The 113,508-nt window shown below is 45.0% G+C and overlaps 3 protein-coding genes and 1 long non-coding RNA gene across 8 annotated transcripts; 1 reads left to right on the plus strand and 3 right to left on the minus strand.

Annotated features, from left to right (window-relative positions):
* Positions 1-54,678: 54,678 nt before the first annotated feature.
* Positions 54,679-77,133, minus strand: C1QTNF12 (C1q and TNF related 12). Its single transcript, XM_057407243.1, has 9 exons — positions 75,751-77,133; positions 74,313-75,566; positions 64,982-65,101; positions 64,042-64,153; positions 63,639-63,820; positions 58,816-58,924; positions 58,086-58,176; positions 56,446-56,524; positions 54,679-55,855 (listed from the first exon to the last, which is right to left on the minus strand). Exons 2-9 carry the CDS (start codon positions 74,481-74,483, stop codon positions 55,757-55,759), a joined length of 963 nt encoding a protein of 320 aa, XP_057263226.1. The 5' UTR covers positions 74,484-75,566; positions 75,751-77,133; the 3' UTR covers positions 54,679-55,756.
* A 3,289-nt stretch (positions 77,134-80,422) lies between these two features.
* On the minus strand, positions 80,423-85,567 carry UBE2J2 (ubiquitin conjugating enzyme E2 J2). 2 transcript variants are annotated; one of them, XM_057407248.1, is made up of 7 exons: positions 85,339-85,566; positions 83,663-83,793; positions 83,413-83,453; positions 82,468-82,570; positions 82,217-82,355; positions 81,888-81,968; positions 80,423-81,531 (listed from the first exon to the last, which is right to left on the minus strand). In XM_057407248.1, exons 2-7 carry the CDS (start codon positions 83,791-83,793, stop codon positions 81,247-81,249), a joined length of 780 nt encoding a protein of 259 aa, XP_057263231.1. In that variant the 5' UTR covers positions 85,339-85,566; the 3' UTR covers positions 80,423-81,246. The 2 variants fall into 2 exon arrangements, with proteins under 2 accessions (XP_057263231.1, XP_057263232.1); XM_057407249.1 differs by lacking the exons at positions 82,468-82,570; positions 83,413-83,453 and having other exon boundaries at positions 85,339-85,567.
* A 1,760-nt stretch (positions 85,568-87,327) lies between these two features.
* SCNN1D (sodium channel epithelial 1 subunit delta) lies at positions 87,328-112,617 on the plus strand. Of its 4 annotated transcripts, none has more exons than XM_057407236.1 (14): positions 94,800-95,876; positions 96,303-97,042; positions 103,490-103,821; positions 104,612-104,864; positions 106,063-106,256; positions 106,922-107,025; positions 107,417-107,580; positions 108,112-108,210; positions 108,813-108,930; positions 109,450-109,528; positions 109,867-109,924; positions 110,671-110,726; positions 110,995-111,070; positions 111,334-112,617. In XM_057407236.1, exons 3-14 carry the CDS (start codon positions 103,505-103,507, stop codon positions 111,742-111,744), a joined length of 1,929 nt encoding a protein of 642 aa, XP_057263219.1. In that variant the 5' UTR covers positions 94,800-95,876; positions 96,303-97,042; positions 103,490-103,504; the 3' UTR covers positions 111,745-112,617. The 4 variants fall into 4 exon arrangements, with proteins under 4 accessions (XP_057263223.1, XP_057263219.1, XP_057263221.1 ...); XM_057407238.1 differs by having other exon boundaries at positions 96,303-96,403; XM_057407240.1 differs by lacking the exons at positions 94,800-95,876; positions 96,303-97,042 and adding an exon at positions 87,328-87,487.
* Positions 99,493-105,141, minus strand: LOC130598124 (uncharacterized). The gene is made up of 3 exons (XR_008971946.1): positions 105,083-105,141; positions 102,556-102,633; positions 99,493-100,010 (listed from the first exon to the last, which is right to left on the minus strand). It is a non-coding gene; the product is annotated as an uncharacterized LOC130598124 (long non-coding RNA).
* Positions 112,618-113,508: the final 891 nt, after the last annotated feature.

Consider the following 113,508-nt stretch of genomic DNA (forward strand, 5'->3'; position numbering starts at 1 on the left):
CTGAGCTAAGCAGATGTGCTTTGCAGCAAGGTATGCTATTCCAAAACAAGAATTTAACAAGATTACAGGAAACTTCAATTGATTTTTAGCATTAAGAACAAAATACCTATTTGCCATTTGGGGTTCACTAGTATTGTGTGTGTATATATGTGATTAAATGCTTGTGAGTATTTATTTATAATTATTGAAAATGTATTCTGTATAGGAAAAATAGAATAGATAGACGTAATTTTAAATTTAAGGAGGTACTGTTACATCCAGGGGTTTTACATATCAAGCAGTGCTTGAATTTATTGGTGTACAAGCCATTATTTAAAGTACTGGGATCTGAACTGCAGATCAGAATCTGCTGCATGTCTCTGGAGCTAGTGGAGTGTATCATTTCTCCATTTCCATCAAGAACTGTGCTCACAGAAGCTGTTTACATTGTTGACTTTGACTCCCCCAACCCACAACTCCCATCTTCACTCAGAGAAATAGTGGTTTTCATAGCTAGCAGAATTAATGGGAGAGAAGTGCTGGATCTCCAGCTGATATTTGACCCCATGGAAAACACTGTGCATATAAATACCTACTAGTTAAGAAATCCTCTTGCATCAGAACTGGTGTGCACCCTAAAATACATAGCTGATCTTAACAGCAGCACAGCATATTGCTTCCCCAGCTTAAGTGATGGGGACCACTCTTACATTTTGGTCTGACACAGCTGTGTCTGTGTTATACCATTTTCTGTTTAAGGTTACCCATGTTTTGCTCTAACTGTAGAGCCCTAAACTCATGGAATGGTTTGTGTTGGAAGGGAGCTTAGAGCTCAAATAGTTCCAATCCCTGCCACGGGCAGGGACCCCTTCCATTGGACCAGGTTGCTCCAAGCCCCTGTGTCCAACCTGGCCTTGAACACTGCCAGGGATGGGGCAGCCACAGCTTCTCTGGGCACCCTGTGCCAGCGCCTCAGCACCCTCACAGGGAAGAGCTTCTGCCTAAGAGCTCATCTCAGTCTCCCCTCTGCCAGGTTAAAGCCATTCCCCCTTGCCCTGTCCCTACATCCCTTGTCCAAAGCCCCTCTCCGGGTTTCCTGTAGCCCCTTTAGGCACTGGAGCTGCTCTAAGGTCTCCCCTTAAAGGAGCCTTCTCCAGGCTGACCCACCCCAGCTCTCTCAGCCTGGCTCCAGAGCTCCACCCCTCGTATCATCTTCATGGCCCTTCCCTGATAACCTTTAATTATCAGTCTCCATCAATTTCTACAAGCTTTGGAGGAGATCAGGAGCAAGTGGATTGAACCAGATTTGGTGGATTTGCTCTTCCACCCCAAGCTTGGTGGGAGGCACCACAAACTGCCAAGGATGGGGCAGCCACAGCTTCTCTGGGCACCCTGTGCCAGCCCCTCAGCACCCTCACAGGGAAGAGCTTCTGCCTAAGAGCTCATCTCAGTCTCCCCTCGGGCAGCTTAAAGCCACTCCCCTTGTCCTGTCACTATTTCCTCTTACAAAGAGTTGCAAAACATTAATGTGGAAAACACCTCCCTTTCTACAAATAAAGCACTTAGATTTCAATCCCACTCAACTGAAAAAAGTAAAAAGTTTTTAGACTTTTTTCCTATGTTAAAAATAAGTTGAAACGTTTGGAAGAGAGCAGACACCCCACATGTTCTGTGGGAAAACCCTGAAAAACAGTAACTACTACAGTATTATTATTTTATACATATTTTACTAGCAAGTATTTGCATGTGAAAGACCTGTGAGTGTTATTTTGCGTAATGAAGAAACATCTGCATTGCATGAGTGATTCACTAATGTTTGAAAACAAGGTTTCAGTCCAAACTTCATTTCTGAGCCCATTTTGCCTAAAGCAAAATCTGAAGCACATTCTGAACTACATATATATAGTGTTTTAAATGTAGTAATTAAAGGCTGTGTTCATACCTGCTCAGTACTAGATTCCATGATAGCATCTCAGAAGTTTAATATGTGATGTTTTTATACTTGAAAACTATCTTTATCTCTCTTGAAAGTCAGAAGGAGGAGTCTGACTTCAGTGAGCGCAGCATCTAAAAAGATGTTTTAATGCTGCTGAGAAATAAGCAGGGTTTGGTCTTTATAGCAGCTATATTAGCTTGGAAAGTTGTCTTGTTGGCCTTAGTGAAACAAGGTTATCCAGGAACAGATTTACCTTTTTTCTTGTAGCCATTCTCAGTGGCAAGAGGTTAGTGATATGTTGGGCTTATTATTTCTTTAAATAGTATTTTTTCCGGTTTCCAAGTTTTTTCTTCAGAAATACTTTGCGTTTTTAATATTAATATGGGGAAAATTATCACTTTGGCTTTTCTAGAGGTTAATGTGTTACATGTTATAAGTTAACCTTATATAGACTTGAAACAGTTGCCTGTGTTGGCATCCCTTCAGGGCTACCACTGAGTTGATCTGTGACACACCTAAGCCTTTTGTTACCATTACAGACTCATTCTACAAAGCTGGTAGGTACAATAGAGAAGTTAATGGTTCATGACATGTGATCATATCTAAGAGACTTGATGCTGGAATATTTAGAGCTGACAATGGCATAAACTCAACTAGAAAGTTGATTTTATTTCCCAGTGATTTTAATGTTATGTGTGTAAAAATAAGCAGCTAAACCATGAATTGCCATAGTAAATAGACAAACAGTTCCACTTAAACCCTCAAGCTTCCAAGAATTCCTATGGTCAGCTAAAGACTTAAAAAACAAACCCAACTTAGAAATGACTATTCCTGTAAGCAAACACTTTCCTTTCTGAATGTCTAGCCTTGTTCATTGTAAGTTTGCTAAAATACAGCTTCTGTGTGTCATACTTTTAACAAACATTCCACTTTCTGGAGCTGAAATGCCTCATTTTTGAGCATTTCAGTTTGTATTTCATACCTGTTAACGCCAGTATTTTGAGGGCCATAAAATAAAAGCCCAGCAGCATGGGAAAGCCATTTAAGACTTGCTTTTCTAATAGTTTCTGTTCAGCTCAGCTCCAGCATCAGAGTCAAAATATGGTTTTGATATTGCTGTGTGCTTGACAAGATGTCAACACCTTCACTACTGAATGCACTGCCCGTTGCTACAAATTGACTTGTGTAAGATGCTTTTATCTTGGAACTGGAACTACTTTATGCCAACATAATACACCAGTTATTTCTTTCTATTACTACTTAGTTAATGTCTAGTAAAACTTGGGAACAGATTCATTTGCTACTTGTAGCCTGTTTGCAGCTGAAGGATACTACATCCGTGTGCCTTTATGAACCAGAAGTAGCGTGGGGTACTGTGCTGAGTATGTTTTAAGCAGTTGAATGAAATTGCACATGTTTTGCAGCCACAACTTTCCCATTTGGGGGTGGAGTGTGGCACACAGCTTGTTTGCTGAGCATTTCTATAGGAAATAAACTCCCCGAAACCTGAAGCTCTCTGTGATGATGAAAACTCTTGGTTATTGCCTAAGCGTGTTGTATATGTATTTATGTCCTTTCATGTATGCCTTTATTGGCTAAAGGATGTGTGCTGTGAGTTTTAATAAACGACTTTTGCTGTATAGGTGATGGCTTGTGCTGTGTAGGAAAAGAGACAAGTGTGGTTATTTTCGGTTTGTTATGCCACTGGGAGGCACAGAGCATTGGCTCCGTCTTAAGCAACTGCCCAAAAATGCTTCAGTCGAGGTCAGTAATAATGATGAATCAGCATGCCAGAGCCCTGCAGAAGCTGCTGGCCCAGAAGTGATGCCATGGTCACATATACACAGAAATAAATGTGCCTGATCATCCAGATTTTACATTAGTTGCAGTACAGAGGCATGACTTAAATTCTAATGCACTCAGAAAAAGGGTTTCTCTAGCTAAAAAGCACATTGATTCTGGTCTTAGCCAAGAAGTATTTTAAGCAGTTGGACATCCATTAACACCATTGGCTATAGTCCCATTTGATGTAAAACAAAAACCCCAAATACTAGCAATATTCTGACAGAGAACTGAAAATATTTTCAATGTAACATCTGCTCAAATCATGTCAACACTTCAGGCAGTTTGAACAGCGCTAGCTTTCTGCTGGTTAAGTAGGTAGTCCATTCTCTTTAATGTGTGTTCTTGCTGCTTCTGCCAAACTCTTGGAAGCATATTTTGGGCTCCAGCCCAGATAAACACCTCTGGTTTTAGCTAAACAAACTGATCTGTTTGAACCCAGGAGCACAAGATGGCACTGAGCAAGAGCAAGTTATTACTTTGCATCAGAAGCGTTCTGGTTCTCACCAGCAGTTCTTCAATTACCTGTTGTGATTTTTCTTGGAGATGTCTGTAGTAAAGTGCACTCCGACCAGAAAACAAACTAATTCTCCCTTTTAGTGCTATGATCTCAAAATATCACAGTCACCTCTGACACGTGGGAGAGGCTGGAACTAGATGAGCTTTAAGGTCCCTTCCAACCCAAACCATTCTATGATCTCAGGATCTACATACTTAGCAATTCACAGTAACGATGCATCAAGCTTCTAAAATTGGCACATCTTAAGCAGCTTGTGATCTGTATTTTTCCACAGTGTGGAAGCCTCTGAGGAGCACAAGCCCAGGTATCATACCTGACACTCCTTCTGCAGAAGGCAGGAGATTTGGCATACCTGGGAAGCCACATCCAAGTAGTGCAAGTGAAGGGAAGAGTCCAGAGTAGCATTCCCTTGAAAGAGAGCTCTGGAGATGCAGGCAGTAGGTTGCTCATTCAGAGTAACAGGTATTTTACGTACACGGTATAATTCAGAACCATGGCAAGCCAAATAGTAAGATTTGTGACTCATTTATAGATGCATTGCTAAGTAAACACGTGCCTGTTCATTTTGAGAAGTGCAAGTCTGAAATTCTTTGTCTACAGAAACCGTAACAAGGAAGTATTTCAATGCTCTGGAATTTTTAAGGCAAGCCAAGTGACCACAAAGAATGGGGGGTTTGGATTCCACACTTGCATCTTGGCCCACAGGCCATGATTAAATTCAGAATTCCACACTCACCTCATTCCAGCAGCAGTGGTATTGAGCTCTAGTTGAAAGTCATAAAGCACTAGATTGCCAAAGAATACATGGGAACTCTTGTACCGAAATAGTAAGTCCAAAGGTAAATCAAGTTAAATCCCGTCAGTTACAAATACTGTATTCAAACATTAAGAACACACTTGAACAGCAGTCTAACCTGTGCTCAGTAGTAACCTTGGCTACGCTGTGTAGACTTGGGGACCAGCAGATCTTAGCAGATCCCTTATTACTTTATTCACATGTCAATCTTGTATGGGAGTTTCAGTCATTTCGTGCTCCAAGCCCCTGTGTCCAACCTGGCCTTGAACACTGCCAGGGATGGGGCAGCCACAGCTTCTCTGGGCACCCTGTGCCAGCGCCTCAGCACCCTCACAGGGAAGAGCTTCTGCCTAAGAGCTCATCTCAGTCTCCCCTCTGCCAGGTTAAAGCCATTCCCCCTTGCCCTGTCCCTACATCCCTTGTCCAAAGCCCCTCTCCGGGTTTCCTGTAGCCCCTTTAGGCACTGGAGCTGCTCTAAGGTCTCCCCTTAAAGGAGCCTTCTCCAGGCTGACCCACCCCAGCTCTCTCAGCCTGGCTCCAGAGCTCCACCCCTCGTATCATCTTCATGGCCCTTCCCTGATAACCTTTAATTATCAGTCTCCATCAATTTCTACAAGCTTTGGAGGAGATCAGGAGCAAGTGGATTGAACCAGATTTGGTGGATTTGCTCTTCCACCCCAAGCTTGGTGGGAGGCACCACAAATTGTGCTTTATCTGCTCTACTTAGGAGCTACCCACCCTGTAGTTTTAACTTACTGTCTCTGAGACACAAGAAGTTTTCATTGCTCAAAGCTTGCTTCAGACTTGGCCATCCAATTCCAAAGAAAGCTCACTCCTGTTATTCCAAGGCCAAGCAATCCAAGGCACAAATATAAAACCTTGACTCTAGAATGAGTTATTTTGCTACATGATGTTAGAGGTTTTAGTTCCAGCACAAATGATCAAGTTGCTGTTGAAGTGAACATAAGGTGGACAAATAATTCAAGTCAAGGGAGCCAATTCAAAACAGGCTGTCCCCATCACCAATCAAAGAAGAGATTTATTAAGATTTCTGCCACTAAGAAGGGTGCCTAACACTAGAATTCATGGATTATAGAAAAACATAGGGACAATCAGTGTCTTTCACACTGCATTTCAATTCTACAGTGAAAACAAGTCAGCTGAGGTAAAGTTGTCCTAGATCACATAGGAAGCTAGAAACTAGTTCTTTGTGCCATTAGGCTAATAATGCTGTCTTCTTAAGGAGGCTGGTGCTAGCCTTCCAAGTCTTACTCACAAGCTGATCATAAGCCTTTCCTTTCCAAAGGAACATTCCAGAACTGTACAAATCCAACAGGTTTTCATCCTGTTTGTGACAACAGAACTAAGCCATCAGACCATGACCTGAGCACAATAGTCAGGTTTGCTTCCACCTGTAACTTCCCCAAGTCATGGATATGTAGGCACTTCTAGCAGCTTCTCAGTGAGTAACAGTGGTATTTTTCAGCCTTTGAGGCTGAAAGGATTAGCCCTTCAGAGTGCTTTTCATCAGGTGCTGGGGTTATTAACCCCAAAACATGTTCCTACATGGTAAAAGAGAAGCGAGCAAGATGGGGCTAAGCTGGTTCATGCACAACACCAGAAACCAAGTGTAAGTTTTCAGAGCAGTGTCAAAGTTGCTTTTCTTCTTCCCCACCCCATAACACAGAACAAACAGCATCACCTCTTCTAAATTCAAACCCACCCTCCTTTGCAGCAGCCCGACCAATCTTAGATCAGCACTATTCAACAGCCATCCACCTGAGAGCCAAAACAAGCCTTTCACTTCATCTGCCTTACCTTTCAGCCATGAAGATTGCAAAGAAAAGCTGTTTGCCCAACATGACTTCCACAGGATGATGCCCATTACCACAGTCCAAGCACTCCACGCCAAAAAAGAAAAAAGCCCCTTAGTTCTTTTCTTGCTGCTTTTATAAAGACCTCACCTTATTACAGACCTCAGAGAATCAGCTGGGAAGCAGCAAATCAGCTACAGATGAGGGTTAGATTCAACTATTTTAAAGGGACATCCCCTGGTTGGTTTTGCCCATCAGTTTTGCCTGCTACCATTAAAATGTTGAGTCCAATTTGTTTAAAATGCATTTTTATCCATATATATAAAATCTTTTCACATGCGTATCATGAACCCGCTGCTTTTTGCATCCTTGCCACAAAAATTTACAATAAGACTTTTCTTCCTTTATTTTTTCCCATAATTAATTCAAAATAACTTTGGTATTTGTTATTAAAAGGGACCTTTGAAGCAAGGGGATCTGTTCGAACTCCAGTTTTCCCGTTTCCTTGCCCTGTCCAATTCAGTCACTAGATGTCACCATGTGCCTTTTAACAGCACGTCATGGGCTGTGTGCCGTGCTGAAAAGCAGGAACCCAGGCAGTGTCACAACGCGGTTGTTTATGACTAAAATCTAGCTATGTTCTCTAATAAGTATCTGCTGTTTAACATAGACTCGAATGAATGATCGGGGAGAAAAGGAACAAAGGTTTTCCAATTCAGAGATGGAATTTTGAAGGAATTGCTGAGGTTGAAGCCAACATACTGTTCCATGCGATTGATGATTGCTTTTAAGGCCAAACCTTTGCAGAAGCCCCCAAAATGGAGAAAGCAAAGTAACTAAAACTGATTTGGTCAGTGTGAAAGTGAAGTTTAGACACCATTTGGGAGCTGCAATAACTCGGGATTATGGAAAGACAACTAAATGTGTCTGTTATGGGGAAAAAAACACAGCTGTGATTTGCCAAAATCTTTGGATGACTTTTGCATGTCTGTGGATGTTTGTGGTTAAACTGGCCCCAAATTCCACATCAAAGGACTCTGTTGGTCTTGGGGGAGGGCTGGCAGGTGAAGAGAAATAGCTTTTGGGTGAGGTGGACATTTCTTATAGAACAAACCAAAACCCCCAGTTCTCCCCTACCCCTCCCCTTCAGTCAAGTCTTTCCATGGTTCCATCAGCTGAAAATACCATTGGTTTGAGTTGTCAAATTTAGCTTTATAAGGGAAACCCTCCCCCAGAATATCCAAAGAAGAATCCAGTTCCAAACAGGGTCTGTGCATGACTCCTTGAACTTTTGGGTTGATTAAAGAATATGTATTGAGAATTATCAACACGCTGATTGAACCTTGGAGCTTCTCAGGTGAGCATTTTCTGGGATAGGGAACTAATTCCTCATTATCTTTAATGGAAATATTTCCTTGACATTTGATGCCAAAATGAGTTATCAATACTTCACATGTTATAGCAAGGGAAATAAGTACTTATTGATCCTTATTGATTTGGAACAGCACCCACTGAGCAGAGCAATTCCCCTGTGAGTACACCAGCACTTCCAGGGAAATACAGGGCAGCTCTGAGAACCAGGCCAGGTCTCTGGATTTGCCTGTAATGCTGCTTGGAAATGGGAACTTCAGGGCATGCCAGGCCAAGCGAGCCATGGTGAGGTTCTACACCAGTGTCCCAGTGTGGTTGTCCCTGCATAGTATCCTGCTCACGTCAGCCGGGGTTTCTGTTTCTGTTCATGCAGGCAGGGATGCAGGGATGCTTCTTTGTGCCTTAGTGGGTATGGAGTGGTACAGCTCTATTCTTGTTCCAGCACTGTTATCAAGCTGTCATAGCCTTGTGCTTTTATACCCAGGTCACAAACATTGCATAAAATCCAAGCTTCAGCCATACTTCCCACATCCTGTCCTCTTTCTCTTTTTGCATTATTGGTTTCAATGAAAAACATGGAAAGAATGTGGAAAAATCTAGACACTGATTCATGCTTTGATGAAAACTCAAAAAGCCACAAGCCCACACGTCCATCCCTTTCTGCCCACTATTTGATGATCACTCTGGCCCTGATTCCTGGAGATGCCAAGGCAATCCCTGATCATGGCAGGGGATTGGAACCGGATGATCTTTAAGGTGCCTTCCAACCCAAACCATTCTGTGATTCTATGAGATCTCTGCATAGGAGCCTGCTTTAGCAAGTCAGCAGAGAGGATACACAGCATTTAAGGCCACAAGCCCCACCTTCTGGTGGTCCGTGTCATTCCTTGCTGTGCTTGACAGCCAAGATCCAGGGAATGTGAGTCCTGTGACAGCATGTGTTTGTTTTCCAGGCAGCAGGCTGATGTGCAGCATTGGAGCCTAAAGTGTTGCACAAGTAGAGAAGCTCCACACAGAGCCTCTAGTGCAGAGTACACCCCATGTCAGCGACAGAGGGGCTGGAGAATTAATAACACTGCCTTCTTTAAATAAAGGAAAAGGTTGTTGTTGTTGCCAATGATCAATTGATTTGGGATAGTGCCAAATGGCTCCAGTTGGCTTTGAAGCATCGTAGCACAAACCACTGCAAAAACATTTATCCAGAACAGACCCGAGCCACAAGAGTTACAAATATTTACTTTCGGTATTTACTTTAGGGAAGGATTCAAGCCAGAGGTAGTAGGTCTTGATTGCAAACATACCAGCAATGGAGGTGCTAAGAACTGGAGTTTTGGGGCTAAGCTTTCTGATCTTATCTTGTCTAATATATTTGTCTTTCTTTCCTTGCCTTGACCTCAATAAAACAAGCACTGGAAAACCAGCCCTCTAAATGTGCTGTGGATCCAGGCCTGAATCTGTGGCTCTGCTGAGGTTAAGGAGGCCAGGAGCTAACCCAGACTTGGATTGATTTTGGTATCTTTTGTCATTCCTTCCACCTCTGTGTAGACGTTTACACACTGCACACACTGTGTGTGCAGCTTCCTCAGCTGGTTCTGCCCTGGTTTGCAGCTAGTCTCTCATGGTCCCTAGAAAGTGGCTTCTCTGTGAGTGCTATGCTGTCCCTTTCTAAAACCACCTTGCATCTTAAGTTTGGATGCAGGGAATGTTAGGGAAGCCTTCAGCCATACAGGGATTTTCCCAACTATTAGGTGCTGTGGACAAGAAGTTAGAAAAGTTATAGCTTTCTATCTTTCTTTCCTATTCCTAGTCCCTGATTTCACAGGGACTGCTGCAATACCCCAATCTTAATGTGTAGTGAATCCATTATTCCAATGGAATCCAGTGGCAATAGTTCTTAAAATGAAACTAGTAACTACTTTGTGCCTCAGTTTCTCCCTCAGTAAGTCGATAACAACATAACCTCTTCTAAGGGCACTGTGAAGCAAAGCTATCAAAGGCTGTGGGATCCAGGCATGGCTGGGCTTAGGGAAGCGCCTGATCATCTTACACTTTGTCAAAGTCCAATCTGGCTCCTGAAAACCTTCATCAAAGCAAAACCCATAGCTGGAAGCTTTACAAGGACTGGGAGAAGGGTAAGAAAACAATAACCAAGATCTAATTTCTTAGGAGTAACAGATAGTCCTGGGAGGATATAATTGGAGTCTCTAATAGCTGCAGATAAGATCAGACTGAGTTACTATTTTCAGCCAGTCTCAGACATCAGGACTGGAGTCACCAAAATAAATTCTAAAACCTGAGACAAATGAAATGCACTGATCAGAAAGCTGCAGGGTCCCAAGGAGCGAGAGATAGCGAGAGATGCATAAATATTGCAACGGGGTGGAATCAGGCACCAGGGATGGCCTGTCCTAAGCGCTGGGGTCACTAAAGAAGAGACAGATGCCTGTTTGGGGAAGGGCTGAGATGAAAAGGAAGAACTTGAAGGGGTAAAATGACCTTGATTTTAATGCCAGCTGTGACAAGGGGAACTTTATCCTCATTACAGTGCACCAGCAACAGCTTTCTGCTCCATTGGCCTTTGGAAAAGATCAGGGCGCAACCACAAAAGACCCTGAGCCTTGTTTTAGCCCAGGGAGTTGCTCTGGGGTGATGGGTATGAGCAATCCCTGAGGGAAGGCAGTGGGGACCTGATCACCAAGCAGTGATAAATCCCTTGGGAAGGAAAAGGAAGGCTGTTGATTAAAGGCGATGTGATCTCAGAAGCCCATTTGCTATGTTACAGGCTTTGCAATTCCTGGGTGCTACGCAGCACCCAGACACCTGCAGGTAGTGCAGATGGGTACCCTGGTTTGAGAATCCTTCCTCTTCTTTTCTGGTGTGTTGCTCACCCACTGTAGCTGCCTTAACCTGCTCATAGGCCTATAAATCCTTGCCTGAGGACTGCAGAACACACCCCCTGTGCTACCAAGGACGTGGGTGCCTTCAGCTGCCTCTTTTCCAGACACAGGCTACTAAGAAGCTACATGGTCAAGGGCCCACGGCTCGTGTAGCCTGGAGAAGAAAAGGGCTGTGCTAATAGCAAGCTTACAATGCCTGTGAGAAGTTAGCAAGAAGATCCAGGCTCTTCACAGTGGTGTATGGCAGGAGGACAAGTGACAATGGGCAGGTTGAAATGAGAGAGGTTCAAACTGGATAAAAAGACATGTATTTTCATCATGCAAACAGTCAATCATTAGGAAAGCTTCCTAACTATGAAAGCTTTCAAAACCCAACTGGTTAAAGCCCAGAGTATCCTGGTCTGCCCCCAACTCTGACCCCACTTTGGATGGTTGGACCATAGGTTGGACCATAGACCTCCAGAGGTCTGTTCCAATGTTAATTATCCCAGGATTGACAGCAAGTCTGCCTCCACTCATCCTTGGCATGTGTGGAAATCAGCCCTAGCCAGGGCACATGACAAATGAGAGATTACATCAGCAGGCAGGGGAACGCTTGGGAAACATCCCATCACTTGCATTGGTTCCATGTCGGCTCGTGCACAGAGCACCCCACCCAATCCATGTGGATCTGTTCACTCCCTACCTCTGACAGCTTGTTTATTCAAAAGCATTTGGCTCTCAATGCCTTCCAGATGAAATAAGAGATCAAAGGCGCTAATTTCCTCCCACTGCATTCTCCTTCCACATTCAGGCTTGGGTTCATATTGACCAAGGATTTCTTCATGGCATGGGAAGTGTGCTTTTGCAAAAGAACAGGCACAAGCCAGGAGCAGGTTGGAAGTGCTGCACGTTCCTTGGTTGGGGAATTGTAAGAGGCTGAGTTAGCAGCAGCTGGGAATAGGGTTGTGCAGAGTAAAGAATAAAGGCAGGTTCAGAGCTATTACCAAACAGGCACAAAGCTAGTTGGAAGGTTCTGCCCTTGAAAACAGGATGCAAAGTGCTAGGTCAGTTCTATGAACAGAGCTGAAGGGACCTACTTCCACTTAATGCTCCCATTACCAGATAACTCATCCCATCCTCATAGTATCTCTACTAAAATGGTTAGTGCTAAGGAATCATTGCAGAGGGGAGCTGAGGCACTGGGATGAGATGACTGCTATACATCGTGCCTTGGATATGAGCTTCGTCTCCTACTCTACAAGCTTGACACAAGCCAGCTGTCTCAGGAACACATTATAACCACGTTAGCGTGATGCTGAACTGGAGCTAATCAAGCCCCAAAAGTTAACAGAACGCAAGGAACTTGCTGACATTGAGGCTCAGGAGCAAATTCAAAGCCCTGAGCCACGTTTTCCTGGTCCCATCCAGGCTGCTGTGGCATCACTCCTTGCTCTCCAAATGCCTCAGTGTCCCTATGCCTTGAATTACTCAGAATGTGTTCTTTCTGCTGTCTGAAAACAACCTGTGATTCACTGATTTCTTCCTAAGCAAACACGCAACCTCTTCCATGTAATCAGAGTTTGTTTACTTCACTGCTTCCCCTTTCATGTGAGGCCTGTGGCTTTCCATTTCTTTTCAGGCATCAAATGCTAATTTCACTTGGCCTTTGTCAGTGAAATGGGCTGGAACAGAGGCTCATAAACAACTGGATCAGTGACACTGATGTTTATTTAAAAGGCGGTTATGATTATTTCTTTCTTTACTGTTGTATTTAACTCTTGAAATCCAGCATCTCTCTGCAGCTGGGTGGCTTCCCTCTGCCTTTACACAGCAAGAAACTGAAGGTGGAGGAAACAAAAGGTGTAAAATGAGCATTGAGCAGTCGTTGATCTTTGGGAGTCAGTCCTGCAGGAGCCAACCCTGCAGTGTCCTTAGTAAGGAGTGCACATACCTTTGTTTGCAGGATCGAGCCCTTATGTGTGAATGACAGGTAGATTAGAGGGAAGGAAATGTGAGGAATTCTTTTCCCCCTGCTTTTTTCCCTGGGTAAATCTAGAACTAGTGAAATGAGGATGAGCAAACAGCATTTTAATGCAGCTGCACTGGGTAGCAATCACAAACTGAAGATGGTAGCACAAGTTTGGCAGGGACTAGAGCCCACAAGAGCACAACCAGAAACACACATGCACTTACAGTCTCAACTGGAGAAACTGTTTTAATATCCCTTGAGCATTTCATGACTACAAAACCTGTGTTTTAGATCTTTCTTCTTTTAATTTGCACAAAGCAGGTGGAAATACAGAAGGAGTCCCTGTATCTGGAGGCTTGAAGTGATGCTGAAGCAATACAGGCTTCTGCTGGGCAAACTTACCCTGATTTAGGCCTGTCTTCTCCTTTCTCAGCTCTGCTACTTGCAAGCGAGAGACCAACTAATGCCACTTGCCACAATGCCCCTCTCAGGTAGTGGATTAGGGCTGTTCAATCTATTTTACTTTGGCTGCTTAAGCAAGCTAATGTGCTACCTCTGCCCAGCCCCAAAGCAGCTCTAAGATCCATATGTTAAAACCTGCAGCATCCTACTGAGGAATGCCTCCTCTTCCTGAAGCTTTCAGATTCACACAGAACATTTGCTTGTCCTTGAGGAATGTTGGAAAGAAAACAGTGTTGTTGATAACTGTGAATTGCACTAATTGGGATATTTTATACTTAGTTGCAATTGCACTGGTGCTGAAACCATCATACCCTGGCTATAAAAGACCCTAGTGTCAGAAATACAGTAGGGTTTTTCATGCCAGCTGCTGTTCTGGGTTATGGCTCCAGTCTGGCTGCATTGCTCGGTGAAATATGTTATTAGAAAATTAAACCAACAAAGACAACGTTACAGCAATGTTCAGTCTGAGCCCAACCCACAGAGGGCTGGGACATTCAGCACAGAGCAGGGAATTGCATCCTAGATGCTGCCTCACCCTGCGATGGGCTGAGCTCTCCCCAGGCCTAAAGACTTCAGTGATGGTTAGGATCTTACCCTGCTCCTTACAGGACTGAGCTCCCACCAAGCACCATGACCCCCACATCACATTGCCAGCCTTAATAGCATGGCTTAGCACTTGCTGAGCACCTATGGTAAACTCACCCATCGCTTTGTTTCTCAGGGGATTGAGGATCATAGAATCCCAGACTGGTTTGGGTTGGAAAGGAACTTAAAGCTCATCCTGTTCCAACCCCCCAACCTGGGTTGTGTCCTGGCCCACGGCACAGATGCCATTTGCTTTCTCTCCTGTGCTGAGATGTGGCACCCTTCAAAGCTCTTTCTACGTGCCCTGTTCTCCATGTAGGGCCAGAGGGGCCCCTTGCAAGAATGCTAAGATAATCCACTGCTTAAAGCCCACTCAAAACAGGGTAGCTTTGCCAAGGCCACCAGCAAGCAAAAACATCGGCTCTTTGCAAATGCTGCATGGACTGAACCCGCTCACTCCCTTCCCATTGGCTTCCCAGTACTCCTGTACTGGATCTGAACTCACTACTTAGTGGTAGGAGAGGTTTCATGGTCTATTAGATTGCATGCCATTTAATCACACTCATGCCATGCTCACTCCACTCCCTAGAACTGACATGTGGAGATTTCTTAGCTGAGCCAAAGCCTACTGGAGATGCATGAATATTCATAATCAGGAGTCAAAGAAGAGAAATTCTATCAGTCCATTTGCTGGATGAAAATTGACTTTGCAGCCATGGGTGTGCTTAGTCCAGGGGCTATCTTTGATAAAAAATAATTTGCTATAACAGGGAGTTTGGGTGCTGAGGGAATAGATCAGTGTTTGATTCAGTATTGCCTTTGCCAAGAAGCAGAAGTGATTGATCCCCTTTGTGGTCTGACTGATTTTTCTGAGAAGCTCCACTATATTCAATGAAAACAATTGATTATTTTCGTCCTGCTTACTTGCAAGAGCTGTAAACCAACAGTGAGCATGAACGGGTATCATCTTGCAGCCATCAAACCTGGTGTGCTTTTTCCCCTCTCCAGTTCTCCGGTGCTGCTCAGCCAAACCTTCTGCAGAGGTGGACTCAGAGGCCAAACCAGAGAACCTTCCAGCAGTAATCTCAGCCCCTTCCGCTGGGGTTTATGGGTGAGACAACAACAGGCAGTGTCCCCTGTCTGGTGTGGCACTGCTGGCAGGCGCCGTGGTAATGCTCCCATTTATACATTCATTTCCTACTCTCATCTGTGGTTTTGAGTCCCCAGCTCTGCAGCAGCACGCTCAGCACAGGGACACCCGTTTGCAGAGGAAGAATGAAATAACACTTAATGTGTGCAAGCTGATTTATAAGAGCCCACAGAAACAGAAAGGAAACCAAACCCACAACAAGACACACAACTCGAGAACAAGCACTTTTGCTGTGTTGCTGCTCTTACAAAAGTTATAAGCAAAGGGGGGACAAGATAATATCTGCCCAACCACAGCAAAGCAGTGGAAGCCCATGGCTGTTGATGAAGAGTTTCCTAAACTTAAACCATAAAGGACCATGAGTCCTTTTTGTCAGAACTCTTCTTGGCCATGAGCACAGACATAAACTCCTCTCATTTCAAAATGTAAGAGAAAGAGGAATGTAAGGGACAGCAATATGGGCACTGAACAAGAAGCCTGAACAATCAGGTCATGCTGAGAGAGAAGACCCCATCAAATCCCGCAGGTTTCCCCATGCAGTAGTGCCCACTTCTCACGTTTGAGGGCACTAGTGTGTTTTTAATTGGGAAGAGGTTTACTCTCAGGTCAGCTCATAAGCAGATGTGAAGGAATAAGAAATACAGAAGTTTAAATCTGGCCACAGAACAAAAACTCTGCTTGCAAAGACATCCCTTAGTGAGCCCCCACTAGAGATGAGAGAAAAGCTCTTCGGAAGGGAAGGATTGTGATTAAACACCAAGGAGGAGCTAAGCTAGATTCGGATTTCGGTCTCTGCTATGTCTACCTGGAGTCAGACTTGCACATTCAGGGGTGTTATTTCAGAGCTCACCCCAAGGTTGTTGAGAACTGAATGTAGGTCACTGGACTAAGCAGAAATTGGCCAGAAAATACGTTCCTCTTGACCAAGAGCCAGGCAGATTCTGAGGTTAGTTTCAGGCTTTGGGATAGTGTTCAAATCTGGTTCAGAGTCCAAGCCCAAGGGCTGAAATCTTACAGACCTCATACCAAAGGGGGATTTCAGTGTTTTGAGACTTCTGCCATACTGAATGGCCTAAAACTAGGACATGTGGAACATCCCAGTATCCCAGGTCTGGCTGCCCATGTCCAACAGAATAGAACCTCCAGATCCATTAGTTTTCTCGTCCTTCAGCAGAATTATTTCCTTGGCTTTTCAAAGCCAAGATGCAGAACTAATCCCAGCAATGACCATAAAGAGGTTAACTAAGCACAACAGAGGCCAGTGTATGTATCTCCACATATCCTTGCTGAAGCAATCTGGATTACTGTTCCTGTGTAAATAAAGCACAGGGAGGGTGGGTGGTCAGCTCCCATCCAATCTGCTAGGAAGATTGGATTCTGGGCCTGGAAAATCTCCCGCCACGTGGGCCTGATGTGAGAGCTGCTCACTGTGCAGCTCACACAGAACTGCCACCCCACATTCCTGCTTCCCACAGATTCCTCTTTGCATTTATTGTCACCTGCTACTGCGTCAATAATTAATGAAACTGATCACTCATTACTTGAGCTGAAGCCCGTTAATGGAAGGTGGCACCTATTGAATGCAGCTTAGGATGGGGTCCTGGAGAGCTGATGCAGAAGAAAGGGTTATATGGAGATAGACTATAAATAGCTACATTTCATCTCACAATTGCAATAGTTCCTTTAACTTGGTCACTCTTTCTTTCACTATTGTTACTATTATTACTTTGGCCACTGGTGTGTTAGGTGCTGAACAGATCCAGCACACGCTGCCCTGTGCACACACCTGAGCTGCTCTGGAGTTCAGACAGAAGCCAGACTCTGCTCTCTGTAGTAGCTGTTGGTAGTAGCCCCCTCAAAGCCAACATACAACAGTACAGTATAAGGGTACCTGCAGTCAAAAATAAAGTCATTGAGGAGGCTATAAATAACATAGGGCTTGGTAAATCCAAGCCTGAGAGAGAAATCACTTTACCGCCTACAGACATTCAGCCATTTGAATCAAAAGATTAATCCAAAGGGAATAAAGAATGTGAAATAAACCATAATGTAGCCAGGATACAAAAACTAGCACCTGAGTTCAGCAGGATTTATTTCCTTCCATAATTCCTTTGCTTTCTACCTGAACCTTGACTTTCCCCAACCACTCCCATTTACTTTTAATCTGATTTTAAAAGCCATTTATTAAGCAGTGTTCTTTGCTCTTACCAGAGCTTTTCAAATGTTCTCTTGCTCCAGAGGTTAACACACTCATCAGCTGGAACTAGATGATCTTTATGGTCCCTTCCAACCCAACTGTTCTGTGATTCTGATTATAAAGCTCTATCTGGAAGCTCAGAAAGCTGAGGAGAAAGAGTTCTGAAGAGGTGCTCATCTCCTGCTGCATTTGCACACTTCAGAAACATGTTTCACTGCTCCTAGTGAATTCACTGTCCTCTGTCCCTCCTCTTTACACTATTCCATACTACTGTGAGTGCAAAGACGATGCTACAGACATTACAGGGACTAATACAGGGTACTGGATCACCCTCTATATATGTAATGTTTCCCTTACGTTAATTTCCATCTCTCATGTACTAAGTCTGTTCCCCTTGGATGATGTTACAGCCATTCACAGGACCCTGTTGCACACACTGCAGGGCACTATACTTGAAAATGTTGCTTTAGCTACAAGAAGAAGAGCTCTTCTGGGTTAGCCTGGCTTTCCTGGACAGTATACTGAGCTGTTTTCTGCCATCTGGTGTCCAGAGACTAAAGGCAGATGTTACCACTAATCAGAGTCTTCCAGATGGTCACCAGCCTCAGGATGTTTGTCTTACACAACTCTGTAGCCAAGAACCAAAGAGCTCTCCTCATAGCCAAAATCCAACAGTATTACCCAGGGAAATACCATCTGTGTGCTCTCACAGGGATTGAGTTAGACCTAACTCATCTGGAAAGAGCACTGTTTGGCATTTGGGAAGCTTCTTATCCTATCAAAGATCTCCAAGTGCTTTGATAACATTAATCAAGCCTCATTAAGCCTCACATGCACATCTGTAAGGCAAGAAAGGGTTTCTTCTGCCTCAGTTACAGAAGAAAACACTGAGGCATTGGAAAGCAAAGAGACTTGCCATGGGCAGGGTTGTTGAGCCTTATGGTATTAGCTTGACTGTTGTGGTATCTCAAGGTTCTTTCCAACCCTAACTGTTCTATGATTCTATGATACGTTATTAATGTATCATTCCTTTGGGGTCTCAGGCCTTAATTTTGGAAGGTTTATAGTAGGCAATGGGGTATTTGGGGGGCCAGGAAAAGAAAGGAGGAACCGAGTCTTTGTAAAGTAAATTAATTCAAATCTTTTTATAAAGAAAGACTCAAAATAAGCAGTTTCCTGTGTAGCAAGTTGCACTCTGCAGCATCCTCAGATCTCCACTGCCTGCTCATTGTGTGGGCCTGGCCTGTTTGCTAGCCAAGGAATACCTGCTTTCAAACAGGAAGAGGCACCAAGTGATCTTAAGGTCTTCTCCAACCTAGTTGATTCTGTGATTCTCTGTTCCTAAGGGATTGTCCAGGGAAATCACTAGTGCAGGATGTGCTCAGCGAATGTGTGCTTGTGAGGAGATGCAGGCACCCCGCTGATGGAAGATGCTTTTTTACCTTCTTTTCAAGTTTGAATCAACTTTGTCCATCTTTGTTATTCTCCTTGTAACTCAGATGATCTAAAAATTGCCTGGGCCTCCAGTGTTTACTTTGAAAACAATAGAAGATGACTGGCTCTCAGTCACATGGAGCCCAAGAGGGTTTTTTCTGCAGCGTAATTAGAGTTCCTTCCATGGCTAATTAAATTCTCCAGTGAATAAAAACAAATTTCCTGGAATGAATATCAGCTTGATTCACTTTGGGCAAAGCCAGCCTTACGTGCTTCTCCCACTCTGTTCTCGGAGGGTGTTGGCTGCATTGCTGAAATCTTCTTGTCAACACATGACAATGCAGGGAAATCATCTCATCCTGGGGTCTGCATGCTCCTTTGCCAGAGATTACAGGGAATTGTGTCTATCTTATTCCTTTTCTATGCTGTATAGACTTTTATCATCTCCTTCACTAACCTTTTTTCCAAGCTGAACAGTCATAGTCTATTTAACCTCTCTATATACCATATGGTTCCATACTTGTGACTATACCTCTTGGTCTGGACCTTTCCCATTTCTGCTGTATGCTTTTAAACCCAAGATACTGGTTGACTAGATCAGTTATGAGAGTACACTGGGATATATATGGTAGAAATAGGAACCCTTTTCCTATTTACAGGATTCAGGATGTCAGCTCACAGCCCAACAAATTGTCCTTAGTGCCCCAGTTCCTCCCAATAACTGCTCAAGAAAATGGCACTGGTTTACCTTCAAATGTTGCTCTAAGCTCCCAGTGATGGAAGGATGCAGCCTTTTGCATGATGACACTCATTGGTTTTGAGAGCAGCTTGCTCATAGCTTGCCGAAGACCACCAAGTTGACAAACCACTTTGGACTGAAGAGAGGCAGATTCTTCCTAGGATCTGTACCTGGCCAAATCACCTCCTTTCCTATGCTTATTCCCAGCTGTCATCTCCCCTCTGAGCTTGCATTTTGTATTGTGTGTTCCCTGGGGCAAGGCAGGCCTATACTCTGCATTTGGCAGCAAACTGAAGTTAAAGTCAGCCCAAAGGAGACAATAAATCATTATCATGGTTAGACTGAGAGCAGATGGCTTTGGAGGCCATCCATTTTGAAGGCAAATTCCTTCCCTCTCTGACGTTTGCTTTCCTGTTTATTCCTTTCAAAGCCTCCATAAATGGTGCTCAGTTCGCCATCTTTTGACACTGAACTCTGTGTCCAACAGGCCTCCAATCGTCTCTTGATGGTAAACACCATCCCATTCTCTCATGTGCTGGAGAACTTCATCCTCCAAACTTGCAGTTTATCATTTTATCACCCAATTTCCATTGTCCTCTCAGAAAGGAGATTTGGACCATGCACTGAATAGCAAGACAAAGCAAGGCGACACTTCATAGTTGAACACAAGCAAGGTTTTCAAGGATGTGGCCTCTGAGGTCTGCTTTCTCTACATCTACATGATGTCTACTATGACTGTTAGCTTGGGGATGTGAACTCAGACAGCTGTGTTAGCACAGCACTGTTTTACCTGGATGTTCAGGCTGTGATCAGCTAGTTCAGTGGAATGAGGTATCATTCCTCTTCCCTGCTGCAGTGACTGATGGTTGTTAGCACTGCAGTTCCACATCATTTCTGCTTTGAAGATAAAACCAATTCTTAGGCCTTATGCACAATCTTAGTTTATTATGGATAATTCCAATAGGTTTTTGGTTTAAGTTTTAGGATTAATCCCCTTGACTTTGTCTTTTGGAAACATCTAACTTATAAACAGAGTGCTGGTTATTCCCAGCTCCTTGCTAAAATGGTGTAAACCAAGTAGGCTGTTTTCATCTACCTGTCAGGCCAGTAGAGAACAGAAAAGCTGTGTTAGGAATGGGATGGACATGATCTCATCCTGTAGGAGCTGCCGTTCCTGAATCCCTGTTGTTTGCCTAGGTATGTGTGAGTTGTTACATGTGAAATTGCAGCTCTACTGTGTCAATTCACTTCGTTATGCCATGAAATACCAGCGAATCTGACAGTAAACGGCTGATTTCAGACACAGCCTTCTGTTGCCAAGAAGTGAGCTTGTGTGTGTGCTCAAATGAGCCTTGGAGGCCACAGCTTGTGATTCAGTTTATGTCTGCCACAAATACCTTGTCAACTGAGATTCTCAGGAGCCATAAAGCAGCAGCATGGCAGTGACTCCAGCCACCCTCCATAGCTGTGCTGTTCTAAACCTTAGCAAATTCCCTGGGTGAGATGGTTCCTAAAACACACCGACACAAGACCTAAACTCACCTGGGTCATCTGCTCTCCTCTTTCTCCCGGCATCCCTCCCTCTCCCCACGTTGCCTCCCAGACACAATGACACAGTGTGTGTTGATCTTTCTTAGCTCTCAGAGAAGCAGTCATAAAGGACCTATGCCAAGAATAATCTATCAACAGGAAAGCATAGTCTACTTGGATTGGATATGCCACCCATGTTGTGATGAGTGGAGCCAGGGGAGGTAAGGAGAGGGTAACACTGAAGGCTGTGCACTCAAAGCAATGCTTCAGCTTGGTATTGATATGGGATTGTCCAGGGAAACAGCTATGGGCTCTTGGTCTCTTCCACTCAACAAGACGACCTGTGTAAAGCTCCTTCATTCTAAGACCACCATATGCAACCACAACTTGCTCACCTCCTGTGACAAGCCAGTGGGATGACATCTCTGCATTAACTTCATCACAAACCAACATTCCACTCCTTGGCTACACTTCTCATGCAGGGCAGGGTTTGAATACAGTAGCAGCTTTATTTACTGTGAGGAAAGCAGGGTTTGCCCCACTCATACCTGCAGTGACTGCCCCATGACAAGATTTCTCTCAACAGCATACAGGTAGAACTCCTGTCAGAAAGGGAGTCAAACGGTTCAGCCAGTAAGGGAAGCTGCCTTCAACCCAGCCAGGCTGTTCCCCTCATAACTCCCCCGTCAGAAGGCAAGGAGGAGGACTCAGCTGTGTGAAGCATCAAGAATATTGTGCAAGGTGAGGTAGGGATTGTGTCCATGATAACAGGATAAAGGGAAAGCCTTTTCCTCCCTGCTGCCCGCCTTCCCTTTCACCAACTTTAGCAGCCTCTAGTGTCAGCTCTGACTGAGGCCCTGACTGAAACAGAAACACATCTGCAGGAATTTTCCAAGCTGCAACACACAAATAAACACATTAACCGTCTTCTCCTCAGCAACCACAGAGCATCCTCCCAAAAGCAACACAGCAAGTCACTTATTAGGGACTTAATGAGCTGTGGAAAAACAACACTATTCATTCGCAGCTACTTATTCGCTATCCTGTCTGAAGTCATAGCTCAGGCCACCACAGAACCACACAGGCAGAACGCAAACTCATGGGCAAAGGCACAAGCTCGTTTCAGCACACAAGCTCCCAAACAGCATTTGTTGGCTCCTAGCTTTGACTCTGACCTGGTTTGACTCCAGCCTCAGTTGTATTAGCCCTAAATCCAAATTGGATTGAGTTATGAAAGCTGTAAATTACTACCAGAAGAATGGTAGGAAGAGTTATCCCTTCTAGCAGTTGATAAGCTATGTACTTCATCTTTACTTTGTCAGAACTGCAGATACCTCTATGGTACCCTGGTTCCCAGGATCTCAAAGCACATCATGAAGTGAGGGTTACTCGTAGCTCGTTTTCTGTGTTCTGAGGTACAAGGAAATAATGTGACTTGACCACATAAGACAGCGGCAGGATAGAAACCGTGTCTAATGTGCTTAGACTGGAACATTAAGGCCTCAAGCACAGTGCCTCCTCCAACAAGCTTCTACCAAGGTGGAAGGGTGATTTCATTCCTATGCTCTTTGCCTTCCTGGTGTGGTTGGTGCTGCATCCCTGCCCTCACACTATCTTTTCCTCACAGTTTAACTTGGAAATGTCTAATGAACTTCAGAAAGACATTCAAGGCTTTCTGCCTCTTATGCAAACCAGATTTGGAGCTGGGGGAAGGAGTTATCTGCTATTCCATTGAAAATTCACATTCTTCACACAGTTCAGGTGATGGACTGAGTGAAGTTGGTTGCATTCACATCTCAGAACTTAACCAAAATTGCTTCCTAACCTGCTTGTTTCAAAGAGCAGTCACAATCTAACAGGAATATCAACTATTTACTTTCTGCAAAAGGTCTGCCAAAGAAAACTTGTATAAAACCACAAGTTTGTTCAAAATGTGGTCATATTCCATCCGTGCTGTTTGCAAAGCTGAGAGCACCTGTGGGCTAGTAAAGAAATGCCACAAATAGAGCTGCTACAGGCACATCTCTTTCCTCATGATTTGCCTTTCTTAGTCCTGTATAAATGAGATCCAGAGATCATTCACAAAGGCTCTGTTGATTCCCTGGAGACAGTTTTATAGATGGGATTTGAGCTAGGAATAGCATGCATCATTCATTTTCTTTCATGACTGGAAAAAGACCACTAAACAGAAGCAACCCGTTGGTGTTTACGAAGAAGAAATTATCTGCTTCTCTGGGATTTAGCTTCAAGCATCTCAAAATCCAATGAAGACCTCTGCTTGTACTAAAACCTCACAGAAGTCTCAGGAGGAAAAGAGCCTGTACATGTCCCAGGGACAGTGAGAAGTTTGAAACAGCTACACAACGCACCTAGAAATTGAGTTAATATCTGGTTCATATTAGAACTGGGAAAATTATAGCCCAAAGCTTTGTCTCCTTCTCAATGAGTGAGACCAGTTCATCTTCTGCATCTCCTTTCTCCTCCATGATATGAAACCATTTCTGTTGAAAAGACAATCATGGCTTTAAAAGCCTTATCACTGCTGTATCAGCTTGCAAAAGAGGAATAGCCCCTGCCACAGGTCCTTGTGTTCCCCATAGCCACAGACTGTTTGAGGCTTTTCTGGTTTAAGAACAAAACCCAGCACATGATAAACCCATGGTTGCCACTGTGTGGTAATAGTCACACCTGCCTCCTCCTCTCATTTTCCCCACACAAGCAACAGTTGGGAATGCCATAGGGAAATGAAGGATGAGGCTGTAGTGGGTGAACAAACCTCTGCAGAGAGGTGCAGCTCCTAGCATTGAGCTTTTATTTATGCCATAGAATCACAGAATAGTTCGGGTTGTAAAGGACCTTAAGATCATTCAGTTCCAACCCCCCTGCCATGGGCAGGGACACCTCACACTAAACCATGGCACCCAAGGCTCTGTGCAGCCTGGTCTTGAACACTGCCAGGAATGGAGCATTCACAACCTCCCTGGGCAACCCATTCCAGTGCCTCACCACCCTAACAGGAAAGAATTTCCTCCTTATATCCAACCTAAACTTCCCCTGTTTCAGTTTGAACCCGTTCCCCCTTGTCCTGTCACTACAGTCCCTAATGAAGAGTCCCTCTCCAGCATCCCTATAGGCCCCCTTCAGATACTGGAAGGCTTCTATGAGGTCTCCACGCAGTCTTCTCTTCTCCAGGCTGAACAGCCCCAACTTTCTCAGCCTATCTTCATACGGGAGGTGCTCCAGACCCTGATCATCCTCGTGGCCTCCTCTGGACTTGTTCCAACAGTTCCATGTCCTTTTTATGTTGAGGACACCAGAACTGCACACAATGCTCCAGGTGAGGTCTCACAAGAGCAGAGTAAAGGGGCAGGATCACCTCCTTCGACCTGCTGGTCACGCTCCTTTTGATGCAGCCCAGGTTACAGTTGCTTTCTGGGCTGCGAGCGCACACTGAAGCCGGCTCATGTTCATTTTCTCATCCACCAACACCCCCAAGTCCATCTCCTTGGGCTGCTCTGAATCTCTTCTCTGCCCAACCTGTAGCTGTGCTGGGATTGCTCCGACCCAGGTGTAGGACCTTGCACTTGCCATGGTTAAACCCCATGAGGTTGGCATGAGCCCACCTCACAAGCGTGTCAAGGTCCCTCTGGATGGCATTCCTTCCCTCCAGGGTATCAACCGAACCACACAGCTCGGTGTCATCGGCAAACTTGCTGAGGGCACACTCAATCCCAGTGTCCATGGCAGCGACGAAGATGTTGAACAAGACCGGTCCCAACACCGATCCCTGAGGGACACCACTCGTTACTGGTTTCCAGCCGGACATTGAGCCACTGACCACAACTCTTTGTGTGCGGCCATCCAGCCAGTTCTTTATCCACCGAGTGGTCCATCCATCAAATTGATGTCTCTCCAGTTTAGAGACAAGGATGTCGTGTGGGACAGTGTCGAGCGCTTTTCACAAGTCCAGGTAGATGCCATCAACTGCTCTACCCCTGTCCATCAGTTCCACAGCCCCATCATAGAAGGCCACCACATTGGTCAGGCAGGATTCCCCCTTAGTGAAGCCATGCTGGCTGTCACCAAGCACCTTGTTTTTCATGTGCCTTAGCATGCCTTCCAGGAGAATCTGTTCCAAGATTTTGCCAGGCACAGGGGTGAGACTGACTGGTCTGTAATTCCCCGGGTCATCCATTTTCCCCTTCTTGAAAATGGGGGTTATATTTCCCTTTTTCCAGTTGTTGGGAACCTCACCTGACTGCCATGATTTCTCAAATATGGCGGACAGTGGCTTAGCAACTTCATTCGCCAGCTCCCTCAGGACCCGTGGATGGATTTCATCAGGTCCCGTGGGCTGGTGCACATTCAGGTTCCTAAGATGGTCTTGAACCAGCTCCCCTCCTACAGGGGCCTAAGGTCTTCACTCTGACAGCCCCTGCATCTGCCTTCCAAGACTTAGGTGATGTGGTCAGAGCATTTGCCAGTGAAGACTGAGGCAAAGAAGTCATTAAGAACCTCAGCCTTCTCCAGTATACACAATACAGTTCCTTACTTCTATAGCCCATCACTGTATTTGCCCCTTCTCCCCATTACATTTGTTTCCAGGCCTTCTATTCCCCCTCCCAGTCCAATTTTCCAGTGCAACTGCTTGCTCAGGGCATCTTAGCACAGAGAACTCCCTTTGCGCCGTCCAAGCTTGCGAGATGTGTGTGGATTTCGTAACAGATTTGTTTAGCAGGATCTGCTGACCAGTCTCCTTTGCCAATCACGAAATGCTTGTGAAAACCGAGAGCTGTGACACACTCATTCCACAACTTGGAGGATAAGGCCAACTGGATCCTTTCCAAACCAATTGCAGAGCCGGTGACTGGCTCTCTGCTCACACATCTAAACACCCTCCTATGCCAACGGATCATTTTCCTTGAAGACATCCCAATCAAGGCCGTTAAGACAGAACACGCATTTCATTTAAGGGTGGAAATGTCAATAGAGAGGCTCAGACTGAACACTAACTAAGCACATGTCACTGCACGGGATAGGAAGCATCAGAGCTGCCCATCAGGGTCCATAAGCCCTAAAATGCTGCTAGCTAAATTGGACAGTCCCTTAGCTCAAGTGAGAGCCTGTTTCTGAAGCAGAAGGCTGAACATATATCCAGCATATAGAAATCAGGAAAGTCTAGAAAGTGATTACAGCATCTAGCAGAATAAAAGCAGAAAAGTCTTACGTGGTCATTTGGTAATATAAAAACAGGTATGAGCTGAAAGTAATCTTAAAGATTACTTCAGGATGGTGCTGATTACAGAATCCACAGCCATAGGTCCTGTCGGTTGGAGACAAGGGTCTGCAATGTGCCATGACCAGCACAGGGTGCATCTCTCCTCGTTTCTCACTAGAAAAGCAAGACTTCAGCAGATGAGCCACAAATTCAACTGCAGAAGACTAGGAGTCAGAACCTGGATAATCCCAAAGCAGGGAGCTGGTCTGTAGGCCTGTCAACCTGAGTAGTAACCCCCAGACAAAAGAAATACCTATGAGGAAGTATTTATTTTAGTGCACATTCCAGACTATCAGATTTCTGGCAGTTTGACTGCAGCACTCTTGGAATCACAAGGCATGGGCCAACCATGACAATGTCTCTGTGTACTCTTAATCTTATCGCACTGGGAATTGTGGCTTGCCCCAGGCAGTCTCCAAGGAATAAGCTCTCTTTCTGTCTTCTTCTCATGTCACCCCAGTGGTATCTGACATCCCAGGCACATTTTTCAGCTCAGTGTTGCACACTGGAGGGCTGAGCTTTGGAAATGTTCTTCCTAAGGTATTTAACTGGACCTGTCACAAGAAGCCTTCACAAGCTTTCTGGTTTACTTTGCAGACACATAGAGCTCAGGGCAGAAAAGCCCCCAGGTTTGGGGGAGCTTCTCCAAACCCCAAGCACTAAACAGATTGCAGCCTTCCTATGGAGCTGCATTCATGTGCCTGCAAATGGCCTGAGGAAAGAACTGCCCTCCTCTGGAGCTCTAATCATTTGTTTGGGGAAGCATCAAACGCATTTAAGTAAATGCCAAGGAGTCAGACCCAAGATTCTGCAGTGATAAAAGCAGGTAGACCTGGACCTCAAAGGGACCAACTTTCCTTTATAGCAGCGCCAGCGCTGGCCTAAGTGCTTTCTTTAATGAGCAGCGAGTTGGCTGGCACTGCACAGCCCTTCCCAAATCATTTAAGTCACTTTTCCACAGCCAGATGGGCTTTGGAGAGGTGCTTGAGAGCTGAGCAGGGCTAATGGAAACCACCCCTGCAAAATCTGACCAAGGCCAATTAAGAAATGCATTAACAGTTGTCCTTCTGGAGCTCTGACAGAGCCTGTGGATGAATCCTCCCGGTACCCAGAGCTGTGCTGGAAGCTGAGGAAGCTGCTTTAATACTCCAGTGCACTGAGAACAGCCAGCTTGGCACTTGGAGATGACCTTCAGTTTGGCTTTGTTCCCTAGGGAGAAGCTGGATAGCTCACCCACCTTATTTGCAAGGATGCACCCTGTCTGCCGAGACAAACAGAGGAGAAGAGCACGTGCAACAACAAAGCACAGGCTGTTTAAAGAAGCATTCATAATGCTGCCAGCCATGCTCTGCTGGCAGGCACCCAGTATTATGGATAGGGCTTAGCACTACTCAGATGTGATCATGCCAAAAGGCTGGGCAAGCAGACTGTCTTAACATCCCCTGAATGGGACTAGTTAAGTGAGGCTGTAAAGATCAATAGGTAAGTGAGTGAAAACAAAGCCTGCCATTGTCACTCACCACCTGAGTGATGCTGAGCCTGTCACTCACCTCTAGGTTTCTCTCTTCATAGCAGGAGATTAGGAAGTGACTGTCTTATCTGAGAGGCCTCATCCAAGGATACTAATGTAAGGTTAAGAATGAAAAGCAGCAGGTATACACCTGGTTTTCCCCAGATGAAAAGCCAAAGCAGGTACCTTAGAGGGTGGTCCACAGAGAACCATAACCAAAACAGGCATCAAGCATGGAACCTTTCTTTCCTTAGTTCAGATGCACCCAAATGGCCAAAACATCAAGGAAGATCAACTTTTCATTGCCCTGCTTAGGGCTGATTTGTACAACAGACTTTGATAAAGGCTGGTTTGGTGAATACCCCAGTGCTCTGCTTGCTGACCTTATAAACCAGATACATAAACCATATATAGGTTGTCTGACCCGTAGAAACACACAAGTTGTATTCAAAAGGGTTTCTTAGGCTCATAGTGAATTAGGAAGGAAGTGACTGTGAGGGGTCATCTACTTCAACACATCACCAGGGCAAGATAAACTACTTGAAGCTAACCTAACTTCTTCCAAAGCCAAGGGTCACCTGTGAAGCATTGAACCCATCTTTTTTATCAGTCCTTTATCAGTCCTGCTTGAACCTGGACCAGTGCTTCTTTTGAAGGCTTCCTCCAAGGGTTTCTTTCCCAAGCTTTACCAGGAGAAAAATGTGAGCAAAGTGCTATAAAATAGAGAAAATCGTGTTTGTTTCTGCAGTAGGTTAAGCAAAAGGATAGGGAGGCACTGCCAGACCACACAGCTCTCTGTTCAGGTGGTTTTGTATAGAAGAGAGACAACTCAGTTTTTGTTTCTTTGCTTCATAAATACAGCACAATGGGTGGTCTCTGGAGGAGCACACCAGCCTGGGCTTTCCTATCCCTAGTCTCTTCCCAGGCTGCTAATACCTGGTGGTAATGTCATTAGTGTGTTTGTGTGGGCAAGGAAAACACTTCACATGGAACAACAGAACAGACTCTCTTCTAAAGGGACAGCCCCAGCCTCTCTTTTCTGTTGTTGCCAGCATATTGCTTTGTGCCAGTGGTTTGGTGCTTGCAGTTCAATTGGCAATGGACGCTGGAAGGTCCAGCTCCCTGGCTGGTGAGATCTTAAGCCTGCTTGCTGGATGATGGGAAAAGTTAAAATAGAGCTTGTGCTTTATTACAGGCCTGGAAGAAGGCTATTGCTCTGGTTGCCTTTGCACTACAGAGCAAGGAGAGACCTTTTGCAATGGCCAGCAAGTGACGAAAGGTCCATGCTCAGGACAGCCTGAAATGAAGAACGGAGGCCCAGATGTTAGAAAGATGGGAGGCACTGAACACCAGTCACTTTCCCTGCAGTGTTCCTGTCATTTCAGTGTTGAGACTCATAACCTCGACAGATGTGGCACAGATGTGGCCCCTAGAGGTCTGGATGTAGGTAGCTGTTACTTGTACAATACATGTTACTGTTGAGGCACAACAGAGATGGCCAAGCGTAGAATTTCAGGCTTACCATTGCATTTCCTGCCTTTGCCTGGAAGAAAACGATAGCTGTGACACTCAGTGTATGGGAATTTCCCCTCTTAGATTATATAAATGTTATTTAAAGAGGTACTTGAGTAGATTTCAAAACATATTTTCACTTTGGGAAGGAATGTTTGCTATCGATTCATTCAAAATGCTGCATTTAGTGGTGATGCTTGGGTTAAAGATGTTTGAGTTACAAGGCCTTACCATTCTAATAGTTCTACAGCTCTTTTTTGCTGTTACTGTAATAGATTGAAGTTATAAATCAATAGATAACAAATATTAGTGTAATGTTATTGAATACAAACACCCTGATCCTGACAGAATCTAAATACTGACCTCATTATTTGTATTCCTCAGTATGTAATTACATATTCATTTGGTGTAAATCACCTCTGGTTGAAGTCAGTGGGGTTACTGCTGGTCTTTGGGGTCAAAGGTACAGGCGGTTTGATCCCCGTGTCACAGAACTGTCACCAAACTGAGTTGAACTGATGATATTTTGCACAAAGCAAGCTCTCTCTTCCCCCGTTCATGTTGCTTTTCCTAAGCAATGCTGTTAACATGCATTGCCACTGCTTTTGGACAAGTCTTGCTAGTCCCAAACCCCCTTCTGCTCTAATTTTCATACTTAATGCAAAGCAGAACAGGCTCTGGTCCTTCAGGCACGCCACGGGACCGTTCCCTCTTCCCCACCTCTTCAATATAAAAAGCATGCAGCATAATCTTCCCTTCAGTCCTGAAAAATACAGCATAATCTTAAGTAAATATTAGTGTTCCACTTACGTAAATACAAACTGCCATTGAGGGCTAAAGCACTGAGCCTGTCAAAGCCCACACTGAACAGATTTCCTTGGAAAGGACAGTAAGGGTCAGGATAAAAGATACTTTGGTGTTCGCTGTGAGTTAGGGGAAGAGCTCTGCTGGAAGGCCAAATAAGAACTTCATCCTAGAGCTCTTGGGAAAGAGGGAAGAGAGATGCTGCTGGATTTCTTGATGTATTCCTGAACAAATAGCTCCTGCTGGCCATTCTACCCCATTTCTTGCTGCCTTCTGGTGACTGATGAGATGAGGATGGTGTCCTCCCCCTTTGCAGCCATTCCAGCTCAGAGAAGAGGGCAATGTCATAGTACCCACTGCCAAAACATCGTTCAGATTTCTATGTTATAGGCAACACTGCCTCCTGTACCTGAGCTAGGAGAGGTGGTTTTCATTCCCCATCCATTCTCTAGGAATATATCTCATCATATCTAAGGAAGTAGCAAGAAGAGACACTGTGCTGTTTATCAAACTACCATTGAGATCAGCTGCTGCTCACAGAACTTTTAGTAGGACTAGATGTTCTGGGAATGCCAGATCTTAAGGTTTTTAAGGCACTTATGATTCATAATCATAAAAGATCTTCAGAGCATTCCATTTTTCATTAGGGAACACAAGGTTTCCAAACCCGCCAGGCATATTAGGTCCCTTTTCAACCCAACAGTGACCACACTGCCTTTGCATTCCTGTTTTCTTTCACTCTGGCCAAGGACAGCAGATTTCTACCTCCTGGGTGGGAAGAAGCATAAGGCACTTCCAAAGAGAGCTGGTATATGATAGATAGATCTCATTTTCCAGGCTATTTAACTTAGTCTGGCCTTATTATCACACCTGCACTTTATCAGCTGCATATGGATGGTTCTGGTCAGTTTATCCATCACAGAGTTGGCTTTTCCTTTGTCAAGAAGTGGAGTGATAACTTGGATATCACATTGCCCATCGCAGAGTGCATAATAAAATACAAAAGCACTGATTACTGATGATGACTTGAATCTGTAATCATGGGAACAACACACAACATCGTATTTCCAACTGAGTTAAGAGGCATGGCTAGCTGCAGGGGAACACTTGCCAGAATGGGATAACACAAACTGCTGACCAAAGCCAAACATCCCTTGGCTCAGAGGATTCCCATCTCCTAGCATGAGTAGCTAGTCCTTCATGGAGATCACAGCATTTCATCTGCACTAGTGACCAAGTCCTAGTCTGAAGAGGCACTGTTATTCTTCCCATTGCATTCAGGAGACCCTGACTTGAAGGAAAACAAAGCAACACGCCTGAGGTCAGCCAAGGAGTCAGAGCTACAGGTAGAACCTGCACCTTCCAGTCCCTGGTCCTGTGCTTTCCTGTAATGCCCTTGTCCCCCAGCAGAGCAGGGCAGGAGGGAAGGCTGGATCCTGTTAGTGAAGAGATTCATCCTCTCAGGGTTTTATTAGGCCTTAAAGTATTAGAGCCATGCTGGCTACATTTGCCCCATCATTACTTTATCTGAGCATTCATTTCATCCCCTTTTTGTGTCTCATGCCCTTTTAAATTGCCCTGCTCTGTGCCAAAACCCTGCTTGTTTCATAACTGCCATAAATTTGACATAGACATTAGATTTCAGAGCAAAGCTTTGTCAGAAGAAGGCTTCTGAATATTGCTGGTGACAAGAGAAGAAATCAGAGTGCATCTCTGCAGACAAGATTTGCCTTTCTATCGGGTGCTTGTATTGTGGGATAGCACAGAAGTAATCAGCTGCTTACCCTTTGACAGAGCTCTTATCTTCTGACCCCTGTTGCCCACTACATGGGAGAATGGCAGTGAAACCCCCCTGGAAATACCAGAGGACAGCAAAAGCCAAGTCCTGCTTGGCAGGTACGTCCTTTTATATTGCTGCCCTTCTCAAAAGCCATGTGCTAACACAGTGCTGCAGCTGGTCAGCCTGTGCTGATGAGTTCATCATCCATGCACTGCTTGTAATGTGTGCTCAAACCTTTAGCAGCACGCACAGGTTGCCTGGCTCCATGCAGGGATACTGCTTCCATCTATTACATAGAATCATAGAATAGTTAGGGTTGGAAAGGACCTTAAGATCATCAAGTTCCAACCCCCCTGCCATGGGCAGGGACACCTCTCACTAAACCGTATCACCCAAGGCCTCATCCAACCTGGTCTTGAGCACTGGCAGGGATGGAGCATTCACAACCTCCCTGGGCAACCCATTCCAGTGCCTCACCACCCTAACAGGAAAGAATTTCCTTCTTATATCCAATCTAAACTTCCTCTGTTAAAGTTTTAGCCTGTTACCCCTTGTCCTATCACTATGGAGGCCAATTTGTTATTTTGCTTCTAATGTTTCTCTTTTGCCCACTTTCTAGCACGATACCTTTGTGCATTTGTAAAGAGAACCTGAAACCCCATTTAAATGCCACATCCCCACCAGCCTCAGTGGGATTTAGAGCTCAAATATCTTTGTGAATCCCCAAGTGGATAAAATGCCAGGAACCAGTGATAGCAAAAAGACAGAGAGGAGGGGGAAATAGATGAGCCCAAACTCCCAGCCTTGCAGTCAGACTAAACGAAGCCTGCTTCTTCCCCCAGCTTGCCATCCTTAGTACATACAACAGTGAGCACTGGAGAATAATCACCTACATCCAGTTCCTCCCCCCCCCCCAGCTCTGCTTTATGACACTGCAAGCACGCACAGCCCATTTTAACATTTTCCAGCCCGAGAGCTCCAGTCCAAGCAGGGTGGGCAAACAAATGTCTCGTCACCGCCAAGTATGGCCCAACATTGGCTCCAGCAAGAAATTTCCAGCCACTATGGAGCCAGACACATTTACATTCCTCTATTTGAAGTAAAACCCTAATCCTCTGGAAGATTTGCAGTCTGAGCATGAGCTGTGCTCTCACCCATGCCTTTAAGGTTTCTTGCTGTCATGCAGCAAGGGGCAGCAGCAGCCTTCCAAAGAAAGAAGGAGCTGGTAAAGAGAATGCATTGGAAGTGAAGGGGGCTTTTCTTTTGTTTCAATTCCTTGAGGGCTCTGAAGAGTCTCAATGACTTATCCTCACAGTCTTACCTCTAGGAAATGAATGAGTCTTTCTTCCTTATTCTATCAGCAAGAACACTAAAGTCTGTAGAAGGCAAGTGTCTTCTCTGATACCATCCAAAAGCTAAAGGTTTCACAGCAGAGCCAGCATGGGAACTCAGGACCCTTGGCTGCAGTAAGCCCAATAATAAACACTGACAATACACAGGTTTGTCACAACTCTGATTCCTTGACAGCTTTGGCTTTCCTGCTGTTTGCACCCATAATTGTCACTCTCCCATTAGAGGATCAATTTTTACTGCATGCATGATGTTTTGCTCCTCACCCTCCATCTATTGGCAATGGGTGGAATTATTCTAACCATGGGAAGGAGGAAGTGCTAGTGCAGATGAGCATGTAGAGAATTCCTTCTGGAGGTGCTGAAAGCACTCAACACCCCGCTGCTCTCTCCCATTCTCAGCTCAGAGCCTGACAACCCACTTCTCAGCACTCCATGGGGACCAAGACATCCCCAAATGGACAGAGGAGGTAGCTCATGCTTCACGTTGCCACACAGCCAAGCCTACACCTTCCCTGTGACACCCAGCACCTCTCCTGTTCCACTGCAGAGGTGAGGCTGCACCAGTTGCAGCAGAGCTTTGGGGTGAGCACACAATGGTTCTTGCCCAGGCTGGGACTTCAGGATGTGGTTGTGGCCTGAATTTCAGCCCTGGCCCCCAGGCAAGATCACTGTGAGTGTAAGGACTCTCACTTCCTTCTTGATCAAGCCCAAGGATTAGAAGCAGTCTCAGAACGGGTCAGTGGATGCCTTTTCACTCCTGGAATTGGATACAGCTTACCTAGCAAACCATGAATTCTGGATTTCCAGTCAAGGGCTTGGCCTTGCTGACCTAGTCTCCTGCTTCTTTCAGCACAGACATTGTGAAACTCTGACTTTCCTGTTTTCTCACGCCTTAAAAAAGAAATAGCAATATTTTAAGCAATCTTAAAAGAACCTAAAGATTCCTTTGCTGGCTGCTTTACACAGCAACTTCCCAAGCATCATTACCACAATGGTTTCCTCTTTCAGAGGTCAGCCTAAAACACTCCTTATTTTGTGTCTGCAGACAGTTCATCTACTCTTGTCAGGAGGACAAGATGTAGGGAGCAAGGGTTAAAACTGGAGGAAAACACATTCATTCCATACTAAGGCATTATTCTCCCCACACTTGACTCAGATCACCTCACCACTGTTAAGGTAGCTATGAAATAGAGTAGATAAACCTGCTGCAAAGCTCACACAGGCAGTGTTCTAATTGTTTTAGCTTTGGCCTGCTATAAGAGCATAGCAAGACACTGCCTTCCAGACAGTAATGCAGGTCTTCTCTAGCCATGCTCTTCAGTGCCTTTTGATCACCTTCTAACATTCACAGTAAGTGACTGAGTGGTGGCAGTGGTGCTTTTACTTGTTGGCCTTTGGTTCTGTGGGCTACTGAAGTCATCCTGTTGGAACACGGGCTGAAATCATGGTGTGTTTATCCACACAGCAAAGAGCTAAGAGGAAGAGACAGTGGGAAAGATAAATGTTTCTTTGTAGGAAGTCTCCAGTTCATGCCAAAGATGTGGATTCTCCCATCACAATATAGATAAAGATCAATATGCAAAAGCCCACTCTGTAGGCAGTACTGACCATGCCTGTGGTCATATCCTGACTATAAACAACATATGCCTCCAGCTTCCGTTTGCTGGCTCAGGCACATTGCAAAAGCATCACAGTTCCCTACAGCTTTCTCACTGCACTTCATATCACTGGATAAATATAGCAGTATGCAATGAGAAATTAATTACTGCCATTTCAGATCCTGTTGCTTGTGAGAAAAGTAGCTCAGAAACAGAGACTTTCCAAGGATTAGAGTGAAGTGGTCAATAAGCTCCTATGAGGATCAGTAGAATCTGGAAGGAAAAACCAACCAGAGGAAGGGGAAAAGGGAAAAGCAAGCTGGCTCTAGTTCCACAGTGCTATGGCATCTGCTGCTGAACAGCTCTAGCACTCAACCAATTGTAATGCCATAGAAGTCCTTCCAGCTCTATGCCTTTTTGTTATACTTATTTCAGGCTAATATCACAACTCCAAACCTTTTCCTTAGTATAGTGCTTAAATCACACCCAGAAGAGAAAATTAATCCAGTTAAACCACCTCAGTTATACTATCAGTTAACTGAGCAAAGACAACCTCTGCCCACTTGAGAGGGTCAGACGTGATTGTGTTAGACAAATGGTCTCATCACAAGTTGATCAAAAATGACCACATTTTCCAGTTCTAATAAGTCTGTGACAGAATCAAGACCACTGCAGCATAACCTCCTTCTGCCCTGTATGCCCCTGCTCCCAGCTCTGGTTAGAACATTGCTCCTTACAGCAACGTGTCTGGTTGACATCAGGTCCAGGGATTATTCTGTGTGGGATCATTCTATGACTCTCAGAATAGCTCCATGCAGTCTTCCTGAGAAGGCTCCATGGATTCTGGCTGGGTGGAATAGTCTGAACACGAAATGGTTCAGGGAAGCACTCAGCTCTTCTTGATCCTTTATGTTCCTTTAGGTTTTCTTAATATGCTCAGAAAAGGGCACAAGTGATTTTGACAGCTTCTTTATGTCATTTTCCAGAAGCCTGAAATGGGATTCAAGTGACAAACCTCTAAATTCCTGCAGAGTTCCTCTGGATGCCATGGCAAATTAGGAATTTGCTGTCCAAACCACACATATTGAACTGGCGCTGATCCTGCTGCATTGACAGTCTGATGTGTTTTCCTTTCCCTCCGTTTCAGTCCCTTTGGCCAGCTGCAATTGTTACACATCTGTGAATCACTACTTCCTACTCAGCTAGGCTGACCCACTAATAACAGCATTATTTGCAGTAGAGTCAGCTTCTTTCGCTAGAGATTGCACAAAACCCTAGAAAATGACAGCCCTTGTCTCAGAGTCCTCAATAGAATTGGACATGTTTGTTCCTTCTACACAGACAAGTGGGAGGTCCTTGAATTCACTTACGTGTGTGTTCAGTGGTTGTCTGAAAATGGTACTTTGAGCGGTCCCTTGACTGACCAGTGTGCACCATGCCAAAAGACCACCCTTCCTAACCAGATTTGCCTCTCATCGTCAGAAAGCTCATGGAAGCAATCTCTTGCTTCAAGGCAATTTGATAAGGAACATGCTTTGCTGGTGGTTTTGCTCTATCTTAATTGTGCCTGACCTAACTAGTGCTCCTCATTTGTTTGTATGTTACCCAGATCATCTTTATGATGGCCACTTCATTCTAGAGTGAGTGATGGTTTTCAGAGCTGACAAGGAACATTCCTGCAATGCTGCTTAGTGCCCAAATGATGGATGATCTGTCTGTCTTTCCCTCGCCACTCATCCCATCCTCACTGATACCTGTATGTGAATCTACATGGCCCAAAATCACATAGGCTACAAGAACCCCAGTGAAGTGAACTGCCTGAAACAGGCATGGAAGTGCTCTGAGGTTTAGCAACATCAGGCTGAGCACAGGAGGTATTTGGTCATCTCTTCCACTTGGGAAGCACAAATATGGTAGTGCAGGTAGTCCTGAAATGCTAACACATCAGTTCACTGGGTGCCATCTGCAACCAAAGATACTCGGTTTCCTTTGCCTCCTCGTTATTTCCTGACTGATACATCCCATGGGTTAGATGTTACTGCCTCTTTTCCCAGACTGAATTAACATTTAAACATGCAGATTCACCACTGGTTTTCCATATCACGAATCAACAGGAAGACAAGAGTTTGCGTGGTGAAATTGAAATGGATGCTAACAGACATTAATGTCAACGCTCCAGAGATATTCTGTGCCCCTATTTTAAGCAAAATCAAACATGTGCAGAAATAAAAGCTATTGGGACTACTGAGAAGTGTTTCAATCCCTAACTACACAAGAAGGGTCACGTCAGCAAAGAAGATGTAACTGTCATGCTCTGACATCTGCTCTGGGAAAAGGGCTTAAATATTTACTGTCCACACTCATCAGCTAAAAGTGTTTTGGAGCAAGGTGCAAGGGGAGAGGATAGAAACCCTCAAGGCTGTTGGCTCAAGAGAATGTGAGTTCTGTGGCGCATGCACTCCAGTCAGATCTGGAACTAACTTGGGAAGGGGAAAACTTGGTCTGTTTAATGCAAAGAGTCAAAACAAATGGTCTCATTTCCAGCCTTCATGATTTCCAGTGAAGCTTTATATCCGAGACTGTTTCTACATTAGGCTGCTTCAGAACCCCAAACGCTTCTGTTAAACTCCTCACTCCCGGCCTCTTCCCATCACTGCCACTTCCAGCTGCCCAGGCCACGTTCCATCTCCTTTCCCCCTGTTTTTCTTTGCCTCCACGGAAGCCATCTCTCCCTCTGCAACAACTTTCCTATATTAGGAAAAACCAGCCTCAAAACCGGGTGCTGAGTGTTCGCAACCCTCAAAGAAGCATCCTGCAGCCGATCAGTTACCGCTGCCTACATCGTTGAACCGAGAGGGATATGCTTCTTGCTGGCAGACTCTGGAGACTTGCTGAACCCGAGCCAAGAAAATAGATGAGGCAAGGGGTGTTAAAAGCTACCGTCTCGCCTCTTGTACGCATTACACGCCTGAGTGCCTTCAGCACCCAGGGCCCGGAGCCCAGACAGTTCGCTGAAAGTCTAATGCATTTCAGATAAGGCCTTTGACTATTACCTGGATTGACAGGCAGAGAATGGGAGGAAAAACCCAGGCTCCGGCCTACCCAGCCAGGCAGAAAGCAGCCCAGCTCCCAGGCTAACCTAGGTCAAGTGATTTGGCGCCTGCGGTGTATTAAAGCTATTTACAAGAGAGGAGAGGGAGGGATTTACACAGTTTGAAGGGAACCAACTCTCCCAGTGAAAATTGGGTTTATTATTTTAATTCATGCTATGTCCTGGCTCTGTGCCCACGGTCAGGGTTGGGAAGCCACTGGCTTTAGTGGAAACAATGGCAAAAATGAACAATATTTCTTGAAGCCGTCCGTTTCACAACTACCCAGCTCCCATGCTTTGCTTTCATTCTATGGACCGTGACCAGAAAGCTGTTCCTTCAGGCTGGAGGTGGAAAGAATCAACTCTCTCAAGTTCCCAAGAGCCATGTGCCAGATTGCTGAAAGATAACAAGACATTTGGGGCTGATAGAGTTGACTCTTTCATAGAACTCGTGAGTGGTTTGGGTTGGAAGGGACCTTCCACCTTCCACTGGAGCAGCTTGCTCCAAGCCCCAGTGTCCAACCTGGCCTTGAACACTGCCAGGGATGGGGCAGCCACAGCTTCTCTGGGCACCCTGTGCCAGCGCCTCAGCACCCTCACAGTACCTTGAACTGTCTTGACTGCCAGCCCAAAGGCAGGGATGGGCACAGTTACTCTGAGTGGCAAAGGTGGGCTCACAGTAGCCAGTGCATCGTCTCAGTGTAAAGCTTCTGTGTTCTCCAGTTTATCCAGAAGGAAAACCAAAGGGGGAATTGCTCCTGAAGGAACTGGGCATTCATCCTCTTTTGGAGTCTTAGGAAGCTGCCTTTCCCACCGCTTTTTGTCTTTCAGTTATCTTGTGCCATCACTGGCTGTAAAGTAGCCGGCGCTTCTGCCAAGTCTGTTCACCACAGCTGAGAAGCAGATCTTGCCTCAAGGCTCTCTGAGGGACCCGTGTGTCTCATGCTGCCTGCCATGTGAGTGACAGCAGCCCTGTGTGGGACAGGTCTGGCACCCTCCTGTGGTCTCGATGTGAGCACGCAGGGCTGGGAGGCTCTGTATGGACTGGAACCCACACCAGTTCAGTGCCTGTGTTAGTCCTCATGGTTTGATCTGAGCCCAGACATACCACATCGGGACAATGAGCACAACCATTCTCTAGAACATCGTGACTTTCCCCCCTGCTTCTGTTTTCTCTTTTCCTCCTTTTCTCCTCCTGGGTTGTTTGTTGGGAAATCTAATATTCTGTGACCAATTTGCCCCTAACCTGCCCCCCCGCCCCATCCCCTTTGCTCTTTGATCTGAAGATCAAAGTGAGGCAAAAGCACAAGCTGGGGACAGTAAGAAAATCAACACTCACACGGAAAGAAAGAAACCACCTACTTATAACAAGGAGTAGTAATATCTGCTCCTCCTCTTGTGATGGCCCCACATGCAGCTCTGTTCCTTGATTCTCAGGTAAAAGACTGACAAATACCCCAAGCTAACTATGATATTCAGTCTCACTGGAATTAATCTGCTATTAAACACCCAGAAGTCTAACAAAGCTAAAGCATTGTCCAATGACAGCATGTCCAAAGCAGTACCCCTGAGGTTTCTTTGGAATGCTCCTATCACGCATCCATGTTTTAGCAACGAGGACTAACACAGCATGGCAATGTGGACATCTGCATGGTGTCATAACGCTTCCCAAGACTGTGCACAGCAGACTCCAGAGGATTAGAACAGGATCACAACACTTGTGCTATGGGCTCTGAGCGGTGACTATTAATATACCAAGCACATCCTTTGTAAAACATTGAAGATCCTGGCTTTTAGAGCAACCCTGCATTGAGCTCTGCCCTTGCTGCTCATCGTGCTGCTGGCGGGGGGCCAGGGCTGTCACTCAGCAGCAGGCAGATTCGCTGTCAGCGTGCTCTTTAGCCATCACAACACTGTCAGCCCTGGCGCCTAGGCAACTGGGGGAGGATGCTTAATGAGGTCCAATTTGTCTGGCTGTAAGGGAGGAGAAGCCAGGGACGTGTTGCAGGATGTGTCCTCAAAAAGAACTAATCGAGGCAGAAGCTGCGGGGCCCAAGTAGAAAGAGACAGAAGCTAATGCAGCAAATAGCCTCTTCTTCCCCTGTGCTCTGGGAATCTTAGGGGTTGAACAGGCCTCTCTGCCTCCATGTGCAGCAATGTCTCTCTCTGAACTCCTTAATCTCTTCTTGCAACTCCAGGCTTTGCAGTGTTCTTTATAAACACGCTTCTGCTCAGCATGGCTAAATGCATCTTTATCTAGCACACACTTAGAGTGAGGCACTTCTATCCTGCTTCCGACCAGCAGCATGGAACTCCACATAGCTCTTCTATGCGCATATAACTGTGACTCCCTGCTTCCTTAATCCCTCCAGCCAAACCTTATTGCAGTGCAACAATTCACCTGTCTCCTTGTAAGTCCTGCAGCATTCCCCCCACCATCCTCATGCCTTTCTGCCAAGCTACATCCTGCTCTTTTTAATATAGGTGACTAATTCTCCACACTTCTCTGCATCACATTAAAAGGTTTCACTTGGGGCTGTGTCTGCTTAAAACAAACCAAAGCACAGCAGAAAAATTGCTTCTAGCTAAAAGAAACATTCTTTCACTATTATATCACCATTCCTTTCCATCACATCTCACATTAGCAGTTCCAAGGCACTCAATGAAAGCACATTTTACCTGTAAGCAGAAGATGGGTAATCCTGATTTCCCCTGAGTTCATAGACAGCCACAGTAGGAAGGGGGGTGGATTTCCACTTTAATCAAGACAGGAAAGATGAGTTCAGGTGGAAATGCAGAAGCTTCCCCTTGATACGCTGGCCCACCACTGCAGATCACCAAATGAGAATGGTTGCTTCATTGGGCTTCAGTCAGAAAAGCACCAGTTTAAACTCGAGAGTCAGGCTATGTGTGCAGGATTTAGGTAATGAAACATAGCTGCCTCTGCTAGAAATCAAACCAACAGCAGTTCTGTTGCTCACTGGGATTTGTTAACCTGGAACAAGAACAGGCTAGAGCAATTACAAAGGTGAGAGAATCCAGGAAATTTGGGGATGGAAGAGAAGGGCAAATTGTGGAGTGCTTCTTTTTACTGCATCCAGACAAATATGACAACAAACCCAGGGTCTGAAGAAAGCTCATCTGGTACACTCGATTTCTGCTTAGCTTGGAAATGAGCATCTGAATACCTTTTGCCATTGAGAACTAGCAGAGACCAAGGTACAAACCAGCACAGCAACTAGCACACTGTGGGTTTTAAGGCACAGACTCTGCCTGAATAAGACACTGCATGGAATGATGGAATGGTTTGGGTTGGCTCATCCAGTTCCAACCCCTTGCCATGGGCAGGGACACCTTCCACTAGAGCAGCTTGCTCCAAGCCTCATGCAGCCTGGCCTTGAACACTGCCAGGGATGGGGTACAGGAGACAGGAGCAGCCAACCTCCCTGCAACCCCCCTTTGTAGCTGTGGCTGGGGGCACAGTGGCAGGACACAGTCCCACTGGGAGGCAGTGGCTCGTTGTGCAAGACGAGAGCTGTGGGTAGCAGAGCTCAGCCCCGTGTCTGTGTTGTGCCCATGTGCCTCAGGTCATCTCGGGAAGCACCTGCTGTGGAGGTGCCAGACAGAGATGGTATCAAATGAAAGTTTGGCACCAAAATTGACATACTTCTGCAAAGCCAATTTACATTCCTTGCTCTGGGCTTCGGGAGCCAAAGAGGGAAAAAAAAAAGGGGGGGAGAAAGCACTTTGGATCCAGACTTGACTCCGTGGCTCCGCTTTGCCGAGCATATTTTCCCTGGTATAATGCTAAAATGAGGTTCTGGCTCACAGTGCTGTGTCCTAGAAGAGTCCCCAGTGGGTATTGCAAAGTCTATCACAAGAGCTGACTGGGAACAAGACAGCAGTTATGAGATTGTGATGAAAAACGGTCTGTTTGTTGCATTGCCCAACCCTGTTCCCATCTTTGTCCTCAAGGGCTTCTTTGCAGACACTGTGATTTGCTTTTCTGCTCAACGATGTTGGTTTGGAAAAGAGGCTCCTTTTTTTCCACCCTCCTGACACATAATCCATGTGATCCCTCCTCCCCAGCGTGCTTCTCCCTGCAGCAGCCAGGATTCTCAGCAAGGGAGATGAGCACATTCACAGCCGTAGAGACCCTACCCCAGAGATGAAGCAGCACCAAATACTTGCTTGTTTTTTGATACCAAACCGCCCCTGTTGGCTCCTGGTAGAAAATAGAGTTGGGTAATCTGCGTTTTCTACTCTTGAATCTCTTACTTTATACTATGAGTTATTGCTTTACAAAGGTGGTTCTGTTGCAAGGCCTTCAACAGCTTGCTACATGCACCTTATCTAGGGATACAGCTTGGATTTTGTCTTACCTTCAAGTCTCAGACAAGTATGCGGCTTGAGCACCCAAAATCCATTTTCTTACACCAATAGCTAACAGATAGGTGCCCTTCAGCTTGATTCCCAATGTAAAGCATGAATTAATAACCCAGCTTGTTCTCATACAACATAATACTGATGGAATAGTATAACATACAATATTACCCATATATTATAAGGCAAGATATTCATTTGTCCACTTGTTTCTTTCATGAAGGCACCACGTTAATATAACTCTATTAACACAAGAGTTATTTTAACAACACATATATTTCATGTTTAGGCTTCTCACTCAGACCTGGCAAATACTTCTGCCCATGTTCAACAAGTCACTACTGGCTCACTGCAGTGTAAGACAAGGACTTTGGTTTCCCAGTTTTGCCTGTTCACTCTGCCTGCCTTCTGCAGCATCTCTCCACGCCAGCAGCCATCACCAGGAGCACACAGGTGCTTTCTGCTTCTGAGCTCACATTCTGCCCAAATGCCTGTACTTAGTTCTTCCCAGACTTCAACACTGTGTCTGACACATTCTTGCTGCTTCCTTTCTGCCTCTGTGGTCCTTCTGACCATCTTTTCTCCTTTGCTTTCTCTCTCCCACAACTCCATAACCCCATCCTTCTGCATCTGAACTCTGTGGACACAGCTCTGCTCTGGCATATCTCACACAGTCCCTGGGATCTGATACCTCCTACACTTCCAGTGGTGCGATTTCCTAAAGGAGCTTTGTAGCACCTTCCATTTCTCCTGAATGAAGAGCAGGTCTTACAGCTTCTTACAGCCCACACCATTGTAATATTAACCTGTTATGCTCTCTGAGAGTAGCGCAAGCTTTTAAATAAGGCACTTAAGAAACCAGAACTTCTGTTTTTATTGGAGCAAGTGGAAGCCAAAAGCAGCCAGAATTATATGAACTTCAAGTTTTCAGAAACACCCCCTTGGCCTCTGCAGTTTCGACCCAAAGCAAATACGCTCAGGCTATAAGGCTTGGCTGAAATGAAGGTACTACTCATTAGAGTATAAAAGCTTCACCTTTATGAGTAAGGCAACATTAAAATACCACTGAACTGATTATTGAAAGACACATATTTCATGCAGCCTTTATTGATTCTCTTCTCTGAGGTGCTGATTTGGCAAATACTTATACAGGTGCGGAGCTGCAGCCCTGAGGAGTGCCAGGCAGGGATTATTTGCAGGCATGGAGAGGCTTTTGTGCCAGCTAACTAATGCAATGTACCTTTGCAAACCTGTCAGTGAATAAGCTGGTCTCCTTTCGCCGAGTGTTGCTCCATCTTTGTGCTGGGGTTGTGTTAGGCAGCATTCCCTGGCAATGAAAAACCAGTGATTGAGAAATTTCCCAGTCTGTTCCCAGTTGGGGAACAGTTGTCACTGGGGGCAGCATTTTGTTTTCACTGTTCTCTTGTGATCATCTTTCCTGGGCAGGAATGTTTCAAGTGAGGGTTTGTGATTAAAACTGATCTTGTTAATGCTCCTCACTATAAAACCAACTCATCTACATCCAGATAGCTTTTCTCAAGGCAGTCCTGCTTCACGCACGAGAGGCACGAGCCCTTCTGGATATACACCCGTTGGATATACATCCAAGACAAACAGCTAATGGGAGGGATTCAGACTGTTTCTTTCTAGTAGGGATGTGTACGCAGGAAACCAGCAGCCAGCCCCTAGAAAACAACCAAAGCAAGCATAGCTAAGAGTAAAAACAGGCTTATACTTGGAAGTATAAGATCAGATTTGGAACTTTGCTCCCTCCTACCAGGGAGAGTCTTGCTCCAGTGAAAGAAGTTGTCCTCAAATTCCCTGACTCCTCAGTGCATGCCCAGCCATCAGTGCCCATGGCCTGACCTTTCAGGGGAGGTGCAATATCTTGTTTCAAGCCTTTTTGTCTTTACTGTGGGAGACGAGCTGTCAACCTGCCCAAACCTCACTGACATTCACGCTGGTGAGTTCAGAGATCAAGGAAGGTGCAATAATGCCCTTGGGCTGAGAGCTGTTTGAATGATGGCATTTCGTTTCCTCACTCAATGCCCTCCACACCTTCCCTGGCTGCCACTTTGCCACCATCACTGTAGCACTGCATCACCCACTGGGAAAGAACACATTTCAGAGGGACCCACAGAACCAGCCCAGCTCTGTTCTTCCCTTTGCCTGCAAAGGGCTCTGCAGTGGTGTCTGACCCTAGTTTGTGGTGTGTTCTCTTCTTGCTCTTCCTCATTTGATGTCCTGTTAATGACATTGTCCCACCCAAGTTCTTGGTCACTCCTTATGCTAACAGTCAGCAGTGCCTCAAAAAAGGGCTACAGAGAGAAGAGAAGGAGATAAAGGGCACATGCAGAGGATGGCCTTGTCTTCATCTGCACAGCATTTCCATGTGACATCTAGGCATATTCCCAGTGCTTTCTGGCTAGTGTCACTCAGGTCTTCACAGGTGGGATGTTTTACACAAGACACCCCAGATCCTGAAAGATGGGTGCTCTTCTCTGTGTCTTGTCCTCCCTTCAGAATCTTACAACCATTTTCCACTGACACTCTCTACTCTTACACAGGTTGTTGGGGGCTTTTCCCTCTAATCCTCAGGGCTATAATTCCAGCACATCTTAAATTGCTCACAAATAAGAAAAATAAATAAATAAAGGATTTGTATGTGTTGCTATAATCTTAGTGGAGGAAAAGATAGAGCCCGAGGGCAAACACCAAGTGCTCAATACATGTACTAAAATGAAGTATCCAATTATGTTACAGACAGCTCCTTAAGGGAAGGTGTTTATCTCCTCTTAGACTCACACAAAAACACCTCTATGTGTAAGCACAAGTCATTTGAAGCACATGGCAGTGTCTGATTCATACCAGCACCTCTTGTACTCACCCATTACCAACCCTGCGGCTAATCCAGCCTGTTCTTCTGCACACCTAACCTTAGGCATGGCTGGAAAGGGAGTTCTGGAGTCTGGGGAGACAGAAAGGCAAATCCTTTCCACATGGTGTTTACACCCAGAGTTATTTCATTTACATTCTGGTTTGTCTCATCTCTAATACAACTGACAACCTCTGCGGAAAACTTGGCTCTAAAGGAGTTGAGAGCCCAGATTTGCTCCTTGTAGTAAGCTGCATAGCTTCAATAAAGCCAGTTAGAAGCTGACCTGCATTGCAGGAGTTGGACATTTGTCCCGCAGTAATGCAAGCAGTGCTAGTAATAACTCCTAACTCAATAACTAATATCAAGGTAAAATAAAACAAAGCCATTCCAGCACAGCTCTGCCAAGCCCATAGCAAAACCAGAACAGCAATGCCAGGGCAGAGCAAACTGTGGCCCCACCAGTGACCAAAAGCAGATGCACAGAACAAGGACAGTGTGTAGTGACTCCCATCCAGGGGCTCACAACAAGAGGGAGGACACAACAGCTCCTTTTTGCCACTAAAGAAGGGAACCAGTGGCTCATCAGCAGTGCAGAGCCTGTGACATAGAACAAGGAAGCCTCAAAGCAGGACTCCCTGCCACACAGGGCTGTTCCATTGGGATCATTAAGCAGGCCCTGAGCAAGGCTGTGAGCAGGACCAGGACACGTGGAGCAGGAACACGGCTGCACTTGGAAGCAGGAGCTTTTTCCATTCCCCCCACACCTCCTTTTCTTTGGTCCCGTTACAACTCCACTGCGCCTTCAGCGAATGCTCCCACTGAGTTTTCAGAGTCAAAACAGCACATTCCTTATGACCCCAAATGCCTGTGTGATTCCAATGCGCATGAGAGGAGGGGGGGAAGCAAGAGCAATCCTTGAGGCCAGCTGGAAGGAGGAAGGTGGTCTCAGTGGTCCACTGGAGACAGAGCTCGTTTGGAACTGCCCTTTCTGGAGATGAGCACCACAGCGGTTCCAAGCCCTCAGGGCTGGAAACAGGCTCCTCAGCCCAGCTTCTTCTGCACAGTGCATAGAGGTCAAGCCTCACTGTACCGCAGCAGCTCCACAGGCAGCCCTGGTGAACGAGAAGGCTGGGACATGGATATCCATAGCTTGGAAGCAATGCTGCTAAGTGATGTACAGAGGGGGACTGGCTTTGGATGGCACCTTGTCTTCGCATGGCTGGAGTTCATCACTTAAACAGCAATTCTTAACTCGGCCTATTTTTACTCCAAGCAACAAAAGCTAATGTCAAAACACATTTAGATAACTTTAACATCATTAATGATGGCTTGGGGGAAGCATGAGAGGAAGAACTGGGTTCTCTGGACACGTAGCTGTAATTTCATGATAAGATCTAACGGACACGCATGTGTGCACCTATAGCTGATTTCTCCCACACCCCATGCAGACTGCATGGAACAGCAACATAGGCAGCAGTTCCCGCGTATTCCCTTTCCTTGTTCAGCCCTGAGGCAGTCACTGTGGCTGGGGATGGGGAGCACAGTTACCTGGCACAGTTGCCAACAGTCTTCCTCTCCCCTTCATCCACCTCCTCTGTTATCAGATCCTGTTCACAGTGAGTTTTAAGCTAATGGCTTCCTCAGGTATAGCCCAGAGTGGTTTTATCAGTGAAGATCCCTATCACTCTCTAATATACCCTAAGGCTCCAGCTCCTATTTGTTTAAAACAGGGGGGAAAGCAAGAAGAATGTAACCCATTGAGCCCTCGCAAGGCAAGGGGCAGTGGCTGCAGATCCAGTGCTGAGATGTCTAGCACCGCTGTCTGACATTCCCTCTTTCCTTGGCATTTCTCTTTAAAGGGAAGAGTAAATGGCTGAGTTCAGACCAATTCCACAAATACCAGATCTGCAGGAGCCAGGCTGACTGCAGTTTGCTCCCTTGCCTGTTGCTCTTGGCTACAGAGAACACTCCAATTGCTGCCAATGGTCTTCTCTGAAAGGGGGACATTTGTCCTGGTCCAGAGACCCAAAGAGACAGGAGTGAACACCTTCTGAGCAGGCTGTACGGCCCCTGGTCACTCATGGTGCGAAGAAGCCTGTTAGAACACATGCAGCAGGGGTACAGCCATCACTGCAGTGACAAGATGTGCTGCACGGACACGGGGACACTTGCTATCAGGTATGTTATTGCAAGAGGAGCAGCCTCCAGATCAGTAACCTGATCTGATTTATTATTATGAATGGCATTTTTAAGTGCACAATTTGGATGTCGCACACGTACTTCAGCTTCTTTTTGTGACCAGGAAAGTTATGCAGTTAATCGATAAAAATGAAGTTACTTTTAATAGAGCGGAGCATATTAACCCCCTTCTTGCTTCAGGCACTCCAAAGCTTTGGCAGGCTGAAGTGGAAAATAAACTCTTCTCCTATCACTTAGCAGGTCTGCAATGGGAGGAAATGAGGAGCTCTGCACACCCCTCAGATCACATGAGTCAGACACTGCAGCATTTTTAACATAGTCTGTCATTAATCATGACAACACAAGAGAGTGAGAGGGAGATCAAAGAGGTACAAGTCTGAAATTCCAAGTTTGGATTCCCTGCAGTTAAAGGCAATGACAAGGTTAGGAACCAGCAAGTGGTCACCAAGTGTTTGACTCTAGCTGGGCATCCACTGAACTTCTCTGTGGCCCCCGACTTTACTGGTTTAGCCCAGGTGAAGATGTAGTTGCATGGGTTTATCCAAACCACAGCATAGGGAAACTGGAACCTTCCAAGGGATGGTATTTCCAGTAGCTCCTGCCTGTGGTTGAAACTGGGGAGATGATCTCCTGGGGTCAGCATTTCCTCACCTCTGACTGCAGAAACCCCCTGGTAATGCAAAGGCAGCAGCATAACAGGGATGGGATGGTACCCAGAAAGGTTTCAGAGAAGATGCTCCCCTACTCCCAGGGAATTCCCATTTAACTTTCATTAGGAGCTTTCAAGAAAGCTGATGACCCCTGAGTGGAAGAAAGATACAGTCCTTCAGTGCTAGTACCCTTATGCAGAAGCCCTGAATTCACTTAATACCCCTATCCTCTTCCTCAGCAGTAGGAGGAAAGCGATGCTCTCACAACTTGTGGCAGTGTGAACACTTACTCACCCTTCCCAAAGACAATGTTTTACTGGTCAGGACGAGTCCAGGTGATATCTAAGGTCAGTGTAAGAGAACTCAAGCACCCATTAACTTTGGGTGAGCCTAACACAGGGCTGCTGTAGCGTACCAAAGACCCTTTCCTGCAGAGCTGGTGCCTGGACTAGATAAGACACAGAAGGAACAAGGGAATGTGCCCAATGGAAGTGCTGGAAACAGAGCCCAGGTTTTCCATTCTCATGCTCTGAGGCATATTTGCTCCCAACAGACAGGTACATATCCCCTCAGGATACAACAGCCATAGTCTCAAACAATTCCATCCAGCAGCCAGGCTTCAACCCTCAGGGCACCACCACAATAACCCCTGTGAGCTGCCCTGTTCCTCATGGAAAAACACCCCCAGAATCTCTATCACTTCATAAACCTTTAAAACCCAAACCTGGTTGGAGATACTTACCCTGGTTGAGATCATTTCCCCTAGGCTGCCTGTCAGTCCTGGTTTGTACATTACTGGCAGCTCCCAGCACCCTTTGCTGGGAAAAAGGAGGGTTGAGAATTACAACAGCCCTGGAGAACTTGGCTTTAAACAAAGAAACAAACCCCAGCTTCATCATCCTGTAAAGTTCTATTGTGATTCCAAGTGTAACACAGAGCAAACAGTCAGTGCCCTGTCAGAGGAGACACCTGAGATAGTTCAGCTCATTTCAAGTGGCTGAAAACTGTCCTTAAAGCTTTTTCCTACTTGCAACTAGAACTGCACTAAAGAACATTCTCCCATCCACTGAAGCTTGGTTTCCTGTCCATGCAGACATCCCATCTGTTAGTATTGCATCTAGAACTGCCAGAACTACCTTTAAGCCCAGCTTGTGCTAAATGGGCTCCCTTTACCTGTGAGTCCCATGGAGGGATGCTCTGTCTTAGCAATGTGTCTTACTAATAGCTTTAACCTGAAGGGAGATTGAGACGAGCTCTTAGGCAGAAGCTCTTCCCTGTGAGGGTGCCCAGAGAAGCTGTGGCTGCCTCATCCCTGGCAGTGCTCAAGGCCAGGTTGGACACAGGGGCTTGGAGCAAGCTGCTCTAGTGGGAGGTGTCCCTGTTCATGGCAATGGGTTGGAACTGGATGAGCTTTAAGGTCCCTTCCAACACAAACCGTTCCATGATCTCCATTTAAAGATCCCCAATATTTTGCCTAAAGAAAAAGCCTAGGAAAAGTTGCCAGGCATTTATAAATAAGCACCGAGGGCCTGAGTGAGACATCAAGAACAGCCAGGATGCAGCCTTGCTCCTTTTCCACCCAAGCTCTGAGCACTTTGTTTTCTACCAGCACTGATCCAGCTCCATGCGCCAGCCTGGCCTTAACACCTCTTCTCACAGCTCCTGCAGGAAGATAAGCTCTGCAGAAGCCCCTGGGGAAGAGGAGCACTCCTTAAACACAGCAAGACAGCAAACTCTCATCCAGTTGCCTCCTGCCAGCTCCAGCTCTCCACCCCATCAACCAGGGCCACTCACAAAGAGGCTCCTTTCCGGAGGGCTGTGAAAGCTGCATTGCTCTTCCAGTGCTCTGCTGGCCAGGCACAGCTAGAGGGAGAGCAAACAGCGAGCAGGAAAAGCAATAAACACTGAAACAGCGAGGGGAAAACATGCAGACAGTGTTTATGCCAAGCAAACAGCAAACAACACTTTCCTTGCTAGAAAGCCAAGCTGCAGTAAAGAACCAGAGTAGAGAGTGCATCTAACAAAGAGGCAAGGGCTTTAAATGAGATTGAAGAACCTGACCTTAAAATTAAACACAAAATCTGGGGAGAGGTTATGGCCTGAGCTCTATTCTCAGGCCTACCCGGGAGCCTAGAGGCTGTTTGAAATCAGAACTGCTTGCCACAGGGGGAATAAAACCACTCTACCCTTTCTGAGCCTGGGAATAGAGGTTATTAAAGTAGTAATAAAGAAACACTCCCTCCCTCCCTCCCCCCAAGCATCACATAAACAGTAGACTTACCTGAATAACAGATACAGCTTCTCCACTCCACAGGGACCCAATACCTGCTCATCAGTACTAATACTATAAACACCTTCCTGTCCTTTCACCTCTGGCTATTTATCAGGGGAACACTGAGTCCTAGGAACTCTGCAGGGAGCCAGCCATCCTGCAGGATATTTGCTGCACCTGAGCCCCTGTCATGGCCTTTTAGCCTTCATTGACACCAGCCTAACCCGAGCATCACCCGAGTGAGAATCAGCTCTGTAATAAATGGGAGTTTGAGACTTCCTTTGCATGGGTATGAACCAGGACACAAAGCAGTAAAGACTCAAGGTCTTCTTGGTACTTGGATCTGTTGTTGCAGGTTTACCAGCTCTTTGGAGTCTGATGTTAGGGCTCTCTCCATCACTGTAGTTACAATGCCGAAGTATGTGGTACTGATTTCTGAATCTCACTACTATTAGTGCTATATAGGACTTATTTTACTCTGCTTTTTAATACAGTCATCAACTCAGAACAGTTTTCAAACTACCCTTGAGTTTTCCTTGCAGACTAAACATTTAACTCATGTTCCGTTGCTCACTTCTATTTGCAGGCCTCTCTCAAAGAAGAGGCTTAGAAAGGGTTTCTCTCTCTGTTTGATTTCATCACTGTCCTCGGCACTGATTTATAACCTGCACCTATTTATAACGACAAGTTTTATATGACAAACTACTCATTTTGCTTGAAGGTTAATAGCTCACCATTGGAGGGGAGTTTACATGTGAGGAAAGGCAGGGAATCTGCTGCTAATCCAACATAAATACCCCTGGAGTCAGTCTGGAGCATGGCATCGAAATCATTTACAAAACCTGAAATCTGAATAGAACTTAAACCCTCATAACCTGTCAGCTCCCAGCCAGGGAAAACAGCCCCAGAGTGCCTGCAACTGGAATATCCCTGCCTGGGAGATGGCTTTTATTTGTCTGGAGCAGTCAGCACAGAGAGCAAGGGTTGAACTGGACAGCCCTGGCAATGGGATGTGGCTCTCCTCAGCTCCTAATGCTAACATGGCCTGTCAAGGGCTACTTTAAGGCTCTGTGTGAATTCACTGCAGATTCCATGTGTGAAGGGCTGGTCCAGCACTGCACTGAGCCAGTCAGCTTGGTGATAAATATGAGAGTAGTGAAAAGCAGCAAGATGGGGACAACCCAGCAGGTTTTAGTTACTATAGCTCCATAGGGCAAAATTAGAATCACAGAATCATAGAATAGTTCGGGTTGGAAAGGACCTTAAGATCATCAAGTTCCACCCCCCCTGCCATGGGCAGGGACACCTCACACTAAACCGTATCACCCAAGGCCTTGTCCAAAATTCATAGTGGCCACATCAGCAGAAACCCTTCTGGAGTTAAGCCCTGGACTAGATACATCCCTACACTCTGGGATGAATCCCTAACATCTTTACCAGATATTCCACCAGCCTCAGTGGCCTCTGTCAGGCTCATAAATCAATTACAAGGTGTTTTGTAAGGGCACCCACCGTGGGAGCTAAATCCTCCTCCTAGTGATACTACCCAGCCTAGAGCTTTGAGACAGGCATCTTCCAGAAGCACAAGGCTGTGATATTTACCAGCCTTGCTAAGCACGTAACTTCAGCTTGCAGCTGGAAACTTAGAGCTGGAATCTGTTTAGAAGGAGGAAATATGAGTGAAGATGATGCTTTTATAGACACTGAAATTAGCAGTCAGTGCTCATCGAGGATGGTTTGATTTACTGGGCCTGAAATACACCCGAAGCCACAAAGCAGCTTGTTCACATCACAGCCTGTGTAAGAGGGAGGTGTAGCAACCAGAGTAATGTGGTGTATAATGAGTATTGAGCTCAGAGGGTCATATGGGGCCACAGCATCAAACTCAGTGCCAGTATCTTAAAAGCAAGAAGCTCTCGGGTAGGAAAAATTCATGTGAGAGATCCCTGGATAGGGAACACATCTCCCTCATCTGAGAGCTGCACAGAGCATTGACCCTAAGAAAACCAGGCTGATTTGCATTAGTTTTGTCTAAATCTGAACTATATACACAACAAAAAGCCCAGTGCAGATGGCTGCAAAGATGGGTTGAGGCTTTTGTAGAGGAAGGGCATAAAAAATGCAGCAACTAGTTGTGTTTGCTGTTCTGCTAACACCTCAATAGTGAGATGTCCCCATCATATCCTTCTGCCACAGCACATAGATAGAGCACTGGGCATGCTGGAAGCATCCAGGAAACAAAAAAAGGGCATTTAATTTGTCCCCTCTTTTAGACTTCTCCCCTTGCGTGCCACAGAGAGCCACTGCCACTGGGTGGGATTAACATCCTTGGCCATTAAACCATCAGCTCGAGTACGTGGGGTTTATTCTGTTATAAACAACTTCTTCAGCCTGAACTCAGTCCTCTTGAGCTCGTAGTTTCTTGGCCTATAAATGTAATGCCTAGAGAGGAGCAGCCTCGCACACCATTAATCTCCTCACTCCAAACAGCACAGAAGCTTTGCACAGTGTTTGTCCCAGGCACAGCCCAGCCAGGAGCCAAGTGTCCACATCAGTCACGGGGTTGGAGGCCCAGCCTCAGCTCCCTGCAGGGCTCTTTCCACCCCTCTGACCCATCTGACTGCTGGTCAGACCTTCTCATACTTACACTAAGTGCTGCTGAAGAGCCAAGGTACAAGAGAACTGAGGCCTGGGAGCATTCAGAGCTAAAAGACTCTTTAAGAAAGGGGGGTGGGGTGGAATAAAGGAAAAAATTAGGGGAAAAAGGAAAAAATAGGGGGGGAAATAGGGGAGGGAATAGGAGGGAGAAAAGGGGGGGGGGAGGGGAAAGAATGGGGAAAGAAGAGGGAAAAGAAGGGAGAAATAGGAGTCTTTTGGCTGAAAGACTTTGGTGATGCAGAAGAAAGCTCCTTAAGGGGCAGCAGGCATTCCAGCAGCTCCTAGTACACTGGGGAAGCACCCATGGGGACAGCGCTTCTTATATACATAAGGGAGAAGAGGTACAAAGGCAGAACAGTTAGTCTCCTACTAAGGAGATGGTAAGAGTAAAACACAGCAAAGAAGGGGGGAGAAATAAGTCACAAATCCCAAACCAAAGTGTGACAAACAGCTTTAGTTCTACAGCAAAATAAATATTATAACTCTGATTTACTCAACAGTGAGACTTGGCTCAAACCCACCTATAGATACACAACATATGCTGCATGTCACACCACTTGGATTCTGTCGCTGCAAGTCATGCAGGAAACAGCCCCATTTATTACAGATACACAGTACAACATACAGTAATACATGCTGGGATAGGGGCTGTGTGCCCTTACTCCACTTACTCCATCAAAGCCAATCTTTATTGATAGGGTTTAGTGATGAATTCATGTGTTACATTGCTTCCTGAAGCTCCAGAAATGATGACTCTTGCTACTTGCTGTGCCTCTAAATAGCATGTTCTCCCCAAAGTGTACCACAAAAAAATCCATAGGAATTCCGGCATGTATTGTGGAGCAGGAATGAATATATGGACATTGATAGCTGCTGTATTTTAGACAGTCATACAGGTCCAGTTAGGACAGCCACATCCCTTTGATTAAAAAGCGAATTCACCCGTGTGTACTTGTGTAACAGCACTACTTGATTACTCCCTGTACCCTGATCATACCCTCTCCCTTCCTCTTCCTGTAGGCATCACTTGAATGTTCTTCCTAAAGGACAAAATAATACCATTTAGCACCCTTAAAGATCTGTCTCAAGGTATTTATAATGGAGATGAAAAAGCCAGTTTCATGCCTGGTTTACAGCTCTTGAACTAAGACATCTTTGCTTGCCACCAACTCCATCAGCAGTGTTACTGAAGCTTGTAGGGACATCACGGGTTGATCAACCTGAACAGCAGACCCAGCAATAGATGACATTGTTTCCACACCTCCTGCTGGCCCCAGCAGTGTGTGTTTTCATTGCACAAAGATATTGTAGTTAATCAAAAATGGAGCACAGTGATCAAAGGGATGTGCTCCATTCCCTGCAGACATTCCAGAACAAGTATCTGGACTCCAATTTGGGCTTTGCTACCACCTATTTATGACACTGTGGCACTGTTGGATCAATACAAGGGCCAGGGGTCTGTTGGATGGGAAAGCTACAGAGGTTCATTACATGAGTGGGGTTTTTGAACAACAAGGATGTTACAGCATCTTGGGTAACACCTTGAAACATCAACACCCTTTTACTCTCTTTAAAGGACTTTATATCCTGGAGCTGTATGCAGAACACTTTGGGGCTGGATCTCACATGCTTACATCCAGGAACATTCACCGGATGGTCTTTTAGATGGTCTTTGTGAGCACTTTAACCCAAGCAGAGCTCAGACAGACTCCCTGTGATCCCGGCCACTGTTCCCCTGCAGTTGAACAAGCACCAAGCAGATGACATACCTGATCCAAGGCTGCTCTCCCCACTGCCTTTGCCAGGCTTTGACAACCAGTGTGATGCATTTGACACATTAACAAACCCACACGTGTATCTTACTAAAACATAAGAACACAAGTAGGGGAGTTCCTGCTAGAACTGGTGCCATTGGCCTTACCATTTCATAAAGCCCAAATTTACAGGCAGCGAGGTATTCACTCCATCAATCGCATCAAGGCAATACTTAGATGTAAAGAACCACAATTAAAGAGTTCAGCCCTTGGATTCCCATTTCTGAAGCAGGCATTGTCTGAGAATTCAACATACTACTTGTCAATACATCCAATTCTGAACATGAGAGAGGGCTTGTACCATTTACAGCTGAGTGTAAAAAGCGGTTTTGCTGGCAAACCCTTGTCTCCTTCCTCCCCAACACATAGAATATAGTCACTGTTTTACTTCCCCTCTCAATCCTTCATTTACAAACTCAAGCACCACACAGTCAATCCCAAAAGACACGCTGATTACAAGTGCTATTGTGTTCTAACGTAACAAATGCCAAACCTCAGCCTATTGTTCAGTGAGCACTGGTGAAGCACAAATTCAATATCACAGACCTCATTTCTGAATGATAAAAGTGTATTCTTTATGATGAATGAACTGGTGTGGACCTTGAAAAGCAGTAGTCTCCGAAAGCAAGCTGAAGTAGCTGTGAAGGGAAAGGCTCTTTGCCTGGTTAAAAGGATGCCAACAGGAAGCAGTCTTCAAGAGGCAAAGTAAAGGTTTCTTCAGTCAAATATACACTGCAAGGCTCTAATCCGTATCCTTCCCTGCTGCAGATGATGCTATGCACCCATTAACATGCCCATGAAATCAGATCCATTCTGGATGGTGATGGGGGCTCCAGCGCTGTTGTCGACAAATATGGAGGTGTACTGGCCAGCCTGCAGAGGGAATGAGAGGGAAAGGAAAGTATCTGACAGTTCATCCCAGTGTAAAAAGGTAGAGGGGGAAAGCATTTCACTACTGTGGACTAAACACAGGGGTCTCCTGCACTTTTCTGTGGCTCTGGGAACAGGATCTGACCTGTTCATTTAGTGCAGCTTTGACCTGGGGGAAGATGTGTAATTGTGTTATAGGTTTATTACTTAGATCCTTACTGCACCTGCATCTTTTTGGGTGACGAGCCAAGTAAGTCATCCATGCTTCAGATTCCTTTCTATGTAATGGGAAGTAGAATTGTACCTTGACAATGCTAGGGGAGATGTGAGCAATGGAATACTGTCATTTCTTAGAGGGAAGGTTACCTCTGTAGCTTGAAATCAGAACATTTAACACAGGTCTGGCTTTTGTTCCTGTTGCTGCCCCAGATTCTCTCTAATCACCCCAGGTAAGGCTTTTAACTTCTTTAACCTTAGAAAGAAGGTTAATAAAGTCTTCCCCATCTCCAGGTGGGAATTCAGCCTTGCCACTAAAGAACGACACAGCCTGCCAAGCAAATTAGCACAGTGATTCCCAGCTTCCATAGGCTTACCTGCAGCTGCAGTAAGCCATGGACATAGATAGTGAAGATCTTGCTGTTGCTTTCCAGACCAGCAATGACTTCCAAAGACCTAAACAGTAGCAAAGGAAAACAACAGGTTAAACGCCTCAGGAAGTCACAACAGATGTATGTGGAGTGACTATAGTCTCATGAGCTCCCTAGAAATAGGGCCTGGTGGTTCTAGTGCCCATCTCTACTAAGCAGGTGGAATGTTGACCTGATTCTAGCTGTGATAACTGCCTTGAAGAGAGAACAGTAGAACCTTGTCCTCAAGGTAGGTCTAATGGAAGACCTACAGAGGGTTCAGGATTGTGAATGCAGAACTCAGCTGGAGCCACCTTCTTTCACAGAGGCCTTTCTGGAGGTCCTATAGTCTCCGTCCCCTACCCCTGAAGAGGTGCTGCACACCCCCTTTAGATTTCCCTGTGTACCAGTTATCCCAGTTTGTTGACTGCCACAACAGCTCCAAAGCAGTATGAAAGCGCAGAGCTCCATGCCTGCTTCCTCTGAAATCTGCCCAGCCAGTGGCAGCAGATCTAGTTGTTTTCCCAAGAAATCCAACGCCTTTCCTCACTTTTTTCCATGAAGTGATGGTGACAAAACCTAGCAAGTGCAAACGTGCTGTTTCCAGCCCCCTTGCAAGGAAATAAGATGCATGAGAGGTAGGGGAATTTGGCCCAAAGAGAGCAAGTCACTTGGCACCACCTTGACTGTAGAGCACAATCCGTGTGTCCTATCCTGCCAAAAGCCTGGCTTGGGTGGGAACTTCCCACCATTAATCTCTTTTACTCCAACTGTCTCCTTGCCTCCCAGTTTCCATCTCTCTCAGCCGAAAGCCCTCAGGGCTCTTTCAGCTCCCTCAATGAATGACTGTGTGTGCTGACATCCCCAGGAAATTCTACAAGCCTCAGTGGCAGGCAGCTCAGCCTCTGCCAGCAGTGTCTGTCCAGACAGGTTCTCATCCCTCAACCCATCTTCCTTCCATGCCACAGACCAGTCACACTCTCACCCACCACATGAGAGGTGTCTCAGAGACAACGATGAATCTGCTGATGCTAAAAGCAGATTCTAAGAGCTTTCAGCTCCTGCAATGAGGAAGGCACAGGAGTTTTCCATGGACCCACGAGGAATCTTGCTATTCAGGTAACTCTTGTGCTCACATTCACCAGAACAGGGAAGCAAAACTTAAGTCATTCACCTCTATTTTCCACCTATTCGTTCTCCTCATCACTGCAGCACTTCCATGGCAACATGAGTGAGATGCTGTGGTGCATACAGGATGCAGCTGAAATCATCAAAATTGAACCTCTGGCACTAATCTGAAGTGTTTCTCTCATTCTGTTTGTGATGATAGCTGAGCATTCAGCATCTTCAGCTACATCCAGTTTCATTCACACTTCTCTCAAGATGTGCAGTATTCAGCTATTTAGAACAACTGGCACTGAAAAGTTACAAACCAGCATAAAAAAAAACATTTAAAAGCTAAGGGCCAGATGGAATCTCTCCTCAGAGAAGTTCTACAGGCATTTATCATATCAAATTCACTGCTGGTGAACCCGATTTCCACACTTGATTGGATCATTGGCCCATCTGAGGAAACCAGTTGCCACAGCAGCGTTGTTGTAACTCACGTGTATCGGTGGCACAAGGATTCGATGCAGATCAGCACTCGGACGTTGTCTCTGGCTCGGAGCTGGAGTTTACTCTTCAGCTCACTGTGATCTGAAGGAAGCAGTAGAAGCAATATAAGCACATCACAGAGCACCAGTTGCTGGTGTCTGGCTTAGCAGAGACACCATGAATCTTATGGCTCGTGGTTGGGTTTGCATGGCATTGTTTGGGGAGGGGGCTTCTGTAAGAAGGTGCTAGAAACTTCTATGTGTCTGATAGAGCCAATGCCAGCTGGCTCAATGCATACCCACCACTGGCCAAAGCCAAGTAAATCAGCAATGGTGGTAGCACCTTTGGGATAACACGCTTAGAATCAGAATAGTTTGGGTTGGAAAGGACCTTTAAAGGTCATTTAGTCATCTAGTCCAACCCCCTGCAGCCCGTGGTGAAGACCATGATGAGGCAGGCTGTCCCCTTGTAGTCCATTGAAGCTGTAACTTCCACACATGAATATCACCCATAGGGAGTGTTATGTGCTTGGCTTGCATGGAGCAGCCTGCTGTGGCATTCAGTCTGTGAAAGTACCCAGCTCTAAGGACAGGGGTTTGGGCCATGGTACCAAAGGGAGAGCTCACTGCAAAATACTGCCATTACCCATGCTTCAAATCAGACAGGACCCAGAGAGTTCTGCAGGGCTCCATCCTGCACCTCTCAAGCAGTACAGGATCGGTTTCTGTGGGCACCACTCACCAATGTGGATATTGGCTGAAAACTGGTAGATGCCGGACACGGGTGCTGTGAAACGCCCTGTGGCCAGGTTCAGTCCTGTCCCCCGGAGGAAAGCGCCTTTGGCCAGAGGCTGTAAGATGGGAAAAGCAGACCTTGAACAAGTGCCCAGCACCCCAACAATCACCTCTGCCCGTGACAAAGAACAAGCTTACGTGCATGAGAACAAAGCTACTGCCTTGTCTCCCCAGAACACACCTTCCAGATGGGTTCTCTCTCAGCCTCTGGAACCCACAGGAGGCAAAATGATCAGTATGAGACATGAAGATGCTCTTTTTGCTCACTGCTGAGCTCTTCTAACCCATCTTGACTCACTGTGCTCACTGCATCCCTAATGCTTTGCCGGTCCTGTTGACTTCTAGCCTCCACTGATGTTCTGATACACAAGATCATAGAATAGTTCGGGTTGGAAAGGACCTTAAGATCATCCAGTTCCAACCCCTGCCATGGGCAGGGACACCTCCCACTAAACCATGTCACCCAAGGCTCTGTCCAACCTGGCCTTGAGCACTGCCAGGGATGGAGCATTATATGATCTCCCATTACATGAGTCAAAAGATCCCTACTGCTCCCAAACACTTCCTAGATGGGGCCAAGCAGTGTCCCCAGGCTTAAAAATGGGACCTTATGCATTGTTTTGTGACACAAGTACAGAGGAAACACTCCTATGGGGCTCTACCCACTTGAGGTCTAAGTCAGGCAGCTTTGATACTGTTGAAGAACAACCGCTTGGATCCTTACACATCCCATACTCAGTTTCATTTCGTTCTAGCTTTGGGTTCTCCAGAATAAGCAAAACCCCGCAGCATCTCCTCCTGTCCAGGAAGCAGCTCTGAGTCAAACTCACAGCCCACGATCTGACTCGGGCTAAAACAAACTCGAGGAGAAATGTTTATTGTTTGCTTTGGCCTCAGATTCAGATTCAGCCTGAAGCTGGAGCTGGTGGAGAAGCAGCTTCACTGGGCCAAGGCAGCACATTAGGCAGCCTCTGCTTCCACCACAAGGGCATTCTGTGCAGTGTGAGCGTTGTCCTGAGAGGTGTGCTCTGCACTGGGCTTAAGGCACAGAAGAGCTGTTCAAACCTGGTTCAAATACCCCAAAACCATGCACAACACATAATAACCCAGCATTTGAGTATGGTTTGCGCTATTAGGTGGTGAAAGGGGCCTGATACATGGGTGAAGTTTGTAGCAGTGTTGCCATGGGTGCTGTTAGGCTAAAAATATAGTGGAACACCTTTGTTCAAGTACTAGAAGGAAGTTGTTTGCTATTCTAGTTCATCACAGCCAGGAATTGAGAGCTTTCACAGTGCAGGGTAGGATTAACACCCTTAGCTTTCTCTTTGATGGGAAGTAAAGCTGCACATATTTGGGTCTGGTGGTGTTTGTTATAGAGTTACCACATGGTAGAAGGAGTGCAATGACTAACCTGCCTTGAGTCAGCAAATCCCAGGCAAGGCTCAAAGAGAAATTCCTTCTTCACTCGATCTAGCTGAAGCCTTAATATTTCATAGGGCTGGAAATGATTTATGTATGCAGATGGTGGGGAAAATATATCCATGTTTGCAACAGCAGGGACACCTCCCATAAGTATAATGGCAAAACAGTGATAATGAGCTGCAGAACAGCTACATTTCATATGTTTATATACTTTTTTATATATTTATCAATGTGCACTGATGTATAGAATCATAGAATGGTTTGGGTTGGAAAGGGCCTTAAGATCATCTAGCTCCAACCCTCTGCTATGGGCAGGGATGCCTCACACTAGACTATGTATATGCCCATGTGCATATATATAACAAAAAAGGAGCTCTGTTTTCTTTGCATATACATATGGTCAATGTATCATCTAACCTAACAACAAAGACTATGGAAGGAGCTTGATTCTGTTCTTATGCTATCACTACATCATCATTTTTGGCAATGGTATTTTGGATTTATCTCACTGAAAGAGCAGATCCAAGCCCTGTATGTGTAAAGCTGCACTGCATAGTTAATTCATTCCTTTCTTGTTACAGCTATTAGCAGAATCAGCAGCATAATTCCAAACCCACTGGCTGGGCATGGAAGGCAATTTTAGGCACCAGTAAATTATCACTGATAAAACATTCCTGTTTCTTCATGCCCTCTGTGGCTTTGTTATTCTTTTTGCTCAGAGAAATAGACAAGGCAGGGTGAGGTTCTCTGGGCAAAAGATTCCATTAAAGCCCATGCCAATGAGAGCTCCTGCTGCATTTGCTGCCTCGAACACTGCAGGGATTTCTAGCTGCGAGCTAACCACTTGCACACAGTCATTTCAGTGAGCAGACCAACAGCAAACGAACGACTTATGTACAGCCATTCTGTACAAGGCCAGCTTCTCTTCCTCAGTTCATCTTCCTCGTGCACTCTGTAGTTTATTTCTGGGTGGAAAATGGGAACCATGCACAGAGGATTGAGGTGTTTCACTTCTCAGTAATAAACAACATGGAAAGCAATGCATTGACTTAGCCGGTATATAAGGAAACAGCTCAGTTGTGCCTGCACAGCAGCCACAATGTGCAGAGGATGCTCCACTCTCCTGAAGCAGCAATAACATTCAGGTGCCAGAGGCAGACATTTAGCTGGACCTTAAGGCACTAGAGAAACCAGGACTGCAAAGCACATGGACCACCTTAATCTTAAATGGTGTGATTCCAGTAACATTCCTGGGTTCCAGATAAACCCCACTTCCATGGCATGTCAGAGGCTGCAGTTACTTCAATCCTGGCTGGGTAAAGTACCATCCTGAAAGCCTTTCAAGAGGCAATCGTTAGAAACCTCAAACAATGAGATACAGGAGGAAGAAGTGTGGGGAATTTCATTCCAGATACCAAGGAATTTGTGAGACCAAGAGGAAAAGAAGGAGGGAATATTCTTGGAGGAAATTTAGCATGGGAGGATGAGAAAACCATGATGCACTCGTACTCAAGGTCGGAGTGACTTAGACACCATCCTCAAATGACAGTGTAGAAGTGATATCCTGACACAGGGTCTTTCCACTATCTCAGAATGCTTTGGGTAAGGTCCAAATCCAGGAATTAGAGTCAATCCTTATCATTGCACTGAGAAGTAGCAAACTGTTGGCTTCTTCACACTATTAAACTGACGCAATGGAGGCAAAGGAATTATCTCTCTCTCTCCCCCTTGGACTGTTCAAAGCCAATGTTTTCATATTTGCAAGAACATCCACTGTCTCCCTCCCTGCAAATTCCCCTATATCAGAGCACAAGCTAAAACCAGACACTTCTTGTCCCAAAGCTGAAATGAAAGGCTGGCATCCAGAGCCCTGCCAGCCCTCCCACAGCAGCTTCAGGGCCAGGAGCAATTAGAAAGTAGCTAGGCATGGGATAACAAAGCATGGGAAGCATCAGCCTACACACTGATTGCTGAGATGTCTTTATTCACATTTTCCCTCCTCATTAATGAGGCAGCAGATCTCTTTAGCCCTGCCCACACTTCAAGTACAATCTTGCCTCCATGCCAGCACCCACAGTGCTGTCAAACCAGGCTTCCATAAGTATATCTGGGAAAGGTCCAGGAAAGCACCTTGTTTAGAACATAACCACTGCCTCTAGTCCTGCAGCTGGGAGAGGTCCTAGCAGCAAAACTGCTCCATAGGAAAGGATCTGCTGGGCAAGCTTCTTCCAAAATGGGACTCAGGGCAGCTGGGAAGCTCAGCACCTTCCTACATGGGCACTGTTACAAACCCTGCTGAGGAAAGCCATATTTCCTGTTCATAGTCTTCAAACGCTTCTTAGCACATCACAAAAGCAACCACATACCTGAAGGCCTTTCGCTATTAGACAGTCTTTGTGACTCCAGAGTCTGGAGTAATTCCCCTCAATTACCAAGGAACTATTTGGTTGTAGCTATTACATTGCTTAACATCTGTACTTCAGATTCAGGCCCTATTTGCAGCTGGTTAGTAAGAGTTTTAATAGCAGATTCAACAGCTTGCTTGTAACAGTGATTATGCTGACCTACAGCATCTCCTGGTAGTGTGCTCATCATTATAACATGATTGTAATGAAATTATAGAGGTAATATTTGCTAGTCTTCTATAAGATATGAAGTAAAGAATTTGAGCATCAGGACTGGTCTATCTAAAAAAATGATGTCTGGGCTCTTATTTGGCCTCACAAATCCATAACCAATGGCTTCTGTCTGCCTCTGCCATTTTTCTACATCTAAACATTACTTTGGAATTAAACAGGGTGTGCACTGAAACAAGAAACAGCTCCTTCACACTAATGGCAGACATGGACAAGTCTTTCTCCATCATTAACTGAAACAAAACCTGACTGTTGTTTGGACCTGTGAGACAGCCCTCTCTTGCACAGACCTGTTAGAACTTCAGTAAGAACTGTAATGAGGTTCAGCTAGAGGCGGGGAAAGGCTGCCTCTTGGGTTTGTCAGGAAGCTAAATGTCCATCTAACTGCAGTGAGCTTCAGCACTGAAATCATAGAATCAACTAGGTTGGAAAACACCTTTAAGATCATCACGTCCAACCTTTACCCCAGGACTGCCAAGACCATCACTAATAAACCATGTCACATCACCATATGAGATCCTACTTCTGTCAATCACAGAAAAGGCAGCACTGTATTCATAGTATCCAAGCCTGAGGGATTAGTCTGCCCTTTCAGGAAGCACCTTTAGCCACAGAGCCACCCAGCAGCTTTGCAGACGAGGGGGACTACAGCTGATCTACGCATAGTGGCTGCTGTGGAGTTGCACAGGTTCAGTCTGTAATCCCTTCTCACCGACTGGAAATTCTGAAGTTCTACCAGGGTCTTCTTGTCTACAACGACTTGTCCTTTTAGCTTGCAGTGGAATGCCTCCTCGACACGTCTGTGGGCCGAAACTTCCTCCAAGGAGAGCAGGAGGGGAGGCAGCTGGCTAGGATGGGCTGAAATAGCCAGGGATGCTCGGCGCTCAATGGCTTCTGGGGAAAGAAAAGGTATAGGAAAGGCTTAGTTTAAGAGCCTGGTCTGTGAAGCCATTAGTTCTGCATTTAACTCTTCAATTTGAACTAAGCAGCAATGGGGAAACATTTTGTCACATTTTTGATTCCCAGATAGGGGAGTGCTTTCAAAGCCAGTTCTTCACTTGCCATGGTGCTCACCAAAAGAGGCAGCTCACAGCGGCACAAAACACAGTCTTTACCTTTCAGTATCTCCTTAAACTCCTGCAGAAGGACTTCCCGGGTGACTTCAGCACCAGGTGCTCCTGGAGGCCCCTGGGGACCAGGAGGTCCTGGGGGTCCAACAAGGCCACGCTAAGGAAGTAACCAAAGAAACACAGGTGAATTAGAAGCAGGCTGTTGCACTGATAGAACCAGAACACTCTCAGCCATGAGCCGGTCCTACAGCCACGTGAGCAGCACCCAATACTCTCAGTTCAACTATAGATAGGCCTGATGCAGTAAATCTTAAGCCGGTCTCCAGCCAGCTGTGAATTCCAGCACTTGGAATTCACTCCCATCTTTATGTAGGAGGATAAACTTTGCTCAGGTAAACACCAACTGGTTCTTCAAGTACCTTTATACAGCGTGAAGCACAACAGGCACAACACTAAGTTTGCTGCTTCTGTATCTTCTTGTAGCACCAAATCATACTGGCCTTTAAGCTTCTTATTCTATTTTCTAACCAGAATAACCATCTAGCTACACTTTGGGTAGATAGTAATATAACATATATTAATATCTTAGATAGATATTAATATAGATATTAATATTAATATATTTTGCTTACAGTGGTCACATACATGAATATTGGTGCAACAGTAGAGGTCTTGGGAAAAATGAAACAGTTCATTCAAAGCTTTAAACTAGAGGCATGAACACAACAGTGTTATCAGGGCTATTTTGATGGACGAAGTTCCTGTTTCCTCAACAAAACTGCAGTAAGCCTGCATGGAAGCACTCCTGCCTATCAGCTCCCTCAGAAATAGAAGGAGATCATTAAAAGCAGCACTTTAAAAGTGCACATATGGTCAAGGAGCACCCAGGCAAAAGCTGGAGCATAGGAAACACCTTGCACATCAGTGTAGGAAGGGAAGCTGCAGTGCACATGTATTAGCTGATGGCAGCAGAGCAATAACCTACTAGTTTCTTGTCTTTGCCTTTGCATTTCCTTTTAGAGGTGTTGCCATCATCTGGGCGGTGAACAAAGGAGATCCAGGTCCGCCGTGGGTCTGTGATTCGAGGATCTGGAGATTCTAGGACCTAGAGAGAAACAAGAACAAAGACCCTGTATCACTGGGTCATCACTGTAGCTCCCTGTACCTCTGTATCCCATTGAATCGCATGGATTCAGAGAATGCAAAGTTTCCAGACCAGAAGGAACCAGTAAGAGCAAGGAGCTGGGAGCCGGTGTACATCAGGGACCTTTAGCTGCTGAGACTCTCAGCCCTCTGACAGTCCTCTTATGTACCACAGAAAACCTGCCCAGATGCCAGGGATTGTTCATCACTGGCATCCGATACAAATCAGTTGGATCAATCAAGCAATACAGGAGATTAAAATGTACAGAAAACCTTGAAATGCTCCAGAACTTTCAAATCAGAGGCTGTGGAGTGACAAATGTGCACACAGAAAGAAAAGAGCTCACAATGACAACCAAAGTCCACGTCAGTGCCAGTTTGTCCATTGGCACATTTAACTCCCTTGCCCATTCCTATGTTCTGGAAGTATACCATAGCCATAGAGAAAGTATCTAGAGAAGCTTTGACATTACACTGCCTAGTTCTGGATCCCTTCTAAGCGGAGCCTGGGTAGAAGAGGGGGTCTGTCTATGAATTTGGGTCCACTTCCTATTAGACTTTCTCATTCCCATTACTCCCAGAGACAACCAGAAGTGATCAAACAGTGCTCAAACTTGGTTAGAATGAACTTGTAACTTTAAACCTGAAAAAGGCACCAGAAATCACTGGTTACCAATGCCCTGCCATGCTCTTACCAAGGGCAATGAAATGCTAACTCTGCAGGCTCCAATCTGTTGACACATCAGCATCCCAGATGCCCATCACAGTGAGGATAAATGCACACAAGCCCCCCTAGGGTTCCATGAACTATGCTGAAGTATTGAGAGCCATTTGTGAAAGAGCCAGAGAGGAAAAGCTGCAATGAACACTTAAAATCCATAAAACAAACAAGCAACCAACACCACCACCACCCCCCCCCCCCCTTATGCCTAGTGAAAACTCCTGGAATTCACTCCATAAACCTGGTTTTAATTCTCCTGGTGAGACAGAACAGGTAGAGAGGAGAAAAATCCATAAAACAAACAAGCAACCAACACCACCACCCCCCCCCCCCCCTTATGCCTAGTGAAAACTCCTGGAATTCACTCCATAAACCTGGTTTTAATTCTCCTGGTGAGACAGAACAGGTAGAGAGGAGAATTCCAGCAGGAAAGCAACACAAGAGTGACATTTACAGTGATTCCTAGGCCTTTACAAGTTTATGTAAGTCAATATTGATCTATCACCATCTGGGAGGAAGAAAACAAGCTGGTTGTGGGGAAAGCATAGAAGCAAAGGCACTTTCCAGGTCTAAAAGTGTTTGCCCTGAGTATTAAGCTCCTGCTAGGTCTGACAGCACCAGACAGTTCTGCCGCAGCTCGAACATCACAGCTCTATACTCAGTGGCCTTAACAGTCCCAGTGACCTTGCAAGGCGTTTCCAGTGCTGCCAGATTAGCAAACACAGCTACGTTTGCTCACTGCCTGTCCCACTTGGCTCCCTAAAGCATTGCCACTTCTCAGAGTACCAGAGTGAGTTTTAGTAACGTTTCTAGTGCCACTTAGAAGCAGCAAAGGAGGACTGCAAATGTGAGGTGGAAATAGCAGGGCTATAGCAGGAGAAAAGAGCCCCGGCTGTGTGATCTGCTATGAAAAAGCCATGCAGCTTGAATTGCTTTGAAGTTAAATCTGAAGTCTGCTGGAGTTGTGTCTGAGGTTATAAGGAATGTTGATGCTTCTGAGCCTGGAAAGCTCCCTCTCTCTGGCATGCGTCCAGGCACACGGGGTAGTACAAGGCACTTGTTCTGAGCTGATGCGATCACAACTAAAGAGCTTCAAACAGGCTGAACAAATGATTGACAAAGCAGCAGAAAAGGAGCAGCTCCCCAGGAAGCAGATGTGCTGTGAGCTGAGCAAGGGTATTCCTTAAGCACCCTCCTCAAACTCTGTGAAGCCAACTCGGACCTTCTCTATTCAGCAAATAGTCGTAGGTGATTTACTGCTCAGACACAACCCACAGCAAGATCTACTATTGAATTGCTCTATTCAGGCAGTCCCCTTATCCTCCCCTCCAGATATATGGCTGCAGAGTAGCTCATGTCTGTGCTCTAAGCCACAGCAAGGACATCCCAAGATACCTCATGATACTATGCATGCATTCTACTGTAGTTAATGAGAGACTGAGTTATGGTTGTGCACACTCCCCCTGCTCAAATGTAGCAAGACAAACTATTCATAACAGCATTCTGTACCAGAATCAGTCTTGAACAGCCCTTTTGTGTTTAGAAGCACACTTACAGACAGCCCGAATTCACACGTTTAGTCAAGGGGTTCTAGTACATTGTTTTAGCTAAATTATTATTTGCCTTTTATACTTACCACACCCAGGATTTAAATAGCTTTCCAAAATCCCATTGGAAAGTAATGTAAATGGAGCAGCATAGGAAATCCCAGGTATTGTGGGATTAGTCACCGCAATAAAGCATTAGACTCTTGCCACAGATTGCTTGACTGCAGATCTGTGTGAAGCATAGGACAGGCTGAGAAGGCCCTTTCCTTTCCATCTACTGTAACACAGAAACATCAAGTCCACAGGCAAATGTTCACAAGGCTTGCACAAGTCCTTAGAAGAGCACACGAGGTGCAACTTATGTCTATAACAAACATGGAATATATGTATCAGTTCTGTGGAGGTTTAATGGTTTCTGGTGGAAAAAGCTTGTTCTTTCCTACCCCACTTCATCTGAAAGCAGATGGGTGCAGCATCACCACACAGGGCATCACTATTTATGAGCACTGAAGTTAACAAAGCTCATAAATCTAAAGCAGGTAAAAGCCAGCCCATGCTTTACCCAAAGGAATCAGATGCCTTTTTATCCCAGTGACCGGGACTGACAGGTCTGTGGCGAAGCTGCAGTGCAGCACAGAAGGAAGCATCTTCTTACTCGAAGCACCCATCTCTGGCAGGATGGAGCATTCCCTCAGTGCTGGAGCAGAAACAGCAGAACAATGGCTGAGGAAAGGCAAGTAACATCAGTTTGTCCTTCAGAAAGGCCGGCCCACGTGGCAGGAACTCAGAACTGCAGTTTCCAGAACACAGCAAGCACAAGACCAAGAGAGTCTTAGGCACGGGGATGCAGCATTTGCTGCGGATGTGGAATAGACCACTCAAATATTCCTGGTTTCCAGCAGGCTGCAAGTCAGGCATGAACTCCCCTCCACTAAAAAGCAAGGAACCAGGCCAGCTAGAAGCAGAAGCCAGCAATCACGGGCAAGCTCCGACCATTAGCTGTGAAGACAAACAGATGTCCTCAGCCTTTCTGGAGCTCCAGCTGTGAAGAAACAGGCCAGAGCAGACATCTTGTCAAGGAGGAAAAAGAAATCCAGATGGCACATCCCAGCAAAATCAATGGATAACCCCCCCCATCCCTCTCCAGTGGCTTGCTTGAATTACAAATCCCTCTACAAGACAGTCATGGCACTCCCCGGTTTCTCCAGCCCTAGGATGATTGACAGTTAAAATGAATGTTCCATCCTTGTGGTGTTATTATTTAATTACTATGGCATGCATGAGCAATCCCAGCAATAAGCATGCAAGCCTCTATTTTTCTTGGCAGCAGCAGCCTCCAGCAGCCAGAGAGACCTCGCAGCCAACTCAGGTATCAGGGAGGGCTGAGAACAGCTTTGGAATCCCAGCAAAGGGGACTTGTCCCTCCTGGGCTGCTGGGTATTGTCTCCTACGGAGGAATCCTCATGTTAACCACGGTGAAATCAGGTTTAGTCCTTAACACTTGGAGCAGTTCCTCCAAAATCAACAGCAGCCTTGCCAGCAAGTTTTAATGAACTTTCAATCAGGCCTTTTGCCATCACTTGGGAATCACAATGGCATCTGTCCCTCCAGAACTGATGAGCCCCCTCTGTCCATAATTTCCTCCCAGTTAAAGGACAAGTTGAGCTGGAATTTCGACTGCTGTACACAAGCAGAACCTGTGGTTCTCACAGGCTCCAACTCCCAGAACAGCATGCACTGCCCAGAGACACACACAGGCTCTGGCCAGGATTCAGCCAGCATGGAAGGAACTACCAGCAGGAATCTACAGTCAAGAAACAGAGTCTGGATCCTGAGAAATTCCTGAACTGTAGCTGAACCTTCCTGAAATTCAGGGATACTGGGATCCAGTGTGCATCCCTGCTAAAAACCACAGTGAAGTGGACTGGGATCCAGTGTGCATCCCTGCTAAAAACCACAGTGAAGTGGACTGGGATCCAGTGTGCATCCCTGCTAAAAGCCAGAGTGAAGTGGACTGGGATCCAGTGTGCATCCCTGCTAAAACCCAGAGTGAAGTGGACTGGGATCCAGTGTGCATCCCTGCTAAAAGCCAGAGTGAAGTGGACTGGGATCCAGTGTGCATCCCTGCTAAAAACCACAGTGAAGTGGACTGGGATCCAGTGTGCATCCCTGCTAAAAACCACAGTGAAGTGGACTGGGATCCAGTGTGCATCCCTGCTAAAAACCACAGTGAAGTGGACTGGGATCCAGTGTGCATCCCTGCTAGAAACCACAGTGAAGTGGACTGGGATCCAGTGTGCATCCCTGCTAGAAACCACAGTGAAGTGGACTGGGATCCAGTGTGCATCCCTGCTAGAAACCACAGTGAAGTGGACTGGGATCCAGTGTGCATCCCTGCTAAAAAACAAAGTGAAGTGGACTGGGATCCAGTGTGCATTCCTGCTAGAAACCACAGTGAAGTGGACTGGGATCCAGTGTGCATCCCTGCTAGAAACCACAGTGAAGTGGACTGGGATCCAGTGTGCATCCCTGCTAAAATCCAGAGTGAAATGGACTGGGATCCAGTGTGCATCCCTGCTAAAACCCAGAGTGAAGTGGACTGGGATCCAGTGTGCGTCCCTGCTAGAAACCACAGTGAAGTGGACTGGGATCCAGTGTGCATCCCTGCTAAAAACCAAAGTGAAGTGGGTAAAACTCATTTCAGAGTCTGGATAGATAAAAGAATGAAGACAGAGCTACCTGGGAGCAAGCCTGTACACCTAAAAGCATCACAAAATCACAGTCTTTATGCCTGAAGTTACCACCCTGCATGTTTAGCTCAGCTTTCTATGCATTTGTCCATCTGTGATGGAATTGCATTCAGTAATTATTTGCTCAATAGCAAAGCAGTTGCCAGACACAGAATGGACTTGACAAAGCATTTCAGTTCTCTTCATCCACAAGCTGTTACACCTGATGTACACCAGCAAGAGTCTTGTCAGCTGCGTGATGAAATTAGGAGCAGATTCTTTATTTCAGTTGTGTGTTTGACTTGGAACAGGTTAAAAAGCAACAGAGCACTTTTGGGTTTAGCAGTTGAAGTCCTATGGCAGCTGCTAATAACTTCTGTTACACACAGTCCTGGTTATTAATGAGATGTAAAACCAAGGTCCTGACCACTTGTGGTTTTTACAGCCCTCTCAAGGTTTTCCCCTGAGCAGAAGTGTTAGGTTTGGCATCTCAGCCAAATCCAAAATGGAATTCCCACCTGAATTCCCACTGTGGTTTTGGGGGTGAAAAAATAACCTTCACTCCTCTAAATGGCTTTCTCAAACAGCTTCCCCCCTCCACTTAGACACAAACTGCTTTCAGTGGTCACATCCATAATGAATTTAATGGATCTAATGGAACATGTGAGCAAGTTTATGTGAGCAAGAGCTACTCTGGGTGAGGAACTGATGTGTCTGTAGATGCGTTAGCTGTACTTCAATGTTCCTCAGTGCCACTCCTGGGTGTACCAGGAGAGTTCTGTCTGTAGGGACACCATAGAAAGGCAACTGAACAGCACCACTAGAGCAGGTGCAGCAGAATGCATCTAACACACAAAACTGCATCTGATGTAGGACAATTTAACAAAGAGATTTAAAAATCTTATAAACAGCTCTAGGAAATGAGACCAAGCACTGAACTGATAGTGTATGAATCCAACATTATTTTACATGGGCCACAAGGAATTGCTAGGAAGCATGTGTCATAGCCCTTCCTGTTCCTGATATGCCAGAGCAAGACTGACAATGATGACAGATACAAAACAAGACCCATCTTCTACTACAGACAGGTCACAGTCCAGTCTCTTCCATGGCTTTAACACTTGTCAGGCCCCAAAATACTCAATTCCACATGCAAACACACACTTCAGGCTAGGACTGACAGCTCTTTACTGAGGAGGAGTGCAATCAGTGCAATTGAATCAGCTGCTATTTTCAACTGGAAGCAAAACACCCTGAGAGAGATTTAAGTAACAAACTGGGTGGACCTAGCCCTAGATAGCTGACAGGGACAGAAGGCTCACAAAGCAAATGAAACTTGAACTACAAACTGCAGCAGGTTACTCTGGACCAAGTTTTGACTGTCTCTAAGGATGGAGTCTCCATGGCCTCTTCCCAGTGTTTGACCCAGTAAAGAAGCTTTTTTCCCTTACATTTAAGTGGAATTTCCTGTATTTCAATCGGTACCCACTGCCTCTTGTCCTTTCACTGGGCACTAAGAGGCTGACTCCATCTTTCATCCCTCTGCTCAGGTATCAAATGGTAACTCGTGATCAGTGTCAACCCTATATAACCACTGGACAATCTCCTACTGCTGAACCCCTGTTAGTAAAATACACTTTCTCTCTTAGTCCATCTGTGTCAGAGAACAAAAGTCTCATGTGCACATCACGTTGATAGCAACTCAGCAAGGATAAGACTGGAGAAAAGCCTTAAAAACAAACCCCAACATTCTATTTCCTTGGGAATACCAGATTTATCAGGAGATTTGGGACTTCTGCTTCCCTGTTTTAGGTAGAGGTGTCACTGTGATTCATGCACTGTGAATGTTAAAGGGGATCTTTCTCCATTCCTATTTGAAAAGGATTCCCAAGGGAAATGTGTCCCAAATTGCTTTGCTTAATTAGAAGGAAAACACGTGTACCTATTCAGTATGAATAAGAATCACTGCTCTCAGCTACTATTTCATTCCCTGCTCCTTCTGCTTTGATAAACCCACCAGCTGGCAACAGAGTCTTCCAACAGCCTTAACTGTGCACAGGGCCATAGAAACTCCATCTTTCCTGTTGTGTGCTGTAAGAAACGACATGGGACACTGCTGCTGTTTCCCCTTCCATGTGCAGGGAATCCTGTCATGAAGCTGAACTGCTCATAGAAGCACCTTCCAGGCTCAAAGAGATCAGTGCTCCACAGAGAACTGCTTTCAACCTTGCTTTACCTTGATAGGTTAGGTAAGGATAGCTTCACTACTTCACTACCAGTTTGCTTCTTCCCTTAGTGAATACAAATTGGGATGCTTTGGTGTAAATGGCAACTGTCATTTACCCCAGAAGTGGTGGCAAGTCTTAAGCCCTGCATTTGCAGTGTATGTAAAATAGTCCCTTAGCTTATATACAATACAGTCACATCTAGAGGCAGTACTTAATCAGAGCCTGAAATAGATTCCAAGGAGAAGAGTTCACACTGCAGAACTGGGAGTGGATATCAAGCAGATCTAAGAAGCATTTCCATCAAAGATTTGATGTCATGCTCTCCTTGGACAGGACCTGCCCTCACTGAACTCGCCAGCTCCTTCTGCAGCCAAACTTTTGCCATGGATACTTTAAAGCAAACTATTTCAACACACAAACTGCAGCTTCCAAACAATGTCAGGTTTAATGGGTGCCCACTAGAAGCGGGTTTCTCCTAGCACTAACGTATGTATGATTGCAGGAGGATGCACCAGGAGCAGTTTCTGCTTGCTTCTGCAATCAGAACATACTCTGCATATGTATATCTCAGACTATATTCTGCAATGCATTTCACATTAAGCCAAATTAATTCCAGAATAGACAAATTGAGTTGCACCAGATACAGATCTGGCCCCTTCTGCAAAAGCAGACCGCAACAGTTCTCAAGAGAGGAGAAGGAAGTGATTGATTATGAGCACCTCAAGAACTCAGCATTTGTACAACCTGTCCTGACAGAGCCCTGCAACACACAACAGCAAATGAGCTGAAGACACACTGCTTACAGTCCCCTAATGATAATTGTAAGTGCAGCAGCCAGCTTTCTTAGAGAGGGCCGTTTCCCAGACTTGCCCAACCTTAACCAATTACTCTCACAACAGCACTGAACAGGATATTTACCATGGCAGCCCAATTGTTCTAACTTGCCCCCTCTGCCATGCCCCACTTTTTGACAGGTTTGCTCCTCCATTGCTATAGTGACTGCCAGCCCTAATGCTGGTGATCAAAGTCATGCTTTAGAGGTCACCTCCATTCGAAACAAGGGACATTTTTGTGTGAGCAGGGGGGGGAGAGGGACAGAGAGAAAGTGCTGTGTGATAGGCAAGACTCCCTTCTTTCTCAGTGTTGTGGTCTCCCTTTGCATCCTGCTCTTAATCCTGGTTTTAATTCCCAACCCCCCTCTCCTATTCCTAAGCAAATGTTCATCTTGTAGGATTCTGGGGGCTCACATCAAGTGACTGGATTTTTTCTGCAGCTTTCAGCCTAGGGTGATCCTCCTAAACACGTAACTGGAAGGATCCTACCCTGCCATTCACTCACTGAGCCTAGCAAGTCATCAGCTACAGGCACTGAGGGGTCCTGCACACAGTCTCACACTTGCCACTTGCACACTGGCAGCATCACCTGGATCCTTTCCTAAAGAGCCACAATCACCTTAAGCAGATCACCTACAGCAAAAATGCCTCTCTAATTGTCAATCCCCACAGCCTGTCTGGGGGAAGGTGCCGTGCAGGGAAAGCTCAGGCATGCTCAGATGTTAGTACTGTGTTTACCTGAGTCTGAAATAGCATTTCAAAAAGCAAAGGAAGAGATGCATTAATATCCCAGGATCATTACTGTACTGTGATAGCCACTTGCCTTTATTTAATCCCTTCTTTCTGCACAGGATACAGTTGACACACTACTCCAAAAAGTCTTTACACTCACTCAGCTCCTATGGAACTTGAGCCACGCAGAGTCTAAAATCAGTTCTAATCATAAACTGTATATTCCAGTGTTTGCTCCAGGAAGCAAGAAAATCAATCACAGAGAGGCAAAAGAGAGAACGTTCCTCTTTAAAATCAAGTAGAATTTGGCAAGATGGGGAGATAAAAGGAACCAGCATCACATTACTGCCAGAAATCAGTGCTGACAGCACATAAACACTTACCTTGGGATGCCCGTGCAGCTCCTCGCTGTTCGAGAGGGTGGCATTGAAGGGCTCTGTGTACTGGTTAGGCTCTTTCTTCATCTTTCGCTCTCTCTTTGCTGCTGTAACTCTGAAGAAGCAAAACTGCTGACAAAGTAAAGTTGCCACAAATACCCAGGTGCACCCCTTCATTTTGGAAAGGGAGGGGCCAAGGCAGGAAGGGCACTCTCCAAGCACAAAACCCTTCACCACCAGCAATAGGAATAGACCCAAGGCTGCTCTCTAAAACACAACCGAAAGGGTCAGGAATATTAAAGATGATCCTCCGGGCTCTGCAGTGTCAAAGGAGCAGCATGCCCGGATGCGCTGGTTGCTGGAGCGATCTCTGCTCAAGCAGGACACATGGAAATGGTATAGATAAACTTGTTTGGGAAATCTGGATTCACTCGAATCAAGAGGTAAGTCCATTCAGCCTCCTGAAGCTTACATAAATACGAGAGGCCCTGGAAAGTCCTGCCACCCACCTTGCAGTGGCGCTCCCCCTCGCCCCCAATAAGTCTTCAGACTCGTTTAAAACGCACTCAACTATGAAACCCAGAGAAGTCAAATTGCTCAGGGCAAGAGTTGGTCAGGCCGGAGCTGACAACACAGACTCATTAGGGGGTTGTTAGGTTGTTGCTCTTCAACAGGAGATTTCACTTGCTATCATTTGAAGCACTGTGTTCAGCTCAAAGCAGGGTTGCAGTTGTTCCATCCGTTCTCTCCTGAACAATACTTCCCTTTCCTCAGGGACAAGTCCTCATCCTTTCCTTCTAAGATGCTGAGGAACTGTAATCCAAGTTGCTACAGCCACTGCTCTCCTGAGGAGGCTGAAAGCATCACAGCCCAGCGCTCAGCCTTCTAAAGGGAAAACAAATGTCTTGTATCACTGAAGTTAAAACAGGGAGAAGCAAAGAATCTGGGGATGTACCCAGGTCCATGAGGAACAGGTAAAGTTTTCCCAAGTCAAGCTTCTCTGCCTCTTTAGCTGAGTTTATCCTCACTTTAATGAGCAGCAAGCCCCGATGCCACAAGCAGCTGTCAGGATGTAGAATCTTGTGTCTTTCTCATCTCCATCTCCCCTCACACCAGGGAAGGTTTCAGGTACCTCTCATTGTAGACCGCATCAGATTGTTCTCGCTGCTCCTTTCCCCTGCTGCACACTGGCAAAACCCTCCTCAGCTTTTGCTTTACCTCAGCAGAGAAGTACTCCTTTCCTGAATGAGTTTCCATCAACTTCAAGACAGGGAAAAAAAAAAAAGGGAAAAAAAAGGAGGAGGGATCACATTCTAATGAGCTGTCAAGCCTATTCTCTTCACATTCCTATTAGACTCACTGATAAAGTGGAGCTGGCCCGTGTGCCAGGCAGATTTAAATCAATGCCCATTCCCTGCTCCCTCCCCTCAGCCCTGTTCCGTACCTCCCCTTCGGTATCGCAGGGAAATCACCATTTTTCTGGGAAGTTTGTAAAACCCTACGTGAGCGTGTGGTAGAGCTAAAAATATGTGGCTTGGAACATGCACTCAGCATCGCCCCACACATGGACACATCACTACTCCTGCTTTACACCCTCCTTAGCTGCGTCCTATACATCTCCCCCTGCTCTCATCAGATGCTGGCTCAGTGGGTGCTGATTCCTTTACAGGAGGGTGGGCTCCTTATTGAATGTAACAGAAACCCCAAGGTTACACATCTACGAGCATTTCAGAAGGGAGATCTTGAAGCACTTGGCAGATCTTTGTCAGTTCCCCACCACCTACAACATTCCTGTTCCTTCTACAGATACTGAACGTGATGCAAGAATGTCTCTGAGGTCGGACCATGAGGAAGTCCAAGAATGATAAGAGGTGGAAGCTCACATAGTTTGAAGTCCTTTATGCAGCCAGCAAGCAACAGCTTTGCTTTGTTTAATACTCCCTTTACCTGCTGTAATCCAAACTGTAAATGTCAGGACTTCACTGGATCAGGAGCAACAGCTCTGGTATGTGTCAGCTCAGGGAAACTGAGGCATGGACAAGCCAAGCACAACATGAAGAAGCAGAACACAGTCTGGGGTTTGTCTTACAGCATCCTTTGGGAGAAACAGAGTTTGGGAAAGAGAAGAGAGAGTAAGAAGGGAGGTTACCCAGCCCCTAAACAGTTAACAGCCTATCACCCATCCCCCAAGAGCTCACATTCCATCAAAACTACGTGGCAGACTTTATTTGTTAATAATATTTAACTTTCTTTGGCGCCTTCTCCTACTTCAGCCTCTTTTTTTTCAGGTTACTTGTAGACAAGCCATGAATTTGTAAAAGTGCACTTGATGACACATTAATAGGACAATCTGTCATATCGCAGCTAAACAGCCTGACAGATCCACACACCATGGCAAGGGATGACATTCAAAGCTGGAATGGGGCAATGGCTCTCGTGGGCTGCCGGTCTGCAACATCTCCTCTCCCATTCCAAGAGCCAAATCCCAAGACTAAATCCTCACACTTGAAGGGAATGAATCCAAACTATGTTTGCAAGCACAAGGCAGAGTGACTCGATGGCCCAGCAGTGGCTGTATCTAACCCCCAGCTGCGTAGTTTTCCCTCTGTTGGGCTGAAATGAGTGCCAGCACAGTGGTTACCTCCCCTCCAACCTTCAGTTCAGCATTTGTATTATCTGTAGATAACTCCACTTTGCTGCTGCTGTTCTCACGTCCAAGTTGCAGCAGTTCCAAGCACCCGAGTCTTGCTAATCCAGGAACAACATTCCATCCACATTTACAACTACAAGCAGCAATAGGCCAACGCTGCACTTCACAGCACAGCAAACCAAGATCTCAAAGTGACTGAAAACACAAATAGTTTCTTCTCCAAGCTCAGCACCATTGCAGCAATAATAGGAATAGTTAAAAGACTGTAACAACATCAATTCTGCATAAGGAAAGAGTTGACATAGGGAAGGTATTATAAGAAGCCACATTTACACATCAAAACTCTGCCCAATAAGCCAAATGGAGGGTTTGCAAACACTGCGTGTGTAAAGCTGGAGGAAACTGAATAGTCAGGCAACAAAGCTGTGATTTGATCTGTCAGTCTCTACTTATGCAGTTCCCCTTTTACCCAAGATAAACCTTACCTAAGCTAAGGATAATATCCAAAGGGGAAAAGGTCAAAAGCCAGGATTTTCCTGGAGTTGCCCATTGTAGATATACTGAACAATTCCTAAGCCTTGATACAGAGACTGTGATTTTTAAGCCAGTAAAGTAGAAGGCACGTTGTCATTCACTGACACACACATTCCCGCTTCATGGCAGATAAAAGTTTAGAGTATTCCCATCACAAATCCCTTTGGTTTTGGTGTGAAGTTTCCCAACACAAACTCAAGCTGTTCATCAGGTTATACACACACAAGCTGTTAGAATAGACCTCATTACGCCAGCAGACATAAGAGCAGCTTTGGGAAGGCAGAACAAGAGCTTAGGGCCACTCCAGCTGCCTTCTGCACCCCATGATCCCATTCCCCCCCCCATTCCCCACCTAGCCCAGCCATCAGCGACCGCGGGGCCGCTACGCCACCTCGTGGCAAACCTATGGAATCACCGAGCTGTTTGGAAACAACATCATGGGGGAACATCTTGCAACAGGCTCTTTGGAGAACCAAGGTGTGAAATGACGTTGAGGGCACAGACAATAAGAGGTGCTTGGTAAATCCCAGTAAAACATCCTCAGCCGTCACCCAGCAAAGTCTTTTCAATGTAATGTGAATGCTCTGAGGTCGTTTTCAACAGCCTCCCTTTCCTGTGAGCACATGAGTTTTCCACTGAAAACATGGTTATTTCTGCCTTGAACAGTAAGATCTGACCTTTTCCAGTCAGCAAGAAAAGCATCATCTTGTATATTGTAAGCCCCCTGTTGCAGTGCTGCCACAGCTTTTGTTTTACAGTCCATATATATATATATATGATTGCTTCGCAATGATTCCTCCCCCAAAACAGTCCCACAGAAAGTATAAATTTCATCATGAATGTTTATTATGAACAAACAGCTTTACAATGCAGTCATTTCTACTCCTCAGTACATGCTTGAAGGAACTCCTGTGACCTTGAAACTTGGGGGGGGGGAGAAGTTCTGACTATCCATAAATCCAGGTTGTTAAAGGTGACCACTGAGATGCTTTGGATTCAAGCTGCAAAACCTCCCTCCCACCCGTGTGTAACAAGATGACAGAAATTGCAGCATGAAAGTAAAGGGCCAGACATTTGTTCCAATATCATATATCGAGGGACAGCTTTTAGTTTAGTACCACATTAAACAATGCAGTGCTTCAGGGCATGGTCATAGTTTTTGCATGGCAAAGAATGGTTTCCCGCATCTAATGACTTTGGTAACATGAATGTAAAAACTAAACAGAACAAAGAGTAAAACCTACACAGAAGGGAATAACTCTTCTGTTACCAAAGGCAAGGAGATGTAGCAGGAAGGGTTCACTTAGCTTCTAGCTTTCAAGCAATGGCACCTGAAGTGACTGCCAAGTCTTTCTCTGAACCCAGGGTACTAAAGAGAAACCACAACTGGAAGTTTTGTTTCTTAAATACAACCAACCCTCAAAATAAATAGAGCATGTTCAGGGTTTAAATGAAGTTTTGTTGTTTCCAATGGTGGCACTTGCTAAGAACAAGAGCCCCACCTTCCTTAAGGCCACCTTCTTGCCACATAATAAAATGCCTTTTATTCAACATCTCCAGTCTTTGCTAGTTCTTCTACCTTGGTTAAGTAAATGCAAAACATCGGAAGATGCAAATGCACCATGGCAAGGTCTCCTTGCCTTTGTCTTCATGTATGGGGACAAAAGAACTTCCGTAAGATAAATGTAGATAACTGCTTCTAAGCTGCTGCCTGTAGGCGATGTCAACGGTAATAAAAGGCATTGCGAGAACACAAGCATGTCTGAATGTCACTAAAATCTATGGGGCTTTACAGCCCCAGCTACAGGTCCATGTGCTTTGAGAGAGGAGATACACCAGCCTGACAAGCCATCCTGAAAACCCTCTCATTGCAGGAAAGATACAACGCAACTGTATCCACCTGGCACTCCTCCTTCCACAAAAGCTGATGAAGCACAAAGAGGTAAATTAAAAAACAGTTATAAATAAGATTTGGTAAAACAACAAAATCTAAAAAAAAAAAAAAAAATCAAAGATTTATAAACACATTCTAACATCCAGCTTTTTCCAGTTCCTCCCCACCTCCTTCCCTTCCTTACCTCAACAGGAACTGCTTTAAGATTTCTTTAGTACAGAGCTGGTCTGCTAATCCTGATCATTCCTACCTAATGCAGAGAATTGGTCACATTTATTAATGCTCTAAGCTGCATCCTCATGGGTTAACAAAACAGTTTTGCTACAATTCAGGATACCAAGAAGCAGAGAGACAACAAATCTGAAAGGGAAAACAAAACAGCTTTGAAAACAAAACAGCTCTGAAAACATTCTTAGATAGATGAGGTAATATTTATTTGGGCTCTTCAGAATAGGTTAAGACTAGCCAGTGAGATGCAGAGCCTCCTGCCCTGCCATCACCTCTGACCGGTTGTTGTAGCATTAACAGCGTGTTCTTCCCTAGATGATGAGGCATCACTGTCAAATATGAAAGGCACAGTAAGTTTGCCTCTGATAAAGTATTTGGACAAAATTTGGGGGGGGGGGATAAAACTGAGTTTATAAAGTAATTTCAGGCAGACTTTGAACTACTCTAGGAGCTTTAGAGTATCCATGAATAATCCCGTGAACAAACATTGGTATTTCAGTCATCTGAAAGGGAAGAGTAATGAACTTACACCTAAAAGCAAAAATGCTTCTAGAATCTCAGATGAATCAGAAGGGTTTGAGCTTTTGGTGGTGGTGTTTGTAAGAGTTTATGCAAGTCTTCAAGTAAGCAAGTGGGACTAACATTAAGGGTTTACTTCAGCTAGTGACACTTCAGATGAATTCAGCTGACTCTGAAAAAGCTGGTTTGTTATTCACTCATGTTTCAGTCTTCACAAGGGCCTGGGTTACTCCATTTACCAAAGGCCAAGAAATCCAGAGCAGCTTTGCTGAATACACAATCAACTCTCCATTGGTGTGTGCAGTTTTATTATTCATTCCACCACTGGCACCTTGTGATCAAAATTAAGTATTACAGCTTCAAATTTAACATCTCCCAGATGGAAATCTGTCAATGAACAAACCCAAAACAACACTGGATATGGGTATCCCCATGAAAGACCAATTCAATTGCCTAAAGGTTGACAACTGCGCTTCTTGTAGCCCAAATAAAGCCTTCAATGACATTGTGACAGTTTAGACAACACATTTAACACACATGGTGTTACTGTCCCACTCATGTAATCACTACTGACTAGATATGAAATGATGGTCATTCTATCTTATAAAAGAAACCAGCAATCTTTTGTAGCATCAATGTCCACATGAACCCAACCCTTACCAAGTCTGCATGGAATCTCTACTTGAATCATTTCAACCCCTGTACAGACTCTCCCCTAAGGAAAGTAAAATGTGATATGCATAAATTGTGACGTCTTAAAAACTGTTCCATAAAGTAAAAAGCCTCATTTGCTTCAGATTTTCAAACAACAGATGGAGAACTGCTATAAAAATCAAAGCACTAGAAATGGTCGTGTCTCATCAATAATGCTTTGACTTGTGTGTGAGCCACTACCAGACAGTAGCAAGGACAAGAGGAACTGTGAACAGAACTTCTTCTAGTTTTCTGACTAATCAAAACTACTCCATTTCCCAAACATAACCCATGAGCCAACCAATGTTTTACCTGCAACTTGATAAAACAAGTATTTCCCCCAGTCTCAGAGTCAGATGCCCAAAGAGTCCCACTCATTCTGCAACTACCACTAATTTGGTCTTGGATTTCTTTTACTATCCTCATTCTTGGGCTATGCTTCTCAGTACATACTTGACTGTGTAGGCAAAGGCTGCAAAACCAACTATAACAAACAAGTTCGCCAAAGCTCCACCTAAAAGTCCATGGTTACGGTTGGCCTGTTGGAGACCTGGATGATTGGCAGGTGCCAACGGTACATGCCCATTCAGGAGGGGTATTCCATTCTGCCCGTAGTGTGCTTCCCCATCAGGAACAACATCTGGTAAAGGGAGGGATGGAGGTCTGTTACTGAGTTCTTCTTGTGCTTTCTGTTTTTGTTTAATCTCCTGGAGAAAGAAGAAAGAAAACTTGAACAGCTGGAAGTGAAAGTGGTGAAGCTATTGGGTGCTTTGAGAAGACTGCAGAGCCTAAGTTCTTACTTCAATCTAGGAAAAGGATATGATACACTTCTTTACATTTCAGGCCTTTCAAACTAACTTAACTGCATTACATACATTTGGACAGTCTCTCCAACTTCTTCCAGTTACCTACTTAGTGACGATATAATCACCTGGACAACAGGCCTACAGTGTTAGTGTTGTGCAGGGAAGTTATATTGTCCTAAAAAGCTATCCCCCATTCTCAGAAGCTGAGCAGGAAGAACTACAGGAAATCAAATTATTGCATGGATTAATTCCCTTACCTCCACCACTTCAGGGAAGAGCTCACAGAAGACTTTATCTTTTAAATTAAACGCTAAGCTCTGTGCGGCAAGCTGTCTTTTCTGTGGAGGAAACAAATATCATCAGCACTTGCATGTAAACGAAGTTATTCACTATAACAGACACTTCTAGACACAAGTTATGTTCTCATCTCTTCATTTATGGGGTTAGTGTTCTGTACAGGTCTGCAGTAGGCAACACATTCATTTCTGGATACTAAAATGCCAGCTGCTGCCTGTAGTTTTAACCTCTAGGTCACATCCATCATTCCCTAAGTGACACACGGCACATCACAGCTTCTGGAGCTTACCGTGAACTCTGATGTCTCTATGCTGCCCAGTGTGGGGCCCTTTTCCACCATAAAGCTAAGAAGGCCCGTCAAGATTGTTGAGACTGACCAAGCTGGATTCCATGTATCCGGGTGGAAATCAGTGATTGAAAGACACAACCTTCAAAAGGATAAGACAGGCAGCGTGGTTTTATTTGCCATTAAAATTATTATACATTATACATATTGCTAAGACAGTGTTAATTGCTTAAGTGTTAGAAGAAAATCCTTACCTTGTATTACACTTAAACCTTCCATTAGGTGTAATCATATAAATACTAGGAGGTTTAAAAGGAAATTCTCTGGGGAATATTAGTTTCCCATGATAATAGCCACCTGCATTACACAGAGAGATGAATTACTTATTTTGCATGAAGATGAAGTCCTAAGCTGCTACTCAAAATTGGCCAAGTAAAACCCTTTGTCTCCTTTCCCCCCACACACACTAAAGAGATCAACGTCATCAACTTGTGCCTCTCAGACACAAGAATAACAATAAGCCACATCTGCAGCTGATTTACTTTGGAGCAATCCTCTCCCATGCATTATTACAAAGTACTTTCTGTTGTCAAGCCCATAACACATTTAAGGAAAACCAGCCAAAGTGTATTTAACACAATACAAATGGGGTCATTTCCCAGAAACACAGCTAACTGCAAATAACAATCCTATGAGGAATCCGATTTCAAAAAGCACTTTGTGAGAGGCTCCAGAAGACATTGTGAAATATGGGACTACAACACATTACGAAGGTTTTCACATTCCTCGCTTTCTCCAGAGAAATTCATAGAATGTGTCTCAGTTCACCGAGAACATTTATTCAGTAACAAAATGGAACTTCGTTAAACTATCTTTTGACTGTCACATAGTATCTAAAGTGAGTTATCTGCTCCAAGACCTTTAGCATTTACTTAATAGGAAGCTATCTGTCCTCAGCTTAACTTTAACATGGTTTTATTAGAACCTTTGATAACAGAAACCCCACTAATAGACAGCAGTACCACTACCTCTCTTCCAGAAGCTATCACACAACTCCCAGGCAGCTCTGAAACTGCACAAAGAGTTTTTAGAGCTCTTTACAGCAGTTACGTTTTGCCCATTCAAACAGACATGGAATTACTCAGGCATGCCAATCACAACCAAGCACACACACAACTCTGCTATAAGCAAACTTTTACCTTCATAGGGAGTCATCTCAGGTCCTCGTACAACATAGTGCCTAAGACACAGAAGACATTTAAGCAGCATTAAGCCATCATACAAGCAGCCAACAACTTCCCTAGTAAAATCAAGTTCAGTATCACTTCAAGTTTCATACTCCACCTCCCAAAACCCAGATTCCCACTCAATCTGTAGGAGTGAGGGAGCCAGAGTTGATGACCTGGAAAATCTTGTTCTCTCTACAACAGAGAACATTTTAATTCTTACCATTCAAGGATATTAGATGGGAGGGGTTCTGCACAGATGTAAGGCACAGGATCCTTCTTAATTCGAAGGTAGTCTTGTTTAAGTCTCTGTGTTGCTGTTGTTGGTGCTCTCTTATTACTGTTGTTGCTCATCTAGTTGTTAAGAAATATATATAAGACAATCTGAATACAGTCTTAATAGATACAGAGCTTCTGTGCCTCATTGAACACAGATCCATTTATCTGCCAAAGCTACTTTACAGAGTACTTATTTAAATATTAATTACCATAACTTCTACATGGCAAGAATCATGCACCAACCAACACACTCCTTAGAGACTCTGGCACTGTTTAAATACCAGGAAATACAGTGCACCTGAACTCTTAATAACCAGTCCTGTACTTAGGCTGAACACACATCATTATGACACTGTTTTAAAGGGCTTAGTCCGAGTAATTAATTTCCCTATTCCATGTCAATATCTACTGTATACATTTGCTCATGGTTTAAATTCTTTCGGTGTTTCTACACATCCATTATTTGAAATAAATAACAAAACCCCCCAGTAACCTCATTCCTGCCTTTGAGGTGCAGGAGTTCACATTAAACCCTGCTTAAGAGTCAGTTGAATTTACAGAAGGGAACTCCTGAGCCAGATTATTCCCTTCCAGAGAAACAAAGCCCTCATCCAAAACGAGACAAGTCTGTGTGAAGAAAGGAAATTCCATGCTGCTTACCAGACAAAGCAAGCATTAGCCCTTACAATGCACCTACAGAACACACACCAATTAGCAACTGCTGTTTAACTCACTTTCCCCCTTAGAAACTTAGCAAGCTACCATGGAAATCCGAGCAAGAACAAAAAGGACATTTAACAAACAGCTTGAACAAAGAGATAAGTTACTGCTTACAACGGGACAGCAGCACTGGGCACAAGAAGTATGTTAAAGGACTGGGACCCTTTCTATTCCTTTGCTTTGAACATAGACCAGTAGAGTTTATTATAGGAATAATATTTAAACCATGAGAAACAATTTTATGTGGTCAAACATTGAAACTTAACATTAACGCGGTTAGTCTGGCTTTGGTCAGAATTACTGTATTCATTGTTTGTATTAATGTAATACATACAGGATTTTGCCTTAAGTACACACGGTTTTAAGCCATCATTTGAAATCGTAAAATTAAGGGTTTTTCTCTAAAGAAGCGTGCTCTGACTTTAACACGGATTCAATCATGCAGCTTTAATAACACAAGGATTTGTTCTTACGTCTAGCAATAGTGCCCTTCACCCGGCACTCGACAACAGAGCACTTAGCCCTCTTCTTGGGACATTAACACCCCGTAAAGCCTTATCTTGAAGACCGTTCGTATCGTAACACGGACAATAAGCGGCAGCATTTCCAGAAGCCACGACCACAGCGCCATTTCCCCATACCGACAGCCCCATACACCAGGAGCGAACAAGGAAGCACTCGGCCCGCGTTCACGCCGCCGAGCACCGGCTGGATCAGGGAGCCAACACAAGGGCACCGACCCCACCAACGGGAAACAGGAGACGAGCAACGACTACAAGAGCCGGAGGAGCAAGAGGCCAAGCGGGAGGCTCACGGCTACAGCCGCGGCAAGGGCAGGACGGAGGGAGCAACGAGCCGGCGCGGCTTCCCTGCTCGCTTAGCGCCGCAGGCCCCACTCACCTCTCGGTGCTAGAGCAGGCCCCTCCGGTGCCGGGACGCCCCGCCTGCCTGCAGCCGGCGGCCAAGGGAGCGGGGGAAGAAGGGAGGAACAGAGGAGAGAAGGAAGGAGGAAGGAAGGGACGGCCACAAGGGCAGAGCAGGGCCGCGACCCCCTCGCCACCCAGTGCGGCGCGACCGCGGCTCCCAGCCAAGATGGCGGCCCGGCGAGGCGGGGCTAAGGCAGCGCTGCCGTCTCCTTCCGGGAAGGCACCGCCCCGCTTCCGACGGCGGGCTTCCGCTTCCGGCACCGCCATGGCGGCCGAGGGCAGCCTGAGGTATCGAGCCTGGGGCTGCCGGGCCGGGTCAGGGCGGAGCGATGGGGACACGGCGGCTCCCGTGCTGCAGGGACCCCGACCCGCCGGTGAGGAGGAACCCAGCCCAGCGTGTGTGAATGGCAGCGTTGTCCAGGCTGGAAGTCAGCCGTGAGGGAAGGAGGAGCCGTGTCGGAACGCCGGTGCGATTTGACATCACCGTTCAGCTGTTACAACTTTATTATGTTCGTGGGGTTGTCTTGATTTTGACTTCCCCGAAACACGTTTTGCTCTGCATGGGTTTTTTTTTTGTTATAAGTCTCCTGAATCTGTTCTTCAAATTCCCATTTTTTCATAAAATGGATAAATACAAGCTCCTTTTCAGACATTCAGTATGCAGGAGGTGGTTTTTGCCTCAGGATTCCACTGGTAGGTCCATAAAAATACAGCAAATCCTTTTGTATCATATTCCTTTATTTGCTTCACTAGTATTAAAAAACAAAGCAAGTTAGTCCCTCGTATTTCAGTCCCTATCTCCTAAATAGAATTAGGAGGCCTGATGTGACAGGGAGATGTAGATGTAGTGGCTGTTCACTCTTCCTGTAACTGCATATCCAGACCATCTGGATTATGCCTTTCAAGCCTCGCTGCATGGAAGTGAGCGTGGAGCTCTCTATCATAGCTCCTCAGCTCAGTGTCTGGTGCAGTTGCACACAGCCCCTTCCCTTACGGGGTGATGTGAGATGCCTGTGCTTGAAAGATTCAACATTTCAACAGCATGGGTACTGGGGAGTGTTCTGTCAAAGCAGAAGAGTCCATCTGGCCTCAATACCGTTCTTGGCACAATGAGCATCATAGTATGCTAGAGATTGGAAGGGACCTCAAAAGATCATCTAGTCATGTTGGATGTTAACGCTAAACTCACGCTGCTTTGGGCAATACAGGATTTAGTGACACCAGTCACAATGGTCCTTATTCTAAGGCTCCCACACAGCCTTTTCTGTCAGGGTTATGCTGATCTCTGCAGTGATTTGAGTCCAGCATGAGACTGACTCAGATCGCTTGTGCTTGTTCACACACAGAAGTCACCACCCAATTAAAAACTCCATTTCAAAAGACAAATAACCAATTGCTGGTTAACATTTACTGTTTTGGCACTTTGCTTGTCACCTATACCCTGAATTGTATCCCAGTTGAGAGAAATTCTTTGCTCACTCCCTTCCAATGCTTTTCTTTAAGGAGTTTTGAAATTTGCTATATCCATCTAGACATGTATCACAAGGGGGTGTAATGATAGGACCAGGGGAATGGCTTTAAACTGACAGAGGGGAGATTTAGATGTTAATAAGAAGTTCTTCCCTGGGAAACACTGGCACAGGGTGCCCAGAGAAGCTGTGGCTGCCCCATCCCTGGCAGTGTTCAAGGCCAGGTTGGACACAGGGGCTTGGATCAAGCTGCTCTAGTGGAAGGGGTCCCTGCCCATGGCAGGGGGTTGGAAGTGGGTGAGTTTTAAGGTCCCTTCCAACACAAACCAGTCTGGGATTCTATGATCTGCGTTCACCACTCCAGGTATAGAGAAGGCCACTGTCTTCTCTTCATTAACTATCAGCATGGGTGCTAGTTTAAGAGAAGCACACCTCTGTTGCTTTGCTGATAATCTTCTTTTATTGCTCAGGTGAAACAAAAAGGCAGAAAAGAAAAATGAGTTGCTCAGAGAGTTTGCTACAGACTCATAGACGGGACCACAGGACTGCAATAAAGGCCAGAATTTTTCTTACTGTTCCGAAAGAGGCATCATCTGTGAGATCAGCTCCAGCAGTGACCATGGGTCTGCTCTGTGCTGGAGCCCCCCTGCACAGGTACCAACAGAGGGCAGTGGTAGCCCACGTAAGTTTTAAGCTCTTAGTTGTCAGAGCAGCACAGGCTCTGCACAGGCTTGCGCTGCCTGTCATGGGTTAATCAACGGCAAGAAAGGGGAGGAAAAACATTGGCTGTGATGTCAGTACCTTTGGGCAAAACCCAAACCTGAAACCATCTATAAGTTTTAAATTTCACTTTGTTTCGACAAACTGAGGATTGCAAAATCTTGTGTCCTCACAGTATTTCAAGCATGTCTGTGCAGTTTTAGTGGGACTGTGGAGTTTTCAGTTGTGTCCTGAGCACTGAGGCAGGGTTGTTGATGTAAAGTGACTGTTATGTTAGACCCCAGAGAGAGCTGCAGTTGTGCGACAAACTGAAATGATGTTTGGACTTACGGAGCCCCAGGGAGAGATGGAAGAAGTTTTGTTACTTAAGCTTCAGATCTGGACAAGAACTATTTTTCCAGAAGTAGCAAAATGATAGAGATTTTAGGGGGAAAAAAAAGCCAATCTCAAACAAAAATACTTTCAGTTATTGAGGGTTGTAAGCAATTTAATCTCATGGTAGTTTCCTGTCAGATGTCTTAATATTTCTCGTTATTATCTCAGTCTCAATCACAATAACAGGATCTTTCATACACCAAAGCAGCAATAGTTGGTCAGCTTTATGTTAATCTCTTACACTCACTCAGCCTTATATCTGATCTGAGCTCACAGTTTACAAATGCTTGAAGGTATTGCAGAACAGAAGGAATTCCTTATTATAAATCACTATTATACTTAAAGATTTAAAGCACTGTATGAATACAAGGTATTATTAGAATGCTGTTTTAGCCCACGTGTATTTCACCTAATAACTTCCCCATGGCAACTCATGCAGTGTAATCCATACCTAATTTTATACCTGAGGATAACTACATGGTTTTTTCTCTCTGCTACACCATTTTGGTTTTTTTTTGGTGTGATTACACAGGAATTCCTACTGAGTCATCCAAGTCTAGAACTGTGAGAAACATGCAAACCTGGAGACTGTAATAAAGGCCCCCAAATGCTGAAGGGATTCCAGAGCTCATATTTACACTTCTGTCATTCTCTCTAATGTTCCCCAGCCCCAAAGTATTTCATACATAAGTGTGTTGTCATTCACATTCCATTCATCTCTCTGGTATGTTATTCTCAACACTGATGATAGCGTAGAATGAGACTTCTCTCTCAGGGTAGTGTCTTTCTTCCCAGTTGTTTTCCAACATGCGAATGAATAACACCAGAGAATTTCCTCTCTGTAAAGTATCTTTGGTGGACTGCTCTCGTATCTCCAAGGCATATTTTAAACCTGAGCTTGGGAAGTCAATAGAAATTCCAAATTTACACTCTGAAATCATTAAATGCATCAAGTAAGTAAGTACATGCTGCTAAATTAGAAGGTGAATAACTCCAAGACAGAGACAAGTGAGACAGTTTACTATCTCATGACGATTGGAGTTGCTCTTTAATTTGTTATGGGCTCCTCAGCAGGATCATGGCTGGTTACAGGACATGAAAACATCTTTATGTGCTTGTGACCAGACCTTTTGTATTATTTTAAACCCCAGAGCTGTCTGACTTTCACACTGCAGAAAATCTTCCTTCAGTCGTAAGAAAAGCATTGCAGATTTTCAGGACAGATACAAATAACAGGAATTGGAATTTGTTCCATTTGTGGGTGCCTTTGAGTAAGTCCTTTGCTTCATTTTCTCCACCCAGTGAAAGTGGTACTTCATGCACTGCTCCCCACATGCAGTCAAATGAGTATTTTGAGGCTGACCTTGGTGGATGAAGAAATAAATTGAGAAAGAAAACGCACCCTGAGGAATGTTGTGAGGGGTAATTAGTGCTCACATGTCCTCAAACATAATCTTGTCCAGTAAATGTGGCAATGCTGTGGCTGCTCAGCTTCTCTTAGATTGCTTCTCAGCTTAGATTGTCCAGAAGGACTCAGAATGCTTTGAAGAGCAGCCTCAAGGCTGCTCAGAACTGAGGATGCTGGTGAAAAGGAAAGCTCTTATATCCCAGAAAGACATTGCATATATCCTTGGGGAAGCAATTTCCCCAAATCCCATTACCGACAGCCATGTTACAGTGGGATCAGGAGAGGATGTCGTCTCATATGTATTCAGTTGGTAGGTTTGTTTCTTTAGCTACCTCATAGGTTGACCATTGAACCCATTGCTGCTTCAGATAACCAAGATAGGTCTCATCTTAAGTAGTGAAAATAAACCAGGAATCTTTACTTCTGCCTTGAATACAAAGAGCTACCCATTAGGCCCTTTACTGGTTTTTCAGTCTCTATAGCCTGTGGGATTGGAAGATCAGTCAGTTATAATGTGTTCTCTCCCAAGTGAGTGGACATTGCCAAGTACAGTAAATTGAGGATGGATTTGCACAGAGGAGCAAAAAGCTTGGATGGAAGAAGAGAACAAGTGGGGGAAAAATTACTCGAGGGTCTCAGAGCAAAGGGGACTGTGGCAACCTTGATCTGGATGGGCTGGAAGCAAGTCAGGCACGGGGCTGAAACTCTGCAAAGCCATGGGGAAAGAAAGACTGAATCTTTAGGATGTTGTTAAGGAAGAAGTAGCACTGAACCATCACCTTGAAGAATTCATCCTGTGAGTAACAGGTGATTTAGCTCAGGAAGCTGCAGTGACATCTTCTCTTATTGAGCAAGGGAGCACCATTTATTGGCAAGACTGTTGTCAGTGTTTGCCAAAGACAATTGTAAGGAGCTCAGTGATACTGGTGAAGGCTTTCTTCCTTTAGCCTGTGTAAAATGTGTGCTCTGGACACTGTTCCCTGAAAGGCCTTAGTTAGGACTTTGGTTTTGTGTTTAAGCATTAACAAATATTGCTGAGCTGTGTGTAACCTTTAAAGTGTATTTGTTCATTCTGGGGCAATGCAAAGCTTTGATGAGTTTGGGTTTCCTCTTTTTTTTCACCAAAAGAAGTTTGGAAACCTGAACCTTGTTAAAAGCAGAAGGATACTTGCTGTTCAATCTGGTGAGACTCCATCACTGAATGTGCTGCAATTGTAATTACTAGTGTGCAGATGAGAACAGTGACACCGAAACAATAAATCACTGTCCCTGGGCCACGTCTGTAATAGAGCACTAACTGATCACATGCTTTCCACTGTCTGAGCTTGCATTCAAACCAGGAGATATCCTTGACCAATAATCCTTCAGAGATCTTTTCATTAGGGTACAGAACATGAGTGCTAATGTCCTGGCCAGGTTTAGTTCAAGTAATTATATCCTGCCTTCCTGAATTCCCTTCCAATTTCAAGTGCGTATGAGATGCATCACTTCCAGGTCTAAACTATGAGCAAGGTCATTTGCATTAGAACATCTTGTTGCTTTCCCATCTCAAAGTCATTCCACTTCATTGATGAATGAAACAACATAGGAGGGTTTGGTTTGATTTTCTCTTCAAGTGCTACTAAGTTGGCTCCTAATCTTTAACCCAAAAACAATTTTAGAGGTATTGTGTGCTTAATTGTGTCTCTTGGCTTTGGTACTTTGCCCTTCTGAGTGGGTTTATTGCTTTAACTGCCACACTGGCTCTTGCAGAGTAACTTTCCTCAGTGACTGTTTTGTCTCTATAGTACTTGTTTGCTTCATGGTATTACAGAAGTATAATGCATTATTATCTAGTAGAACTATATGATTTTGCAGAATTCCCCAAACCCTTTGATTCCCTGGGAGACTGATCCTCATCCTTTCTTTTAATGGAAATTGATAACTGGTTCATAAATTGCTTCAACGTAGTGATTACCTTGAGTTTCAGAGAAGGGCTGTGATGGCTCCTGAGTCTCCCTGATTCATTGTTGATCATGAGGAAATCATTCCATTGTTCCATCATTCAATTTTTTTTCTTGTATAATATAAAGATAATATTTATACAGCTTTACTGGAAGCACACACACTTAATCATTTGGTGAGTGTCACCTACCTTGAGCTCTCTGGACCAAAGGTTTCTCATCAGCAAGGGCCAAGCATGAATCATAATCTTGGGTTTCCATAATCACTGCTCTTAAGATAGCAATCAATGTTGTTCATTTGCAGGCCAGATTAATATTTCCAGGCATCATACTTGTGATTTATTACTTTTTCTGCTGTCTGAGTTGGAGAGGCAGCAGGCAGGCAGACAGCCTTAGGTGACCCAAATACAATGACAGGCAATTTAACCTAAGCACTGATAAATCCCTGATAAACTTGCTGAAACAAGAGCTTTTTTCTCTCTTTGATTTCCTCTCCTGCCTGGTTAAGGTCAGGTGTGACCTGCTTTACGATGATGGACAAGGAGATAGTATTACTATCTACTAGAAAATGATTCTGACATGTTTCTGAGTCAGAAAGAGAAAAGGTCAGTCCTCTTCTTCCTTTATCCCACGTGTACTAGGTAAGGAGCTCCATCCCCAGGATAGAGTTCCCATTTACCTCTCCATCCCGTGTTTCTCAAACGATAATTGGTACACAGCCATCAGTGGCCATAAGTGACCTTCTAATGACATCACCTTAAGATGCAGAGACAAATAGCATGACATGCCAGTTTCTCCTTGCTGTTCATCACTTTCTCTGAGAGCCTTTCACCGCTTCCGCATGCTTCTCTTTAGTATTTGACATTTGTGCGATTACATTGCTCTTTATATCCAAAGAACAGCGTGCCTGTATTAGAATGTTATTAAGCTATTACCTTGCAAGATGGATGTCTGCCTTCAAAAGCCATTATAATGGCTGTGGTTTCATTGCTGCTGAACTTCCTTTAAAGCCAGGTAATCTCCACCGATAATCATTCTGCACAGAGATCATTTGCAATTTCACAGCAAGTTTTTGTGACAACATAGTTTTTCTTATTTAAAATACTAATTTAGTCCTACAGGAAGATCCTGGCTGAGCTGATGAGTGTTTTCAATAGTAAAACATTTCCTTTATAGAACTTATTAAGCAAGACAGTACCTGCTAAGCTTAACCCAAGCTTTAAATCCTCACTCTTCCACTCCACCTTCTGATCTCCTTATGGCCATGAAGAGAAATGAGCATGCACTGAATGCCACCAGGATGGTTGGAGCAGACAGCAAAAGCACATGCAGTCTTTTACAGCCAGATTCTCCTCGGTTCAGGTAGATAAATAGTTCACTTACTGATGCAAGTTTTTAGAGATACTCTAGCCCTGCAGGAAGACACGTCTTTGAAGAAGAGAAGCCTTTGGGAACTATTGGTACAAAAAAGGTTTAGAATTGAGGTCTGCCAGCATAGTCTCTGGGCAGCTTAATAATAAATGTACGTCAGACAGATTATCAGCAAGAGCAAGGCAGCGTTATTTCCTGTGGCACCCAGAATAACAGAGTGATGTTCCATCTCATAATTTACACTGAATATTCATGACAATGTGTCCTAGGAGTCTTCTCCTGAGGGGGGCTCAGGGCATGTTCTGAAGTCTGTGACAGATCAAAGGTAATCTGCATATGTTCATCCCAACAGCAAACCCCCCCGATCTTACCCTCTTTGTAACTCCACTGTCATGCTTAGTCTTAGTACACAGGTGTGTGTAGAATACAGTATTGTTTTAACAAACTAAGCTAGCTGCAGTGGCAAAGGAGGGCACAGGGAAACAGGGAATGTCTTGAGCAGAGTTCAAGTCAAAGTCAGTGTTCAGGTTTGGAATGGAAAAGAATAGCAAGTTGATGTTTGCTGCCAAAACCTGCTGGCAGATTCCAGTCACAATGGCAGGATAATGAAGAAAACCAGGGTATTTTTTGCTAAGGCACTTTCCAAAATTAGCTAATGCTGCATGCCTTACTTGCATTGTAGTAACTGTCAGTCCTTGTCTGAGGAGGGAATGCATTCTCTCAAAGAGGAGAGAGAATTGCAATAACAACATCAGGTGAATGTTATAGGCCCTCGTGATTCATATTCACATCTATCTGGAGGCATATTCAATGGCCAGCATAGCAAATGCAGATTACAGGTGTTCTTGATCTACAGACAAATAGCGAAAATAATCTCCAGATCTTACCCTTGAAGTGAGAAGAAAGTCTGTTATGTTAAGCAAGAGGCATTGCAAGGAGCTCATCTGATGAGGCTGAAAGCTAAAGGCCAAAACATGGGATCTGATATAGGCAGCACCCCTTGCACTGTGTGGGAAGTTAATTCCAATGCAACTTCTAAATGCACAAGGAATTCTGTCACCCAATTGTCTAATACAGGAGTAAGCACTGATCATCTTAAAACAGCAGATGAGATCTAGGAATATCTCTTAAAAACATGTTTTTAAATACTACAGCATGACTACAGCCCATCCTGTCGCAATTAGCAAGTAGTATCAAAGCTGTAGTCATCATCATGCTTACATGGCAGCTTACATCACCAGAGCTTTATACAAACACCAATTAACCCTCTCAACAATGCTGCAAAGTGTCATTATGGCCATTGCAGAGATGAGGCAACAGAGAGAGGCAGGCAGGAAGATTTGGCCAAGATTGCACAGCCAGAGAAAAGTTCAAGAGTTTAAGGCTTTCAAGTGGGTATTTCTCTGTGGCAGACTCTACCCTTGTCTGTTGGTGGTGTGTTGAATTTATTGCCATTGCTTTCACTGTCCTGGTGGATAAGGAAAATTGAACATCATCACCTTGAGTTTTTCAGTTCAGTTAGGTGGAGTTTAGGTTGTTTTAAATGTGCTAGAGAATGGACAAAACCTTGGCAAAGCAGGGACTCTCCACTAAAAAAGGTGTAGACTTTGAACAAACAGTTGTGAAGAGTTAGAATCAACTAGAATCAAACCTTCAACAGTTGTGAGGAGTTAGAATCAACAGCAACGACCTTTTTGTAGACTTTTGCCTCTACTTGGGTTTTATATGGTGCCTATGGGATAAATTCAGTTAGAAAACATCACTAGGCCAGTTTAACTCCTTTTGGTTACAGACCCTTCCTGATCTGGCTTTTGGGGCTTGTTTGGGGATTTCTGTGGAGGGTTTCTGAACAGACAGGTCAAACCAGGAATATTTATGCTCTCCAGGTGGACTATTCACTGCACATTACTCATAGTGAGGTACGGGTCCTGGAACTCACATGGCAGCGTTTTAACTCTTGGAATGGCTCATAAAGCTTTCCTGGCCGTGAAAAACACACTGAAAAACAAGTGATTAATAGCAGATTTTTGGCTAAGTACAGTGTGAATGAGCACACCCCAAGCATCAGAACAAACGGACCCAGAGCACGAGGACATTCATGGGTCTCCCAGATCATCTGCAAGATTGAATGAATCAAAAATAAGTCATCAATGGAATCCTTACATCGGCCTAGCGGTTTGGACCGCCTTCGGCAGCATTTAGAGGTTACAAAACTATCTCTTTCCTAAAGCCAGGTCTTCTCTTCAGCCATGCTGCTTCCCTGAGGCTTTACCTGCATTCAGAGCGTCATTACTCTGCTTTGTAAAGTTTTCAGTACTGGTAACCTGTATAGAGCTGTATTTGTGTAGAGTACATTTGCTGCTGGGGCATGAAGGCTATGACTGCACTTACCCACTCAGGCATGGATAGAGCTGTTCTGCAAGAAAGTGAAGGAATCCTTTAGAGGTTGCTGATGGACAATGTGGTATTACACCTGAATTTAACCCAAAACTCCTCCATCTGAAGAGGTATGACACTGACACAGCCACTTATGTAATAGCTGGTTTCAGTTACTGATTCGCTAATGACTGTTTTGCCCTTGCGCAGTTTGTTCCCGGTTTCTTCATTCCCCTCCTTCCTAGCTGCCATACTGTAGTACCTCTTCCTCTTGTTGACATCTTTGCTAGGTCCCAATAGGAAAGCCTAAAGCTACTGGATTGATTATCGCCAGTGAATTGATCCTTAACGTTGCATTGCTCTCTCTTTCCTGGGTACCAAGAGGAGTAGGGATCACCAGGGAAGATCTACTTGTCTACTGCCAGAAGACAGGAGCCAGAAGTACCATCTGCCACTTTCTCCAGGAGCTTGAACAACTGCTTGGGGAGGTTTGGGCTTCATTTGTGACGGAGTTATGGTATCTGTGATTCCAGGATGGCTCTGTTTTACATGTCCACAGTACAAGAAGCTTTTACTGATGTTCTCCAGCCTCTGCCAGTCCTAATTGCATCAGCATTCCTACAGGTACTGAGCTGGAGTAGGATTAAGAAAAAACCACTAGCGAGCAGGATTTCACCATCCTGTGAATCTGTGGAATTGGCTGAGGGGTTGACAGGTCTGAACAAGTGGAACATTATCTATGAAGACTTGTGACTAAAGAAACAAGAACAGAGAACAGGAAGAGAAACAAGAAGGCAGGTGTTATCCCAGAGGCATGACAGGAGCAGCTACAGACATCTTACTCAGAAAGGTGAGTGAGTAGAAATGAATGCTTGGTCATACTGGAAGCAAGCAGGGTTTTACTACTGAGGCTGCAGTTTTAACCCTCTGCGCCTCTGGTGGAGGCCTAATGAAAAGCAGGGGTTATGTGGGGCCTTTTCAGAGCAAGGGGTGTAATTAAGGAATGTTTAAATGGCTGGTGACTAGCAGAGCATGCATGTGCTCAGTGCTGGGATTCCTGGCTTTTGTAAGGATGTGCCACCTAGCTTTAGCCTTGCCAACCCAGGCACTGCTGGTGATAAAACCAGAACACTAAGAGCTCAGCACAAGGTAAGCGGTGTTACCTACATCCTTGAGCAGGTTTGGCAGCCTTTGCAGCATTCAAAGCTGCTTTGGCTAGATGCAGACCAGTGCAAAAGGGACACCAAGGTACACCGATGCTATCCTATTTCTGCAGGCATAGCTCACTGTGGTTTCAAGATAGAGATCTCCTCAGCCACGGCTCAGAGCATCACACAAGCAAAGCAATGAATATTGGGATTCTCAGAAGAACTTTTGGTGAGCAGAGCTTCAACGCAGATTCCAGAGATGAGGAAAACACCTGAAAAATCAGAGTCAGTTCAGGACCATTTAGAGCAGGATCAAAAGTAGACATTAAGCAATGTTTGGAAGTTCTCCAGGGCAGGGACTGCTTTGTTCTGCCTCTTGCATAGGACCGAACAAGTTGTCAGCACATCCATAATACCTCTGAGTACTGCTCCTTTCTCCAGTAGGACAGCACAGGAACGATTTCACAGTCTGCTTTGAAATGATGACAAAGTGGTTCTGGCTTGTAAGAACTAGGAAAAAACTCAGGAGGCAGAGCCTGGTGCGTGCCAGTTCAAGTCCATACACAGCACAGCCAACCAAGTGCAAAAAGGAAGCACTGGGAGTTTCCTTATTCCCTAGTTGCCCACAGAAGGCTGTCAGCCTTTGAGTGGGAGGAGTAGTAGACTGGCTTATCCAGTGGCCATGAAGAAAGCACCGTGAGGGAGTTTCCACAAAGCCAGAGGAGACAAGTCACGCTGATTTCAGCGAGAGGAAAGCTGGGTTGGTATGCTGCATCCTGTGTAACGAGAGCAAATGTGGAAGATGGTTTGACAGAGCAGCCTGGAGCATTCCAGGGGATAAACCACCATTCATGCAGGAACAAGTGACGTGAGTAAAGCAAGATTTGCTAAAAATGAAGTTTAAACTGTAGATCTACAAAGGCTCCTGAAGGCAGGAGAATGCAGGATCTGCTCCATGTCCCTGCCAGTGCTAGCAGAAGGGATGCTAAAGGCTGCTTTTCTCAGCTCACAGACTGAAGAACAACATGCTGAAAAGTGGGGAATCTCTGGAAGACAAGTTGAGGGATAATGGAAAGTAATGAAACTCTGAAGTGTGAGAGTACGTAATAGTGTGAAACAGATGTAATAAGGGAGAAAGTTCATAACTGAAAGACAGTTGGTGTGGCTTGTAACAGCAAATTACAGTAAAGTTCACAGTGTGGAATGGCAGCAGGGAAAGCTGCTGGAAGTGGGGGGGGATTTTGATATGCCCTTTCAGTTTGCTAGCTCGTTTTAGGTCTCTCAGTGCAAGTGATTTTCAACCAACGGAAAGTCTTCATGAATGAGTAGCTAGTGTCCTCTCATTGCTGTGCAAGACAAAAACACTCTTCTATCTGGTCAGACTCATCTCACTGCAATTCAGTGTTCTCACAAGAAGTGAGATGTGAGAGCGGAGAGTGCCATGGTGACACCTCTTGCTTTGGACATTTAAAATCATATTGGACAAAGCATGAATATCTGAGCTCTGGAGGAGTAGCTAGTCACAGCAAGAGGGACCAGCCAGAGATCATCACTAAGCTTCTCCAGTTTAATCTCTGACCTCAAGCCTGGAGCAACAGCATATGTAGGAAGAGGCAGGTATACTGGATGGTCTACATGCTGAACTGTCCCTATACTGCTCATCTGCTTAGTGTCTAATAAGCAACCAAAGTCAGTGTTATGAGAGATTTGATCTATAGAGAGCAAAGCTCTTCGTGTGCACTAGCTGTAAGGATGTACTCAAGGATAAATGATAGTCTGTGGTAGATTTTCATAAGTGCCTGAGTCCATTCCATGAGGAGCATTAATTCTCTAACTCTTCTTGCCCACATGAAGTAGCTAAAGTCTCATCTCTCTGCCTGCAAGATGCTCTTTGTACTTCTCTTCTGTTACTCTGAGCTGGTGCTGATGTTAAGACAAAGACATGTTTAGTGGCATTTTTATACCACCTGATTCTCATTTGTTTCAGCAGTCTGTCAGATAGGCAAGAACTGCATCACCACCTAGAATGAGTATGCACAATAATCAAGGCTAGTGTAGAGAAAGAGGGAAGAGTGGAATTTGGACAGTTCCTTCAATATATGACAGCTTAAAAGCAAACTGTCAGAATTCCCTTCTTTTGTTTACCTGTATGGTTTTTATCACCTAAATGGGATGCAATTCCATTAATATCAAATTAATATCAATTGGGGAAGAAATTGTAATTCAGGGAAAGGGGCTTGAAGCCTTACAGTGTGGGAGGCATCCTTCTGTGTCAAGGGTAGCACATCCAGAGGGTGTATTCAACCACTGACATTTGCTGCTGCTCTATTGTGCATGCAGTGTACTCCTTCCCTCCACTACGGTACTATGAGCATTACAAACATTTTCTGCCCCATTGCAGAGTAATGCTAACATAGCCATTTTGCAGCTCTAAAGGACTCTCTCATGAGTGTTATCTCCATAATCTCTGTATTTTGAAAGAAAAACCAACTTACTTTTTAACCAGTGACAGAGCTCTCTTCCCCTCTCCTCCCAGTTGAGGATACACAATGACAAATGAGCAAGTGCAAACAGAAATGGTATCTTGCTTGAGGGACAGCGTTGTCTGCATATCCAGTTCTTCTCCATTTCCTGCAGGAAAAATTCATGGCTGGCTCAGAAGGTATTGTTCTGATGTGTTGCCAGAGAATCTCTACACTGAGGCCTGCAGCCATAATGAAGCAACAGACTTTGTCTTGTGTATGTTCATTGTGCAATAATTTCATTGTCAAGGATTTATTGTTGTGATTTTCTATTGCACAATGTAAAATGAAGTGAGGAAGAAGGGTGGGGGACAAGTAAATGGACATGACAGAATCTGGGTTTCAGTCTTTTGAGTTCTTTAACGAGAATTGAACTGCTTACCTCTTCATCAGCCAGTGACAAGTGCCTCTGCTGTAGCTGTTCTTTCAAGAGCCAGTTGGATTATATTTTTAAGCAAAAGTTTAATTATTTAATTTTTGTACCCCCAAACACTGGCTTTTGGAATATTTAAACCATTTTCCACATGTTTTATGGCATTCCCTTTTAATACCAAAGGGGGGTAAATCACATTAGTAGAAGCTGTTTAATAGGATCATCATCTTTTAGATTAATCATTTTAAAATGGGAGACACATGTTCTACAGGTTCTGTTTTCCTAAAGCAGAATCCAGCGCAAAGCAATTGCTAAAGATGTGAACAGGACTTAAATCAAAGTCAGAAGAGCACATTTCCCCTGATATCTCTCTTTTCCCCCTTCTTTTTGAATACAGTTTAATAGACAGTTTCAGTTGTCTTTGCAAATGGCAGTGTTTCACACTTCCAAGGTAATAGCACACCTGGTTCCAGCCAATCTCATAAAGCCCTGGGCTGATCTGGAACTCTAAACATTATCCATACCCAAAGTATTCATATTTTCATATAACAAAGCCTCTTGCAAAACCACTGGGGAGCTGTTTTCCAACTGGGCCTGTGTCAGTAGTAATTGTGCAAGCAGTCCTAGGTGCTGGTGTCTCTGCAGCCTCAGAATTCCAAATCTACTTCTGCATTACTTATGCAGCCTTTTGCAAGCCTTAAATAAGCAGCATTACAAAACCAGGATGCTCTGATTTCAGTTGAGTGTCATAGTTGATTTAGTCTAGTCAAGTCTCAACATCTGAAGAGAAGAACAGCATTAAGAATTTAATGGGGATGGAATAGCCCACTACAGATGAGCAATATTCTTGGAGAAGCAGGAAGAAATCCATTGCCACGTGTGCCTTAGCCTGAGTAGCTGATCATTTCAGATTACAGAGGTATGTAATTCCTCAAGCACACCTGTGGAAACCTTAATGGCTTCAATTACTGGGGAGCCTGCAAACCTCCGGAAACCATGGAAAGACAGAAAGCTAGTTCCTTATGGGAAAAATCAGAGCTGAAAGAACCTTATAGGATCCTTGGTTACTTCCCTCTGTATTTGTAGAAATTATGATGGCATCTGTAAGAATTATGGCTAAAAAGCTGTCCTGGCCATTAAATAAAGAACACATCACCACCACTCAAACCAACTTTAGCTCTAGCGTAGCCTTCATGTTAACTTGTTTGTCCAGTTCATTCACTTCCTATTATTCCCTGGATCATGCTTTGAATAATTTCCATGATCTCTTTAAGTCCTGCCCCTTTTGATGTCATCAATACAATCCATATAGGCTGGAGATCTCCCAGGGTATCTCCAGTTAGGGAAGGAATCCTGCACACTCTGGACCAAGACTTGTCTTCTGCTCAGGACAAAGCTGGAGGCTGAGTCTAGTGGCTACTCAAACACTCAAAGATAAGAGTTTCTGCCAAGGTACAGTGGGTCTCCTTCAATCTGGTTTTACTCTACTTTGTATTTCTGTATATGTGTATGTATGTTTGATATGTAGATATACACATGGTTAGGTATTTGACTACATGACATGCATGTCTAAGTGTCTAGTGTGTGTTGAGCATTGAGCTGCTGTGATAATACATAGACATATACTTGCTTGCCACTGCTCTATAACTTCCACTGACTTCCTTATAACCTGCAGCCTCTCTCCAGGCATTTACCACAGAGAAGACAGGCAACTGGTCACTGTTTGTGTTTCAAGTTGCTGACTGCAATTGCTATGTTAAACAAATTAGTGGTAGGCTGATCTGGGAAACCAATGGAGAGAGGGTGTTCCGTTGCCTGTACACGTGTGCTTTGGAAGCTTCCCCCTGGGGTGACTTGCATTATCATGTGCTTTTTCGTGCTAGTTATTTTGAGAATGCAGATTCAGATGGTATGAACTAACTAGACATAGCTTTAAAAGCCCTGTCAGAGTGTCTGAAAACTGGGGATTGCCACTGAAAACCATGGTATAGAGGTGCTTTTTTAGATTCAAAGCTATACATAGAAAAAGCGTGCTTGATAGATTTCATTTAACACTCACTTTTGGTAACTCTTAACCTTTTTCTCATTAGAGCAAGGCTGACAAGTGGGATTCATACAACAGCAACAAATTGCATTTTCCTGTTTTAGTATCACACAGTTTTCATTTCTATCTTTAAGTACCATAAATATTTAAGGACTCATTCAATATGTTCCTTAACATACACTGCAGGTGCATTTTAATGTATTCTTATCTCATTAAAATGAGAAAGAGCTAAGTTAAAGGCTGAACATGCAATTTAGCATTAGAGTTCTATCTGAATAATGTGTAACTAGACCATGTTGGATTTGTTTCTGGAGTTTGCCATAGATAGTCCCTTTTGTGTGAAGAAACCTCAGCTCTATGCCTTCAGCTGTAAATCTGGTTGATAAAATGGGTAACCAGTGGGTCAGAGTACTGCGTAGTCTGCGTTTCCTTGTAGCAGAGCATGGAAATGCTCATTTCCCACTTTGATTCTTTATCACACATCTTTTCTTCTAATTGTTCATGCCCTGTTTCTTAATGTTTCAGTTTGCTTTGGCTCCCTGTCCTTGCTTAATGGCAAGTGCATCTAAAATCTGAAGAATCATGTCATGTTTAATAACAAAAGTATTCAGGAGGTGCAGATGCCTTCGAGTTAACTTTGTATTATTGTTAAACAATACCTTAGAAAATACTAACATGGTATGTATGGTGGTCTGTGGGGAAAATAGCTCGTGATAATCTGTGTGTCCTTGTCAGATAATATGCTGTGGGCTATTTTAAAGCTAATCTGGTAGTAGCTTTTGGAGTGCTCTTCACCACTTAAGGATTATTCCTAATCTTACTGACATTAATACACTGTTTTAGCAGTTTGGAATTCTAAGATACAATTTCCTATGAAGTATCCTAGTCCAAGAACCTCTGAAATAAAGCCATGGTTTAAAATGGAGAGGTCTGCTTGAGGATGAGGATACTGCAGCTTTGTGTATCAGCTGTGGTAACCGCACTGGCACCTCAGACCAAGCCACCACCACCACCACTTCAAAGCCATAACTCAATAAAGGACCTGAGCTTTCATTTCCTTATCACACAGCTCAATTGCAACAATTCTTTAGTTATTCCTGCATTCCTTGTCTTGGCTTCAAACTCTGATACTGTATTTGTAAGATTTTCATTTCAAGTCGAGATTGTACCAAAGTGCACTGAGTAAACTTCTCTTAATAGCATAATAGGTAGAGTGATTCACAGGGTGCTGTAATGTTGGGAACTCACAGATTGCAGGACTTGATGTCATGTTCAGTACGTGGAAGTCTGTCAACATTAGTCCAACATCCTTAGGTTTTAGTATCGGTTTGGAACGTTTCCTCAGTCTGTGCTGGCTACAATATATATGAGCATAAATAACACACTTTTATCAGCATGAAGCCTGAAACGATGGAGAGTAGCACAATAGATGTTCTACTTACTGTGACAAAGGAGATGGATTTTTGATTTCCAGTTATGTCACTCTTGAGTGATTTTCAGTTTTTGTTCCCTTTTCTCTTCTGTAAAATAAAAGAAGATTTTTAGGTTCCTGAAGGAAACTCTTTAAGTTAAAGATAGGTGGCAATAGTCCTGTTAATAGCAACAATTACTATTTCTAGGGTCTTCAGAAACAACCCAACAGCATTTTAGTTTAATTAGTATCTGCAGTGCTTTATACACATCCTAATTTAGTTAACCCCTTCTATGTTTTCAATTGAGATGTTGTTTTTCCTCCCTTCCATTCCCAATACCTCATTCTGCTCATCTTAGCTGTGGAATACTTACTGTATTTCATCCTGGAAGCAGCTCTGTTTCAGGGATGGTAGAAATTAATCCTGTTTACCTCCATTCTGCAGCAAAAATTAAACCCAGATTCTAATTTGTCCCTGTCATTGACTTGAAGGTTGGATTTATCCTGATTCCCTGACATAGAGATGAAACCACAATGCTAGTTGAGACAGGTTTGTTTGAGGCTATAGGGCAGCTTGTTCCTCTAGCAATACACTCATAATAATGCATTAGTTCCAGATCTGTGTTAATGCACAGTGACAGTGTTTCAGAGTTAGAAGCTGATCCTTAGTGTTCTTAGAAAGAAAACTACGCACCGCTTTGGCTGCAGACTCCTCAGCTCCTGCCTTAGTCACTAATTCTGTGTATCCATGCTAACAGAGAAGTCACAGCCTAAACGTGATAGATTGCCTTGAGTTCCTTGAGCAGCACTATGCAGGACATCTGAACTTTGCACTATTTCCTGGTGTCCCAGCTCACAGTTATTTTCAGCTTTTGCTAGCAGCAAACTCATTGGCACCCTGTTTGAAACAGCCCGTACATTGGCCATGGTCTCTAACAAGATACTTCTGTTTTTGCCTTGAACAGAAACAGACTTAGAGGATGGAGCAGGAAGTGGCAAGAGAAGAAGAGAAGAAAGAAGGCTTGATTGAGTTTTATGATTCCTTCAAGGATATGTTTGAGTTCTTCTGTAAGAACACAACAATCCATGGCACCATCCGCCTCGTATGCTCAGACAGCAATAGGATGAAAACAGCTTTTTGGACTCTGCTTTTTCTTGCCAGCTTTGGCATGTTATACTGGCAGTTTGCACTCATGTTCAGCCAGTACTGGGCCTACCCTGTTGTCCTGACCATGTCAATGCATTCAGGGCCTAAGATGTTCCCAGCTATAACCATCTGCAACCTGGACCCATACAGGTAACCTGTGCTTTCTCCTTGTAGTCATCTCTTTAGTCGCAAGAGTTCAGGAAGGGTTAGCAAGGTGATGACTGCAGCCTGGAGGAGCCTCTCTGCCTCTCAGAGGTGGAAATGGACTATTGTTACTTCCAAACTGGTTTTAGGATAAGATCTTTTTGGGAATTATGCAACAGCTTGTAGCAGTTTGTTTCACGCACTGAGTCAGGATAGAGGGAACTTCACCTTGTGACTTGGCTCAAGCTGCTAACTGATTTTGTGCTCTGATGAAAACATGGCTACTGTGTGCATTCATTCCTAAGTAAACTCCCAGTCCCTGGAGTGATACATGCTAGAGCTGATTCTGCTTGGGTTTTCATACCACAGAATGGCTTTAAGGAAAGAACATAACTTCTATAGAAGGCTGTGTGGCTCTGCTTGTCAAACAGGGCTCACACAAGAGTGGCAACTTCTCAAGACATTTCAAATGACATAGTAAAGGAATTATGTAGTTTCCTCAGAATAATTATCTAGCTGGCTGACAGGAAGAACAGTTTGTGCTGCTGATGCTGCACAGCTGCAAGTTCTGAGGTTTACGGTACAGGATCCAGCAACTGGAAAGTCAGCTACTACTACTAGTTTAAGTTATGTATGTTAAGCATAGGTACCATAGTTACTAACTGCTCACACAGAGGTCTGCAGAGATCGGGAGAGTAGCTCTTCCATACATACATAAAATACACAAGGTACATAAAATAGAGTGTCTTTGTGTAATAGAAATGTGGATATTCACAAATACTTCTGTTCCTTGCAGATTTGAACTGGTCAGTGAACATCTTGTTCAGCTGGATCACATGGCAGAGAAATCCATTGCTTTTCTGTATGGCATCAACACATCAGCCAGCTTAATCCACATGAATGAGAAAAACATCCACATAAAAGACCTGTCAAGCATAGGCAACCTCAGCAGATCTACCTTCAAGCTGAGCCAAAACTTCTCACTCTTAAGAATGCCTGGCCACAATAACAGGTCAGGAAAGAAGCAGTCCAGGGTGGGCTTCAGGCTGGTAAGTTCATGTCCTCTTTGAGACTTTAACCTGGCTACAGACACAGCAGATAGAACTGGATGCTTCCTAAAGGACAGGAGACAGAGGGGAGCCCACAAGTACCTGAGCAAGCAAGCAGGGAAAGCCCACAGATGATGTCCAGGCCAGCCAAGTTCCAGCTCATCAGGAGGTTCACGGTGATGAGGCAGGTTTGAGATCAGGCTATGAAGTTTACTCACTGGATCAAGAGGGTCCACAGTGAAGCAAGAGCACAGCAGCAGCCTGGCTGAAAAGCAGCTCTAGACCCCAGCCCAAAGAAGAGCTGAAGCCCCTGGGCTGAGTTTAAATATGCTGCTGAGCCCATGGGCAGAGGGTGTGGTTGGAGGCCCCAGGTGAGGCTGCTTAGGGCTGTTAAAGCCTAACAGTGCCCTCAGGGCCCTGACAAAGCTCTCACAAGGTACATTCAAAACAATGAGTGAAAAATCATTGTACCCCTTTCTAAACATGTACAAAACACCTAGACTGAGCTGGTGAGCCAAGAAATGACAGAGAAACGACATGCAAGGATCCCCTCAGTGTCTAAATGCTGTGGTACTGGGGCACTAAAACTGTTGTAGATAAAACAAAAGATGGCAATAAAAAATCAAGATGAATACAATAAATGTGCATCTGTGACTGGACAAGAGCACGAATGCTTTGGATTCTTCATATCAAAACCAGGTTTAGTATCGATCTAAGAGCAGAAGCCAGAGAGAGATTGACATAGCTTGAAAGACCAGCAATTTTTGTCTGATTATCATCATTTTACCCCATCCTGAAGTCTTTCACCCGCTTCCACCAGAATCTGGGGGTGTTCACTTGTCTGAGGCCTGAGAGTAAGAACAAAGAAAGTGTCTCAGGACTTGGCTCTTGATTCATGGACTATAGAGAATTCCCACTAGCCCTGTCCTCTTTTCCCTCACACTGAGATCAAGCAGCACACCTAACTCAGCTGGAGGAGAGGAGGTGCTTCCCAAATAACAAGATGTCCAGAGGTCCCATCCAGCCTCAGCCATTCTGTGATTCTGTGATAACTAAAATGATCAGAAACTTCAATTTCTGATGAAAAAAATAGTGGTTTCCCTTGTTCCTGTATCCAGCATTGCCTTTACCCCCTGATCTCTGTTACCCTCAGACTGTTGTGTCCTGGCTGTACTGAATGGCCCCTCTCTTCTTCCAGTGCAATGCCACAGGTGGGAATTGCTTCTACAAGACTTACTCATCTGGGATGGATGCGATTCTTGAATGGTACAGGTTTCACTACATGAATATCATGTCCCAGCTACCTGTTATAATCAACATTTCTGATCATGAGGAGCAAATAGAAGATATGGTTTACTCCTGTCAGTATGATGGGGAGCCCTGCAGACCCAGGTATGTTACTTCTTGAGGCTCTAGTTGTGATCAGCAGAGCTCAAGGGCTTGGGAGATGAAACTGAGCCTACACTTCACCTTATGGCCTACTGCCAGGCTTAGCCCTGGTTGGAGATCCAGCTGAAAGAAAGAAAGAACAGCCTTTCATGATCAGAAATTCAGAAATAGAAATTCAATGAACCCCAAAAGGGTCAGATGGCCTTTAGACATCCTTTTGTCCCTAGAGGCAAAGACATGAGCCTGCTGCACATACCCATGGCAAAGGTACCTTCTTTTTCCTGCATGCCTAAGGTCTCCACTCTTGGAAGCTCTTCCACAAATGTATCTTCCACATACACCAGTGCACTCATCTATGACTCAGAATAAGCAGAAGGCAAATTTAAGTGTTTCTGAACACTTCCAGCAAAGAGGAAGAAGGTCTGCAAAGGTGGTTGTGGATCATTTTATGAGATAAGGTCTTTTTTTATCTTTCCTGGAGGCAACTGACTCTTAATTCTTCTGCATTTAGTGTTTCTGGTGCTCTTATGTACTCTCCAGTGAGTTAACAGCTCCTTCCCATAGGCACTGCTGTACACACACAGACATACACAAAACACATCCTACATAGAAGTAAAGGTGCTGCTACACTCATAATGAAAACCCCTTAACATCTCTCTTGATTTCAGTGACTATGTTCACTTTCACCACCCAGTCTTTGGAAGCTGCTATACTTTTAACAGCAAGGGAACAGACTCTTTTTGGACAGCTACAAAACCAGGAATTCCTTACGGTATGTTATTTGGCAAAGGGTGGGAAAAAAAGGTAAAGTTAATATAATTTGGCTATGGCTTAAATACACCTTCTATACACAGCTTACTGAGATACAGCCCCCTCTTCTAGTCTGGTGGCACAAACAGTGTACTCTGTTTGCTTGCTTCACTAGCCACATATACATGATAACCATATCAGCAATATCTTAACCTACAGCAAGCAGAATATTACTAGTTTTGGAATAAGCTGGTGCAGTTATTAACTGATCACTTACTGGGACTCTAGAAAAAGAATGGCTCTTCTGTGAGTTAAAACAGCAATTCCATCAGTGCTGAGGATTCAAGACTTAGTGAGGTTCCTGTTTTGGCCCAGAATAAGTTGTTATCTGCTTCCCTTTCTCTGGTTGACAGGACTTTCCCTTATCCTGAGAGCAGAGCAGAAGGATCACATCCCACTCTTGTCTACAGTAGCAGGTGTGAAAGTGATGATACACAACCACAATCAGACACCATTCCTGGAGCATGAAGGCTTTGACATCAGACCAGGCATTGCAACTACCATAGGCATTCAGCAGGTTAGCCACTTGCTCAGGAGCATTGGTTGTTTTCTTACACACCTGTGGGACTCCTGGGTTCACTTCCTGACATGTAGTAGCAGGTGTACATGTATATGTATATATGTGCAAACCCCTTTTCTCTCTTCACTGGGCTCAGGTTCCAGTGGGTAAACCAAAATGATTCCAAATGCGCAAGGAGCCTTTTGGTCCTCAGTACAAAGGTCCTGTGGGGCTCTTACACCTCATTCCAGCTCTGCACAGGGGGCTTCATGTGTATAGCAGGATGAGAGCAAACATTCAGTAGTGATTTAGTTATTTGACATGATGAGTTACTGCTTGTCACCTGAAGGATAGTGATTTACCACGTGCACTCTCCTACCTTTGCCCTGGTACTGTGTATGTTTTATTAGCAAGGTATAGCTCGGCTGCTCATGTCTATTACTACATTTCCTGCCCTGTATATGATGCTCCATCCAGTTAAGATTAGATGGTGATGGATAGGTCCAATTACAGCTCCTAATCACTCAGGCCTCTTCTCTGTGTCCACAGGATGAGGTGAATCGCCTGGGTGGCAATTATGGGAAATGCACGACTAATGGCAATGATGTGGATGTTAAACTCCTGTACAACAACTCCTACACCCTGCAGGTATTGTCAGAGCTGCTGGCTGAGGCCCCAGCTTATTCACAGTGGATTAATAGCAAACAAGTCCTACTTTACTGTCCAGAGAGCTTTTACAAACCAGCAGGTTCACTGCTGGAGATAACAGAGAGATTCATGCCCCTCTGAAAAGAAGCTCACAAACAGGGGTTTGTAACTTGGGATGTGTTTGACTGCGTGGAGGATACTCAGTCGTAGACACCAGGGCTCTTCCCTCCTTGTAACACAAGAAAGATCAGGCAGTGAGCCAGTCAAGGCAGCTGGACTGCTCTGGTAGGAAATTCTTGGGCCATCAGGTCTTTATTTGTGTAAGCAGTTGCTCTCGGCTCTGGATGTTTGTTTAACTGAGATGTTACTCCCATAATGAAAACGGGGGAGATTTCTGACTGAGCTCAATACTGCTCTGAGAGGTAAAGACAAGGAATGGAAAGTGAAAACCTTTTGCATCGTCACACTCGAGTACTGGCTGCTGTCTTTTTGCACTGACAGAGCTGTGTGTTGTCTCCTACCAGCTGCAGGCTTCTGCTGGAGGTTGGGGCACTTGAGAGTTTCTGGCTCATCCAATTTTTTATGCCTTCTCCATTTCCCAGGCTTGTCTGCATTCCTGCTTTCAGCACATAATGGTTCGGAAATGCGGCTGTGGCTACTACTACTACCCGCTGCCTCCTGGTGCTGAGTACTGTGACTACAACAAGCAGCCTGCGTGGGGTAAGAGCAGCAGCCTGCTCTCCTGTCCTTGTGGAAGGAACAGCTTCCTGCAGCGGTCACTGCTGACGTGACTCCATAGATCTGCCCTTCTACTTTGTGCCTATTTCCTGCTTAGACTAATTCCTCACATCGCTGAATCCAGCCAGATGGCAGACCCCTTTCTGTGTGGAAATATCATGGATATAGTGCATAAAAAAATCTCAGTGCTATCAAACATCCTTTTATTAAGGCCATTAATATAAGGTCAAGCTCTTTTGTGTTCTCAGCATTGGTGGCTGTGCTGCTGTAAGACAAAGCTTTGAATGACTTCTCTTGCTTTAGCTGGTTCGCCTGCCCTCAGCAGATCTCACTGCACACACGTAATTAGTTCCATTTGGAGCCATTCCAAAGTGAGAGTGAGCCAAAAATAGGTCTCTTAGAGAGTGCTGTGTGCTTGGGAAGGCCAAGGTGAGGGCAGAGGGTTTGGTAGCCTTCCATTCCCCGAGGAAGCGTCTGAGTGCGTTCCGTTTCTCTCACCAGGTCACTGCTTTTACCAGCTGTACAACAGGCTCCGAAACCATCACCTCAATTGTTTCGAGCAGTGCCCCAAGCCCTGCCGGTAGGTCACAAAAGCAGGGTGCAATAAATGCCAGCTTGCAGGGGAAAGATCACACCAGGGGAAATGTTGGGAACTTAGCGGAAAACTTAGGGACCCACTGGCACTTTCTGAAGCCGAGATTTCAGTTTGATGCTGGATTTTGAAACCCTTCTGGTTTTCCTCCTGACCAATTTTTGGGCATCCTTTGGGTTTATGTTCTAAGCTGATTTAGAAGCTTTTCCCAAAGTTCTCAGAACTTCAGATTTAAACAAGTAGTTCCCATTGCTAAACTCCTTCATGTATTCACTTTTAAATGCCAAGAGCCGTAGTGACCACAGTCTCTGTTTTTATCTCATCAGGGAATCACTGTACAAGGTGTCTGCTGGGACAGCTAAATGGCCATCAGCGAAGTCTCAGGTAGTCCATACAGACAACTCTTGTGTTTAGAGGGGATGCTATCTTTACTGTGCTTGTTGGAACATTCAGGGTGCAAACAGTGAGTCAAGCCACAGCAATGGAAGTGGCAAATAAAGCAAAGTGTGCCCAAGGGAATGACCTTGTAGTTGAGATGCCAGACTGAGATGTACATTCGATTCCAGTTCTAATCCAAACTTCTTTGTGACCTTAAGCAATTCTCCTCACTGCCTCAGTTCCCACCTACAAACTGGTGTTAATGACTTTCTGCTTCCAGTGGGTGTTGTGGTGTAACAACTCATTACTGCCTGCGAGGTGCTGCAGGGCTACGATGGTAATTCTGTGAGTCAGCAGATTGCCTCTTGCCATTTCTTGTGTTCTGATGTTAAATGGGTATTCAGGCTGTAGGGCTGGGTAATTAATTCGTGTGATAGAGGTGATAATTACATGTAAATACAACCAATACATTTGGAGAGAGGAAACGATTTGGTGGCATTGCCAGTAAGGGCAGAATTTAAGAACCAGAATACTACACACAACTAAACTATCAGTGTGTCTTTCCTTGCTATTGTGGCAAATACAACTACCATTTGATAGCTGTCACTTTATGTTATAAACCAGTGGATCACATCCTTTGTTATCACTTGCAGTGGCCATTTGATTGCTAATGAAATCTACATTTACAAAGCATTAAACATACCCAAACTCAGAAGGCAGATTGCCAGTAACGTACCTCTACTCTGCTGCAGGACTGGGTCCGCCAGGCTCTGAGGCATCAGAATGGGTATAACTCCACCAGCAACAGGTCAGTCACTGTGAGAAGGTGCTCCTCTTAAAACTATGGATTAACTCTTCATCCGTATGGATGAATGTACAGGGTCATCCAGTGAATTCCCCATCTCTGCTCACAGCACTGTGTGACAATCCCGTCTGTAACCTTTTCCCAAGCTTATGTTTAACACCCTCAGGAAGAAAGCCTGAGTGGAGAGAGGAGACTGCCAGACCTCCCTTGCACCAGGTGAATGACATGTGGACATCCCACCGTTGCTAACTGCTCCCTTCCTCCACTACAGGAAGGATATTGCCAAGGTGACAATCTTCTACCAGCAACTGAACTACCAGTCTGTGAACGAGTCTCCTTTACTCACAGTAGGTTGCACTGCATCAGCTGAAAACGTTGCTACCTGTCATTAGTTACAAGTGGGCTGTGTGGGGTTGGAGGGGGGATTATTTACAGCCCCCAAAATGGGATGGGATTATTCTTCTTGGGGAAGAGACTTGGAAATGTCCCATTTTACACAATCACACAGAATTGCTCCCCAGGTGGCAGGCAGCTTGCTGACCTGCAGTAATCCCGTGTTCCCAGAGCTCTGCTGTGTTTGATGAACACAACCCTTTGATTCTTTCCACAGGAGAATCTCCTTCTGTCCAGCATGGGAAGCCAGTGGAGCCTCTGGTTTGGATCCTCAGTGTTGTCTGTGGTTGAAATGTTTGAGCTGCTCATAGACACGCTGGTCTTGTCTCTCCTCTTCTGCTACCAAAGGTTCAGGTCAAGGAAGACAATGAATGTAGCTCACACTCCTGCTATCCCCAGCGTGAGCTTGACCCTAGAGAACTACCGAGTTGTGCGAGAGGAAGCTGCAAAAGGTGATGATTCTGCTCATCCTCACCCTTGTGCAGTGACTGTTGCCATGGACAGGGGAGATCTGCATCTTCACCCATTCTCCAGCAAGGTGGAAATGCCAGAGCTTTGCTCAGATGTGGTGCTTAATGGATTTAGGTACATGAAGGACAGCACTTTGGGAGTGGAAGTGAACAGCTAAGGGTATGTTTGTGTGCACAGGGAGACTTGGAACTCCCCTGTTGCTCAGGTGCTGTCAGAAAGGCTGCAAACAGAAACATTCTGTGAGCACTAAACACCACACTGTGAGCTTGGCAATCCTCCTCCAGCTATTACAGTTCATTATTAAACCATCCGTGTGTCCTGGATTCAGGCATCATGCAATGTTCTTTTGTTCCTAATGAGTATCCAGGGAGGGGAGAACTGTTCTTCTCCTCTCTGGGACAGTCGTGGTGTCCTCATAAAAGCCTATTCATAGCTTTTAACTTCTAAGGCCTTGTGAGGAAACCAGCCTGTGGCTTCAGACAGGCCCATCTACATTTCACACATGCACTCAAAGGAGAAGTCAGCCTGGCTGTTAAAGGGAAGGATTTCCAGAGGAGGCTGAGGACTGTGTGCTCCTGTCAGTCAGGATGACAGAGCATGTCATGACAAGAGGTGCCTCTGATCACAGCTTTGCTTCCCAGACACCTCTCTGTCCTTAACCTGGGTATTGAGGTTGCAGTGCACAGGATGCTGCTGCTGAGATGCTTTTACATTAATTCAAATGAGACTTAACTATCCTGCAGGTAAGGAAAGGGAAGAAACAGGGTTGAAATCTTCTGTGTGTCACAGGCAAAGCATCGGATTTATTGAGGAGATTAAAATGCTGCGTTTTTGTTGCAGCCCGTGTATAGAGATGGTTCAATGTTAATATTTGACAGTAACTTATGTGTACGTAAAAGAACACGTTTATTTTTGATGGTGTTTGCACAGGAGCATTTTACTGTTCCGCTCTTGTTTGTGGCCTGCTGTGGAAAACAAGAGTTCAGAGGAAACCACTGCGCTTTGTTTTGTAGCTTTTGTAAGTAATAAAATGCTCTGGATACAGACTGTGACTGGGGGTCAGTTTGACTTTGTTTTGCCTTCAACCATTACCTGGGTTTCTTACTGTCTGATGGCTCCTTCTCAGTGCTGGGAATGGAAAAGGCTTCTTCAGAGTGCCCAGACATCACCTGCAGAAGCCTAAATGCACAGGGTCAAATCATGGGAAGAGGTCTGTTTCCAGACACAAAGGTGAGATCCCCAGAGCCTCCAGTTTGCTGCTGACCCCAAGATGCTTTTAAAGCCTCACTTTTTTGCTTCTTTTGCTTAATTATTTCTCTTTTCATTCACAAGGAGAATCTACAGAGACATGGAGCAAACCCAGAGGAAAGGGGCTGTAAAGCAGCAGCCAAGTGACAGTGAACAGGAACACAGGGGCTCCATTGCAGTGGGTGAGTCCATTTCCCACTGCTTAGCTTTCATCTGGGAGAGTGGCAGCTACTACAGCAGCTTTCCATGAGGAAACAGAAGCTGGAGCAGGGTGCTGGCACTCTGGATTTACACCTTTCCATGGCACTGCTGGGTGATTCAGGCCGTGACTCCCATTTGTGCCTCAGTTTGTGCTCCACACTGGCAATGCACAGCTCAGATGGAGGGAGCTCCAGATGGGTCAGTATTGCAGGGATGATACCACAAACACTAAGGTACGACCCCATGAAGGATGTGTAGGGCTGAGTTCTCAACTCCATCATGTTCTGTGATACAGAGGTAGCTGCTAAGCTGAAAATGAGCCCACCCCCTCAGAGAAGGTTGCTGTAAGCTACCTTCAGACTGGGCACTTCTTACTTACACTTAGAAACCATTATTTCACTCTACTAAAGGTGGCACAAGCTGCTGTGAAGCAGATTTCCTCCACAGTGCAAGGGCAGGGGAGCCCAAAGCC

Source organism: Pezoporus wallicus, unplaced genomic scaffold (assembly GCF_028554395.1).
Source record: "Pezoporus wallicus isolate ANWC-B61680 ecotype Strahan unplaced genomic scaffold, APGP_CSIRO_Pwel_v1 contig_14689, whole genome shotgun sequence".
In the NCBI taxonomy this organism is placed as follows: Eukaryota; Metazoa; Chordata; class Aves; order Psittaciformes; family Psittacidae; genus Pezoporus; species Pezoporus wallicus.

Coding starts and splice junctions, on each gene's coding strand:
- SCNN1D (XM_057407240.1), top strand. CDS start 103,505: ATGGAGCAGGAAGTGGCAAGAGAAGAAGAGAAGAAAGAAGGCTTGATT. Junction 106,257..106,921: donor GGGGAGCCCTGCAGACCCAG/GTATGTTACTTC, acceptor TCTTGATTTCAG/TGACTATGTTCACTTTCACC. Junction 110,727..110,994: donor TATAACTCCACCAGCAACAG/GTCAGTCACTGT, acceptor CCTCCACTACAG/GAAGGATATTGCCAAGGTGA.
- UBE2J2 (XM_057407248.1), bottom strand. CDS start 83,793: ATGAGCAACAACAGTAATAAGAGAGCACCAACAACAGCAACACAGAGA. Junction 82,356..82,467: donor AGGTTTAAGTGTAATACAAG/GTAAGGATTTTC, acceptor ATCCTTTTGAAG/GTTGTGTCTTTCAATCACTG. Junction 81,969..82,216: donor TAGAGACATCAGAGTTCACG/GTAAGCTCCAGA, acceptor TTTCCTCCACAG/AAAAGACAGCTTGCCGCACA.
- C1QTNF12 (XM_057407243.1), bottom strand. CDS start 74,483: ATGAAGGGGTGCACCTGGGTATTTGTGGCAACTTTACTTTGTCAGCAG. Junction 58,177..58,815: donor TTCAGCCAATATCCACATTG/GTGAGTGGTGCC, acceptor TGCTTCCTTCAG/ATCACAGTGAGCTGAAGAGT. Junction 56,525..58,085: donor TCCTTGTGCCACCGATACAC/GTGAGTTACAAC, acceptor GCTACTGTTTAG/GTCTTTGGAAGTCATTGCTG.